Consider the following 144179-nt stretch of genomic DNA (forward strand, 5'->3'; position numbering starts at 1 on the left):
GAATGGCACCACCCAGAAGAACAGGATGCCAATGCTCAGAAGCCCAAGCCCTTTGATGGTGTGTAGGCCACAGATAGTAGAGGGCAAAACCTCAAAACACAGTGGGTCAGGGGCTCCAGGCTGCGCCGGGAACTGACTGGTCAGAGGTCAGGGTAACGAAGAGAACTGAAGTCTTGCCACCTTGAAGTTGCCCTTTTGAGGGTATTATTAATTTTAAGCTGCTTATTAAGAAACAAAAGACTAGGAAAAAACATTTGATTCTCCCTCCTTTCCTGCTCAAGAGATTCGGACAGAGAAACCTGCTTCAGGAAGATCTTAGGATGCCGCCTTAACCTGACTTGAGTGAAGTACAGCAGACAGAGGGTTTCAGACAGGGGCCTGTTACCTAGCTACTCTGTGTCAGAGTTGCCTAGGGAGTCAATTCCTTTCTTGTATGTTCAGTTCTTCCTCAACTACCTGTAAATCTTTTGTCATTCCTGAAATCTAATAACCTAGTCCCCACCTTTCTCTTTTGTCCAAAAATGTCTACCTCATGGTGCCTCACTGTCTTTGGAATTTTCATGCTTATGTGGATTCCCATGCACATGTATTGAAAATTGATTTTTCTCCTGTTAATCTGTTTCTGTTCATTTGATTATTAGCCCAGCCGGAAGAACTTAGAATGTGAGAGGGAAAGTATATATAATTTTTAGTCCTCATAGTACTGAGCCATTTCTTCAGGTCTTGAGGACGGTTCTGAGATCTGGTCCAGTGTCCCTCTGTCTGTGCTCATAGGAAAGTAGCCAAGGAGTTGTTCCTTTTAAGATGCTGCCTTTAACCTGCCAGAGGGTCAGGCCCTGTGACTGTGAGTCAGGTTGTGTGGCTGTGAGTCAGGCTGGGGCCACCGTCTTCTGCTGCCTTAGGGGGGACTTAACTGAGCAGGGGAAAGACAGGCTCTCTGAGGGGTGTTTATATATCAAGAGAGAGGGGGACATAATTTCTAAAATGCAGGTTTAAAACTAAATTTAATCAAACTCATAAGGCCCCTTGGTTTCCACAATGATAAAGACGGTGGGGAAGAGTGACTGTTACAGGTGTGGAGACCACTGAGGGCGGGTGGTCGGTGCTGGCAGTAACCTCGAACCTTGATGGCGAGGGAAAAGTCTTGGTGCTCCTTGGAAAGAATGTAGTTATACGGCTTCAGGCTCGTCACCTCCATGAGTCCTCTGAATCCACTCCAAATAAGAATAATCATGTGACAATGGGGGTGTTCTCACCTTATGTAAGGTATGAATCAGAACACCGTTAGAAAACTTGGCTATTTTGGGGGCACCTCTGAGATCAATCAAGGGAAGAACAGAATGCCTGCTATGTGAACCCAGCTTCATGACAAGTCCCCTCAGGTCCACCCCGAACGCTGCTCTGGCCCAGGTGAGGCCATTTCATGTGTCCTGTTCTCGGAGCAGTGCATCCTTTTCAGTGGTATTTCTTCCCCATCATAATTAATTTACTCCTTACTTTGAACAAGTGGGACTACAGAGAGTATCAGCAGAAAATACCTTTATTCCCGCCTCTAGCTGAAATCTCCAGTAGGTCCCATGACTTTCTGATCACTCTTGAACAATGAAAAGCTTCTAGACTGAAGAATTCTACAATGTGACCAGTCCAGGGCAATAATCAAATCCTTCTCCCTTGACTGCCAGCTTCTCTGCACTGCCTGGCCAAGTGTTCTGGAAGTGCTTGTGAAATGGGTGCTGTTAGCCTGTTTCCTGATCTGTAAGGCAGAGGTATTTTACACTGAGCTGCGCTCATCTCACAGGGGATCAGGTAGCGGAGCATGTAACTTCCTGAATGCCTGAACCCGTGGTGTGTCTCCAGAACTTTGCATGCGAGCGCCCTCTCTGGCCAGAACACTCCTCCCAAATGTCCCCACCCTAGCCAACTCTACTTTTTCTCAAAACTTAGCTCCTGGGAAGCCTTCCTGACAACCCCTTGCTGAATTCGGGACCCCTCCCTCAGGCTGCCGTCTCTTGGAGCTTGACCGCTCTGCCTGTGCTTGTGTGTTCTTACTGTCCTCTCAGACCCACCATCGCATCCTGCAGTGGTGTTTGCTGAATAAACAGAAAGAGGAAGGGAGGGGTGTCACAGTCCTTTATAAATGGTGATGGGAGTGTACTGATGTGAGGTGGGTAGTATCGGCCATAAAGAAAGAGGAGAGGCAAAGGATGAAAGCAGGGAAGGGGCGGAGGTGGGGTGGGAGAGAAGGGGAGGGTAGAGAACCTGAGCCAAAGCACTTTTGAGGAGAGAAGAAGGGCAAGCTACCCAGGTCCACGGGCTTCCTGTGGGAGAGCAGAGATTAAGGGGGCGGGGATCAGCTGCTTCCCACATCTGCCGCTGACAGGCAGGAGGAGAGGAGAGAGGAGGGTTGGAGGGTTGGTCAGCTTCCCTTTCTCTGCTCCTTACTCTCCCTCTTCCTTCCTGTGGCCTCAGCCCCATTGGGGATGGCCTGTGGGTAGGTAGATGAGTGGGATTCAGAATAAGACTCTGTTCAAAGAAATTCTCCAAAATGCTTTCTTCCCCGCTCTTCCCTCATTCTTAAAATGAAACATTCCTTGGACATTTTAATTGTGAATTATGCTGTGGTAGACTGTCTCAGACTTGTTTGGAATCTATCACAGTGATGATTCAGTCCAACTGAATAGGAGAGAAAGAGGCCCATTCTAACATTGATTACACTAGCAAAAAAATGGTGCAAGGAAATAAAAATTACAGCACTAAGCATGGGAAAGGGAGCCACTAGTGGAGTTTGAAGAAAATGACATGGAACCATCCTGATAGACAGAGCAGAGCAGAGGAGGCTGCCACAGAGGAGGTGAAAACCACTGCTCGCTGAGGAACAGGGAACACTTTGTGGCCAGAAGGCAGAGGCACAGGGGACAGGTGCCAATAGGGAGGAGCAATCTGGCGAGTCCTAGGTCTATCTGAAAAGGGTTGTGTCCAAGAGCAAATCCACCCTATGCTTGCTTCTGTCTTGAGCAGGCAGAATGATAGGCCAGCATGGTATGCACCCCAGGTTCAACCAGAGGGTTCACTATAAAAGAAATCGGACAGGATCTCTGGGGAAGGATGGGGCTCTGAGAAAAGGTTTCCCCACTTCATCAGCTGGGGTGGGGTTTGTCCTAACCATGGCCCCTAAACGAAATCCTGCCAGTCAAGGCTGGCCAGTCAATCCTGTCCACATCTCCCACTTGGAGGAGAAACCTACTGAATAAACAGACCAACATGATGGTAGAGGAGACAAATACCAGCCACCTATATTAAACCAGAAATCCTCCCTCACTGATATAAATGCATAGCCAAGGATCCCCATGTTTCTGAGTAAAGCCTACAGTACACACAACCAAGATAAACAAAGAGAACAATGAACCTAGGATAAATAGAGATAGTTTGGGAAATCAAAAATAACTTTAAAAAAAAATCTTATGAGGTCCTGACCAGTGTGGCTCAGTTGGCTGGTCCCATAAACCTAAAGGTTGCGGGTCCGATTCCTGGCCAGGGCACATGCCTGGATTACAGGAAGAGGAAACATTCCCCTTCAAAAATATTTTCTCTCTCTCTCTTATTGTTAGAGTTTAATTAACCTGACAATAAACTCTAGTCCTATACCCACAGCTTGGCATTTTCTCTAAGAAGATAGGAAGTTAAAATGCTTACTATACATGTGTTATAAAAAAAATGTTTTCCTTAGACCTTCATAAACAATTTCAAAGCCACTTTCTGGTATCTATACCTAGATGAGAGAGTATAGTTGTAACAAAAGTACTGTGCACTTTCTAATTTCACTGCATAAAAATTTTTTTTAAAAAAATCAAAGAACCTAGTTACTAGAGCAGGAAGGAGAGAAGGTCATTTGTCATGAGGTCGCCATGGCAGTTGCCGGTGCCTCCCTTTCACGGTAGGTCAGCCAACAGTGTCAAGTCTTCAGAATGACATTCTAGGTGGTGTTTGCGTTGGTGAATTAGAGCAGGGAGTTGGTGATGTCTGTGTCATTTCCTTAGTGGTCCAAGACCACAGGCAGAAGCCCAACCCCAGTAGGCGCCTGTGGTCTCAGGTCTGGGTCCAAAGGTTAGGACTCTTGGCCCAAGTTGTTACCACTACTAAGAAAACAACTCCAGAGACTCTAGTTAGTTTGGGTACATGTATAAATGTAAATTGAGTGAATACATGGACAGATGAGACAGATACCATTCAATGTCATGGGGACACAGCTGTAAGAAAGGTACCCACCCCATCAGTGGGGTTCATGTAAAAACTCCCTATACATGGCTGTTGCACCCCTGTAGACTGTCATTAATGATAGTCTCTCTCCCTTTCCCTCACTCCCTTCCTCCCTGTTTCTTTCAGAACTGTGTCTAAGAAACCATCTCTGGCATGCCTTTCTTTAAGACTTTTAAATACATTTACATTTTTTTTTCCTGCCAGTAGGAACTTCAGGAATAATGAATTCCATATCTGTACATTGCTCAGTGGAAGTGGGAAGATTATTTGGTCTGTAAAATTACTCTTTGCTTCAAGGTATCATATATTTAATAAACCCTAAGTACTAGAAGAAGTTACAAAGGAGGGAGTAGAGTGGTCCTTTTTGCTTGGGGAGCTTACAATATAACAAGCCAAAAGAAATACATGGTTTTTTTTGACTTCTGGGCAAGATGGTGGTGTAAGTAAATGGTACTTGCCTCCTCCCACAACCACATCCAAATTACAGCTAAAATACAGAACAACCATCATTCAGAACCGCCTGAAATCTGGCTGAGTGGAAGTCCAACAACTAGGAATTAAAGAAGCCACATCGAGACTAGTAGGAGGGGTAGAGACATGGAATGGTCTAATCCCACACCCATGTATGGCAGATAAAAATTGGGGGAACATCTTTGGCTGCAGAGGTCCCGGGCAGATCCTCTTAAAGGGCCTATGTATGGACTTACTCAGACTCACTCCCTCCGAGCTCCAATGCTGGGGCATCAGCTTGAAAAGCACCAGAGACATATGGGGAGGAACTGAACTGTCTGGCATCAGGGCAAGAGCTGGGGGATCGCTTTCTCCCAGAGAGAAGTGCTGGCAGAGGCCACTGTTCCTTTAACAAGCCATCTCCCTGCAGAGCCAGCAGGCAAATGCCATATCTGGGGTTCCATCAGCCTCACTCTGTTTGCTCCACCCTGTTGATTCACTGGGGCTCTGTCCCACCCAACTTTGATGCCCACCTAAGCTCTGTTTCCAGTGGCTTTTCCATACAAATAGCCTGTCTTGCCTCATGCCTTAGATTATCCTAAAATGTCTCAAACAGGCAGCACCTGGCCTCAGTGTGCCCCATACTTCTCACTGAGTGGCCCTGGCCCTGGCACGAGCAGCAGCCGGCCTTGGTTCTCAGCTTGGCCTTGCCTGGGCACCACCAAACACAGTGCGCGTAGCAGCCATCTGCAGGTCCCTCTGTAGCTCATTTGGTGGCCCCAAGCAGAACACAAAGGGTAGCCAACCTTGGCCTGCACCTGCTGGGAGGCCTCACAGACAGAACACCCAGTGGACAGCTCAAAGCACGCTGGAGCATCACCACCCAACCATCTTCACAAGTGACACAACAGTGACTGCCCAAGGGGCAGATTCGGCAGGGACCAGAGCCCTCTTGAAGTCAGTCCTGTTTGTGGGGTGGACCCCTGCATAGCTGATAGGCCTGAGGGTAAATCCCTCCCACTGAGGTGCCAACAGCAATCAAGGCTCAACTACAACAGGAGTATGTGCACAGCCCACATACTGGGTGCACCTGGAGTGCCCAGCTTAGGCGATCGGGAGGCTGTGCCACTGGACCTTAAAGAACACCTACTATATTAGACCACTCTACCAAGCCTGGGAGATGTATCATCCCTACCTAATACATAGAAACAGACACAGGACGGCTGCCAGAATGAGGGGGCCAAAAAAAGAGAAAGTCCTAAATGAAAGAGCAGAACAAAACTCCAGAAAAAGAACTAAGCAAAATGGAGACAAGCAGTCTACTAGATACAGAGTTCCAAACACTGGTAACAAAGATATTCAATGAACTTAGTGAAAACCCCAAGAGCATAAAAATGGGCCAGTCAGAAATGAAGGATACACTAACTGAAATGAAGAATAACTTATAGGGAATCAACAGTAGAGTAAATGAAGCTGAGAAGCAAATCAGCTATTTGGAATATAAGGAAGCAAAAAACACACAATCAGAGCAGCAAAAATAAAAAAGAATAAAAAAAATTAGGATAGCATAAGGAGCCATGGCACAACTTCAAGCATACTAACATTCACATCATGGGGGTGCCAGAAGGAGGGGAGAGAGAGCAAGAAATTGGAAACCTATTTGAAAAAATAATGACAGACAACTTCCTTAACTCGGTGAAGGAAATAGACATACAAGTCCAGGAAGTGCAGAATCCCAAACAAGATGACCCCAAAGAGGCCCACACCAAGACACATCATAATTAAAATGCCAAAGGTTAAAGACAAAGAGAATCTTAAAAGCAGCAAGAAAAATGTTACCTACAAGGGAGTTCCCATAAGACTATCAACTGTTTTCTAAACAGAAACTTTGCAGACCAGACAGAATTGGCACAAAATATTCAAAGTGATGAAAAGCAAGGACCCACAACCAAGATTACTTTACCGAGCAAAGCTATCATTTAGACTTGGGAGGACAGGTAAAGTTTTCCTTGACAAGAAAAAGCTAAAGGAGTTCATCCCTACCAAACCAGTATTATATGAAATATTAAAGGTTCTCCTTTAAGAAAAAATTAAAAATATGAACAAGAAAATGGCAATAAATATATTACCTATCAACAATTGAATCTAAAAACAAATGAACAAGCAGAACAGAAACAGACTCATAGATACATTTTGACAGTTGCCAGAGGGGAGGGGGTTTGGGGCTATGGATGAAAAAGATGAAGGGATTAAGAAGTACAAATTGGATGTTACAGAATAGTCATGGGGATTTGAAGTACGGTATGGGGAATACAGTCACTAATATTCTAATAACTATGTATGGTATCAGATGGGTATGAGATCAATCAGAATGATCCCTTAGTAATGACTAATGACTGTGGCGTACACCTGAAACTAACATAATAATGTATGTCAACTGTGATTGAAAAATAAAAATGAATTTAAAATGAAATAAATACATACATGTCTTTGACACTCACATGATTCTGTGGCTCCATACTAGTTGGGGGACAAAATATTTCTCGTAACAAATTTTTCAGAATGTTTAAATGTTTTAGTGATTTTCAAAACAGGAAAAGATAACTCTGGCAGCCAGGGTAGCACTGGGAAGAAAGCAGAAATGATAAAAAGAGTCTGGCCCCTTCGACCTTGGAGACACTTTGAGTATGAGGGAGCTGAAATGGACTTGTCAGAGACCCAAAAATTCTGCCTCTGGATGACTCAACTGTAAGAACAACAGGAGTGAGGACGGCTCCCTGGGGAGGGTCTGGTGGAGGACCCAGAAGGGAAGGTTGTTTTGTATTGTCTGTGTTGGAGTTGAGGTAGCTGCGTGATGTTTTAAAAGGCTTGGACCAGAGTGGGTGTGGGGGGCTGGGCACTGAGCAGTTATCTGAGCATAGATGGAAACACTGAGGGAGCTGGAGAGAGAAGACAGAGATAGGAACCCTAAGAATCTGCCACATTGTGGGGGAATGGGAGGGAGACAGAAGCCTGTGTAGAAGGTAAGAGGAAGAAAAAGCCCAGCAGAGAAATGTTAGGGGAGGAGAGGGTTTCAAGCAGCATGATGTAGTTGGAAGGTGAGCACTTAGAAAAGGCCACTGAATCTGGCAGCCCTGGAGTCAAAGGACATGCAGACAGAGCAGCCCACACCCCCACCCCATCCCCAAGGACCAGTGGTCCTTGGTCAGGGGACTATGACACCCAGAGCAAGCCACGAGATAAAACAGAAGCGGTCAAGCCCTTGACTCTTCCAGGCAGTATCATGGCACCAGGCAGGAGAGACACCGAACTAAGAATGAAGGGAAGTCACAGCCCAGTTCACATAGATACAGGAGGAAGCCATCAAAGACAGGAAAATCGTAGGGGATGAAGATCATAGGTAGAACAGAGCCCAGGGGATCTAGGCTGTGAGAGGGCAGTTGTGTTGGCAAGAGGAAGAGGTGAGAAAGCTCTCTGAAAGCCCAGAAGTCCCCTCTGTCTAGTATAACCACCCTGGCCTTGGTTTATTTCGTGGGGCTTCCTCCCCTCCCTCAGTTTCCAGGGTAGGGAGGCGATGCTTCCTGTGCAATTCCTTCTGGAATTCCTGCCCAGGCTTGTGGCGTCACTAGCTGTTCTGGAGAAACAAGCTGAGCCATACTTGTCCCCTGTGATGATCCAGACAGGCCGCTGGTCAGGAGCATCCCCGCACAGGTAGGCTCGGGCAGCTGTGAGAACGGACTGAAGTCGAAGGGCTGTAGTTGTCCAGGCAGGAGTGATGGAGTGAAGCGGGGGGCACAGACACGTTTCAGGAGCAGACTGACTCTGAGAGTAAGAGGAGCCAAGGCTGGTCTCTTACCTTGAGTGGCACTGAGAGGTGTCATCTGAAGGACAGACTCCCAAGTAAGAAGTGTGGCAGGTGGCTGTGTGGCAGTCCAGGGTTTTTTCCTTGCCTGGGAAGCCTCAGGGAAGAGAGCAGATGTCTGCTTCCCTGAGAGGGGGAGCGGATGGGCAGGGGCTCTGGGTGACTGCGTGGGAGCATGAGAGGGGCCACTTCTCACGTCCAGCCTCAGCAGGGACTTCCCTCAAGGATTCAGGCCAAGGTCTCTGAGCCAGCGCTGGGGAGGCTGGGCAAGAACCAGCCTGCGGAGGCCACAGGCCTGACCCCCAGTGGCTCGCAGCTCTGGCCCCGGGGGCACCCACAGTAGCCGGGGCCTGGAGACCCGGCCAGGCTCCCCTCACCATCCTGAGGAGAGAATTCCCCCTTGACCTAATGGGATGCAGCTTTCCACAAGATGGGCATTGCTGGTTTTTGCCTCTGGGAAATGGAGTATTTGTTTCCCGAAAACACAGATTCTTGGATAGAAAGCGCTGGATTTACAAATAAAAGCTTTAATAAAAACAGGAAGGTGGGAAATGAAGAAAGGCAATCTGATGCCAGCTGATGCCACAAGTGGTTTTCTTACTGTCGGGATGACACCCAACTCCAAAGCTGCAGTCACACCCCAGGACCAGGTGGTCCGAGCCACTGGGTTTCAAGGGGCAAGGGGTCTTGCAGCTAATAGATGTGGTCTCTCCTCGCACCGCTGGGGCCAATCAGAAAACCACTCGTGGACGAAGTGATGGCGACTCAGAGGCAGTGGCTTGAGCTGTTCCTCCTTAGAGCAGGGGGTGTTGCTGGAGGTGGCCTCCCCAAATATTCAGGCTTTTAGGTTTTACTAGACCCTTGGGGAAGGCTCTCTGCAGTTAGTCTTGGGGGTGTCCACAGTTTCAGAGCCTTTCCTCCCACACACGTCACCGTAAGTGGCTGGTTATGCGTCCTGGGTCCCCCTCTGCCCTTCCTCCACTACCAGACTGTGATGACAGTCGACCTCCTTGCCTTCTCAGTTACCAGGCCCGGGCAGAGTTTTTCAGTTGTTCTACTCGAATGAACAGACCAAATCCCTTCCGTAAAGTATATACTTTTTGTTCCTGAGTGGTAAGGAGAAGCAGCCAACCTTTATCTCCCTAGAAACCCCTCCCATACTCAACGTCTGGCAGGAAGATAAAGCAATGATGGGGTTGTATTCCCTCCCAGGGTTCTGCACCCACAGGGCACGGCCTTGGCACTGAACCCAGTGTGGAAAGCGACTGGGTGTCTAAATCTGCCCATTCTGTTCTCCTGCACGTGACCTATCAGCTGATGGTAGCTAACATACAGGGTAGCTATGGTCCAGTGTGAAAGATGAGTTAAGCCAATCAGGTTGTCTGCCTCAAATATTTGATATGAAAATAAGCAAAGAAACTGCCAGTTAGTGGATATGTAGTGTATATACGTGTAAGGTTAAGTTACAAACTATACATAAGCAGAGGGAGAAGGGAGCTGGTAGCCAGAAAGAAACAAAGAGACTTTAAGAGGCTAAGGATCAAGGACGGCCTTTTGGGAGAGACTTGTGAGGTGGTTTTTATAGGTGAGGGGGAGTAATCTAAGTTGACGGGAAGTGGTCCTGACCGGTGTGGCTCACTTAGTTGTGCAGTGTCCCACAAACCAAAAGGTCCCTGGTTCAAATTCCCAGTCAGGGCACATGCCTGGGTTGGGGTTCAGCCCCTAGTTGGGATGCGTACGAGAGGCCACCGATTGATGTTTCTCTCCCGTTTTTTTTCCTTCCCTTCCCCTCTCTCTAAAAATAAATAAAATCTTTAAAAAAAACAAAACCCACCTAAGTATTTTCTAAGAAATAATAAGCTGGTGGGAAGTGGAATATAAACACAGATTCAGTAGCAGAGAGGAAGGGAGGCGGGAAGGCGGGAGCACCAGGAGCCAGCTGTGAAGGGTACTGAGTGCTAAGGCAGGAAGCCTGATCACTGTGCAGGGTACCCCAAACATGCTCTATGACTGCCTCAACTCTGGAAACCCCTCTATCTCATCATGTCAACCCCCTAAGCCCGTAACTCCACCACAGGTCTTGTCTCCCAGAACTAAGCCACCTCTATATCCAACTCCAGATCCTACTCAAACCATAAAGAACTAACTCCTATTCCAACCACTTTCTCCTGTAGTCTCACATCTAATCTGCAACCTCCTCGCCTCAAGGCTGCCAGGCCCTCAATATCCTGCCCTACCTGCACTGCCCATCTGGAGTCCTTAGCGGACCACCTGAACTACAGTCATCAACACCCTCAACTCTCTCTTATTTTTAAAAAAATATTTTTTCACTTTATTTTTAAACATATTTTATTTATTTATTTTCAGAGAGTGGAGAAGGGAGGGAGAAAGTGAGGAAGAGAAACATCAATGTGTGGTTGCCTTTCATGAGCCCCCTTGTGGGGACCTGGCCCACAACCCAGGTATGTGACCTGATTGGGAATCGAACCAGCAACCCTTTGGTTTGCAGGCTGGCACTCAATCCACTGAGCCCTTGCAAGGGCAACACTCTCAACTCTCTTGCACTGCTATCCTCACACCTGTCCAGAAAAACCTCCCAATTCTCCACCAACCCCACAGTCACCTTCATCTCCTGCAGCGGACTGCTGGCTGGTTCCCTGAACCTATTCTCTTCTTCCACAGTAACAAGGTTTTACCTGGGGGCATGGTGGCCCAGCTAGACCCATTTCCCAGACTTCCTTCACCAATGGCATGTGAGCAAAAGTGATGTGTACACCTTCTCTTGATAAGGGCAAGATGACTTGGGAGGAGCAGGCTAGCCAGAGACCCCTCCCAGGTTAACTGTTAATCATTGCTTATCTGTTCCTGTAGCCCGTTTTCACATCCCTTCCCCCGCCTGGGTAGCACATCAATCTCATCAATCTCCCATCTGAATGCTAATCCCTTCCCCCACCTGGGAAGCCCATCCGTTTCCCACCCGGAATGCTAGGGCTTATAAACGCCTATCTAACCCCGATTCGGGGCTCAGAATTTGGAGACTGCCTCCTCTGAGCCCGCGCGTGTGAATAAAGGCTTACTCCGTTCCCTGAATCGTGTCTTGAGTCTGGCTTTCCGTAACACTCTCTCTCCTAAAAGGAAATTATTTGCTTCCCACTTCTCTTACCCACTTTTAGGAGTTAGGCCACTGATGTGGAAGAGCCTTCCTAGCACGATCTACAGGATGGCAGTCTACAGTAGGGACATAGGATCCTGAGTGGGTCTGGAAATTGAGCCACTCCATCAGCCTTGGCCTCCTCCCCTTGGACTGTAATGTGAGAGAGAAATACACGTTTACCTTTTGTAATCCACTCCTTGTTCCAGCGGATTCTACCACAGTCAAATCTCTGGAGAAGAGTGCCCCAGCCGAGCAGGACAATACCATCATAAATTTCTTATCTCCAACCTCAGCTCAATTCCACTTATGTTTGGTCTTGGTCAGCTCCCCTGCCAAGTCCCCCCAGTAATGGCTCCAATCTCTCATAATGTTTATCAGAGGTCTGTCCAACCTCTTACCTCTCTATAAATGTTGAGACTGCCAAGTAGGGTCTCCCACCACATCCCACTCCCTCCTGCAGTGCTCTTGGTCAAGGTGTCTTCTCTGTGCTCTGGTCGGACTCCCTGGATTACAATCACAGCTCCACTATATACTACCTGTGCAACCTATCTCAGCCTCCCTTTCTTCTACTTTAAAATAAAGATGATGACAATACTGAACAGGTACGTGAGGATTAAATGAGGTAACACATATAAAGTAATTAGCACAAAGCCTTGCATATCATAAGCAACAGCCACCTGTCACTAACATTGCTAAAACAAATGTGACCACATCACTACCTCATGAAAGTCTTCCACTGAACCTCCATCACCTACACAGCAAAGTCTAAACTTCTCAATACGTTAGGCCCTTCATGATACATCTGCCATTTACTCCTGGAATCTTCTCTCTTTGCCACTCTCTGCCTTGAACACTATGCTCCAATGATACCTAACTGTCCAAAGGTCTAAAAAAAGAAAATAAAATCAACATTCACTAATTCGACAGCTATATGTTAAATACTCACTTTCGGAGCACTAATGACTATTCCAATAAATTAATTCCCCTTTCTAGGAAAGAACATCTACCTCCTTAAAAATCACCAACAAGAGAAAGAGCCTATTTTTTATCTTGTGTCTAGGAAGTGAAACTGAATTGTTTCCTTATTTGTAAAAAACGAAGTGTTAGGCTACTCTCCTTAAGTTCTAAAATGCAATGCTATGATAAGGTGGCTGTAAGGAAAAAAAATTAATAGCTACTTTTAAATCATATTGTTTAAATGAACTTGAAATAGCACATCCTGTGGAAAGAGAATGAGATTCTTTTAAGAGGGACATATGATACCTGAGCCAGGCAGTGAGGCTGGCAACAAAGGGATGCGAAAGAGCAGGAATAAGTTCCAAGTGGCCAGAGGAAGACCCGGAGCCATGGAAACCCATGAAGCCCAGCAGCGCCAGGCTGTAGCCTCCTGTCTCTTCCCTTTCCTGCCTTCCCAGAAGGGGCAAGAAGGACCCCAGGGAGTACTTAACCCAAGATAAGCATCTGCTTAGCGGATCAAGAATGGCGTCAGGTCAAATAAAGCTGCCCTTCTTTCTCTTAAGTCGTCTGTGGGTCTTTCTTGGGAAGAAGGAAAAAAAGAAGAGCAAAGGTCAGAGGGACACTGCCTGGAGATTGCAACACAAAACTTAAGCTACAGGATTATCAAGGCATTGTACTTCCCGAGGAAGAGATTATGGTCAAGTTAAACCCATTTGGCCCGAGCAAAGTCACAGTTAAAGGAACTTTATTCAGAACATTAAATAACCTTGGTGTTTCTCTGGAGCCAGGACCTATGGCCATTTCCTCCTCAAGTCTACCAGTCTCCTATTCTCTGAGTTTTGTAGACAAATTCTAAGGTGTTCTCTCAATGTATATTAAGTAATGCTGTGGCCAAATAGTTTCAATCCAAAAATTAACAAACTTTACGTGAATGCAAATGTTGTCTAAATAGAGGTATATAAAATGTAGTCCAATAAATTCATGTGATCTAGCAATAAATGAATGTTTGCTTAAGCTCTTTTTAAAAAAATCCTCACCCAAGGACATTTTCATTGCTTTTAGAGAGAAAGGAAAGGAGAGGGAAAGGGAGAGAAAAACATCTAACCGATACCTCCCATATGTGCCTGGACCATTGTACACACCTGGACTGGGGATCGAAGCCACAACGCAGGCAAGTGCCCTGCTTGGGAATCAAATCCATAACCCTGCAGCCATGGGAGGACGTGCCAACCAACTGAGCCACACTGGCCAGGACTGCGTAAGCTCTTTTAATAAGAATTTTTATGAAGACATATAGCCAGTCTCTGACTTACTTCCAAAGGCCCTAAGTAGTCAGACCATGAAGCTACGAAAGCCATTTGGGAGGAGACACTGCAGGCCAAATACTGACAAGAACATAAACATCCTTGGAAGCCAAAATCTATAAAGTGGTGGCAGAATTACGGACTGGTGGAGAACAATGGGGCCAGAGGCCAAAGTAATAGCAACCACATTGAAATAGGTTTTCTGAACATAGACTTAGAGGGTAAAAGGTTAAGTAATAATCCTTACCAGGCTTTCTCTTCAAATAAAGGCAGTACACACCAACTTAAAACAAGCTGACTGGCCACTCTCTACATATATTAAGCCTTCACAATCACTGCACTTCCTCTCGTATCTGACAGAACTTTTTAAAAAAATTTTTATTTATTGGTTTTTAGAGAGAGGAAGGAAGAAAGGAAGAGAAACATCAATTTGTTGTTCCACTTATTTATGCATTCATTGGTTGACGCCTATATGTGCCCTGACCGAGGATTGAACATGCAACTTTGGCGTATTGGGGTGATGTTCTAACCAACTGAGCTACCCAGCCAGGACCCTGAGAGAACTTTTGAAGCATCACATATAGTGCTACGAGGGGACTAATTCCAGTCCATCACCCCATTTCTGCACAGAAGCAGATACTGCTAGTTGCTCACCAACACTCAGGGTAAAAATGTGCTCAAATAAAACGCAATTTCCTGAAATGTACATAAACTGACAAAACTAACAGCATTTATCCATAAAACATGAATGAACCTCGAAAACATTATGCTAAGTGAAGGAAGCCAGACACAAAAGGCCACATATTGTATGATTCCATCTATATGAAATGTCCAGAACAGGTAAATCTAGAGAGACAGGAAGTAAATTAGTAGTTGCCTAAAGCTGGCATTGGAGCAGGAATTAGGAGTAACTGCTAATGAATATGGGGTTTCTTTTGGGGATGGTAAAAATTAAGATTGTAGTGATGATCGCACAACTCTAGATATCCTGAAAACCATTGTATTGTACACTTTACATGGGTAATATGTAAATTATATCTCAACAAAACTGTTGGGGGAAAAAACAGTAAGACCAAATTTCCCAAGATGCCTAACAGCTGGGGGTGCCCATGAGCTACAGTTCTGGCCAGGAAGATGCGGATGGAAGCATACAACAAGAAAGTTAATTGTCTCCTCGTAAAAAAGAATCAGCTAACTCACACCTTTTGTCTTTTCATTCTTTTCCCATCTGCCTACCTAGTAAAGGCCTAGGTCCCTGGTGGGGGCAGAGGGAGAGCTAAGAACAAAAACATGTTAAAGGTGACAGAGCAGCAAAAAATGGGGAAGGTGGGCTATTGGATGATATCCTGGGAGCAATGCACCAGCCTTGGCTTATCTCTCTGGATCTGCTGTACGAGAGAAATAAACCTATATTTGATTAAGAATTTGATTAGAACTGGATTTCTATCACTTGCAGTCAAATGCTATCCATAATGATGCATGCCTATGTTTAATCTTGAAGCCAAGAAGGCAGAAGGCCAAAAGTACTGAGAAAAATGCAAAAAAAAAAAGGCTCCAAATGTAACATTCAGGCACCAAGGAGTCAGCCTTAATTTCCTTTTTTTAAAAGGATAAAGTTCTTCTATTTTCCCCCAATTCTGATGTATCACCAGGGAGTACTTACCCCTCTCTAAAAACAAATCACTAAAAAATGCTTTAGTTTTGGCCCTAGTCAGGTAGCTCAGTTGATTAGAGTGTCATTCCAACACACCAAGGTTGTGGGTTCGAACCCTGGTCAGGGCACATGTAAGAATCAATCAATGAATGCATAAATAAGTGGAACAACAAATCAATGTTTTTCTCAAATCAATAAAATAAAATGTTTTTAAAAAATGCTTTCATTTTGAAATACTGATAAACCAAATATGAGCAAATGGCATATTATTTATTATTTACTCAAAGAGAAAGAGTTTCAAATATAAATTCCCACTTTAAAAAAAATTTTTAAACGTCTGTTCTTTGAAGGGTTTGGAGATACTGGGTTAGCCAAAAAGTCTTTCTTTTTAGTTTTTTCCATGAAATAAAAGGCATTTTTCATTTTCACCAATAACTTTATTGATTTGGATATTTTGAGTATGTCGGCTATCTCTTGCTCTTGGTTGCCAGTGGGTAGAGGCCAGGGGCGCTGCTAAACATCTTCCAGTGCATAAAACAGCCCCACGGCAAAGAATTATTTGGCCAAGATGTCAACAGTACCAAGAAACTTTGCAAAGCACTTTTGACACATTCAATCAGTTGCAGCACCTTGCATACACTGCACAATTTTTGTTTTGCATTGTTGCATTTTTACCTTTCTTGAAATAATAAAGCATAACATGCCAAAAATGTTGCATATTTTCTTCCACCTTCAATATTAAAATGGCTACACAAAAATTCACCAGTTGTGATGTTTTTAAATTTTTAAAAGATTTTATTTATTTATAGAGAGGGTAAGGGAGGGAGGAAGAGAGGGAGAGAAACATCAATGTGTGGTTGCCTCTCAAGCACCCCCTACTGGGGACCTGGCTTACAACCTAGGCATGTAATCTCACTGGGAATTGAACCAGTGAGCCTTTGATTCCCAGGCTGCTGCTCAATCAGCTGAGCCACACCAGCCAGGGCTGTTTTTTAAAATGCACACCTGATATGTTAGCTGTCACAATACAACAAAATTGTTTCAAATTAAGTTAAAGACAGCTAAGCACTATTAGAACCATAATGTGGAATAAAACTAAACAAGCTTTTTGGCCAACCCAGTATCTTCCTTTAGGCCCTCTTGGCATGGTTAGCCTGAATTACTTAAAGAACTCACTTTCAGAAAGAAAATAGAGGCCCACAGATTCAGTTTGCTTATATATAAAATGTATGTGTAGTCAGATGTGGCATAATGACATTTCTGTCAACACCAGACCATATATACAACATGATCTCATAAGATTATAATGGTGCTGGGAAATTCCTATCACCTAGTGTTACGGTAGCTGCCTTAATAAGGTCGTACATAGCACAACGTATTACTCATATGTTTGCGGTGATGTAGGTGTAAACAAACCTACTGAGCTGTCAGTCATACAAAAGTACAGCACACACAGGAGTAGGTTTTACCACCTAGGTTTGTGCAAGTACACTGTATGATGTTTGCACAATGATGAAATCATCTAATGACACTTTTCTTAGAAGGTAACCCTGTTGGTGAAGCAGCGCATGACTGTGCTGAATACACTTATACATGTTCATGGGTCTCAGAAAATTAAGTTCAATGTTATCCTGAAACACTAAAGGCAAAAGTGAATGTAGAAACAAAATAAATAAGCAATTGTTTAAAAAGTGAAGGGCATAAAGGAGTAACAACAGGAAAACAATCTTCCAAAGTCAATGAATTACTTTGTGTGTAAGTCCAAATAAAGTTGGCCTTGTAGAGAAACATGAAGCAGAATTTGCAATCAGGCTAATTATTCTAGTGACCAAAGGAAAAGTAGGAAAATGAAGTAAAAAAGATATCGGGAAATGAGGATGGGGGAGGCGGTGCTTAAGCTAGCACCGGGGTGGGATTATAGTCTTCTCTGCCAATCCATGTCTTTATATTTCATGCCTTATTGGTTTACCTTACATAAAACTTAAACTCTTCAAATGTGAAAACGAATATCACAGTGGTGTCAGAACACAGTACTTTAAATATGAGATAATGCTTTAAAGAAATTAGCAGTCTTTTTCCTTTTAAGCTTCTCTGTTGCTCTCTTAGGTAAATTTAGATATTTTCACTCATCCATTCATCAAATATCAACCCTATCATATGCCCAGTGCCAATTAAGCAATGGTGATTCAGACCTGAGTGAAACACCAGTTCTTATTCTCAAAGAATGTACAGCCAAGTAATTAACACATGCATGTGCGCACACATGCTGTCTTACCTTTGTCAGAGTGCAAACCCAGGGAACAAGGATGAAAGCTCCTGCAGGAGCAGGCTAAGGTGTCATAAGGTGCAGAGGAATGTCCTGGGCACCGGGGCCATCTAAAGTGAAGTGTGGCATTCTAAGGGAGCAGCATACGCGAAAGAAAGAACACATGAAACAAGAACAATGTGCTCAGGCAGAAGGAGTGAGTTGGGGTAGAAGCAGGAGGTGAAACTGCAGAGATGAATGGAGACTGTGCACCTAGGAGTTCTCATTCTACCCTGAAGGCTGCTCAAGAGTTTCAAGCAGGAACAGGAGCTCCGTTTTGGGAAGCGTTACCCTGACAGGAGCTGGGTTAAGGGCCAAGGCCAGTTAAGCAGTTACAGAGGCAACTGGGCAAAAGATGGCAGCCAGCAAGACGACCGTGATGGGCCTGAGTTTCCAGGTTAGTGAACACAACAGATTTTTATACAGTGGAAACATTTAAAATTTTGTATACTACACTTTGACATTATCTCCCCATTAAAAACATAATCCTTAACCCTGGCTGGTGTGGCTCAGTGGACCGAGTGTCAGCCTGTGAACCAAAGCGTCACTGGTTCTATTCCCAGTCCAAGCACATGCCTGGGTTGTGGACCAGGTCCCCAGTTGGGGGCATGCAAGAGGCAACTGATCTATGTATCTCTCACACATCAACATTTCTCTCCCTCTTTCCCCTTTGCTTCCCCTCTCTCTAAAAATAAATAAAAAAACAAATAAAATCTTTTAAAAAATTAAAAACAAAAAACTCTACAACCCTTACCATAACCAAAGTGGGCATAGAGTGGAAAGGCCTTCATGCCTGTGGACCAAATGGCAAGAAAGAAGTGTGCCCTATACTCTGAAGGGATTTTTCTCTATTTTTTTCATTCCCATTAGCCTGTGAAACATTTTCTGGCACCCGTGTCTTCCTCTGGAAAACAAACATCCTCTCCTGCCTGTCCCCCACCTTCAACCAAAAAACCCCCCAAAACTTCTTTGATCTTTTGCGTTCCCTTTCACAGTGAAACTTTTCAATAGCACTGACTACAGTAGGATCTCCACCTTCCCACCTTGTGTCAATACTTCCACTTGCTCCGATCCCTAAGTTTTGTCAATACCCTCCATGAGGCCAAGTCCCACACAGGCGTCTTTCTCCACTTCGAAACATTTTCTTCCCTGGCCTTCCATGACACCTCATTTTCCTGTTTGGTTGTTGCTTTTTCCAACTACAGTGGCTTCTTCTCAGTCTTCTTTGGTATCTCCTCTTCCTTCACTAAACCATTAAATGTTGGCATGCTTAGGACTCTGTCCGAGAACTTCCTCTCCATCTACACCATCTCCTGAAGCAAGTTCATCTAGTACTGCAGCTTTACATAGTCTATAGGTTACACTGCTACATTTATACGTTCAGTGAGACCACTTTCCTGAGCTAGACTCTCATTTGTCTACTCAAAATCGCCATTTAGGTGACCAAAGGGCAACTCATTTAGTAACTTGTTGTTTAGATGACCTACACATTACTGATCCTTCTGCCAGAGCAAAATCCTGTTTCTCCCTGAGTTTTTCCCCATCTCCCTATGTAGTTTGGCCATACAATCAGATGCTCAAGCCCCACACAAACTAAGTTGTCGTCCCTGATCCCTCTGTCCTTTCCACCTCACCCCCCAACATCCCATGGATCCAGGTCCTGCCTGTTATATTCAAAACTTATCTCCAATCTGCCCCTTCCAATCTCCCAAACCACTAAATTTTCTTTCCTAAACAATGCAATAGTTTCTTAAAAGTCTCATTACTTTCCTCTTTGCCTCCTAACAATGCATTTTTCACTTTGGTATAAACTTTTTTAAATGATAAATCAGATTATGTCAATCAATCCTTATCGAGAAAAATCCTTGAATGAAATTCCATTGTATGTAGGAAAAAAGTATAAATGTGTCCCATGGCTGACAAGGCCCTGCTGTCTGCTCCTGTGTCTCCCAGCCCTCATCTGGAACCCTCCTTTCCCTAACTGCATTTCAGCCACACCGACCTCTGTTCTCTTCTGCCAGCAGCAGCAGCCAAAGGGTAAACAGGAAGGGCAGAGCCTGGAGGCCAGCTTGTTCCTGCTTTGAGATGTCTGCAAATACCCTTCTCAAGGCTGCCTTCTTGTCATTCAGATCTCTGCTCAAATGCCACCTGCTTAGAGAAGCCTGACTAAATATTACATCTAAAGTTATTCTCTATGACACCACTCTATATTTTTTTCATACCACTTACCAAAATCTTACGTTCATTATCTGCTTCTTCAAATGAGAATGAATATAAGACCTAGAAAGGGAAGGACCTCATCTGTCTTATTCTCTGCATATCTTCAGAGCCAAATATACAGTGGGCATGCAATACATATATTGAATAAATAGCCCAATCCTCCTTGCTTCTACAAATAAAATATTCTTATAATACAGGTGTTAGAAAAAAGGACAGAATACAATATAGCTGTAAGTAACTAGAGCCAGCTTATAATATCATATCAGTGTTTTGTCAATTTGCTTCTTTCCTTTAGAAACATTTTCTGAAAAGTCTGCTTAGTAACATTCACAATCAACGACAATACAACTGGAAGACCAGCCATGAATATCTTGTAACTGCTCTTTGCTTCCCATGGCAATGACTTCAAGTAGCTCGGCAAAAAATCCATTTAAACTCTTAAAATGCCTACTATACAACATATATACATACACAAAACAGCTTACAAACACAAAATGATAAGGTTAGAAGCACCACACATGCCAGATAATGGAGAGCTCCTCTTACTACTTGCTAATTTGGGATAGAAGTCAGATGTCAATATTTTTTCTTCTGAACTGACCTTCTTTTGAACTGAGTACATAGAACTATGATTTCTAAACAATACTCTAACCTGAACACAAAAAAAAGGATGCACTGAATGTTGGAAGGGATGCTAGAACTGTGTAGAAACCACAGTTAGTGCTAAACAATACTGGATGATTGAATGCCTTCTAAGGTTGCAGGTTGTAAATGAAAAACATCTGTAACTTACAAACAGTTCAAAGAGCTTTTGAAAAACCGGCCATTGGTGGAGCTGACTACTTCATAAAATCTAAGAACCAATGTTAATATATAGTACACAGAAAAATCATGCTCTTGCCCTGTTTATGTACAGCATGTACTATGTGAGCTATTTTTCCAGATGTGCTAATTCATAAAGCTTCTTTAACTACAGCAAAAGCCACTGGCTGCCACGCACCTTCCCTTGTCCATCTATAAGGATGGGAGTAGTGGGAGACACCCTGAGGCCTAATTAGCTAGGAGGTCCATTCAACTCTATATTAGGCCACCTATTAATATAACCAAGCACCAAGACACACACAACCCTAATTTAATGGTTCTGGAGAAAAGTTTTAGTGCTGTAATGCTTCTTTGTAATCATGATTCCAACTGTTTGTCAGAACCTAGAGGCTGAGCAGAGTTAGTTGTAACTGCATTAGGGGATGGGGGTCTGAGTAAAACATCTGTGAAATAAAACATGGTATCTATCCGTTGCATGTTCAAAGACTCACTGGACACAACCAATCACTGATCAGGAATGATCTTTTCAATACTGCCATATATTAACCAAATCCTTTAATTTTTCAAGTGTTTAAAAAGACACATTTATACTTAAGCCAGCCTTGAGGATAAGTACAAAACTTACCAGTTTACATTTTTTAACTCACAACAACCCAAGCATCCACCCTGTGCAGAGCACTATTGTAGGTGCAACTAAAAGGGATTCTTAACCTTAGAAACATGATTTCACGTTCTGAGATTGTATTATCACCTTTTCCAGAGAGTAAAAATAAATAAATCACCACTCTTTACTACTGACTTGCACCCGAACCGACTTTTGGTTCATGAAAAAGCTAATTTCTGCCAAATTGAAGATGTTCAATGAACTCAACTCCTACTTCCTCAAAAATGAAAAAGCAGAACTTTTCATTAAAAAATAAAATAAAGAAACAATATTCCACAAAAGGGCTTTCTGTTTCTAACAAATATTTTTTAATTTCTTTTTTTCCATTTTAGCTTTTAAGTTTTCTTTCTCCAATATTGCCTTTTCCTGTATGAGGCAAACCACACAACTTTTTATGCTGTTTTTCATTTCCTAAGAAAAAGTATGGTATCTCAAAGACAAACCATTCCCAACACTAGTGATAAATATTTTAAAAACTTTAAAGGTGAATCACCTACATTACCTTGATGAAGACAAAAAAATAAAAAGCAATTGGCACTAAGATAGCTATTCCAAGTGTTTAAACAATTTTAAAAACTGTTTATTTATTTTGTAAGAATGTACCCCCTAGTCCAAAGTTACTATGTTTTAAAAATTTTGGCCAAGAAATTTACAAAAACTTTTCAGTTCAACCTAATAAAAGTGATATCTAGAAAATATTCCACATTATTAAGTCTGTCGTAAAAAGTTCAGATTCTAAAGCATTCCTAAGGCACGGTGTTCTGGAAGACAAATGTGCTTTTGCTGGCGTGGCGTGGCGTGATGGATGAAGCGTCCAAGACTGGCTCCCAGGGAGCCCTGACAGGCACCTTCCAACTGGATGCTGCGGGACTGTGAGAGGAGAGTCACACATAGGCCCCCAGGGCTGCATGGAACTCTGTGAGACACTGTACCAGCTGCTGGAACTTGGGCCTCTCCTCTGGATCTAAGGCCCAGCAGCAAGCCATCACAGCAAATCTGCAGAGTGACAAAAATAGGAAATTTGGCTAGTGGCAATATAGTACTCAACTTTTTAGTCAATTTGATGCCAGTTATGTTTTCTCTCTACATATGGGTGTGGAAGAGAATGACATATTAAAAGTCAATATTACTATTTGTTGGCAGTTCTAAAATGGAAAGCTAAAATGAGTTATATGGATTTTACATGTGGATTTCAATTCTTCATGACAGCACATCAAAATACATCAGCAAATACAGAGATTTCATGTAAATACCTCTGTTATCCTGATTTTAAGTTCTGAGAGAAATAACTCAGAGGAAAAGCTTTATCTAAACTCTAAGAGCCTGGGATCTACAGTAAAATCGGTGCAAAAGAAAAGCTGTCACCTGGTTATGGTATAGAAACCTTCAGGGGATTCTAGAACTGAGAGCATACTCACCTGTGCACTCAATCACCCCTGACCAGCTTCCTGCCCACCTCAATGTCATCACATCATGAAAGCAGGAAACAGGAACTATCTCGCTTTCTAGCCTAAAATATCTTCCTTGTATATCAAACTGGCATGGCAAGATGACAATGAGAAAGGCTTTTTATAAATAAGTATGTTGTTAAGGCTCTATAAATAAAAGTCAGTTCTTACTCGACACAGAATAAGCCACATAACATTCAGCATTTTCTCACTATACATTAGTCTCTTAGGTTAGATTAAGCACTACAAATACAAGATGCAAGAAGTCCTACTGCCAAATGCATTAAACAGTGAATGAGTCTAGCTGACTTTGTGGTTCTCGAGAAGAGTCTAATTCAAGTCCAAAGAATCATTATTTTCAAAAGGGAAATCTCTGGACACCTGCTCTTTTTCTTTTATCCCAACATTGGAAGAAAAGGAGTGCAACCCATGTCTTCAAGCTCGGAAAAACTTACAGTTCATCAGGACAGTTGATAGGCTGGGCTATTCGGTAACCATCTTTCAGGTATGCGGCCATCTCAAAGGGGTCGATGTCCACATAAGGTGTTTGGCCCAGGGTCATGAGCTCCCACAGTGTCACGCCAAAGGCCCACTGAAGAGAAGAGCAGCAACACAGGAGGGCATATTTAAATGAGCTGTCAGAGTGAGGCTGTCTATGGCCAGGTATGGACCAAAAATAGCAGATCAACCAACTCTTAAGAAAAGCAAAATATTATCTACAAAAATAAGTCAACAATCCCCAGTTAGTTTATCTTGCTGGGAGAGAAGAAAGCATTTTATTTTATTTTTTAATATGATTATTTTTTTAATCCTCACCTGAGGATATGTTCATTCATCTTAGAGAGAGAGGGAAGTATCAGTGGGTTGCCTCCCATATACTCTGTGGCTGAGGGCTGAACCCGTATCCTAAGTACGTGTCCTGGCCAGGGACTGAACCCGCAACCTTTTGGTGTATGGGACAATGCTCAAACTGACCAAGCTACCTGGCCAGGACGAGAAGAAAGCATTTTCATGAATGCATCCTTTAATGCAAATACTGTTAACATATATTCTACGATAATCAGATCTATTGGAAAGAACGGTTTTTACTGTTGATTATTATAAGCCTCTATCACCCAAAATATTACAGATTTTCCTTATATGATAATTTGTTACTTAAATATTGTAACTTGTATGCACAACTGCGAAGTGGAAAATGAACATAACTTTATACTAATTGGAGGGAAGAGCATCCTGAACAAGTGAAATATGCAAATTATGTAAAATATAAGAGATCATGGATTTTTACTATATTTAAATAATTTAAATTAACAGGTGAAGTATTCTGAGAAAATATCTTCCAAACTTGCTTGAGTAAAAGATTAATTTAAAAGCAAAAAACTATTGGGAAGAACAGAAACCGTGAGCAACAGTGCTCCTTCCTGGTCCGGCCTGGCCCCACTGGCCCCGAGAGTGTGTAAGGGCAGGCATGTGCCTACACAGATCTGGCATCATGTGTGAACCCCATGGTCAGGAAGGTGGTATAAAGGAGGTTACCTGTGTACCATGCTATCATTTTTATGAATCCTTTCAAGTTCCAGGCACTCTGCATCCTTTATCTCACTTAGTTTTCACAACAAACCTATAAGAATCATTGACTGCCTATTTTACAGGTGAGGAAACTGAGGTTCAGAGAAACAACTTGCCTCCCAAAATTTCTGAGTGAGTGAAGGAGAAAAAAATAGAAAAAAAGAAAAGGAAAGAAACACAAGGCAAAACCAAGTCTGTTTACAAAATCTAAGCACAGTGCATTAAGTTTTGTTATTATTTTTCAACAAGTACATAATCCAGAAATACTCCCTAAAGTATACAGATTTTTTAAAAAGCCTTATATGAATGAATAATAGCTTTATTTTTCATAATCTATGTAAACAAGAAAAACAATGGAATGATATCTTATAGAATATTTTAAAAACTGCTAATGGAGAATACTATATCAAACCAAAATATACTTCAACAATGAAAACAAAATAGTTTTTCAGACAAACCAAAGCTGAGAGAATGTCACCAGCAGACCTGTACTGCCAGACACATGAGAGCAGTTTTTCACATGGAAAGAAAAGACACCTGAGAATCAAGATGGTGGAGTGAGTGGAAGTCTCACTGACCTCCTCCCAGGACCAACCTGGAATTACAACTAAACTGTGGAGAAATCACCTGTAACAAACAACTGAACAACAGTGAGGGGGAGCCTTATAACCTCGGAGACAGAAGTGGCTTTAGCGCAATCTAACTGCTAAGGAGTGCAGTACAGACCTGAGAAGGTGCAAGGAGTGCCCACGAGCGGCAGCACCAGAAGGATATTGAAACGGCCATTGGATCCCCCTGAGAGGAGCAGGGTCTAAACCAAAAGCGGGGATCTCTAGCCCACAGCACCAGAGCCCAAAAAGTACACAGAAAACAGCCAGCTGCGAAAAGCGGCAGGGTTGCTATCTGCCAGAGACTGGCGGCTGGAGACACAAAAAACTGTTTAAAGGACCAACGCGTAAATTTTTATATGCAGCCAATTACCCTGGTCTCCAGCAAAGGCAGGGGCAGAGCAGGCTGGAGACACCTGAGGAAAGACTGGGGAAGGAGGCTTTGGGGAGAGAACTGAGAGTGGTCGGAGGGATCTCAGTGCTGACTCATCCCCCATGCGGCAGCAGCCATCTTGCTCAGGCAGAGACCACGCCCCTGAGTGGCACCTGTGTCAAAGGACCCAATAGCCCCACCCCCAGGAGGGACTCCGCCCCACCCTGAGCTGGCTAAGGTGGCCTGCTGAGTGCAGAGTGAATAGATTAACAGCTGAAGGAGACAGCCACAAACAGTAGATTCCTGGAAGTCTCCAACAGACTGCCTAATGTCAGACAGGGACAACATCTGACATCATTAGAGGCAGATCCAGAAAGTAAAAACAGCAGTCTCCACCCACAGAAGTTCACACCACAAAGTCAGGAGATCAAGACAGATCAACTTAAGAAGCAGAAGCAAAAGAGAAGTCTCACAAATAATGGGAAGACAAAGAAATATGCCCCACTCGAAAGGAAAAGAGAAATCCCCACAAAGAGAACTAAATGAAATAGAGGCAAGTAAACTATAAGATATTGAGTTCAAAACAACGGTTCTAAGGAAGCTCAATGAGCTCAGTGAGCTCAGAGAGAATTACCAAAAACTACAGGGAAACTATGAGGAACTTACTGCAAACTATATCAGCATGAAAAAGGACATAGAAACCATCAATAAGAGACAAGAGGAAATGAAGAATACACTTTCTGAATTGAAGAACACAGTAGAAGGATTCAAAAGCAGGCTAGAGGAAGCAGAGGACCAAATCAGCAAGCTGGAGGACAAGGTAGAAAAAAGCTCCCAGAAAGATCAAGAACATGAAAAAAGACTCAAAAAGAATGAAGAGGCATTTAGGGAAATGCAGAACAACCTGGAATGTGACAATACCCGTATAACAGGGATACCAGAAGGAGAAGAGGATGAGGAAGGGATAGAGAACCTGTTTGAAAAAGTAATGATGGAAAACTGCCCTCATTGGAGGAGAGAAAAAGTCACACAAGTCCAGGAAGCACAGAAGGTCCCATTCAAGAGGAACTCAATGAGGCCCACTCCAAGACACATCATCATTAAAATGGCAAATATCAAAGACAAACAGAGAGTCCTAAAGGCAGCAAGAGAGAAACAGGTAGTAACATAGAAAGGAGTCCCAATACAGCTAGCAGCTGACTTCTCAACAGAAACACTGCAAGCCAGAAGGGAATGCCAAGAAATATTCCAAGTCATGAAAGGCAAAGGCCTGGAAACAAGGCTGATCTACCCAGCAAGACTCTCAATTAAAATGGAAGGCAAAATAGGGAGTTTCCCAGACAAAAGAAGGCTAAAAGAATATACCTCCACCAAACAAGCACTGTAAAATATGCTAAAGGGGCTGCTTTAAGATGAAGAAAAAGTTTCTATGGATATCCAGTTCCTTTCAGAGTTGCCAATATTGGTAATTGACATTACCAATATTTTTAATACTCATTAATCTGATTGTGACAATGATGTTATTTTAATTGTTCCTTTACTATTTGTTGAAACTAAACCTGTTTTAGTATATTTATTGCCTATTTCTATTTTTTTTAAAAGCTTTAAATGACTTTTTGGTACTCTATCCATTTATTGATTAAAGGTTTGTAGAACTTTTTTCCCTAAAAAAAAAAGAAAAACCTATTAACCATGTTTTAGATGTGTTGCAAATACTCTTCTATCTATTCCTTGTCCTTTAACTTTTTTATATGTATATTACTATATAGTTAAATGTTTAATATAGTCATATTGTCAATATTTACTTTATAGCTTCTGGGTTTGAATATTTTACTTCAGGTCATGAAAAATATTAGTTCTATTTTATTCTAAAACTCCTTAGATTCTACATACTGATTTTTAACTCACCAGAATAATTCTTGTACAATGTGTGAAATATGGCTCTATATTTGTTTTATTTCAAGTAATAGTGGTCCATGCACCTTATTTGTTGAATAAGCCTTATTTTACCCATAAATCTGAAATATCAACTGAATCATATAGTATATTCTTAGATCTATATGTTTGTCTCTAGAATGTTCATTATATTTCATTGATCTACTTGATTGTTTCTGTGCTGGTGCCATGTTGGTTTAATTGCTTAGACTTTATAATGGTCTTAAATTTTTTTAATATTTTATAATTAACTTGGACATTTAAAATAAATAAATAAATAAAATCTGCATTTAAGGAAAAAAAGAAAAAAAGAAAAAAGACACCAGATGGAAATTTGGACCTACACAAAGAATGAAGACTTCTGAAAACATGAATAGCAACCAGGTATTTTTTTTCTCATGTAAAAATGTCCTTACTAGATTGTTTAAAGCAAAAACAGCAGCAATATATTGTGGGGTTTATAATACATAAAGAAGTACAATGTATGCCCACAAAAGCACTAAGGATGGAGGAAAGGGATGTATGGAAATATTACATTGTAAGCTGCTTATATTAAATATGAAGTGGTATAATATTATTTGAAAGTAGAAGATCTATATTATAAACCCTAAGCAAGTTTCCAACCTCAGCCCTATTGGTATGGTGGGATGGTTAATTCTCTGTTGTGACAGGCTTTGTGCATTGTAATATGTTTAGCAGCATCCGTGGCCTCTACCCACTAGATGTCCCAAAATGTGATAACTGAAGATGCCTCCAGATATTGCTAAACGTCCATCGGCATGGGTAGGGGTAGTCTGGGGTGGAGGGTAAATTGCTCCCAGTTGAGAACCACTACGGTAGACTGATCAAAGAAATAAAAAGACACAAATTACCAATTATCAGGAACAAAAGAGAGAATATCATTACAAATCCTATAGACATCAAAAAATATGAACTCAGCTTTATGTCAATAAATTTAATAACTTAGATAAACAAATTCTCTCAACTGTACAAATTACCAATACAAACAGAAGAACAAAGAGAAAATCTTTATAGTGCTCTATTAAATAAACTGAGTTCATAATTAAAAATCTTCCCACAAAACACTCTGTATCCAAACAGCCTCACTAGGTGAATTCTATCAAACTTGAAAGAAAAAAATAATACAAGTCTGTATTAATTTCCTAGGGCTGCCACAACAAAGTACCAAAGGCTGGGTGCCTTAACCTACAGAATTTACTTTCTCACAGTTCTGCAGGCGAGAAGTCCGAGATCCAGGTGTCGGCAGGGCTGCACCCCTTTTTTCGCCCCACAACTCCAACCCCCCCCCCCCCTCCCCCCCTTCTCCCCCCCCCTTGTCTCTTCTATAAGGATACTAGCCATACTGGAATAAAGTCCACCCTAAATGAGTATGACTTCATAATGTAATCTTAATATTTTATCTCCAGTGACCTTATTTAGAAATAAGGTCACTGTGAGATTCTGAAGGTTAGGAATTCAATCTGTTCTGCACGGTTTGTGGGGGTGGGGGCATACAATTCAATCCATGACACAACCCTACAGGAACTCTTTTGGAAGGAGGGAAAACTTCACAACCCATTCTGAAGCCAGAATTACCCTAAATACCAAAACCAAAGTTAAGCCTTTTGGAACTTAGTATCTTTTTCATTAACAGTGACCATTAGGGAGGAACAATGCTTTTTTAGGTGGGCGGGGCGAGGGTAGGCAGGGAACAGATGGAGATGGATATGTAGACTTTAAATCTCCATAGATACAGAGCCTACTGGCCCTTAAACCTACTGGTTTAAGGGGAACGTTTTATTCCACTTAAAAATGAAAAAATGATAATTTTCCAAATTAATAAAAGTTAAAGGGCGCTGCTTGCTTACATACAGGTATTTGTCTACCTTAAAATCTTACTCTCCATGAACTTTTACTAGACAGTGAATAGTATAGGTAATGCTTAACTCTTTAAATAGTGTCCAATTTCCTTAAGGAAGGTAGTTCACGATACAGAACAGAGCCCAAGAAACTGGTTTGAAGGAGTTTCCCACCGCTTCTTCACAAGATGAGATGGGTCTGTTCTTATCCACTGACTGTGACAGCAGCTGAGGGGAGGGACTAATCAATCCAAACCAGATCTTGGAGGAAGAAACAAAGAGAAGTGGTAACAAACAGATACTGCCACTTTGTACTTGGGTGGTAACTCCTTCCACTGACAAGGGAGGAACATTCTAACAGCTTCGGACTGTAAGGGACTTGCACCATTATGCTGGTGGTTTCTAAGGGCTGGAGTGTACACGGGTACCTTAACAGTACAATGAGTGTAAGCTGACTTTAAAAAACTACTTCCTTCACATTGTCTTGTCCAAATTATTATCACTGAGCATTCATTCACCTAAGGTTCTCCTATTAAAAGTTGCAATGCTAATGAACACCAAATAAAACCACAGGGTACACTGCAGTTTCATTTCCTTAAAAGCCAACAAGTGATTAATTACATGTTGGCTCACCAACCCTTTCAAAAAATAAAAAATAAAATTCAAAACCAATTCCACACAGATGATTTGTGGAAAACTTGCTCTCTCAAGTCTTCTGATAACTGAACCATTTAGAAGGGACTTATACTATAATTTCCTTTTGTTTGACGTCATTGGAAAGGGAACGATAAGGTCAAGTTGTTTTTTCCAGAGTTTTATAAAAGGCTGCTGCTACTGTTAGATAGAAGGGTCTCAAGGTCTGGGCCATTCTTACCAAGTGCTATTCTTCCTAAATGTTAAAATGCAGCAGAGTATTTTGCAGATGAAGCTATAAACAGGATGAACTGACAGGAACTCAGCCAGATAAGTATAGCCAACTACAAAGGATAAATCAACACATAATTGACCATGTAGTGTATATAAGCAAGGGCTAAGTCTCCTGCAGAGAGACACAGCTTTGGATATGAATCCCATCTTCTTTACTTGCTGCAATAAAACTACCTTACAAAAACCAGGAATCCCTTGAGTTGGGTAAGACTATGTCTATTCAAAGAACATTTAGAGAATAACAAATTCTATCATTCTTCTCCCAACTTGTGTTACTTTATAGCTTCTTAATATATAGTATATAGGCATTTTTTCACTAACATATTCTGATGTTTTGTCAAAAACTGTATATATAATTTTTTTTTTACTCTCTAATGTAATGTTAACTAATTTTGGGCTTATTAAGAGCTTTCCACTCTGTTACTTCAGAATTTGTAATGCAAAGCTGACCTCAGGATACTATATGATGAGGAAAAAATTTTGTCCAATTCTCAAATATTTCATCTGGCTACAGTAAAAGCATAATTTTTGTTAATACTAGATACCTAACACCCCTTTCTCATGGAAATGGGTTCAGATCACCAAAGTGCAATTAATTTACCCTGGGCCAAGTGCTTTTCAAGCTTGACTGATGAGAAGAATCATCTGGGGTGTTTGTTGAAAGTATAGATTTCCCAGTCCTATCCTAAAAGTTCTGAAGCCTGGAACATAACATTTTTAACAAGAGTCCTAGCTGTGTCTTAAGATCCAGCAAATTTAGGAACTGATTTTAAATATGTTAGTAGAGGTGGTCAGAAAGCAAAGACAGTTTTTATTTTTCTTGTAGTGTGGCTGACATACAATGAACTGCACATAGTGTGTGACTGGGTAAGTCCTGACATGTATACACACCCTGAAACCACTGTCAAAATGAATAAACATACCCAACACCTCCAAAAGATTCTTCCAGCTCTAATCCTTTCTTCCCACCCCCGAGTAACCATCTGCTTCCTGTCATTATATATTATTTTGTATTTTCTAAAATTATATACAAATGGAATAATTTAAACTGTATGGTTTTTTTTGTTTGTTTTTTGTTTTTGGCCTTACTTCTTTCACTCAGAGTAACGATTCTGAAATTTATCCATGGTGTATGTAGAATGTGTCAACAGTTCAACTCTTTCCATTGTTGAATAGCAGTCCATTGTATGAATATAGTGATTTGTTTACCCATTTACCTGTTGATGGGTATCTGAATTATTTCCAGGTTCAGTTACTAAAAATAAAGCTGCCATGAACAATTTGCATACAAGTATTGGTAGAGACATATGTTTTCATTTACCTACCAGTAAGATGACTGGATATGGTACATGTATGTTTAACATCTTAAAAAATTGCCAAACCACTTCCTGCCAAGATGGAGGCATAGAGAGATGGGCTTCACTTCCTCACACAACCAAAAGAAGGACAATAATCAATTTGAAAACAAAAAGCAACCAGAACTGCCAGAAAATCGAACTGTATAGGAGTCTGACAACCAAGGAATAAAAGAAGAAACATTCACCCAGACTGGTACGAGGGGCAGAGATGGGCAGCCAGGTAGCTGGCAGATAGGGTGGTCCCACATTCAATGTGGATAAACCAGGAGGAACAACTGGGGAGTGAGACAGACTATGCAACCCAGAGTTCCAGTGCCGGGCAAATAAAGCCTCAAAACCTCTGGCTGTAAAAACCTGTGGGGGTTGAGGCGGCGGGAGAAATTCCCAGTCTCACAGGAGAGTCTGCTGGAGGGACCCGCAGGGTCCTAGAACATACACAATCCCACTCACCCGAGAATCAGCACCAGGGCAGCACTTGAAGGGCACAACTTGCTTGCGGGAAGAAGCAGAAATGACTGAAAGCAGGGTGAGAGCCAAGCAAGTGGCACTGTTCCCTCTCTGAACCCTCCCCCACATACAGTGCCACAATGCAGCAAAGTGGGTTGCCCTGCCCTGACTACCTAAGGCTCCACCCCTTACAATGTAACAGGTACACTGAGACAAAGAAATATGGCCCAGATGAAAGAATAGATCAAAATTCCAGAAAAAGAACTATGCGACAAGATGGCCAACCTATCAGATGCAGAGTTCAAAACACTGGTAATCAGGACGCTCACAGAAATGGCTGAGTACGGCCACAAAATAAAGGGAGAAATGAAGGCTATACAAAGTGAAAAGGGAAGGGGCAGAGGGAGAATGGAGGAAAAGATACTGGGAATAAGAAGCATTAAGTGGTAGGTACAAAATAGACAGGGGGAGGTTAAGAATAGTATAGGAAACGGAGAAGCCAAAGAACTTAAATGTATGACCCGTGGACATGAACTAAGCGAGGGGATTGCTGGAGGGAATGGGGGTACCAGGCAGAGGGGGATAAAGGGGAGGGAAAAAAAAGGAACAACTGTAATAACATAAGCAATAAAATATACTTAAAAAAAAAAAAAAGCAAGCAAGCACCAGAGGAACAACGGATCATCAAACCTCAAGAAGACCTGAAGGTCATCTTTCGAAAACAATGACTTACAGTCTTTTCATTACTTTTTGTTTAACCCCATGGTATGAAGAACTTGTTCCTTTCAAATGAGATGAAAATATTTGGTTATATTTAGCAAAAATGTTCTAAACATCTCTGAATTTTGTCTTGCAGGAGGAACTTAATGTTGAACAAACTGTTGAACAAACTTTCACTTTATGTCTTAAAGGTGTCTGTACTCCCCTGGATAGCTTTTGAAATTACACTTTGTTTCAGTATATCAGTAAGAAAATAACCTACTCTGATTATTTGTAATTGGGGATCTACGGTAACTCTAAAGGACAGGGAAATATCTTCCTTAAAAGTCACTAATGTAACCCCAGCTGGGCAGCGTGCAACTTTTGTCAACTGTGCTAAAAATTGTTTTGTGCTTTATCACAGCTTGTTGTTGCATACAATGTTCCCCTCAATATAGATCTGCAATTAAATGTATTCCTAAGCCCCAGTACCAGACAGTCTAATGCTAAGATACGTGCTCAAAAGCAAAATGAGTACTTCCATATGAAACTGATCTCACAGAAATAAGATAGTTTAAACTAACAGCGGGGGAATGATGGGGGACTCAAATGTTGGAAAAATTTTAGTTTCAAGTAATAGCTAAAAAGCTTAGTAATCTATGTATAAAAAAAGCTATTGTTTCAGGAACTAAAGGTATGACCCACCTTGACTCCAGAACACCATAAGCAGTTCCAACTTTGTGCCTCAGGAGGCCTGCAAGCCATCATGATGGCATGTGAGCCACTGTACTCCATGGTGAGACACCCACCACCCAGGGCACAGGTAAAGACCACTGCCCAGGATATAGATGGAAGAATGCTGCAGCTTTTATCTGATTGACTTTCCGCCTGAATTCTAAACCTCTTACCTACACTTCTCTTCTCCTTATAAAATGGGTAGGTTTAAAATGGCATTTAAGATAGTCTGTTAGGGTACAAACACACCATCTTCTCAGATCGCCATTCAGAATCTTTGAGTAAAGCATCCATAAAGATTCAAAAAAAATATGCCAACCTATTTTCCAAAGTGAATTTACCATATTAGGTTTCCACCAGCAGTGTAAGAGAGCTATAGTCCCTACATATCCTTGCAAACGCTTTATTTAGTCTTTTCAATTTTAGTCATACTAATGGGTGTGTAATGGTATTTCATTGTGGCTTCAGTTTGCACTGTCCTAATGACTAAGGACATTGATCATATTTTCCTGTGCTTATTTGCCATTTGTACATCTTGGCTGGTGAACTGCCTGTTCAAATACTTAGCCCATTTTTATACTGGGTTGCATTTATTACTGAGTTTTGAGAGTTCTTTTATATATTCTGCATATATGTCCTTTATCAGATATATGACCTGCATATATTTTCTCCAAGTGTGACTTGTCTTTTCATTCTTTTAACACTGTATTTCAAAAAGCACAAATTTTAAATTCTGATAAAGTCTAACTTCTTTTTTATAGATTCAGTATCTTATCTTTGAAGTCTTTAACACCAAGTCCCAAGATTTTCTTCTATGTTCTCTTCCAGAGGTTTTATAGTTTTAGATTTTACATTTGGTCTGTAGTCTATTTTGAGTTTATTTTTGTGTGTGGAGCAAGGTATGTACTGAAGTTCATTTTTCTGAGGCTGGATATCCAAGTGCCCCAAGGCTGTGTGTTTAAAAGATAATCCTTTCTCCACCAATTGCCTTTTGCACTCTTGTTGCAAATTAGATGTCCATATGTATGTGGGTCAATTTTTAGATACTCTACCCTGTCCCATTGGTCTACCCGAATGCCAACGCCACACTGTCATGGTTACTGTAATCTGCAATCAGACCTCCAACTTTATTCTCTTTCCAAAGTGGTGTTGCCTATTTTAGGTCCTTTGCATGTTCATATGAATTTTAGACACAATCTGTCAATTTCTACCAAAAAAAAAATTAAAAGCATACAAAGATTTCCTTTGGGACAGTAATGAAGCTATAGATCAACTTGTAGAGAATGAATATCTTAATATTGAGTTTTCTAACCAGTCAACAAGATATACCTCTCCATTTATATAGGTCTTTAATTTCGCTCAAGAATGTTTTATAGTTTTCCAGTATGGAAGTTCCTCAAAAAATTAAAAACGGAACTGCCTTTTGGCCCAGATTCCACTGCTGGGAATATACTCTAGGAATCTTGAAATACCAAATCAAAAGAACCTATGCACCCCTATGTTCATAGCAGTGCTCTTTACAATATCCAAGTGCTGGAAACAGCCTAAGCGCCCGTCAGTAGATGAATGGATCAAAAAGCTGTGGTCCATTTGCACAATGGAATACTATGCTGCAAAAAGAAAGAACTACTACCTTTTGTGACAGTGTGGATGGAACTGGAGACTATTATGCTAAATGCAATAAGCCAGTCAGTGAAAGACAAGTACTATAGGATCCCACTTATAAGAGGAATCTAATGAACAAAATACACTAATGAGCTAAACAGACCCAGAGGCATAGAATCATGGAACAGACTGACAGTGCCTCGGGGTCGGGGGTGGATAATGGTGGAAATAAGGGAAAGGGACTAGTCAAAGATCATGTATGAGTGACCCATGAACATGGGCAACAGAGACTGTGGGAGCGGGATGGAGTGGGCTGGGCAGAGGAGGGGAAGGGGGAAAAACTGGGACAATTGTAACAGAATAACAATAAAAAATTTTTTCAAAAAGAATGTTTTATAGCTTACATTGTATAGGTCTTTGCATGTTTTGTCAGGTATATTCCTAAGAATTTATTTTTGATGCTTTTATGTTTTTAAAAACTTTATGACTTTTATTATTAGTGTATATAAATACAACTGATTGTTATACAGTGATCTTGTATCCTGTAATCTTTATAAACTGATTTGTTATTTAGCAGCTATTTTGTATATCACATTGGATTTTCTTTATAGATGATCATATCCACAAATAGTTACTTTTCCCTATCCAATCTTTTATTGCCTTAGTGCACTGGCTGAAACCTCAAGTACAACAGTGAAGAGAAATGATGAGAGTGGGCGTCTTTCTTGTTTCTAAGTACAGATTTAGGACCCAGTCTTTCAGCATTAAGTGTGATGTTAGCTATAGGTTTTGGGTTTAGTAAATGCTCTTTATCAGATGAGGAAGCTGTCTTCTATTCATAAGCTGCTAGCAATTTTTATTAGTAATGAATTTTGAACTTTCTTCTAATACTTTTCTGCATCTATTAAGATGATCCTGGTTTTTTTCCCTTTTTTATTATGTTAACATGGTAAATTACTGTTTGATTTTCAAATGGTAAAACTTGTATTCTTGGGATAAAGCCTATGAGGTCATATTATTATCTTTTAAATATATTTTTGGATTCTACTTGCTAACTTTTAACCTAAAACTTTAGGTTGAAATTTTTGAATCTATGATCATGAAGAATAATGAGCTGATCTTTCTCCAGGGTTGTTTCAGGTAATGCTGACCTTATAAAATGAATTAAAGTATTCTTTCTTCAATTTTCTGAAAATTGTGTTGAGTTCGTATTATTTCTTCCTGAAATGTTTGGAGGTACTCAGCATTGTCCTACAATTCACTATGGACGTAGAGTTTTCTTTTGGGACAGGCTTTTAACTAAACATTCAATTTCTTTTATATATATACATATAGGGGTATTCTGATCATCCCCTTCTTGAGTGAGCTTTGAAAGTTTTTATCTTCCGAAGAATTTGTACATTTCACCTAAGGATTTGAATTTACTGGGAAACAGTTGTTCATAGTATTTTACTACTTAATCTCAACAAGAATCTATAAATGATGTTATCTCTCATTCATTATATTGTTAATTTGCAACTTTTTTTCTGATTAGTCTGTCAAGAGGTTTATCATTAATGATATACTGAAAGAATTAAGCATCGGTTTCACTAATTTTCTCTATTGTTCTTCTGTTTCACACTTCACTGACTTCTAATCTTTATTTTTTTCCTTCATCTACTCACTTAAAGTTGAATTTGTCCTTTTTCTGATTTCTTAAGATGAAAATTAAGTTCACTAATTTGAGACTTCTCTTCTTTTCTAACAGTGATATTTAATAGTGTCTATGTCCCCCTTGAGCATCATCCCAAAATTTTTCGAATGTGTTTAATTCAATTCTAAATACTTTATAATTTCACTTTGGATTTCTTCTGTGACACATACAGTATCTGGAAGTGTCTAGTTTTTAAATATTTGGGATTTTCTAGATTCTTATTTTCCATTTTTAAATTAATTACATTGTGTTCACAAAACCCTACTTTGTATGAATTAAATCCTTTCAAATTTATTGACTTGCTTCCTGGTCCAGAATATGGTCTAGCTTAGTAGATATTCCATGTACACTTGAAAAAATTCTGCTGCTGTTGGAATAGGGTGTTCTGTAATTGCTAATCAGATCATGTTGGTTGATACTGTCATTCAACTTACTGATTTTCTATTTGGTCAATTACTGAGAGGGGGCACTGAAATGTTTTCAATTATCTTTTAAAGACATTTAAATAATAAGAAAAAAATCTTATGTATTGCCCTTATAGTTACCATATCTGGTGCCCTTTGTTCCTTTGTGTAGATCCATGTTTCTATGTGGTATCATTGGTTCCTAAAGGATTTCTTCTATCATTTCTCATAGTGTGGACCTGCTGGTGATAAATTCTTTTAGCTATTTTATTTCTGAAAAAGTCAGTATTTCTCCTTCACTTTTGAAAGACATTTTTCCTGGGCATAGAATTCTATATTCATAGTTTTTTCTTATAGTACTTTATTATGTTTTAAAATTTATTTATTTTTGGAGAAAGAGAAGGGGGGGAGGGACAGAGAGAAATAGCGATTTTTTGTTGTACTTATTTATACATTCATTGGTTCTTTCCTGTATGTCTCCTGACTGAAGATCGAACCCTCAACCTTGGCATATCAGGACAATGCTCTAACCAACTGACCTACTGGGCCAGGGCCTCTTAAAGTACATCCTTAAAAGATGTTGCTTCACTGTTTTCTCTCTTGCACTGCTTACAATGAGAAATTTGCTGCCATTCTCTCCTTGGTTCCTTTGTTAAATATATTAACATGTTTTGTTTTGTTTTGGGGCTGCTTTTAAGATTTTCTCTTTACACTAGTTTTGAGTAATCTGATTATAATATAGCTATGGCTTAGTTTCTTCAGGCTTCTTGTGTTTGGGGTCTGTTGAGTTCTTAGATCTGTGGGTTTACAGCTTTCACCAAATTTGGAAGTGTTTCAGTAGCTATTTCTTCATTATTCTTTCTGTCCACCCGCCATCCTCTACTCCACATCTTTGGGGACCCCAATTACACATATATTCAGCAAACTGAAGCTGTCTAACAGCTTAATGAGAGATCCTTCTTCAAAAATTTTCTGTATCTTCTCTCCTATTTCTTGCTTTACTCCCATCTCAGAAGAGGGGTATACCTCCTGTGCCAAGACTACACCTTCACCTGGACTCCTGGGCACATATGCCCATCATCTCTTGTACTCCCCTCCAATGACCACAAGTCCAATCTCTTTCTCCCCATTGCTTCCCTGGCCTAGACAACAACAACAACAACAAACCAAACAACCCAATGTAATAAAACCACAAAAATAACAAAATAGAGCCTCTTTTGATCCTGCCATCCCATCAAGCTAAGATTTTTTTCATTCCTCTTCATAACTGAACTTCATATTTATTGCCAGTGATTTCTCACCTTCCACCCAGTGCCCTCAACAATCACATCTATCTTTAATGATTTACTGAACTTGCTTGTTCCCCTCTCCCAATGATTTCCTCATTTTTTCTGACTAATGCACATATGTTTATAGACTAGGTTTTCCCTGAACCTATTTCCTTTCTTGGCTTCTATGACAAAGCATTCTCCAGTCTTAGAATCTTTCTGTTTTATTTCTTTCTTTTCTCACTAATTAAAAAGAAATGTTTTTCCCCTGGCTGGTGTAGCTCATTGGAGTGAGCACAGGCCTGCGAACCTAAAGGTCACCGGTTCAATTCCCTGTCAGGGCACATGCATGGGTTGCAGGCTGAGTCCCTAGTTGTGGGGATGTGAGTGGCAAGCAGTTGATGTTTCTCTCTCTTCCTTCCTTCCTTCCCCTTTCTCTGAAAATAAATAAATAAATAAATAAATAAATAAATAAATAAATAAATACCTGAGGGAGGGAGGGAGGGAGGGAGGTTTCCTATCCCCTTGGTATTCTTCTCTCTATATTCACTATTTCTGGGATCAAATGCTCTTGTTCATTCAATCACCACTTTTAGGAAATTGATGTCCATTTTCTAATATCTTGCTTCTATGCCTGTCCAGAACTCCAGACCCATATTCTACATATTAGTATCTGAACTCAATGCCCCACATCAAATTAATCATGTTTTCCCCAAAACCAGATGTTCTACCTGCTGTCCTCAATCATGTTGCATCTTCACAGTGACCTAAGGCTTACTACAAAAGTAGAACAAATAAAACTACAAATCAAAGATTGCACTAAAGTTCAGAAACATGGGCCCTGGGTAAAAAGGCAGAGTAGACATCTATGCAATATATCTAATGGTTAAAGTGGGGAGGGTCTTAGGCCACCAAGGCGCATTAATAATTCATTTACTCAAAGAACAATTGTGATCAAGAAAACATGGGATCTCTGATGTGAAGTCTGTGGGAGTCAGACAAGGGGAAATGTGAGGATTCAGCATGGAAATAGGAGAAGAGAACAGTGTGAGGCCTTTTAGGATTCTTTTACACAGTCAAATACACAGCTCTCCAAGGGTAAGATCAGCACTGTTGGCTGTGAGTGTTCTTAAAATAAATGAGCCAAAAGGCATATATATGTATGCCACCCGCAATTCTGTAACTATGGAACATCTGCTAAAGGAAAAGAAGGCAGGGTCCCCATTGCCCATTCTGGGAAGAATGACTTGTCCATAAATATATAAGACAACAAGTGATACGTGGTATCCTTAGGTAGGTACAAATTCTCTGGGGAATCAAAAGAAGACAAAATCAAAGGCCAAAAAGGTACCTAGTATGTTTGGACCCAGTGGGAATTCCAGATTGGTTGAAGGAAATGTACAGTGTAAAATACGAAGCTATAAAAGGGACAATGAGGTAAGGAGCAGAGGTTCTCAAAAACAGGGGAAGGAGATTGGCTCTTTCTTTTCCAACCCCCTTTAAGAGTTCACTTTGAAGATGAAAATATCATGGAGAAATATTCCTAGCAGAGGAATATTAGGTTTACTCAACTTACCAACATTAATAAATTTCCACAAGTGTTCAAATCTGACACTCCACTATGTACAATTTATGTAAATACCTCTCCCTAAATATTCATTTTTTTATTCTGTGAATTTTAATTTTTCAGACACATATTTTCTAGGCCTTTTCAATAACTATAACTGAAATATACATCTATAGGATGTTACGTTAAAAAAGTTCTACTACTTAAATTTTAAGATCCAATCAATTTATACAAGTAACTCTTAAAATGGTTGGGTTCTTCTTAATAATTCTTCAATGTTAACTGTTACCTAAAAGTCTTAATACTCCTCCAGATTTATCATTGTGGTAAATACTCTTTAAATTCCAGTTAAACAAATGTACCCAGATGTATAATGACTGTATGTATATAAAATGCACTGATTGCATCAGGTATCAAAATTTAGCACGTGTAACTTAACAACAAAAATCAGCTATCTTTTGGCATATAGTGTCATATATGACTGAAAAGAGGCTACTTATGCTATAAACCTGTTCTAGGATCTGTGATTAGGCAGACAGAAAAACCAGCAGTGGATGCCTACAGGCCATCACACATTTCTGCTATTTATGACACTTTCCCTTACCGTACAAGATGCTTAGACACTGCTCCACCAGAACACTGGGTCTATTTGAAGGGAATGTTAATATAAAGGGCAGGGCAGGAATGTTATTTAACAAGATCTCTTAAGGAAAATATCTATTCTTAGGAAGAGCCAAACACAGGAAATACATCAAGAGCAACTACTCAAAGAAAATAGCAACTGGTCACCTCTGAAAATATATTAACTGTTCCTGTGGTAAACACATTTATTCCTCATTTTCAGGAACTATTAGGAGAATTAAAATAACACTATTAAGTAAAACCAAATAATATCTTCTTAATACTAAACTTTAAATCTTTATTTCCTAATGCCTGAATGATACTGTCAACTTTCTAGCTTTTTCTTAAGGTCTTTATATCAATTCCTCTTAATGTCAATTTAATGTTTAAATAGTAAGTTTTAAGATTGTTGATGTGTAAAATCTGCAACCATAATGGAAACAAATAAATAAATATTGGGCTTCTAAGCATTATTCTAAAATTAACACATTGCATACCGCTCATGGGTTTTCTCGTTTTTCATGCGCCATCTGTTATGGACTTTAGACGTCAACACACTGTCTTGTCCACATCGAATGAAGCGATCTCATTGGTGGAAACCATGCAGGTCAATCTACGAAAAACTAAATAATTGCACAAACCCATACAGCATTGTAGTTACACTGTATTTTGGTCATTCGACCCTGGCGTATGTCTTAGAGATTTCTATGCAATACGCAATGTGTTAATAATGAAGAAATAATATAAAATAGCCCTGGCTGGTGTGGCTCAGTGGACTGAGTGCTGGCCTGTGAGAGGGTTGCTGGTTTGATTCCTAGTCAGGGCACATGCCTGGGTTGTGGGCCAGGTCCCCAGGAGGGGATGTGCAAGAGGCAACCACACACTGGTGTTTCCCTCCCTCTCTTTCTCTCCCCTCCCCCTCTCTCTAAAAATAAGTAATATCTAAAAAATAATAATAATATAAAATAAAAAGTTTCCTATACTTTTAAAAGTAATAAGCATTCTCTGAAAACTATAGTTTTGTCTTTGATACTAGAATAGTTCAGAAAACCACTCTTCATGGGTATATTATGAATGTGAGTTTCTCCTGCGCAACTCTGCTCCGGATGTGGTAATGACTTTCCAAGGGACTGGGCAACCACCAGCAATAAGAGGCATTCTGCTATATATATACTATCTGGATCACTTTCAGGATCAATTTCCCTCCTTCTAAGTAATGTTTAACATTTACAAAATAAATAGCATAAAGGCACAGGAACACATTTTAATTTGTCCTGCACCCTAAAAACCATTCAAATACCTTATAGGATCTCCTCATGGCCATAAACCATACTGATAAGGTTAGCATTAAAATAATTTCCTTGACTTGTTTTTCCCAAGAAAATGCTTTTTAAACACGTTGTAATACCATAAAGACAAGAAGACCAACAATAAAGAAACTCTTAATTGCGCACTCTTGATAATTCAGTCTCTTAATACAAGGTGGTCTCTTAATAGAATTATGTTAGCTACTATAATTAGCTAAATAATTCCAAGAAGATATAAATCAAAAAAATTGTTTTCAAATAAATGAAAACAAAGTCACAAAAAAATCTATGGTGGTATTCACATCTGATAAAAACAGAATAAAAACAATATCCAGAAATTCTTAAGAATGCCCATGATGACATCATATCTTAAAATATTAAAAAGAGATTTATAACTAGTCAAATCTAGTTGTGCATATTTCCTAAGTTCAACTGTTAAAAGCTGATATTAACATTTTAAGAATCTTGACATATTGAAATACTGAAACTTTCCATTAAAAATTGTGAAAACACAACCCAGAGATATGACGTATTATTTGTAAGATGGAAAACATTTATATATTTCCAAACAAATCATGTAAAGTTTTTAACTATAAAGAAAGGCACAAACGTTAAGGGTCTTTTAAAGGACAATTAAAATGTTCCCACTAAGGAATGTAATTAGTTAGCTGTTACACTTATACCTAAAATATGTAATTTACATGTGTAAAGACTGGTGGGAGTGAGGTTTTATCACTTGTTTTGCATGTGATTCTGCATGAAGTTTTTTCAGCCCAAAAGTAGATATTAAGTGTAGCTTTTAAACTCCCAATTCCATCCATAAAGGAAAAGTCGGAACAGAGCATGATGATTAGGCATACACATTTTTTTCTGATTTTAAAATATATTTTAATTATAGTTAATGCACTATAGTTATACTAGTTTCAGATGTACAAAAATGATGTAACATTTATATGCCTTATGGATTGATCACAATAAGTCTAGCAACCATCTGTCACCACACAGTTATTACAATATTACTGATTATATTCCCTATCCCGTACATTATATCCCCAAAACATTTATAACTGGCAGTTTGTGCTTCTTAATTCCCTTAACCTTCTTCACCCACCTCCCCACCTCCCTTCCCCTCTGGGAACCATCAGTTTGTTCTCTATGAGTTTGTTTCTGTTTTTTTTTTCTGTTGCCGTTCATTTGTTTCACATTTTCAATACAAATGTTAAACAGCAATCTTTAACATCTGTGCTTTAATATGAGGATTTAAAAAATATTCAATCCCACAAAAATGAAAAGCAGGATTTTTACCGTAAAAACCACCACATAGTCACAAGGAAACAGAAAGGCACTCCTATTCCTTTAAATAACAATTATTCAAGGCAAAAGGCATTTTGGGGGGATACACAAACACAGACATACAATTTTAAAGGAAATTAATTTATAAGAATCTATAGAAGAAAAATATGAACATTTTAGGAGTTAAACTATGATAAATGTAAGTCAGTGGGTAGTCTCACCACCGCAATCCAAGTACAGCTCCAAAGCATTTGGGTCACATAGACACTTCAAGTAAGTTTATGCCAAAATATGCTAAAAGTAATTATCATTTTAAAGTAATTATCCTATTTAATTTGCTTACCATTAGCTTCATGATATTTTAAAATAAAGCTGTCAAATGATTAAGCAGCAACAAGGTATTTGGTATGACTACATTCTGATAGAAGGTAGATTCTTACATAAAATTTGTGAACTGTTGTAAAATGTATAAAATGTAATAATCATAATATAACTAGTTTTAAATATAACTTTGAAATATTTGCTTAACTAAACCATGTATCCTCAACATGGACTTACCAGCTAATACAAGGCACTGTACGTAGCTGAAGAGATTGAGGTCTCACTACTTAGAGAGGTATCATTAACCATAATCTCACTGATTGAAAGTATATTATCAAATTTAACTTTCACTCTGGACTTCCTTTGAAATATCTGATTAAATGTTATAAAAATAATTTGTATTAGTGCTTGAGTATAAAATGCAATACCTATATACAGAAATAAACAAGCACATTAAGTGAAGCAATGCATATTTTGGGGGCTTCTACTGTGCAAGCAAACAGCACTACTGGCCATCTTGCATACCCCTCTGAAATAATTGCTTTCAATACTCCTTTGTGTAAGAGAATAATCAAACAATCCCCAGACTCTTGAGGTTACATGGCATACTTACAGACTGTCATCTAAGAAATATCTTCCATTTCCTGCCCATTTGGCTAGTTTTGGGTTTACCTCAACTGCCAATTAATTTCTACTAAGGCAACTATACTATATTTCAATGAGTAATAAAATCATAAATACTTTAAATCAACCATTGAAAAATTCATTAACATCCCTAAGAGATAAGTGAATTAACCTTTTAAATCAACCATGGAATGAGATTTTTTTTTAAAAAACCACTAAGGAAAATTTTTTCCTTCTCTATATTCAAATATGTTCAGAAATATCTTACTGAGTTGTACATTTGAACCTGAATGGTTTTGGGAACAAATATCATCCCAACAAATTCAACTGATAATAATATTTTGTAATCAGTTTTAAGCTAAAAAAATATTCAGAAGTAGGCTTTTCTACAAAAAGGGTAAATCTGAAAACCATAGAGCTCTAATTCAACTGACACTGTTTTTTGAAACTATGTTTTAAAACCAAAGTTAAATCCATTTTCCCCCCTGTAAAAACAGCTTTGCTTAATGTAGAAACGGGTAAAGAATTCGAGCTACAATTCATAACTTCAGAATAGAGATGTGGCAACCCTAAAGAAAAAGCACCTTATCAAATGGTACAATTGGTCCTTACCATCATTCAATACATCAGCTGTGTGCCGGCCTAATATCACATTCTGCTTTTCCTTTTTATATTATGAGAAAAATCAAAAACAAAAAAGCAACGCCTCCCCCCACAAAGAAAAATTCCAGGTTTTCTTTAGGTAACCATTAAAACTGTGAGCTGCTTTGTATATTTGTACTGTTTTATCTGGAATTTTAACTTCCTGACATTACTGTTAGAAAAGTTTTATTCTATTATGAAAGCTCTGAAAAACAGACCAGGCCCCGCTCCCCACAGCTATACAAGCTGAGCCCTTAGGGTTCAGGATCTAAGGGTCTGGATGTGTTTCCCCATCATCCTCTCACACACCCCATGTCTCTGACTGGGAAAGGCTAGGGCAACGTGAAGAAAGTTTCTATCCACTGTTAACTCCTGCTGCTGCCAGTGAAACAAAGCATCCCTTTCTCCATCACTCACATTTACTCTGCCCATTTGACAAGCGTCAGACAAGTTTATTTTTCAGAGAATGGTTGACTTTAAATTAAGTTAAAGTATTTTGAAGATATGCACAATAAAAGACCATAATTGACGGAAAAAAGTCAAAAAACAATGCAAATAAATTGTTCACCAACATCAAGTGAACACATTTTATCAGGACACTTGGTATATAATAAAGGCACAATATATATCAAATAGCTAACCTAGCTTCTGAAAAATAAAAAATGTAACTAGATTTTAATTAATAATAGAGGGTTTCTAATCGTTCTCATTTCAAGGATTTTAAATAAAAATAAAAACTTTTAATTATGGAAATCTTAAATAAGGTCATCACTGAGTGTAGTAAGTTGAATGCTGGCCCCAAAGGTATGTCCACATTTGAATCCCTGAAATTTGTAAATATTACCTTATAAGGCAAAAGAAGTGATTAAGTTAAGGGCTCTGAGAATAGAAACTTATCCTGGATTATGTAGGTGGGTCCTGAACACAATCACATGTATCATTGTAAAGAGAGGCAGAGGGAGTTTTGAGAGACAAACACACTGGGAGAAGGTGATATAAATATGGAGCAGGGAAGAGGCCGCCACAAACCAAGAAATGCCAACAGCCTCCAGAAGCTGAAAGAGGTGAGGAAGGTTTGCCTCTTAGAGCCTCTAGAGGAAGCACGGCCCTGCCTATATCTTGACTTCAAACATTTGGCTTCTGGAACTCAACTCTGAGAAAATAAATCCCTGTCGCTGTGAACCATCAAAGCTGTTACAATTTGTTACAGCAGCCACAGGACATTAATGCCCTGAGGGAGAGTATATTAATAGGGTAATCTTGAAGCACACACACTTACAAGTAAAATGATTACTCAATACTATATATAAAATATTTTGAGACACAGTATACAATGATACAGTAAGCACATTGTTTTATAGTTCTAACTTTGAAGCAAAATCTTCTATTAAGATTTTACATGTAGCACTAACAGATACGCACTGACTGATCATTCAGTTTTTGCAGTTGGCACAAATATTACGATGGCAGCTGCGTATTTTATTCCACAATCCCATTCCATCCCAAAATACTTTATACCTATATAGTGAGCATTACAAAAAGCAAATTTTTGACCAAGAATATGTTCCCATAGCTCCCTGTACTTATATCTACCTTATCAGCAGTTTAACCTAATCTGTGAATGTTAACTACAATAATAACGTATAGCAAGCAAGAGACAGGAAAATAAATTGTTTCAGATCAGACCAAAAAGTGACAGAATTTAAATGCAATAAAAAATGTCTGCAAAACAAAGTATATGTGACTTCTGAAACTATACATTGTTAAGTACAAAGAATCTCACTATATAATCTGCTCAAATGGGCAGATCCACCGAGAAACTGACAAATGGGAAGAGGGTGACATCTGAGGAATTAAGAAGTTGCACACGCCACAATACTCAGGAGCAATTATCTTAAAAACAATGAATCTTTATGATCCAGGAACCACTTGGTCATTCTGAGACGTCAATAAGAAAAATAATCAAATACTAGAACCTCTCTAAGCCTCGACATCTCTCCCTTTAATAATGGGATGACAGTATCTACCTACCTCATAGTGAGGGTACACTCAATGAGGGGCCATGGTTTGGGTCAGAGCTCCTCTTCACAAACTGGCTGACTGGGAGCTAACTACATTTGCTTTCTCAATGAAAAATTTCAGGGAAAGGTTACTAGATTTAAAGAAAAAAGGAAATATTTTAAATCAGAAAGCCTCATTTCCATTTTGTTGAAATCCGGGGGTTCGAGCACTTACCACATCACTAGCGCTGGAGAACTCATTATTAACCAGACTTTCCAGAGCCATCCATCGAACTGGCCTGTTTTCATTGTCCCCCAGACAGTGATAGTCCATGGGGAACAGGTCTCTGGAGAGGGCATTGTCTGTGATCTTAACCTGAAGTGTATCATCAATGCTGAAAAAAGTAAAGATATAAATATCAAATTCAGAGTATTTAAAAAATATGGGTCATGATTACTCTTAAATACAACATAATTCCCACTGTGATTTCTGGAAAGAACCCCAAATCCAAGGAACACTACACATCAAATGACAGTGATGAGTCCATGGCACCTACACACAGTTTCTAGCAGCCAGGTCTTTGTGGATGACTTCCCTTCTGGCCAGATAGCTCATGCCACAGGCAATCTGAATAGCCATGTGCACCAGGTCTTGTTGAGAAATTGCCTGTGGTAACAGAAAATGATAATGTTTGCAGTTAGCACAGAAATTGTGATGGCAGCTGCTTACTTTATTCCAGTATTCCATTCCATCCCAAAATATTTTTAATACCTACACACTTAAAAAAACAACAGCCAACCTACTTTTTGACCAGGAATATGTTCCTTGTACTCATATCTACTCTACCATTCTTTAAAGTAATTTAACATTTACTTTTCTCATCTGTTAGGTGTATCTCCCCAACACCCAGCACACATAGTAGCTGTTCATAAGTGCCTGTTCAATGCTGAATTCATAAGGTAACATTTCAAATGCTTATTACTCAATAACCAGTCCTTTTAAGGGCTATTTATTTTTATTTAATTATTTGTGTTGAATATACTACTACGGTTATACTGATTTCCCCACTTTGTCCCCCCTCCACCCAGCACCACCACTCCCTGAGGCAGTCCCCACACCACTGTTCATGTCCATGGGTCATGCATAAAAGTTCTTTGGCCGCTCCCTTTCCTATACTGTACTTTACATCCTCATGGCCATTCTGTGACTACCTATTTGTACTTATCCCCTCACTTCTTCACCCATCCCCCCACAGCCCCTCCCATCTGGCAACCATCAAAATGTTCTCTGCATCCATGATTTTGTTTCTGTTCTTCTTGTTCACTTAGTTTTTTAGATTCAACTGTTGATAGGTCTGTGGGTTTTGTTTTTGGGTTTTTCTGTTGTTGTTGTTGCCATTTTAATGTTCCTAGTTTTGATCTTCATTTTCTTAAATAAGCCCCTTTAATATTTCATAGAATAATGGTTTGGTGCTGATGAACTCCTTTAGTTTTTTCTTGTCTGGGAAGCTCTTTATCTGCCCTTCAATTCTTAATGATAGCTTTGCTGCATAGAGCAATCTTGGCTGTAGGTCCCTGCTTTTCATGATTTGAATATTTCTGGCCAATCCCTTCTAGCCTGCAAAGTTTCTTTTGAAAGAAACTTAGTCTTAAGGGAACTCTCCTGTAGGTAACTAACTGCTTTTCTCTTGCTGCTTTTAAGATTCTCTTTGTCTTTAACCTTTGGCATTTTAATTATGATGTGTCTTGGAGTGGGCTTCTCTGCATCCATCTTGTTTGTGTTCCTGGGCTTGCATGTCTATTTCCTTCACCAAATTAGGGAAGTTTTCTTTCATTATTTTTGCAAAGAGATTTCCAATTTATTATTCTTCCTCCTTTCCTTCTGGCACCCCTATGATGCAAATGTTGGACCTCTGAAGTTGTCCCAGAGGCTGTTTATAATATCTTTGGGGGTTTTTTTGGATTCTTTTTTCTTCTTCTTGTTCTGATTGGTTGCTTTTTGTTTCCTTATGTTCCAAATCATTGATTTGATTCTTGGCTTCATCCTTTCTACTGTTGTTTCCCTATAAATTGTTCTTTCTTTCTTTCTTTCTTTCTTTCTTTCTTTCTTTCTTTCTTTCTTTCTTTCAAGGACTTCATTTATTTTTAGACAGAGGGGAAGGGAGCGAGAAAGAGACGGAGAGAAATATCAATGTGTGGTTGCCTCTTGTGTGCTCCCCTACTGGGGACCTGGCCTGCAACCCAGGCATGTGTCCTGACTGGGAATCGAACCGGTGATCCTTTTGTTCACAGGCCGGCGCTCAATCCACTGAGCCACACCAGCCAGGCTGTTCTTTATTTCAGTTAATGTATCCTTCGTTTCTGACTGGATCTTTTTTATGCTGTTGAGGTCCTCACTAAGTTCCTCGAGCATCCTTATAACCAGTGTTTTGAACTCTGCATCTGAGAGATAGCTTATCACTATTTCACTTAGCTCTTTTTCTGGAGTTTTGATCTGTTCTTTGATCTGGGCCATGTTTCTTTGTCTCCTCATTTTGGCAGCCTCCCTGTGTTTGTTTCTACGTATTAGGTAGAGCTGTTATAACTCTGAACCTTGGTAGTGTGCCCTAATGTAGTAGGTGTCCTGTAGGGTCCAGTGGCACAGCCTCCCCTATCATCCAAGCTGGCTATTCAAGGTGCATCCTTTGTGTGGGCTGAGTGCACCCTCCTCTTGTAGTTGAGCCTTAGCTGCTGTTGGCAAGGCAAAGGGAATGATTTACCCAGGCCAGTCAGCGGCCAGGATTGGCTGTGACCACTGACCACAAACCTCTGCCCTCTGTGGAGGATCAGCTGTGCAGGGGCCAGGATGGTGGTGCTCCAATGTGGTCTGGAGCTGTCCGCTGGGTGTGCTCACCCGGGGGTTTCCTGAGTGGTGCAGGCCAATGTCAGCCCCTACCTGTGTTTTGCCCTAGGGCCACCCTGACCGAGCAATAAAGGAATCTGAGATGGCTGCTACTTGTGCTGGACTTTTAGATTCCCAGGCAAAGCCAAGCTGTAAATCTGAGCTGGCTGCTGCTAGTGGCAGGCCTGGGGCTTACTTAGGCCAGCTGTTGCTTGTTTGAGAGGATTTAGAAAGTTGTGAACCATGAGCCAAGACCAGCCATTCATATGGAAAAGCAGCTCGGGTGGGCTGCAGGTTGCATGGGGCTGGGTCTCTGGGGGTCTCCAAAGTGGGTAAAACAGTGTTAGCCAGGTTGATGGGAGTCTCAGATATGGCACAAGCTTGCCAGCTCTGTGGGGGGGAAGGTTTAGAAACGGGAGACAACGGACTCTGCTTGCCTTGATGGCAGGCATTTTAGTTTCTCCCTGTATACTACTGGTGCCTTTCAAGCTGCTACCACAGTGCTGGAGCTCAGAGGAAATAAATCTGAGTAGGTGAGTCTGTGTGTGTGTTCTTTAAGAGGAACTTCTTGGGGCTCCAGCAGTTTCTTCCATCAACTCAATCCCTCTGGTTTTTGCAGCTAGAAGTTGTAGGGACTTATCTTCCTGGTGCTGGAACCCTGGCCTGGGGGTCTGGTGTGGGGCTGGGACCCCCTCAGTCCCGAGATATCCTTCCTGAATTCTTATCCACCACACATGGGTGAAGGAAAAGCCCATTCCACATCTGCACCCTGCCGACCAGTCTCAATGGATTGGGTTTCTTTAATTCCATGGTTGTCAGACTTCCATCCAACTCGATTTCTGATGGTTCTGTGTGATGGTTGCTCTATATTTTAGTTGCAACTTTGATGTGGTTGTATGAAGAGGCGAGCCACATCTGCCTACACCGCCATCTTGACCAGAAGTCTAAAATAGTTTTTATTAGGAGGTTATCCCCTATGGACCATTTTCAAACTAATACAAGTCTATAGCTCTCTGCAATGATGTGCTCCTCTGAAGCTAGTACTGTGAGCTGGGAAATGAAATTCTTCTCCAGGTGATGCAAGTGGGCTTCAGCCCCCAACCCTCAATAGGAACCTGGCTTTAATCCCATCATTTTACAAGTTTATCATAAATATTAGGCCAAATACTCAAGGCAAATTTTGAATCTATTTTCTCCTAACAACTGTAATAAGTACATTATTATAAATCTTGAAACAAATGTAATAGGGCTACAAGATACAGTGGCATCAAAACATACACTATACTTTACTACCACTACCATCATAATGTGTTTGGAATCTAGCCAAATGCTTCACAACTATGTGCACAAGCAGTGAAGAGAAAGAAACTCTTAGATGACTAACATATTACAGCTAAGTATATTAAAAACATACCCTCCAGTTACAGACTTTTGGTACAATATGGACCAAATGGCTCTAAACCTAGATCAAATAGGCCAATTTCTACTCCTAGAAGGGAGATCTAGTACAAGTACCTTCAAGGGTTATGAGAAAAATGACTGAGAGGGCATCACAGAGGGTCTGAGGTGACTCTAAATAAACACACAATGGGTACGCAAGGAAAAAAAAGTCAACATCGGCAAAGTGTACACCTTTAGACAGGAATCATAAACCAACCTTCCCCCACACCCACAGGTCATAACATCACCTGATTCACTCTGAGTTTCTTTTTGCAGGTCTTTACACAGTTTAAATTGTAAACATCTACTTTCAAAGATAGTATCAGAAGCTACTGGTAAATAACTTGTATTTGGCAAATTTTTCTCACCTGAGGATTATTGGCCTCTACTAATTTGCACTGCCGTAAAAACAATTTTAGATTCCCCCAATTCATGTAAGGCAGTATCACCATGGGCTTTTCTCCTTCTTCTATACACACATGGGTAATAGGAAGAAGATTTCTATAAAATAATCAGAAATCAGGAGAAAGACAAGTGAAATATAAAACCTTAGGGGCTCATTTGTAATAAAAACCAACAAAATAAAGATAACAAAATAAAACAAGAAAATCTCTAATATACTTAAAAATATGATTACCATTAAAAATGTAAAATTATAAATGCTCTTTTAAACTAGGCTGTAACATTCCTCCTATGTACACTAGGGAAAAGTTATAAACTTAAAGTTGTTTCCTGTGGACTGGATTCTCTGAAGACACATTCTAGCCACACTAAATATTTTACTCTAAAGGATAATCAGAGACAAATGTTTGACTATGAGCATATAACATTTCATCCTCCCGCCTAATGACACCTTTTCTATTGGTATCTGGAAATAACCATTAATTTCTCCCATTCTTGTGTAACTTTTTATATAATTACCTCATTTTCTCCACTAAGTTGAAAATTCCTAGAAGGCAAAAGCTAACATGGACTCCTATTTTTATATCCAATGCCTTGTATTCTATGCCACAGAAAATAAGCATTTAATAAATATTTAATAAACACAGAAATTACATACCCTTAAAAACATGTGTTCCTTAACTTAGATGTTTAATAAAGAAAAAAGAAAGCTACATAAACAAGGACAGTTAATGCAATATTAGTAGCAAAAAGCTACTAATAAGCAAACAACCTGAACGTCAAAGAGTAAGTAAAGGAGAATATATCCAATAACAGAATAGTATGTACCAAGTAAATGGTCACAAAGAGTTGTAAATAGGAGTAAAAGCTGATCTCACAGAAAAGAAATATATAAAATTCACATGTATGCAGGATTACAGTTATGGAGAAAAAAAATAAAACTCTGCACAGAAATATGCCAAGATTTAAGAGTTGTTGTATTGGGTTGTAAGACTTTGGATCATTTCTAACTTGCTTTTCTGTATTTCCTAAACTGCCTAAACTGAGCATGTACATCTTTTAAAACCACCATCACACAATTCTGGCCTGAGCAACAGCGCACAAGTGAAAGCTATGGGCTCCCCTGTGCTGTGCAGGAGTTACTAACAGGGACAGCACTGACCCCCAGGAGCTGGGAAAATGCGGACTCAGAGATGAGTGAACCTGTCTACGGCAGCCTCCCTGTAAGGCTCCTACTTGCATGACAGCCTGAGAGTGGCAGCAATGATTAGTCCCACTTTACATTTAGGAAGCACACGTGAAGGGAGAGGTTGGATAATCTGTCAAGGTCAAACAGCAAGTACAGAAATAAAAATCAAATCTTATCCGATTCCAAAACCCTTTCACTCTCCCTGGACACTTCCTCCCAGGGGAACAAAAGAGAGTACAGGGGAGATGACAGAGCCTCTTTTCATACCAAGTCCCATGCACACTAAATGACAGCAAGTTTTCACTCGGGATTAAATGAGCATTTCAGCGGTAATGTGAAGCGTCACCCTTGTTCCCCACCCCTGACAAAAAATTTCCCTGCTGCTTTCCTCATGACTAAAATTCACTGAGCAGAGTTGAAGGCATTTTATCCAGGCACAGTAAGTTTGCTAGATGAGATCAAATCATTTATTCTATCATCAGAGGATTAAAATCTCCTCTGGGAAAGGTAACAAGCAGCAGGAAAATGTTTCAAAGTACAAATGACTGTTCTTCATTCTGCCCATTTTATAAAGATCAGGAGGGTGAAGGAAAGGTCTGGGACCTGAGTGGATGAAAGAGAAGAACAGGTAGTGGAAGGGCAGATTCTGTGGGAACCTGGACAAGAACTGCATCCGGCTCTCAGTCCTGTAAGTGCCCTCGCGAGTCAGAGCTAGAAGGCACTCAGTGTAAGAAGAGGTGCTGCCACCGGGCACCCTTGGGCCACTGGAGAATTAAACTACAAGTAAATACAGCCTCAGAGCACTTCGGGACGAAGCACTTCCAATGTAAAATAGACTGACAGCCACCTTTAATTATACAGCTATTTTAATTTATAATAAAAATTATTCTCACAAATTCTGGTGGAAAAAGGAATGAAAAGAAGACATTTAAAAAACACTTTACAACTCTCCTTAATCATGAAATGTTAAGACATGAATTAAACATATTTTACATGTGGAATTACATAACTAGTTTTTAAAAATGTAAAATTTAAAACCAAGCATCATTTTTTGCTTAGTATATTTAGTTTACTTGATATATTCTATGATATGATCACTGAAGATCATTATTTCATTTTTATCCCTCATGCCTAGCAGAGAGTTCCAAGTACAAAATGGGCACTTAATGAATTAGGTGAAGAATGAAAAACAACTGTGTGCACACATCATGAACAGTCTAGACATCAGAGGTCAAAAGAACTGTGTGAAAGGCCCTAGTCCCCTTAAAAATGAACTGCAGTGAGTGGAAAGAATAATACACTTTCCACATACTGACAATGTGTTTGCTCATTAAAAACTAAGAGTCCTGGTATCGCTTTACGGCCAGGAAACACCATTAACCATGATCAAACTATAAGGGATCTTTAGAAGGCCTTTCCCAGTCACTGAATGTTCAGGATCAAAATAACCCCAACAGAGTATGTCTTCCCATTCCACCCTCTAAGGGAATAATGGGCTACTAATTCATCCTGGTAGGATACTGGAAAACCCCAGAACTTAAAGCTGCATGAGAAAGTGCTCTAAAAATTTTAGCCAAAGCATCTTTGGGCTACAGTTGCTAAAAACTACTTCTTCGGAATATCCTACCTTCGACTCCACTTATCCTTGCCATCCATTTCTGTGCTGAAGTGGTGTAGACCTTCATCAGAGGAAGAGTACTAGCTAGGGCCCTGGCGGGCTGGCTCAGATGGTTGGAGCATTGTCCCATACACCAAAAGGTTGCAGGTTTGATCCCTGGTCAGGGTGTATACCTAGGTTGTGGGTTCAATCCCTGGTTGAGGCATGTAAGGAAAGCAACCGATACATGTTTCTCTCTTACATCAATGTTTCTCTCTCTCTCTCCCCTTCCTCTCTCTCTAAAATTAATAAATATATCCTCAGGTGAGGACTAAAAAAAGAATACTAGCTAGGTACTTAAGTAGACATTCCATGCTAGTATTAAACAGTTTGGCTCTAGCCACTAGAGTCAGCGTAACAGAACATCAAGCGCTCCCAAAGGTGTCAAAAAGGACATTTCCCACACTGATCATTAGCCAGTTCTTGTTTTATTTCCCACAGGGGGCGGGGAGGGGGGGAGAGAGAGAGAGAGAGAGTTAATAGAGTCTAAAGGAGAAGACTCCATCCATTCCTCAGCAAATGAATTCTGTTCTTGGACTGAATCAGGCTGATCAAAGGTAATATTCTTAAATCACATGATTTTAAACTTTCAAAGGGACATCCTCAGTCCCTCAGTACAGGATGTTCAATTTTTTCAAAGGTCCCTAGCTTTTCTATTTTCAATGAAACTTAAAAGTGTATCTGTTAATTAATCAATGTCCCAAGTAAATGAAGAACCTAATGAGATATCTGCCTCAGAATTTGAAACTAGAAGAACTTTTTTCTCCCTCAAGGAACATCTATGTTTCTTCCCCCTTCTAATATTGAGATATCAACTCTTAATATTTCTTCAGCTCTGGTTGCTCAGCAGCTAAGAGGTGTTTTATGTTCAATCACAGCAAAAAAGTATTTGTCTCCTTACTATTAGGCTTGTTTTCTTTTCTACTATCACAATGCCAAAAAAGTGAGTTTCATTTTCATTACCATTTTATTGATCTTATTATAGCTACCTTCTTTTTAGGTGCTCAAATTCTTTTAACTATGAACCAAAGTATAAACAAAATTAAAAAATAAAACTGTGCATAGTCGCCTTATTTTTTAGCAGAACTCAAGTAATTCCTCAAAATAGAAACTACGTGCATGATGCCTTTTGCATGCCTCATTCTCCCCCCGCCCCCATAAACCCATGAATATCTCCCAACAGCGATGGTTACTGTCCCATTTTTTTAAACATGTGTGACTAAATTTTCAGTAGGCTACAAATTAATCTGACTTTGTCTAGGGTTTTTTAAAAAGAAGTTGCCTCAATATTGATACTGCTGAACATTATGATACTATATTTAAGCCCCTTTTGTCTCAGAAGGTAAAAGCTTTTACTATAGCTCTATGAAGAGGACTAATATCAAACTTTTTTAAAAAGCTCTTCATATTGAACTACAAGTATCTTTTTTTAAAAAAAAGATTGTATTTATTTTCAGAGGGGGGGAGGGAAGGAGGAAGAGAGAGAGAAACATGGATGTGAAAGAGAAAGCACTGAATGATTGCCTCTTGTATGCACCCTGACTGGGGACAGAACCCACAACCCAGGCATGTGCCCTGACTGGGAATCGAACTGGTGATCTTTCACCTCGAGGAATTAAGCCCAACCAACTAGGCCACACCAGCCAGGGCCACGTACCTTTTTTTTTTAAATTGTTGTTCATTTGCAGTTGTCCCCATTTCCCTCCCATTACTCGCCCCCTGCCCCACCTACCCTCACCTCCCACATTCAATCCTCACCCCTACTGTTGTCTTTGTTCAAGTAGCTTTTTAAAAATCATACTCTGGTCTAACAAGAGACTTGTTAAATCAAATGTGGTCATACATCCATTTAATGAACTACTGTGTAGCCTTTTTAAATGTGGACATGAATTTATAGTTATGACATGAAAAGTTAGATAACATTGTTTTGTTATATATGGTAAAGCATGTTAACCATGTTAAGAATAGTAACAGTACTGATTATACAGAAAAAATATTTTTTAAATGCATGCTGGAAATTCATTGAAAATGTTGAGATGTCCAGTTTATTTTAAAATACTTCCACACTCAAAAATATCTATCATCTACCTAGACAGATGATGCACATACACATGTACACACACAAAGCAAAAATGACAAAATGTTAACAGTGAATTTAGGAGGTAGTCTTTTCATGTTTATTATTGTCTTTAGCATTCATTATGTTAAAAAATTTCATTACAGTTTTTTAGCACATGCATATCATTATCCTATTTTTAAAAGGGAAATATGCATATAAATATGTATAAACTCTCAAATGTTTAGCTATGATTATCCAGATGTAGGCTCATGTACTCTTCTTTAGACTTCACTGTATTTTTAAATTTTGTGCTATGAGCATGCATTTTACTTTTATATTCAGAAAAAAATTAACTATCCCAAAAAGCTTTCAATTCAGAGCACATCACTGTTCTTAAAATAAAAACGTAATAGACAATGTCACCATGCTAAACAAATGCTCTCACCTGTGATGAAGACCTCGCAGCTTACAGCTCTCAGTGAGCATCATTGTCACCTGAATCTCAGAAGCTTGATCTATATAAAGAAAAAAACACTGTCTTGAATGGTAACACTATACATGACATTAGTATTTTCTGCTATTAGCAAATAATTATCTGAGACTATAAGGTAAAGTTTCATAATAAGTCACAAGTAAATTCAAATAGGTCTAGTTCAAAATTCTATTGTAGTAGGTAGTGTCTCATTGAATAGGTCAACATTAAAAGAAGCCATTAAAGATAAATCTGACTACATAAAAATCAGAAATTAAGGTTCCATAAACAAAGTAGAGAAAGTTCATAACAGACCAGAAAAATATCTGCAACACATAAAGTGTATAAAGGGCAATTTTCCTTTCTATCACTTGTCTTTGAAGACTTCTCACAAATCAATAAGAAAAAAAATTGGAAGCATTTTCCCATGGTTTGAAAAGGACATTTCCATTAAGTAAACAGTATGTTTTCATTATAAAATTAAAAATGAGTGTCAAATTTTTAAAAAATGGTTTTAGATAACAAAATCAAAATTAAGAGTATCCTTAAAAACACTTTCAAAGAGACCAATAACTATTTTGTAGTCAACAGTAAAAATAGTTATAATTTATAAAGCTTTTGATTAATGCAATTAGAGGAAGAAAAAGATACAAAGACTGGCAAAGCCAAGATCCACATCCCAACTCTATTTAGTAAAATGCTGAACCAACAGTAAAATCCAGACCACTGAACGCAGGCACTATGATTACCTGTCATATTCATTCCTTAGAAGTAGAGCTGTCAAAGCTGAGAAATGGCAAAATTTCATTTACTTCCAACTCTAACTGGTGGAATCATTCCCTCTCCCACTACTTGTTATTGGCGTCCCCTTTCCAGGTAGCTTCACTGAGTTAAGACTTTCGTAGGAATGCCAAGTAAGTGGACAAAAAGCTAAGGAGGTGAAACACTTGGTATTTGTTAGGAAAAGATGATCCACACCACTGTCTAGTGAAATAAATTCTAGTTGTCTAGTTAACATTTAGGTTCATTTAGTAAATGACAGGATGTGCCTTATTACTCTTTATGTAATCTACATAATTTTTAACAAAATTATAGCCAGGACTATTGGGGGGCAGGTAGGATCTTTTGAAGATTGAAAACTAGTGATAATTGGAGGTCCACACGAGTTAGTAAGGGTTTATCTTCCCATCAACTGTTACAGAGATACAAGTAAAACAAAAGGTTATTTCAGGATGTGTCATTTTATGCATAATATTCTTCAAGTTCTTAACTTTGATAAGCATGTTCTGTGAAGCAAGAGATACCTGAACTGGATGATGATCTAAGAAAACTTTGAATTGGAGAAAAAATAATTTTATCCACTTAGTAAGAAAGGATTATTTTCCTGGATTCCCCTCCCAGTCTAGCCCTAGTCTTGTAATTTTAAATACTGAAAGACCTATCTTCAAGATGGATGCACTTGAAAAGAATACTATAAAATAATTTACATTCTGAAAGCTACAAGAAAGAACAAAATGATTAAAAAAATTTCACAAGTTACAAAAAAATAGCTATTAAAGAAAATAAGAACACCAATAACCTCAAATTATTTCATTTATTTTATGAAATTCAATTTCACAATGCTGTGTGAAATTCAGATTCCTAACTTTAATCTCTACAAATTTATATGGAAATATCTATTAAGTGTCTACACGCAACTATGAATTTATTAAGAATCCAAACTCTAAATTTCCTGCTCATGACTAAAGGTAGAGGTCAATGATCATTTCAATACATATTTTTCATTTTAACCTGCACTTCTGTGTAGCACATAACGAAGCATGCAGATTTGTGAAAGAACTCTGTCAGTTCTATGTAGGTTCAATTAAAAAATAAAAATAACATTGTCAAAGAATAAATCTCAGAGATAATCATGTGCAGTTATCTAAATATTTGGAGGCAAGGAATGTGGTCAATGCACTTCCTCTGTTTCCCAAGCAAACTGCAATCATGTATCTTAGCTAAGGACCCATTGTGCTTTCTCTTGATTTTGTCTGACTCAAAGAGTACATTGTAATTACAGTGTTAAGACAGAGAAACAAGCAAGTGACTGCAATTCAAGTGCATATGGAAAAAGAAATCTTATCTTGTGAAACAGTCCGTATCCACATTGTGTTTTCTTATCACTATTATTTCCTTCTTTCTGCCCTTCCAACCCTAAATCAACTCAATTCTGTATGGAAATCTCTTGTTAATTTAAGATTCATTCAGAACAAATTAATAATAGCCCAGTTCTAAACTGTCCACAGTATATTTACACATCCCAAAAGAAACACGAGAATTAAGGGGAAATGTTTCCTTTAAAAATGGGGACAGTATAACCAAAGGCAGTGGTGATTAAATTTAGGGTTTGACTTACATTTACAAAGAGTAAATACGTACACTATCCTTCCAGTCAGAAAATCTAGTGGGGCCTAATTTAAATATTAGCCTTTAAAATTGTTTTGGGGCTAGGAAAGGTGGGTGAATAAAATACTGGACAACATAGTGAGTTAAGCTGTTTACTTAGAAAAGATAAAAGGGGGGCTGGTGTGAGTGGGGGGTGTGTGTGTGGGTGTGTGGGTGTGTGTGTGTGTATGTACACACCATCCTTAAATAGCAATTTTGCTAAATTCAAAAAAATCAAACCCCAAAGAATTTCTGTTAGGTTATTACAGACCAACTTTTTAGAAATAATAAACAGAAATGCCCATACTTTTCATGAATTCCTTTAAGTAAATCTAGAAACAAGATCTTATAAATTAACTTTTTAAACTTTATAAAATTGTCACTTCCTACTCATAAAACTAAATTTAATTGTGCCCTCGATTTCTGCATTCAATATGCTAAATTTGTTTTTCTAAAATTAGTATCTTGTCCTCTCAATCTGTATCAGTGTCAGACAGGAAGCACCTTGTAAATTACCACATTTTTCTTTCTCTTAAAAATAGCAAGTAGGCTTAACTAAGAATTAAGCTCTTAAAAATGTCAATTACAAATAATTAAAATTCTAATGTTTTAAAGTCTTATTAGTATTTACTAATCTTAGGGAATAAGCCATACATAAATAATATTCCAGTGTATTTTCATAAGAAATCTCTAATTTAAAAACTTATATAAAACAGTAATTGAAAAAGTCGGTATTACATTTCTCCAAATGGTTAATTAATAAGTTTGCAAAAATATAAAATAGTGTTACCTTTTAGGAAGCAATCTGGCGATATCTTTCAAAATTTTAAATGTAACACCTCTTGAGGCAGCCAAGTCCATCTATGGCTATACTTGCAAAGCTATATCAAGATACACCCACACATGGACACATGGATATGGGTATTTTCTGCAGCATTATGTATAATAGCAAAGGGGGGCGCAGGAGGAAGGTAATTCATATTAGGTACAGTGGGTTATCTTTTTCCTTTATAATGTTCAGGGCAGATGAGAGAGAGTAGGAAAAACTATTAACAATATTTTTTAACTGACTTTATTGGGGTGGCATTGGTTAATAAAATTATATAGGTTTCGGCTGTACAATTCTATAATATCTCATCTGTTTATTGTATTGCGTGTTCACCACTGCAAGTCAAGTCTCCTTCCCTCACCATATATATTCCTTTACCCTCTTTTAACTCCCTCCCTTAACAATTTTTTTTTAAGGGAAAAAACAAAGAATTTTAACCTAGGAAAACCACAATATTAGATAAAGCAACAATGTAGTCAAGTGGATGCAGTTTAACTAGAAACCTGAGTAATATCTTATAAATGTTTAATGTCTTAATTTATTAGACTTCTATTTTCTATACCTTAAAGAGAACAACCCACATCTCCTTAATAGTTTCATATGAGCTAAGTTAACATGGACTGGTTTACAAAGGTCTGGTGCACACTGAGAATTTGAGGCAGAATTTAGTTGGCATGAGCCACCTTGTCTAAGCATTATGGAAATAGTATGGGGAAAAATTCCTACCTTTCACTGTTTTTACAAATGCTTGTTTTTCTTTATTTGGATCTTTCTCATCTATTAAAATCCCATGGAAAATACGCCCAAAAGTACCTAAAAGGAAAGAAATAATTAACAAGACCATAAAATAACCTTCATAAAATTATAAGGTCAAAACTTTCTGGCACAATATAACTTAAACATAACAAGGGCATGTATGTGATCAACAACATTACTATAGCCCTAGAATAAAAGGACCCAAATTGTTGTATTTTTAATGCTTGTTAGAAGTTCTTTGTAATTATGAAATGATTTACTTTTAGAAATACTTTATCTCACAAGTATATGAGAATTCTTTCTGAATTATCCTAAATAAACTAATGATATAGCCAGGAACACTGAAACTCAGTAGAGTGGTAGACACAGAGGCATTTATGAGTTTCTAGGCTTAGCCTCAGAACAATGACAAAAGAGAGAAACGGACTGTTCTCACACATTCAAAAGACAACCAAAAAAAAAAAAAAAATCTGCTTCTGTTAATTACTATTTGCCACTGGGCACAGTTCAAGACCCTCATTTAGGTGTGACTGACCTACAAGCATCCCAACCAACAGACAAATTCAAATGACTCATATGTATCCAAAACATTTCAAACTCAATTACAGAAGGGGGGAAAGAGTGATTCTGTATTTAACAACTCAAAGAGCTCAATAAAATATTTTGTTACTAATTTCTGTACTCTTCTTTCAGCATCTTTTCAATCACTACCCTGAAATTCAAAACAGAAAGGACCAAGAAGTGGGGAGGGAAAAAGTACTATTATCTATCAAACCCCTATCATGTGTAGGTTCATTCATTCATTCATTCATTCTTTAAAATTTTTATTTATTTATTATTAGAGAAGGGAAGGGAGGGAGAAAGAGAGGGAGAGAAACATCAATGTGTGGTTGCCTCTTGTGTACCCCCTACTGGGGACCTGGCCCACAACCCAGACATGTGCCCTAGACTGGGAATTGAACCGGTGACCCTTTGGTTCGCAGGCCGGCACTTAATCCACTGAGCCCCACCAGCCAGGGTATCATGTGTTAGTTCATTTAATGTGTATTATTTCATCTCTTCATAACTAGACTACAAATAGAAAATGTAGTCCAAATTTACAGAAGAGAAAACTGGACATAGAAGATAACTGATTTCTCCAAGGTCACCCTGGTTATATACCATGGGAACAGGATTGGAAGTTGGATATAATTCCAAAGCCCAGGCGTGCTCCTTCTCCTAGAATGCCCATACTATCTGTCACAGAAAAAAATTACTTAAGACTATTTCAAAGAGGCCTGCTGGATAGTGATAATCTTAAACAAGACCTAAACAGAAAATATATTTTGAAGATAACAAACACTAACATATATGTTTTAATGGACTTGAAAATCAAGAATTAGACCAAAGCTGCATTAAGGCAAATTAAAGATCTAAAGAAGGAGAAAATGAAAACAGTTTTATAAAGGAAATAAATTGTGCACTATCCTTAGACATAAAATTCTTAAAATTTGCAACAAAAAAAAAATGTTTAGTGCTAACATTAAATATTCCCTAAAAACCTGACTTTGATATAATAAATACCTTCTTGGAGTACATCTTTTAAAGTTATCCTCTCTCTGGATATTGCTATATCCTTCACCTTAGCTTTGGCTTCCAAAAGAGTGACACTTCTTAGGTCGTTCTTCTCTATCCGCAAGGTAGGATAACCTGAGGAGCCAACAAAGCCAAACCAAGAAATATAAATACCCTTATTATGGTGTCATGGTCAACTAGTTCAGTTAGAACCTCCAGACTCAAGTCACAGGAATGAATGAATGTAACAATCATAAAAGGAAAAGGGCACACACATGCACAGGGGGAATGACTTAGGAAGGCCATACTTCATTTAAAAAAAAACAACAAAACACTTTTGCACCTACCCCAAAATCTTAAAGTGCAGAATTAACGTAAGAAACACTAAAAATAATATTATCATTACCACCACTTTAATTGCCTTTCAGCCAAATGAAACAAGTTTTGACTGATGGAATTCAATTTAATCTGTCTGATGGACTGTTTGCCTCCCAAAGGCTTTTCTAATATACTCTCCTAACAGAAGAACTTTTCAAATGAAGAGATGTTTGTAAAAACATCTTTTCTTTTAAAGTATACAGTCAATTTAATCATTCTGATATTCATGTAGCCTACTCATACGATTGTGAGTTATGTTTTCCAGTTCCCTTAACTCCCATCAGTTTTTAATATGATGACAGCAAAAACAAAACTTCTGGCCACAAATTAAAATTTTCATTCAAAAAAAAAGTTAGAATAAAAAGAAGATCCATTGTTAGCGGGAGAAAATTAGAATGGTATCTCTAATGATTTATTTGCTTTGAGAGATACTGGGAAGAAAAATCCCAGAAGAATTAGCTGACCTAGACAATAATCATCCACAGCTGCTCTAAGAACCACAGGAACTGTTTTGGGGGAACTTTCTAATGAATGGATTAGTATGACACACCCAATTGCACTGAACAGCAGTTTGACTATGATATGTCTATAGATGTGTGAGTATAATGTGAGTATTGTATCTGTTTATTCCTGCCTGAAATTCTCTGAGTTTCTTGAATCTGCGGTCTGTTGTGTTTTACTATTTTGGAAAATTCTTGGCCATCATATCTTCAAATATTTTTTCTGCTCCTTTTTTATTTATTTATAAACAAATGTATTTCTACTGAGTTTTTAAAAACTACTTGTTTTATCACATATAATAAATGAATTATCACTTAAAGTTATGTCTACAAAAAAAAAGGAAATTTTTGATTGATGGTAACTAAAAGAATATTGTAATAAATAAATGTATTCCCACTGACTTTTTAAAAAGTATTTTGCTTTTAGCATATATAATTGAGTTATCTGCCTCTTTAAGGCAATATCCACAATGACAAATTGACTCCAAAGAGCAAAGCTTGACAACTGAACGTTACAGGCAATGTGTTTATGCTGAATAGTCTGGGCCACTTTCACATCTATCATCCTGTTTCCTGAAGAGCATGCATTTCTTTTTTTGTGGGTAGTAATGACAACTGTTGTTATGACTTCTTTTAAATTTCTTTTAATCTAGAGTGCCCCCTCTTCCCCTTTTCTTTTTCTTGCCACTGTCTTATTAAAGAAACTCAGTGAGTTATTCCAGAGAATATGTCATCTGTTTTTGGAACATCATTTAATTTCTGTATTTCTTGTAAACTGTAAAGCAGTTCTAAGGCATTGGTTAGATCTGATTAGATCCAGGTTAACTCTTGAATGTGGGAGAGAAGACAAGAAAACTCCAGGGGTGATGTATCACATGTGGGAGCATAAAATATCTATAATATTTGTCCTACTTTTAGTGATGCGACGTTTCATTAGTGGATTCAGATGGTAACAGTCTGATCCCTCAAATGGTGAAGTTTCCATTTCCCTTTTTTCACAGGATTTTAAACATTGATGATCTTTTCTTGAATCAAATATTTTATTGTTTTTAAAATATAATTTCTAATTCTACCATTCCTTCCATGCTGATTAGCTGAGATTCTTCTGTAAAGAAATATTTTGCCTCATGAACCAGTACTATCTGAGTACTCCAAAATACGGTTCATGTAGCTAGTTCTCAGAGTAAGATATTTATTATTAGTGCCATAGTTACTCCACAATGATCAATTTTTTAAAAAGGTCCCATTATGAACTCCTGGATTTTTACACATTTTATGTTACAATCCACTGCAGTGATTATTCTTTTAGGTGCTCAAAGAGACCCATTTTTGCTAGCTCTTCAGGTGTTTCACAGCTTCCTTGATTTTAGGGTCAGCAAAATATCCCAGATTTATCTTGTATGCTCCTGACCCAGTCCTTGAATCATCCATTTCCCCAAAGAATTCTGGTTCTTTTTACTGGGAGACAGTATTGAAAGACTACAACAGGGCACTGGGTAAAGAAAAGATATTGTTAGCCTAGTTTACTAAAGAAATATGCTAGACCAAGGAAGATAACAGCTAAATGCCTACAAGGACCTAATTTAATTAATCAATAGCACCACTGAGTGGAGTGCTGAACTGTGACCCACTGTCTATCCTGATGATCCCATTGTTCCTTATTTGTATGGTAACTGATTCCTCTTTATGTCTAAATTATACTCTAAGAATGATAATTTCCCCCTAAACATCAACATGTTACAGTATAAAAACTGTGATCAAAATCCTGTTAAGGAAATCAGATCTCATGCTCTCAATTCCAATACAAGCTAGTGTCCCATCCTGATGAGAAAACAATGTAAAGTCCTTACCATAGCCCCTACCACCATCAAACAATTTATTAAAATCCAAGTCTCTGTCTTCACACAGCTCAATGGCTTATTCTATCTAAGTACCCGAAAGACTTCCTTCTGAATTTCTACAGAAGTGACTTTGTAGCTCCTTTAATATATTTAATCTATGGAAATCTTCATGAAACTAAATCTAGCAATTAAACTTAAATTTTATTTTTCATACTCCAATTTTAGAAAGTTTCATTCAATGCTCTAGAAAGCAAAAGCTGAAGATCAAGCCTAATTCTGCACTTGTAGATACTATGTAGAAAGTATGGTACACCTGTTCCATAAGTAACCAACCACACAGGACCACTGACACACCACAGATGACTTTAGTAAATCATCTTTAGAATTAAATTAACTCTTACTGGTAATAGGAGTTGCATTGTTGGGTGTGTCGGCTCTCAGATACTGAGTCGTCTGGGTAGATGGCTGAGACAGCCCTTGGGAACTGCTGCTGGCACTGATGCTGCAAACAAAAGAAATATGTGGCGAGTCAGCTTCAATGAGGAATTTCCTTTCTTCATGCATGTGAAATGCATGTAGATATTATAACTAGCTTAAAGTCCTGATGGAGATCACAATAATGCATGGATCTCCATCATAAATATTTCACACTGAAATTGTTAATCTATTTCATAATGCAAAGCTAATTTTTTTCTTCCCTTTCTAATCACCAAGCAGGTTCACCTTAACAAAGTCCTTCAGAAATGGGGGTACTAGTTCTCAGACACCACGGACAGTAGCAGTCCCGAACCGCACACGACAGGACGTTACAGAACTATGAACAACCTCTTAAAACGAAAAGCACATGCCATTCCATTAGATTGCTTTTAAGAAAAGGAACAGAAAGGTCTCTTTTAATAATGGTCCAAAATCAAATGGCATACAAATGAGGGGATAACAAAGCATTTACAAATTACTATTTCTAATTACTTTTGTTATTTCCTAATATTACACATCTCCAATCCTCAAAATGACAAAGAAGCACAAGGCACCCATTTTTGGAGTTCTGAGCCCTACTCAAAGAACACAGTGAAAATCAAAGTTGTTAAAAGTCCAAGATTCAATAATGGAGAAGGAAAAGAAGCATTATCATTCCCAAATAGGGGGAAAAATAAAAGAACTTCAATTTACGTCCCATAAAATGGGATTAAGAAAAACCTGCTTCCGAGGATTTTTGTGAGGCTCAAGTTGTATAATATATGTGGAAACACTACTTACATATTCCCTGCAACCAACATACACTGTGATGGTAGAATGCCCAGACCCAAAATCATTTACTACTCTTTCTCTCCAGTAGGTGGCACTGTTGTACCAACTCAGAATTCTAGAAAAGCATGTGGGCATACCAAGATGTTAACAAGTATGTCCCTGTCCATCCATTTTTTTGTTTGTTCAACAGATGTTTAGTGGATTCCCACAACAAACAAAGCACTATGTTAAGTAGTCAAATCAAACCTCTGAAATCCCAGACTTCCTATTAAAAGAGATGCAGGCAGCATTCAGGAATCCACCCCTGATAACTATTATAACCACTACCTACATGGCTGCATCACATAAGGTAGAAAATGAAATAAAAATGTAGATTTTTCTAGCACTTAATAGTTTAAAACCAGTCTAAATAAATTATTTAATTTTATTTTCATAACCAATCGAGATTAATTATAGAGATATTAACTCTGCTTTAGAGTTGAAGTTAGAAGTTAGGGCAAAGATCATTTTCCTTCATGCACTTACTACAATTTCTTTTTCTCTATTTCCTATGTAACTTTACTTATTCATTCAACAAACAGACACTTAATAAAGTGCCTACTGCATGCCAGATACTGTGCTGGGTGCTGGGGACCAGCAGTGAACATAATATACAAAGACCCCTGCCCTTGTGAAGCCTGTAGTCCAGCTGGGATTCCTTCTCTAATGTCTGTCTCACCCAAACAGACCAGCAAGTCCATGAGGGCTGGACAAGTGCCTATCTGTTCACTCCTTCCTCCCCAGCACATAAGCCAGTGCTTAGCAGGCCAGGCCCCATGTGGGCCCAACTAAGCCTCAGTGAGAGCTCAATTAACAATTACTGAATCCATCACTGAACAGAGAAAATCGTACTCCTTAGAACAAAAAGGCATAAGGCAGAAAGAATGGTTGCTTCTGACATAAACTGGTGAAATATATTGAAAGAGGCAGAGAATAACTGGTACAACAAAATGGTTTTTGCCTCTCTCTACTCATTCTTCAATCAACAAATTCTTCATTCAATGTTTATTCGATTAATACCTGTTAGGCACTGAATACAGAAACGAAGAGAAATAAAGGAGACCTTGTCACTAGCAATGGTGAGGGTGGTGGGGTAGTGGAGATAATGAAAAATGAAGACATTGCAAAACAACAAGTTCAAGTATCCCACAAAAGAGGAATGAACCTTTCTGCAGTCATGAACTAGTAGGGAAAGACTACAGTGTGGACAGGGTGCAGGGCGGTCCCTCTATGGGAGGACATTAGAGTGAATGTGGAGCTGCCTCTCCGAGACAGGTGCACCTGGCATAACCCTGAGACTGGAAAGATCACCTGTGCTGTCAGGAAAGGGACAGCCACACACATGGGATGATGCAAGTGGCCCTGACAGGAGCACATCTCAGGAGGTTTTAGTCTCTGCCTCTACAGAAACTCTGCATAACAGGACTCTGGCTCCTGAGTGCCTGGGATGGAAGAACTCTCTACCATCTCTGTCCAAGGAATCCCATGGAGCCATGGGTCCCATCAAACGTCACGGGGCTGCGGTGAGGATTAGGAAAATTACTGAGTGTATAGCATGTGTCAGTGCCTGGCACACAGCAAGTGCTTTATACAATTACAACATTGTGTTACTACAATGCAGCTAATATGATAATGAGTCTCTCCTGCTGCTCTGCCCTGGTCCTTGCAGGACAGTCCTTGGAAAGTTAATCTCTCTAAGCCTGTTTCTTCATCTTTAAAACAGACAGTATCATACCCATAGGTGATTGTGAGTCAAATAAGACAATAGTGGAAAGTGCTCAGTACAGTGCTGGTAAATAGAAAGCACTCAAGAAAACAGTAGTCATTGTTACCTCAGTGGTCCCTGTGCAAAGAGGAGCAGCAAGTGTCTCTTAAATGCTATCTGGATGGGAACTTTTTAGTCACCACTGTTAGCTTGCCTGGCAAGTAACAAAGAATGGATAATAGAACAGAAAGGAGCTGAAGAAATTAGTCCATCAATACTAGCACACTGCACCTTTCTGAAACCATCAATCACAATAATGGCACTTACTACTTGCGGTTTGTGTCCTAAGAGCTTACAGTGTTACCTCATTAAAAGTTCACAACACCCCTAGGAAGCATGTGCCATTATTATCTCTGCTTTATAGATGAGAAAAACTGAGACATACAGAGGTCACATAACGTATGTGAGGCCATAACGCTAGTGAGCAGGGTAACCAGAATGCAGAGATGCTCCAGAGGCTATGCTCCCGACCACTAAGCTGTGCTCTGAAAACAAGTGGTAATTTAAGTTGCTTTTATTCAGGCAATGTCTGGAAATCTTCTCCTGAAAACCAGAGAGCACTGGAACCCACTCGCGCATGGTAACAGACCATCTCGGCAGGCAGAGGTGTGTGCCCCAGGAGTCCCAGAGCTCTTGCACAACTCTGGCCATGCAGGCCCCTGGCCCTGGCACACGTGCAAGCACTCAAGGACAGCGAGTGCATCGAGATGGCTTCTAAATGTCATGTCCTTCAATGACCCCTCTAGCTCTACCTGTATCCTGAGTCCGATCAAAAAGTTCCTATTACCTCATTTCTTCCCTCAGTGTTTCCAAAGACCATTTCTTCCTCTATAAAACCTAAATCCAACTTTGACACCTTCATATATACAAAACATATTCTGAAACACATCACCCATGGATTTCTCTTTTCATTCTTTCTTTCTTTCCCTCCCTTCCTCCCTCCTTCCCTCCCTTCCTTCCCTTCTTTTCTCCTCTACTCAGATAAAAAAAGTAAGACTGAGAACAGAATACTTAGAGGCAGATATTAAATTCAGTCAGGCGCCCTGTCCCCTTGGGTTTTTGTTTAGGTCACACATGTGCTTACCCACTGTATGAAAGACACTGTTAGGACTGGGGATTCCACAGTAAGTAACACACACTGCTCTCTAATTGGAAAAAGCTTACATTCTAGTAGGAGAGACAAGTATAGAAAAAAGTGACTTCAAGAGGAAAAGATATGATAACTGCTACCCAAAAAAGACAGAGAGAGAGAGGGAGACAAAGAGAGGAGAGAGAAATGGGTAGTTGGGAGGCTTAGAAAAACCTTTATGAAAGAGATGGCAATAAAGTTGAAATCTGAAGAACAGAGTTTGGACTGGTGGAAAATGCAGGGAGTCTTGGGGACGAAAGGAAAGCATGACCAAAAGTCCTGAAGGGCAAGGTGCAGGGCAAAAGTGAGGGACAAGTAACCACTTGACTGCTGCGTTCAGAAAGGATATGGTAACAAAGAAAGCTTCAAAGAATATGGGAGATACATCTCTACATAGGAGAGCTTTGAGAGCCAAGGCTTGAGGCTGGGAATGTCTTCAGTCAGAAACTGGGAACCACCGAGGAGGGAAATGAGAATCGTGTACTGGAGAAATAAACCTATCGTTCCATCTTTGCTTCCCACCCTATCTTGGCTGTAATGTCCTCCTTGTCATCTGACTCACCCAGGCTGGGACAAGTGCCCTTTATACCCCACACGACAATACACATACCATAATCATAACTTTACAAACTTTTATAATTATGGGTTAATGTCAAAGATTAAATACCTGAAGCCATGAGGTATATCATTAATTTTTTAATCCCCCTCCCCCCTCGCACTTATCTAACCCAGTATATCTCAAAGGCTACACATTAGAATCATCCAGGAAGCTTTAAAAAAAATAATGACGCCTAAACACCACCCCAGACCAATTATATCAGAATCTCTGGAAGGTGGGACCCATATACTGATATGTTTTAAAAGCTTACCCATGATTGTAACATGCAACCAGTTTGAGAACCAATGGTTTACCGGTAAATCATAGCAGGTTCTAAATGAATGTTTCCTGGATAGATGGATGGATGGACAGAAGGATAATGATGGAGGAACAAACTAGGAGGAAGTAACAGGGCTATTTTTAAAAGGTACTGGGAATCTGGTCTTATCAAAGGAGATGGAAAACATTTTTGATCTCGACCTCTCCAGCAACTAATAAACTAATTTCTGACTTCACAAATTTTAGAAAATAAAATTAGGGCAACACAATGACTACAATCACAAAAACAATAATTTTTCCTTTGGCTAGGGCTCAATATCCTCCCTCCTTCCCTCTCATCCCTGCGCACCAGTGTGCACGGTCTTGCAGGCAAACGCAGGTAACTGCTTTTATTTTTCTTCCTTTCCCAAAACGTATACGATACCTGTCATCCAGTTCAATCCTTTTCATACTATGAAGGTGCAAAACAGCTAAGATTATTGCTACAAGAAATATCACTGCACAGCAAACCCCTACGCTGATATAAAACACACGCGTAGAAGTGGTCGGAGCTGCGTGTACAGGATCATCTGAAATAAAAATGAAAAGCACATTAAGCTTTTTAAACAAATTCATCGATTGCTTTGTAACCCAATATACACAATGAGCATTTTGTTCGTGAAAAAAAGATTTTCATTTTATGTGTCCATTCTTTGATAAGATCAATCACCAGTAGTGTGTTGATGTAAATTCACACAATTTTCAAAATGTTTTGTTATAATTTAAAAAAAAAAAGAATTTTACATATAACTTTTGGTTAACAAGTACAGAAGTCACAAGCAGTGCCATCCTCAGAGTGCGCTGCAGTGACAGAAATGTTCTACGGTGCGCTGGACAGTCCAGGGACCCCTGGCCACCTGTGGCTATTAAGCATTTGAAACACAGAACAACTGAGGAACTGAAGAGTTGCTTTTATTTCATTATAGTTAAAGTTAAATAACCACATGAGGCTAGCAGTTACCATAATGGACAGCATATTTCCTCAACAGTGATGCCTGAAGTACACAGATCAGATATCGTTGTTGCCAACCACCAGTGGCTCACAGGCGAAGGAATATACAACACAGCAACCCAGAAGTTTAAAAAAAAAAAAGTTTAATCTTTTTTTCTTTTGAGAATAATAGAAATTATCTTGCTTATTATGTGTTTAAAGAGCAGAACAACAAGACTTTATTCATGAAATAAAATGCTTTATATTATTCAAAAAAGAGAAAAAGCCTCAGCAATAAAGAAAATAACTCAAAGACACAGACACACAGACACACACACACAAAAGCAAACTCAGAAAGAGACAGAAAGAGACAAAGGTACAGAGAAAAATGAGCAAGCAGAATGGAAGATAGAGAAATAGAACCTGTGTGATCAGTGGTTTAAGTAAGTTTGATGAGTACTTACATTGTAATTCTACTGAATTAAACCTGAGAAATGATTTAGGGTTTTATCCTAAATGAAATGGGAAATCATTGCAAGGTTCCAAGCAAAGGAATGGCACACATTATCACACTTGAAGAAAAAAAGCAAAGATGACTAACATGCTGGGCAGGGCAGTGAGAACAGAGGCAGGGGACAAGTGAAAGGTCCGAGAGAGACAGTGGTGGCTTGAGCAAGAGCGTCAGAGTGAGGATGAGAAGTTAACAGTTTGGAAAGCAGAGCCTACAGACCTTGCTAATAATGGATTATCTGAAGTAGAAAGAAAAAAAGGAATCAAAGCCCTGGCTTAAAGAACTAGAGAACTGGCTTAAAGAACCTGGCACATTTACTACTACAACAACAACAACAACAACAACAACAAAAAGCAGGTTAGGGGAAGAGAATCAAGAGTTTTGTTGTGTCCAAGAATAATACTTCGTACACATCTATGGAGATGTCAAGTTGACAGAAATACAAGTTTGGAGTTCTGGTGATAAGTTAGGACAACGGGTTTCAAAAACTTGGAAATAAGATCGTTTTCTAAAATTCTGAATGACAAACAGTAAATTAGAACAGATTAATGCAAAGAGATCAAATGGCTTCTAGGGCATCTAGCCTAGAGTGTAGCCTAAATGAAGGCATCACTTTTCACCAGCCGGCTGTTCAATCTTGGGAGGCGCAGGAAAGCAATGTCCCACAGACTGCTATTGGCAGTGCCTATACAAACGCACTCCAGGGCACAGAAGAGGACATCTCTGCTGGGCAAACCCCCCCAAAGCACTGTGCTTGATTACCCCGCCCCTCAGTCCACACTTCTGTAGGCACTGTCTTCATTCCTCACTTGGACATTTCACCTGCCACCCTTCAGATCTTAAAGGAGATGTCACTGTGCTCAGAAAGCTGTCTGTCACTCCTTCCGATTATGCGCCCCTCCCTGGGGTTCCCAAAGCCCCGTGCCCTACCCAGCTCACCACACTACGCTGTTATCACTGCCTGCCGCCCTGCCCGTCTCCCCCACAGTGGTTAAGCCCTTGAGGGCAGAGCCTATTTTGCTCAGTTTAATCCTGTGCCTCAATGATACCATCTGGCACATCAAAGACTCTCAATAAATGCTGACTGGATGGGTGGGTAGATGGAAAGGGAGGAAAGGAGAAAGGGAGTAAGGAATAGATGGAGACCAAGAATTTGCAATACTCTACTCTCTTTGTGAGAAATATCATCCTACTAGCATAAAAGAAATAGGTAAATTCACCAGATTTTTAAGAGTAAACTTGGGGGGCAAGTGATTTTTTTTAAATAGTTTTTTTCTTCTCAGAGGTAAATCTAAATAAACTATTCTTAAAAAAGCAGACAGCATCTCATGTTATTTTACCTTCAAAAAAGGTCTCCTTTGGGACATCCAGATACTTTTTGCCTTCTAAGGTAATGAAGAAGATAAAACAGGAAGCACCTTCTACTATCTATGAACTATTCTTGCCAAAAGAGTTGGTCCTAAATCTAATTAAGTACAGAATCTAACTATCAGTTTATAGGAGAGAGAAAAACATGTTAAATGATACCACAAGGATGCATATAGGAAACTTCTACAGGACAAATAAATCAATTTCTTCAACAAATAAGGTATTAGGGGTGGGGGTGATTTCTGATTAACATTAAATACATGTGAATAAAATACAGTGTATATAGACTTCATCTGTATCCTCATTCAGGGGAGAAACAAAAAAAGAAATTTTTGAGACAGGTTAATTTGAATATGGACTAGTTATTAGAAGGTATTAAGGAATTACTGTTAATTCTTCCATATGGAATACATCTAATACAAGTGAGTAAGTGTTGGATGACTGTAGGGTTTTTTAATGACCTTCTTAAAAAAAGACCCACACTGAAATATTTATGCGTGAAATGACAGGATGCCTGGTATATACTGTAAAATACTCTACCCCTTACCACCCACCTACCCATCTGAAAAAGGAGACTCAATGAAACAACGCTGGTAAATGTTGATTGTTATTGAAGTACGGTGACAGTCGGGGGCCAGGGGGTCATCTCAGCTTTAGCATACTTGAAATTCACCTCCATTTTTAAAACATTTATTTCCAGAAGGAGAATCTAGTAACCTTTCAGATATGCTATTAAAACTATCTCAGGAACAGTAAATCTCAATGATGTTTCTGTGTTAGGAAAGGAAAACGGAAGTCTAAGTTACTATCTAACACAACCATTACCATAAAAATAAAAATCTACTTTGCCTTTCTGCTCTGCAGGTTTAAATAACATGGTATCCATCTTTAAGCTTATGTTTTCCCCTGAATGAAACTGGCAGAGGGTTCAGTCCAGGTCACAAATCAGTTTCTAACTTTCTGCTAAACATATGAAGATCTGACACATATATCATGTTCATACTTTAATTATGACCATTTGAAATGATGTACTATGAATTCTTATAAAAGTGTCTTTAGATCACTTGTTATAAAATATGTATGAATTTTACTTTAGAAGAATTTTTACTATTCTAATAGTTTCATCTGACTATATACCAATCTACAAAACATCAGCAAATTAAATAGCGTGGCATCATTTATCTTTTGACATACTGGAAACCACAAGGCCTCCAAACTTCATGCAATCGTGTTCCTTTACAATCAACCATTTTTCACCCGTAATGATGGAGAAGGATAATACAGTAACACTTACAAATAGTTCTGCTAGTGTTTTTGTCCAAGGCTGAAGTTTTTACTTCTTCAAGTTCTGAATTAAAAAGGAAATAGAAGATGCTTTACAAATTATTTTTCATGAAAATCCTTAAATATTGTAATTACATTTTCTAAACTTTCTCTCACATAGTTTTTTTGTTTTTAACAAATTACATACAAGGAAATAATTCCCACATTTTTTTTTAAGGTTTTATTTATTTATTTTTAGAGGGAGAAAAAGGGAGGGAGAAAGAGGGAAAGAAACACTAATGTGTGGTTCCTCTTGCATGCCCCTCACTGGGGACCCGGCCTGTGACCCAAGCATGTGCCCTGACTGGGAATCGAACCGGTGACCCTTTGGTTCACAAGCTGGCACTCAATCCACCGACCCACACCAGCCACGGTACATAGTTTTATATTATTTCAGAACACTGCCTGAACTAAGTAACAAGGTATTTGTTGCAAGATAATAAATGATTATTCTGATAATCGTCATCATAATCATCATTAATGGAAGGATGTTCCTTGTAACACTCAGTGAAAAAAGGATTTCTGTGGTCAAGGAGTTTAAGGAAAGCCACATACTAAAACCTCTGTGGAGGTTCACAGTGCACATCAGCAGAGTGTAAAGGCTCTAAGGAGTTCTACAGTAACAAATTTGTCTGATCCAGTAACTTCTTCCCTCATATAACAAAAGAAGTTTTTCTTGCCAGTAATGCTCATTAACATTCACTATAGTACAGATACATTTCCTGTGCAGTTTTTAAAATGTCATGGGATGGAAAACGAGATAAATAAACCACATTAGGATCACGTACTAAACTAAGGGTCATGTCTGGGGTTGTCATTAGTATAACCACCAAATCAAAAGGGTGGTACTATATTAAACTTAAGTCTATAATGGAACAGAAATTTACACCAACTGCTAATTTTGATGTTAATTTTCATGTACATATTAAAGAAAATGGAGAAGGCTTGGGATCATTCTGAATATCAGCTGATCATTAACCTTAGCAAATACTAACACTGGTGGGCTCCACATACAGCACATTTGCCATCATTCTTTAAGCATAAAAGATGAAGCTCCCTGGTCAGTCACCACCCACATCCCCTAGGGATCCAGGAACCAAGTGTTTTATACTCCTCACCAACTGATGTGCAAGCTTAGGCAGCCTCTTCAGGCCCAGTCTCCTCATATTAATTAAATAGAGACTAGTGGAACTAGACAGTCTCTCAAGTCCACTTTTAATATATATGAAAGTAGATACATAGTGAATACATTGCAACAGAAGAGTGTATCAAAATACCAAAGCTAACACTTCATTTTAAAAATGTCCATTTTATCTCTGACTGGTGTAGTTCAGTGGACTGAGTGCCAGCCTGCAAACTGAAAGGTCGCAGGTTTGAGTCCATGGCAGGGCACATGCCTGGGTTACGGACTGGGTCCCCTGGTAGGGGTGTACAAGAGGCAACCAATCAAGGTTTCTCTCCCTTTCTCCCTTCCTTCCCCTCTAAAAATAAGTAAATAAAATAAAAAAGTCCATTCTAATGCAGTACAGCTTTTTTATTTACATGTACCTAGACATTAGCAATTATAACTCACTTGCTGATCTGAGGTACTTTCATAACACTCAGCACTAACTCCAATTAGGAAATGTGGTACAAGGCAGTTGGAATAACTAGCCTAAGCACGGCTTATACTCCTGTCAGATTCCCTAAGCCATAGCTTCCTCTTCAGAAAATGGAGAAAATGAAAGAACCTACTGCCTAGGGTTGTTGTAAGGATTAAATGAGTTTAGTGCATGTAAAGCATTTGAAACACAGTAAGCACTTAATAAGTTTAAAGGGATTTTTTTTCTTTCTCATATCCACTATAATTTCATAAGTAACAGATTATTCAAAAGCAAAATTACTAACATTTATTAAGTACCCACAAATGGCATTACAAACTTCAGGTTAAATTCAATTAATCTTAAAAAAAAAAAACAACCTGAAAACCTCTATAACAGGTTAGTATGCCCACTTTATAGATTAAAGAAACCCTGAGACTTAGGTTAAGTAATTTGTCCAAATCTCCAGCCAAGAGTGGAGCCGTAATTCTAACCCAGGTCTATTCAGGCCCCCCAGCAATGCTTCTGCGTAATGGTAACTTTATAAAGGAAACACACTTACCCCTTACTCAGGGACCCCTATCAGAATTACCTGATTTCCTTAAGTCTTCAGCTACTGTAGTGCTAGTTCACATTCCTAATATAAAATTCTCTAGCAATTCTGATAAAAGATTTTGAGAGAGCAGGGACTGAGTGGGGCCTGAATGGAATTCCTGGCTATAACATTATCTGACGATTATCTCAGATATCCATCTGTTAGTACTCTTTTTCTTATTTGCAACTATAATCAAGATCTGGTTACGAATCTGTAAAAAAAAGACTACAAAATCTATTTTTGACCTTTTCTCATCTACAGATAAAACACATACATTGGTAAATAAATTTCTTACTTTTGTAGCACATTTTCCTTCGTTTAAAATTTAAGACTGTAAAGTTTTTTGAAGAATTTACTGTCAAGTTGAGCTGCATCAGTATCATAACCTCAGAATCTACTTTGCCAGTACAGGAAAGCTCGACCCGAAACACTGTGTAAAAAAGAATAAGAAAAATTATTTCAGTTTTCTAAAAATCAATAGTAATGCTCATTAAATATTTTTAAATTATTTTATTTGTTTCAAGGAAACTAAAAATACATTTACAAAAAATACAAGTAGAAACTTTCAGAGAACTTCAGACTACACAGCTTTCAACCATTAAGTATTTGTTAAAGAAAAAAGCAAGAAATGAATGACAAGATAATTATTTTTAACTTTTGCTCATGATTTTTAACATCACTTTGTCCTCTTACCATAATGTAGTAAAGCTACAGCATCATAAGGCAAACTCTGCTTCCTTACCAGGCACATCAACGACAATAAGAATAAAAATTATTTGAAAAAGAAGAGACAATTCACCACCAAAATGCAGTATGTATTCCTCTTAATGAAGAGATTAAATATACCGTGTAAACAAATCTGATAAATTCTCAACTGTAAATAAATGAAAAATACCTTTCTAAACAGAAAGTGTCTCTAATTACTGTAGCAATGGGATAACAGACTTCAGTGCACATCAATTTTTCGGTGTACAACAGAATCAGTTTAAGGTTCTTTTTCCACAAATTTAGACTATATCATTCTACTATCTGTATAGCACATGAGACACATGAGCATTTCTGAATATCTTTACTGACCCATAAAAATTAACCAGCCCATCTATGCTTTCTTAAAGCTTGGATAAATGAATGTCATTAACAACAAAGAATGAGACTGCCAGAAAGACTTCCACAGCACCGCTGTGGCTTCTACTTTCAAGTTTTAAAAACTTCCATTTTCTTAAAATCTCCCATCTTCAGGAGTTTTTCTCAAAAGGCTGGTGCAAAAGTAGTTAAAAACTGGTATGAATATAAAAAACTTAAGTCATTTACTCTGACATGCCCTGAGTGCCTGTCCCGAGGCCACAGTTGAAAAAGACAGCTCCTGACCTCAGGGTGGCCACAGGCTAGCAGGGAGAGGCAAAGACAAAGAGTTACAAGATGATGTGATCTCTTCAAGCTTAGTTAAATACAAGATTCCATGGGGAAGGAAAAACAAAACAAAGAGTTAACAACTGGAGGGAGAGGAGGAGGCAGAAAAAGGACAGTGCAGATTTTGAGATCTGCAGAACATTCAGTAAGAATCAGCATTTAAAAGCACAAAAGAGGAAATGATGGTTCCAAACAGAGAGACCAGCACATGCAGAGGCCTGGATGTCAGAACTGCAGGTAGTGTGGACAGCTGGGACACTGGGGCAAGTGCGGAAACAAGGGCAGGCGCAGACAGGCAGGGACAGACGGTAAACATACAGCACACGGGCTGGAGAGTCTGGGATGTACTCAGTTGGAGGAGGTGGGGGCACTGATGGGCATGACATCACAGTGTTAGATCATCCAGGCCACTGCATGGGAATTACTCCAGGAGGAACAAGACCAGATACAAGGACCCATACAGAGGCCAGGGCCAGCAATGCAGAAAAGGAGGAAAGGAAGAGCTGAGCACAGATCTAGAGGTGATGGAAAAGAGGGAATGATTTAAAACACACTACAAATAATCAATATTTATAAAAACTACTTTTCAAAGTACTTATGTATCTTATGCCTATCAAGTAAGAGGTACTACACATCAGTATAGTATATATACTGTTTGGGGTAAGGAGGGGAATACAGGGGAAACAATTAAAAACAATAACTCTGTCTTTGAGACTTGCCTGATAAAGTGCGTGGAACTTCCCCCTGAGCAGAAATGTTGACCTGGGGCATATCCATTGCCACAAAGTTGTCTACTTGGAATCCTAGCTTATATTCAACCTGTAAAATGGAGAAATAAACAAACTGGGTCTGTGATAACAGAAAAGACACTAACAACTTGACTTCACTGATTAGCTCATTAACTAATGAATACATGAGCCTTTCATATGTACAAATAATCTAGCTATTAAAAAATCTAATTGTCAGAAATAGTCCTAGGAATTTTCAAGTGGATAAAAACCAACCCAACCAACCACCCTCTACTTCCTGTCCAGAATAGTACCACCACTCTCCTGCAAAATCTGCCGAGATTTCAGAAATCCTGCTGAGAATTACACAGCCACTGACAAAGAAGCCCCGGAGAACCGCTGAGATGTGTCATTCACAGACTGAGACTAGCCAGCAATGCCTTCTGTGGCTGATTGAAGCCAAGCTCTGATGGGCTCCATGTGGCTGGTAGACCCACTCCTACAAGCAGATTCCAAGGCATAAATTTATCAGAGAACATCTAAGCCATGTTCTCTAGTCCAACTTTCACTATTAAGAAAGTCCATGGTTGGGTGTCCATCTAAATTCTGTATCTGTTTCTCAAATGATTCAGAATCCAGAAGGGAAAAGGGAAAAGAGGTGACTAAGAAGATGTCCCTGGAACACCCGTATTATCTATCAATACCTGGCCTATACAGTGTGGCTTAAAAGAACCAAGTGGCACTGATAAATAAATAGTCTTGCTGCTCAGAAAGATGTTCTTGGAAGAAACAGCTCAAACTGCAAAACCACAGTTGAAATTCAGAATGGCTGCCACCTTCAAGACCTTCAATGAGGCCGTATATTTCACATTATTCCTTGTACTGCCCATGGGTCTTGATAAGAATAGTACTCCACTCCCATTCAGTGGTCACAAAGGTGGCTTTGCTGAAGGGCCAGGGTTGGTGGAAGCCAAGGGGCAGTGGGTTGGAAAAAGATTGGCAGGAAAGAGGTTCAAGAAACCATTATTTTTAAATTTTTTTAATCTTCAATTACAGTTGACATACACTATTATATTAGTTTCAGGTGCACAGCCTAGTGATTAGACATTTATATAACTTACAAAGTGATTGCCCCAGAAAGTCTAGTAGCCACGTGACATCATACAGACTTATTATAATATTGATGACTATATTCCCTATGCTGTGCTTTATAACCCGCCATTTTTAAATCTTCTTTAAGAAACTCAACTAGGAAGAATGGAAACAGGCAGTAGCTGGGGAGGGGGAACAGTTTTCAAAGCTTTTCTTTCTTCTTTTATCAGTAGGAGATATTCAAATATGTTTATATGCTAATAAAAAAAGCCAATGGGACACCATAAAGAAGAAAGGAAACTGGGAAAGAGTATCTTCCCAGACTTGTAAGAGAAACTACTGCTTTTGCAGTTATTATAGGTATACAAACTATTGTTAATGGCTGTATTTGTTAAGTGTAACATTCACAACAAAGGAAATGTTCTTGTTGATGCCTATCAGTGACTTAGTGGCACCTTGGCTGGGAAGTGTTCCTTCTCACCTTAGCACACCACAATACTGTCCCTGCCACCAGGGGGTGCTAGAGGGCTATGGCCCAGAAAGTCTGGGCCAAGAACTAGCTGGCTTTTCAGCAATTCTCATTGAATAAACAGTAAGAGAATGCATTGCCTGTATCCCTGTATCCATGCCATCTCTGAACAAGACCATACATGGAGAGCTAGTGCACAGGAGAAATTGGCAGTCAGCAAGAACTGGATTTGGAACCATTATCGACTATGTCATCCTTTGGTAAATTATTAACTTTTCCAAGTTTCTGTTATAAAATGAAGACCATAGAACCTGTTAAGAGGATCAAATAGGATAATTAATCCAACACATCTGTCATCTGGCACAGGTCTCCTCTGATGAAGATTCCAGTGACATCAGCGGTCATTCCAGAGTAGCTATCCTATTGCCCCGCTGCACTTCCTGTTAACACCAGCCTACTCCTGACCCCAGAGATTCTAAGAGCCTTCCTGTGCTCTGCCAAGAACACTGCTGCAGCCCTTCTGCTTGGTACCCTTCCACCTCGAGAACCCCACTATTCTGAACAGCCTCGCACATTCTTAGCCTCATCATGTTATCTTTCCCACCTGTTCCCCCACCTGGCTTTCCTCAGAAGTCCTGTCCTCCCTTGCTTATCATTTAGTCCCCACAACACCTGACCCTCAGGGACTAGGCAGTAGGGTTGTCATTGTTTTAGGATCATTCGGTCCTTTCTAGACATCCCTTCCTCATGCAAAATCACTTACATTCTGAAGCTCACAAGTTCTCCTCACAATAGCCATTTCTCACGCCATCAACATAAACAGACCTGGGATTTGGCAGAGGCCTTGGTCCTTGGTTCACTTTTCTCCTGCCATCTTCCTGGTAGCTTCAATGGTCAATATCCCTACATGCTAAAGAACTTGCTCCATAACCAAAACTAATGCAAAAATCCCACTCTATCAAAGATCCCATCATTACCTCCAATTCCTATAAAACCAGTGCCTTGTCTCCACCACTATAATTCAGCCAATATTTATGAAGCCCATTAATAAGCCAAAGGCTATGTTCATAGCTGACATGCAATGGCCAATTAGCTATTTCCCTCTTCTCCAGCCTAGCCAGTGACCTGGTTTCACTTTCCCACAGTCCCTGAACCAAAGGAGATTATGTTACTGACACGGTCACATCAACACCCTCAACTGGTTCACTCCCTTCACCCTTCCAGGGCAGCCCGAGCTGCTGACCGCCCCTCATTCTATTCCTGCTGCCCAGCACTGCCAGAGGAAAGCACATCCTAGGGTGCTCTCACACAACGCTGACCCCCAGACCCAGGGTAGCCCTTAATACTGCTTGGCTACCCTTTCCTCACCAACCCTCTCCCCCTAGAGTTCTCATTCCAGACCTCAAAGGACCTCAGCTGCTCACCACCTGCTGCTCTGCCCACTTCCTCACTCAACGATGTTCTTGTCCCTTCAGTTAGCACACAGGAACCCCCTTTCAGTCTTTCTTTTCAGCACAAGGAAGATGTGACAGAACCCCCATCCTTTGCTCTGCAGTCCCAAGAAAAGATCTATTCTCCCCTCCAAATGATAAACCCTTCTCTCTTGTGCACTAGGTTGCAGCCCATTTCACCATGATGGGATCTCATATTATCAAATGGTCTTTCTTACTCTCCTGCATCTTTAATCTTGCCCATATGCCCAATTACACTAGACGTATCTACCTAATAATCTTACAGCCCTTGAATTTAACAGATTGAAAGCCAAATGTATGTTTTCCCACACTTACTGTCTCCCTTATGACAGGATTCAGTCATGATAAGCAGAGGCACAGCTAACCAAGGACCAGAACGCCTGGGAAAGCGGAGAACAGCACACGGGGTCAAGGGCCTCACTGCAGTGCCGAGGACGAGGAGCAAGGCTAGCACCAGAGTCTCTCGGCATGGCAAGTGGAGAGAAGGGCAAGGCGGAGGGAAGTGAGCTTGTGAGTAAGCTCAGGAGAGTGAGGGGCATGAGCGGAGGTGGCAAAGGGGCTCAGTACGATGGATGAGAGGGACAGCCTTGCAGCCTGGGCAGCAGCCTGGAGGAACAAGTTGGACAGCGTGGGTGCCTGCCCTTCGCTGGCTGCCTTTTTGAGGGACTGTCAAAACATGTGAGGCATTCACAAAGCAGTTCTCTTCTTCCTCTGGATTTTATAAGATATAAGAAATTTTAAAACTGCACTTTCTGGGGTCAAAGAAGAAACTGACCACTATGAAAGTCCCATTTTCTGTACTTTGGTATCTATCGATCTATATATATGGAATCTCACCGGCCAATAATCCTTTGAAGAAACGGATCTGTTCTACAACTAACATTTATAATCTACTGGAACAAAGGAAATTTGAACAGCAGTTGTTTGTCAGAAAAAAAGAATGAGCCAAAATACTTCAGAAAAGAAACTAGTGAAAATATAAATATTTGAATAAGCTCAAAAATAAACATTTTTGGTAATCTTCCCTTACTTGGAAACAAACAGCAGTTGCAAATAGGCAACTGGTGAGTAAAGCCATTTCCTTCTGAAACACAGTACAGAGTTAAACTCGCCTACAGCCAAAAAGCCTCTTAGTTTCTCTGAAATTATCAGAAATGCTGTCTTTTCCATAGAAACCCACTCTGTAAGGGATGCCGTAGGCTGCCCCAGGGGCGGGGGGCCGCTGGAGGAACTCTGGGCAAGTTCCCTGCAGATCCTCCTGATAATGGTGGAAAATTCCAAAACCAAAAAACAGCTATGGGTTGGGGGTATGTATGGGAAGTATTCTGCTACCCTGTGATATAATTTTGACTTTCAGCTATCTAAAATACATATATCAATACTTAACAAATACAGGGGGTTTTTTAATGGATATAGGAGAATGTTTTAGAATACAGAAGAAACTAATTATCTGTTAAAACAATCCAGTAGTTTTTGCTTTTTTAAAAATGTGTGGCCTTGTGAAAGAGAAGCATTATCAGAGTTCTCATCCCATCTGGAAATGCAATTACCCAGTGGTATTTATCCACCACTCACTATAGCAATGTGACACACTTATCAAAAATAAGACACAGCTCCAACCTCTGAAGAGACCACAATCTGCTTGGCAAAACAAAACAGAGTTGTGTAAATACTAGAGAACAACACTATTAGCAAAAGTTTTGACATGTGAAAACTAATGTTAAAATATCTACAATGTGAACTGACATACCAAGGAGCCTGGAGACCTCTGGGGGCAAATATTTCACCTTCTGGCAAAATCTTAAAAAACAAGAACTGAGAGTTTCTGATAAAGTGTTAGAGCTTGAGAGCCATGGCCCTCCTTCTGAAAGCTCACGCCCACATCCCAGAACCCACGCGACCAGGGGAGGAGCCCTTCTCCGTGTCTCTCCTGCCCCCGTGATGACTTTCCCCTATCGAGTCAGCTCTACTTCCCGCTTCCTCCCAAAAGTGGGCCTTAACTTCCTCTTATAATAACTGATCAATAAACCAAAGTACAACTATATAATAATATCTGATACAGGCACCTGGAGGGAAAAAAGTTCAACTCTCTAAGCAATGAGAAACTTTACCAGGACACTTTGAAAAATATGTATATTACTTGTTCACAACCACACACACACACACACACACACACACACACACACACACACGCTTCTCCATGCACAAACTATCTCTGGAAGGGGAGGCTAGAATCAAGTAACAGCAGCTGCCTCAGGAAAGGCGACAAGATGGCTGGACTGCTACGAGGTGGTACTAGGAGGGTATAAGGGACTATTTTTCACTGTACGCCCTTATGCCTTTTGAATTTTGTACTATGTACATATACTGAATATTCAAAAGATTAATTTTTTAAATAAAAAAAAAATTTAAAATTACTCAACTGTGCTAAAATCACCAGAGATCACGACCTGAGACTGGAATTAAGAGCTGCAATGGTGGCTGAAGTCTGACACCGGATTTACACACACATATTCCCTAGTTTTTTACTATAAAATGTTTTATGATACAAGATGATTACTTTCCTCTAAATTCTTATACCCGTTACAGATGAACTTGTGAAATTAGTTTAGCTATATAGTTAATCTATGAATCCCACTCATTTTTTTCCAGATTTACAACTTTATTCAGAATAAAATACCTGAAGAAGCTCACATTTGCAACCGGTGTCAAACGAACCTAGCCTATGTTTTCATGCTTCTAGCACAGGAAATTCACAGCTCCTCAAGCTGCACACCGCAACTCTGAAAAGCTATATTGTCCAGAGGTTCCCTGCCTGATAAGCTGTGTCCTATGACTTCTATCTGCACCTCCTCTGCAGTCAGTTACAGAGCGCCTGTTACTAAGTACCAGGTGCTATACCAGGCACAGGGGACAGAGAGAAAGACAAAAGAGGTTCCCACCCTTGAGGTGCACAGCACCTAGGAGGGACACAGAAAAGAAAATCACTACTACAATATTTTCAAGAGCATGATGAGGGAAGAGAGAGTAAGGGACTGTGGGTACAGAAAAGAGCACTGACACAGTCAAGGAGCAGCAACGGCAGATCTGATTGTATGAAATAAAGAATGAGGAAAAGTACATTTCTAGCAGAGCAAACAGTAGCTCAGGGCACTCAACAAATTGCCAAACAAAATGGCACAAAACAACTAGCTGGAGAGGACTAGCTGGAGAGGAGAAAATGGCACAAAACAACTAGCTGGAGAGGCAGGGACATGAACATAAAGGTTTCCTGAGAACTCAGAACTTTATTCTGGTGGCAACTGAGCACCTAGAGCAGCTTTGTACCTGGGTGCACCTGAAGGCCAGTCCAGAGGCAAGGAAGCCACGGACAAGACCAGTTTCATGTCCGGGTAAGAAACAATGGATGTCCAAACTAAGGATGAGGCCATTAGGTCCTGAGAGAGGTAGGAGATGAATTCAAGGTGTAATTAGGAGAGGAAGGTGTGAGAAAAGGAGTCTAGGATCCCTTCTCAGCCTCTGGACCTGCCATGTAACTAGATGGTGACATCCTCCAACACGTCAGAGAACGTCTACCTCACTGGGAATGTCCTACCAGCAGTAGCAACCCAAGTGTGCACTAATGATAGTGTTTAATACCACAGAAGTATTGTAGTTTAGATTATGCTTTAAAAGATAATGTGAAAAATATGGAGGTACAATAGAGCCATACAACATGAACCCAGGCCAACACTGCTTCCCATTCAAACACACATGTTCATCTAAGCCTCTTCTTCTATCTGCTCTCTACTCCAACTTCCTCCTGTGACAGGCTCCAAAAACTCCTCAAGCACCTTCTAATAGTCATGTCAAATCCCTGAAACTCAATCAAAATAAAATTATCAATACACACATGTATTGATATACACGTATATCTAAGAACAAGGTATATAAAAAATAACCTTATTCTTAGAAAATACACACTAATGTATTTAGGGGTAAAGAGATGAGATGTTTGCAATTCAATTTCCCATAGTTCAAGGGAAAAAATGTGCACATGAGTGTAGGGAGAAAGAAAGAATTCATGATAAAGCAAGCAAGTGGAACAAACCAGTAACAACGGGTAAATGTGGGAAAAGGATATATGAAAATTCTTTGCATAATCATGTAATTTTTCTTTGTTTGAAATTATGTCAAAATTAAGTTTACCAGCCACCTCCAAATAATAAGGTCACACGAGGTTATGCAAGAATACTGAAAAATGTATTAGTTCAATTTCCTTGAAGAGTTCAGGCGCACGCTCATTGAAATAGACATATCTCAGATTAAATGCCTCAGGTGAATCTTTCACACATGCTTCACCCAAGGTCCCACCTAACTCAACTTTAATCACAACATTCCTGCAGCTATGTTTTAGTACACGTATCTGTGTGTGCGTGCAATGTTTCTATAAAGTATGCACAAGTGTACATATAACAAAATATGAATATATGCATTATATTTAAAATATTTAGTGTTAGGGCATGAATAAAAGAAATAAGCACCTTAACTCACTTTGTAAGGAATGTTGGTTTAGTGGTACCATCTTGGGAGAGGGAAGAGAGAAACAGTTTGGCACTGCCAATCCAATTTTAAACATACACATGCTCTGACCCAATCGTTTCACTTCTTGTGATAATTTACTGTTCAGAAATAATGCCACAAGTGCACAAAAGTTTCTGAACAAAGATATCCTTAAATGTAGAAACATACACACATATATACGTTCAAATATGTACATATACACATATACTCATGCACACACATATTTTTTCCATGTTTTTATATTCATCAACAACAGCAACAAAAGATGAGTTACCAATGGATTCTGTCTACCAAATGAAGTGAAGGAAACTATTTGGAGGAGTGAAAGAAAGCACTGTTTGAAATAATAAAATGCTATTAAAAATCCATGTGTCATACATCATACATCCATACAATATCATATTACAAAGCCACTAAAGAGAATGAGTTAAATCTGTAAGTAGAGAAATGGAAAGATGCCAAGATATAGTATTAGGTAGGGGGAAAATACTGTTTAACACGTGTGTCATAAAATCCACTTTTCGTTTTAAGAAGAAAAAATAAATGAGCCTTGAACTATACCAAACTATAAACCATGATTACTTCTGGATATAGACGTAAAAAGTCTTAAAAGTTCTTAAAACAATTCTATAATATTTGAATTTTCCCAATAACCATTATTGTTTTACAAGCAGAAATAAAAATCTGTATTAAAGTGGCCAAATTTAACCAACTTGCAAAAATACAGGACAGACACCACTTTACAATACTTTTAAAAAAAAATCTACAATACGTATTCTTACTTGTTTTTAGTAGCAAAATTATTTTTATTTCCCAAATAAAAACCTACTCAGAAGCCTATATATAAAGCTGATTGGAGGAAGTGGGCTCTACACTCAGCCTCCCACTCTTTGAACTATGAGAAAACTTATGTTCAAGGAGGCAGGACAGTCAGAGGACAGTGAAGAATTCAGCAGCAAGTAAACCAGGCGAGAGGCTCCTTACAGTTAAAGGAGCCTAGCCACAGCACATATGGACACCTGAGTCAGCTGGACCTCACTTTGGGAGAACTACATCCATTATATGAAGCATGTCTACAACACCTATCTCACCAGTTCCCCCACCTCCCACTCATATCGCTTCACCATAACAGCATAGTCATTAGTAGGTCCAAGTGTTTCTTCTTCAAGCTAGATCTTCATACCTGTTTGAAAAGCCAGGAAGGATTAAGTGTTCTGTCATAAACTAGGCATGTGAACGGTGGCTACCTTCATTTTAAAAGATGTAAGGAAGTCTAGAGGAATAGGCTAAAGATTTAAAATATAAATCTGAAAAGACCCAGTACTGCTACAGCCCTCTACCCACCGACCCTTTTGTGCAGACGGCAGCCCACCCTTCGGATACAGCCCTGGCCTCAGCTGCTGGACCTGGATGGCCCTGACCCGGCATGTCTGGCTGACCGCTCTCTTACCTTGGACTTTGCATGCCAAGTGAAGTGCAGGAAATTTGTCTCACTGGGTACTAACAGGTTAAAGGACAGAGCGTAGTGACTAATAAGGTCATTTCTCACGTAATAAAGTTCTGCATCAAGACCTAGGAAAAAAAGAAAAAGAAAAAAGAATTAAACTCCTAAAATACTCTCAAAATCATTAACCATCAGCATTTCAAGTACAAATAATAAGGTGAATATAAAATTGATGTACAAATGCACATCACAAATGTCTCCCATTGCGCTGGGTTATGAAGCAGGAAGGACAGTGGGTCTCATCAACACCAACAAAGATGAAGAAACTGGGATTCAAAACAATTAAGTAGTAATCTGGTTAAACATGGAATGCTGGAACAGAACTCTGGTGGCCTCCCTGTCTTCTGAGGGCCAATGTGACCCTCTTCCTTTTGGACACTGTGCTTCTTAGAGTAATGCCTACCAACAAAAGCCCCTTTTCCTCCTGAAAACCGCCATGGATTTAGAAAGAAATATTCAAATGGAAGGAAGAAAGGCACCTAGTGAGAACACCAGTGTGAGCCCAGGCCTCAAGCCCCCAGCCAGAGGGGACCTCCGCTTGCTGCTTGCTCCATCAGCAGGATGCCCTCACCGCTGACAGCATTTACCACAGTGCACTCACAACAGTTGTTGCACAAACGAACGTCCTCTTCTCTGCCTGGACTACAAGGTGCAGAATACCATGTTTCTCCTCATATTCTCACATGGTTTTCTGCACAAAGCACATGCTAAGGAAATACTTGCTAAACAAGTCAGTACTGGAGATAAAGCACAAATAATTGGGATGCCTGAGCAACGCTGGAGAAGTTACTCTCAAATTTCACTCCAGTTTTGTCATACTCCTTCATCCTACGGGTATTTAATATTTTTCTTTAAAATTATTCAATTTTTTTGAAAGATTTTATTTATTTACTTTTAGAGAGGGGAAGGGTGGGAGAAAGGGAGGAAGAGAAACATCAGTGTCTGACAGGTATATCAATTGGTTGTCTCTCACATGCCCCCAACTGGGGACCTGGCCCATAACCCAGGCATGTGCCCTGACTGGGAACTGAACTGGCGATCTTTCAGTTTGCAGGCTGGCACTCAATCCACTGAGCCATACCAGCCAGCACTAAAATTAATTCAATTTTTAAAACAAATATTTTAAAGGCAAAATTTAATCACTGACTTGAGTAGAAAATCAGTAATTACTCTGAAAAAAATACAAGGTAACCCAAAAAGTCAATTAAAAAGAAAATAAAAGAATATGACTAAATGCCAGCTAAATACTGTGTCCATTAAGGAAGTGAGCTTGAGCCCAGCTCACTGTTTACAAAAAGGGAGGTGATGGGGGCATTAGCAAGAGTTTGACAGAAGTAAAGAATCAGAGACTTTCTCCATGAGAATCCCAAAGAACTGAAAGAATAAAAAGCAGGGAGTAACTTCCTCTCAATTGATTTACTGTTGATTAAAGTTGTGTTCAGGTGTCCCTCTAATAGTGCTTGACATACATATTCCACACGGTGGCAGGGAAAAGGTACAGAGGAGACCAACTGCGATGTAAATTTCATATTTACTGAGCCCATGCATGGGTCTCACACCTCTTGTTATGCAGAGGAGTCAAGATGGGGATCTCGCATCTACTAAGAATGCAGATATAGAAACAAATAACTGCTACAGGCGCTTCTGTAAAATTAGTCATCTCATTTCCGAACTGAATCTAATACAATCATTAATTCAGAAGTAAGATTTGAAGCTTCCACGGGAGAAGCTGCTGCCCTGGGGGCGGGTATCACTGCTTTATTTATTCTACGGAGGGTATCGAATGCAATGTGAAAAGAGTAGAGGCCTTCTGCAAAAGGCTTTCCTTGCTGGCAGGACAGGAAGTGCTAGCAAACATCTGGAGGGAGGCCTGGTAGTGCTGGAGAAATGTGGGAAAGGAGAAGAAGGTAATAAGATGGCAGAAAGGAGAAAAAAGCAACAAGAAAGCATCAGCAATCACAATAACTGTAAACAGCATAAACTTGCTTTTAAAAAAAAAAGTCTGAGTCCTACTCTAGTTTAGATTAATGCTGTTTACAAAGAACAAACCTAGAATAAAATTTTAAAATACATGCCAGGTAGAAGGAAAGAAGGAAGGAGGAAGGAAGGAAGGGAGGGAGGGAGGGAGGAAGGAATGTAGATAAGGCACTATTAACATCAGACAAACGAGAACTCAAAGTAAAAGATTTTACATTAATAAATCCATTAATTGATATCAAATTTATTAATAAGACAATTTTCTTATTAATAAAAACCTAAGAAGATACAGCAGTGTGACTAACGAAAAAGTTCTTGTTAAATACAGAAAGCAAAAACTTATAGGAATAAAATCAAGAAAAAACAGACAATAGTTGGAAACTAACAGCTGTCTGCATACGAAAGATCAAAAAAGATAGAAATTTAATGTGAATATATGATTTGAATACAATCATAAGACACAAAACAAGGGGGGTGTTAATCATGAATTAGACCATACACATTAAAAACAATGAATTCTAACTAGAAATAATACAGAATACCTTTTCTGATCAAATAAAAAAAAGTAACTGTAAGATACAATGCCAAAAGATGATTATTGAAAAGATTAATGAAATAGTTCTATCCTCTGCAAGACTAAGGAAGAAAACACCAATTACCAATACTAGGAATGATGAGGGAACATCACTGTAAATCCTACAGATGTTAAAAAGATAAGATGAGGAACTTTTGACAATAAATTCAATAATTTATATAAATTAGAATAATCCTTGAAAAACAAAGAATTAAAAACACAAATAATTAAAAACCTTTCCTCAAAGCTCCAAGTTCAGATGAATTCTATGAAACATTTAAGAAATATATAATACCAATCTTACATAAACTCTTCCAGAAAATAGTTGAAGAAAATACTTCCTAACTCATTGTATGAGGCCAACATCACACTGATATTAAAACCTAATGAAAACATTTTAAGAAAAAAAAAATTATAAATGGACACTCCTCATGAATGCAGGTACAGACATTCACCATAAAACATTAACAAACTGAATCCAGCAATAGGGTTAACCTTTAAAAGTCAATATATTTCAATTCATTAATAAAAAAAACCCCAAAAAACCCCCAGATCATCTCAATAAATGCAGAAAAAGCATCAGGTAAAATTCACAGTCTATTAATGGTAAAAACTGTTAGCAAATAAGGAAAAGACAAACTCTCTCAGTCTGGTAAAGAACATCTCCTAACATCATAATCAATGGTGAATTATTAAATTACTTCTAAGATCAGAAAAAACAAGACAAGATGTCCACTTCCATAATTTCTATTCAATTTTGTATTGGATGGAGGTCCTAGCCAATGTGTTAAAATAAGACAAAAGCATAGAGGTTGGAAAGGATGAACTAAAACTCATTTATCCAGAGATGATAAGATTATGTGTGTAGAAAACACTATGGAATCTACTAAAATACTATTAAAACCAATTCCTGAATTTAAGCAGTTTCAGAAATGAGGCCACTACTAAAAAAAATGTATTTCCATATACTTGCAACAATTGCAAAATAAAATTTACAAATCAATACCATAACATCAAAAAATAGCCAAAAATACGTAAGGCCTCTAACCTGAAAACTACAAAATGTGGCTAGGAAAAATTAGAGATGACCTAAGTAAGTGGAGAGAGACCATTCTCTAAGATAAGCCTCAATATTAAGATGCCAAGTTCCTCAAATTGATCCAGAGTCCTAATCAAAATCCCAATACATTTTTTGAAGAAACAAATTATTTCTAAAATGAAATTTAAATGTGAAAACAGTCTTGAAAAATAAAAGACAATGTTGGATGACTCACATTAACTGATTTCACAACAGAATGAAGAGCTGTCACCATCAAAACAGGGTGGTACTGGTGTGAGGAGAGACATATCAATGAACAGAATCCAAAAATAAACCCCCAAATACAGAGCCAAAGAAATTTCAATAAACACACCAAGACAGTTCACATAGTTACACATCACACAAAAACTAATTTGAGACTGATTTATAGACCCAAATGTAAAAGCTAAAACTATAAAGCTTCTGGAAGAAAATGTAGGTGACTATCTTCACAACCTGGGGTAAGCAAGGATGTCTTGGACTAGTCAGACAATATGAGCCAAAAGAGAAAAAAATCTGATAAACTGGATGGCATCAGTATTAAAAGTATCTGCTCCTCAAAAGGCACTGTGAAAAAAATAAAATTTAAGTCACAAACTGGGAGAAAATATTTATAACACATCTATCTTTTTAAAAAGGACTTGCTTCTAGAATACATAAAGATCTACAAAAATAAGACAACCCAATTAAAATGGGCAAAGGATGTGAACATACATTTTGTAAAGGAAGATATGTAAAAGAATAATAAGTATACAAAAAGGCACTAAACATCATTAGTCATCAGAGAAACACTAATTAAAACCACAATGAGATACAATTACCACCCACAAGAATGACTAAATGTTCGCAAGGATGTGGAGTCATTGCAATTCTCATACATTGCTGTGGGAGTGTAAAAAATGTTCAACTGCTTTAAAAACAGGCAGTTTTTAAAAATAAAGTTAAAATGTACAACTACTCTATGATCCAGTCATCCCACTCCTAAGTAGTTATCCAAAAGAAATGAAACCATACGTGCACGCACACACACATAACACACTTGCACATGAATGTTGACAGCACTTATATTCAGAATAGCCAAAACTGGAAACAATACAAATGTCCATCAACAGATGAATAACCAGCTGTGGTACATTTGTACAATGGAATACTATTTGGCAATGAAAATTAACTGTTGAGACTTTGTAACAAAAAAGATGAAGCCCAAAGATCCAGTGAATAAAAGAAACTATACATGAGTATATCCTATATAGTTCTATTTGTATAGAGTTCTCGAACAGGCAAAACTAAGTTATGCTGATAGAAATCAGATCTGTGAGTTTGCCTGGGAAGGGGGTATGAGGGAGACTAGTGGACTGATTGCAAGGGGGCACCAGGGGACTTCAGGGGTGAAGGAAATGTTCTATCTCTAGTTGGGGTAATGTATGCATTTCCCAAAAGTCGACCAACTATACATTTTAAATCTGCTCATTTCATTACATGTAAAGTTTACTTAAAAAGCCAACAACAGTTTTTATCTTTTTATTCTAATCTTAAAAAGCTTGCAAACCACAGAATGTTACTAACAGAAAGTTTTAGAAAAAAATTAAACTTAAATAATCAACAACTTCCTAATTTAAACTTCAAACACCTTTTATAGGGAAATAAAGAACTCTGGTCCTAATAAATAACAGTTATAATGTTATTACTGGTAGTATTAACAACAATGTGTAAATATTTAAGTTTTCCAGACACAGTTTAAAAATATCAAGAATATCTAGGGGTCTGTAAATTTAATTCCCTTAAATAGCTAGGTTAAAAAGAGCTGTAAGTAGACAAGAAATAAAGAACAAAAAGACAAGCACATCCTCAAGGCTTTCATACGGTCATTTAATAATTTGTGGCTTTAAGTCCTACTTGAAATTGTCTAAATTCTTACATCTCAGGAGACTAAGGGATACAGCCAATGCCCTTTCCAACATCCTGAGGACATCTGTTCTCCCCAAACTGCTTAAGATCTCCCTCCTGTTCCACCAACTCAAACTCTAGATAGAAATCATGGTTCCTAACTATAAACATTCTCTTGGAACACATGAGCAAATTCACAACATTCTCACTGACAGCCGGGCAAAGACTGGAGTCTGTAACTTTCTGAACTTTCTAAAACCTATTTGGCCTTCAACTTTTGCTGGTGCGCTTACTATCTGGTCATCCATCCATGACCCCTTCTCTTCAATAACCTGTTTGTATATTATCATCCCCTAATGCCACTGTGACTTCCACAACCTCCTCACCTTTCTGAAGAACAGCGGGCCCTGCAGAGCCCAGAGGACCCCTTCTCCCCACCCTCAGTGGGCATTGCCCTGGTTCCATTTAGGCCTATGCCATCAAACGACGCCACCTTCTATCCTCCCCAGTACCGCAGCTACTTCATTCACTGACAATTCTGGAACCAGTTTATAAAGTTTCTACATATCCTTCTCCTGTGACTTCTTACAGCAAACTCCCAATATCCTCAAGACCAACCCACTCTCAACCTGTCCTTCAGTGGTCCTTTTATTCTTCAACAACTTTCATCCAAACCAAAGAAATCCATTTCTATGGACAGTAGCAATATGTAAACTGCTCTACTTCCAAACTCTTTAGCTCCTTCCCTTTATTGTTACAATAGCTGTTCTCTAGGCTCCTATCTCCAGTGTCCATAATCCTCTTGATTCTCCTGTTCTATTATACCAATCATTTCTCATTTTCTTCTTACCGGCCTCGATCCCAATTACTTCAATCACTTACTTATCAGTACCTTCAGCTTTTTCCCACGAGCCTGTGTCAGACATGCATACCCTACAGTGAAAACACCCAATCTTGAACTGACTTGGCGCCCCTACTCCCTGACTTCTCCGGTGTCATAACTGGATGCTGCATAACCCTAGATGAAACCATTCCCACAAATAAGAGTTACCACGAAACTGTAACTTCTACTCTCAGCAAATAAACTAATATTCATAAGCTACTGACAGTTTGGAGCCCTGTGACCCACCAAAATAAATGAAAAATTTGAAATTCACTACCCTAGATTGAGATACTGAAATTGCAATGCACTTACTAAACAGAGTTGCTATTTTCTGAGTACAGACTTTGAAAACATTTGTTTTGACAAAGACACTCTTTATTAACTAAGGCATTTAATTCCTAGTTGGAAAGGGTTTGAATTTTCAAAGCAGCCATAAAATTGAGATTCAAAGTTTTGCCTATCAAATTAACAAATACAGTTTGTTCTGTCAGAAGACAGGTTCCTGTAACACTGATTCGCTTTTAAGTGGTTAGTAATTGAAGTAACAATGCCAGTATAACATAGAATTTGTGTCGGTTCCTATTTGAATTTTCCTAGGCAAGGGGAACTGGAAAAGCAGGTACAGAATTATAACTTTCAGTGGGAAAGGAGAAGACCCTTATTTGGCTCAGCCACTACCAGGCAGGCGCCCTCTCAGCCCTATTTTAAGAAAACTAAAAATGAGAACCTGAGCCCAGAGCTCTCCCCCTTAGAGGGGCACTGCCCCCCTCTGCATGGGTCTGGACCTCAGCAAGCTGTGCTTCCTCTTGTGCCATCTCTGTGGCAGCCCCCCTGACTGAGAAGCTCCTTTCATCTCACTATCTCAAGACCATACGAGCCAGAAATTTCCATCCTATTATGTTTTAATATCTTTAACTTTCCTCTGAGGCAGCCTCAGCCATTATAAGTGGTTTGACTGGGCTGTCCAAGTTATCTCATAAGGTACCAATTATGCTTTTGTTAGTACTTGGTTTGAAAATTGCAGAGGTCTTGAGTGGTTTGCCCTTAACCTTATTTTTCCCATAAGGCCTGTTATTTTTAGTGAATAGGCAATCTTAAAGGTTTTCTTTAAAGGAATGTATTTGATGTTGTAACAGAAACACTTATAGTCTTTAAATATAATACTAAATGTTAGGCAGGGCATGGCAAACAAGCAATTTGTGAATATGTATCAAAGTTTTATAAATATTTATACTATTTGATCCAGTAATTCCACTTCTAAAAATCTATCCTAAGGAAATCAAATATAGATACAAATTTTTATGTAAAAAGATATTAATCAAAATATTGGCTAGGCCAGAAAGTTCATTTAGCTTTTTCTGTATGATGACTCTAGTAGTGCTTAGTTGTCTTTAAGTTCATTCAAAACAATTTTGTTAGATTGTACTGTGACAGCTGTTGTATCAGTGTGCATTTTTTAAAAAACTTACCAAAATTGGTGAATTTTGCGCAGCCATTTTAATACTGAAGATGGAAGAAAATATGCAACATTTTAGGCATATTATGCTTTATTATTTCAAGAAAGGTAAAAACATAACTGAAGTGCCAAGAAAAAGAAAAGATTTGTGCAGTGTATGAAGAAGGTGCTGCAACTGATCGAATGTGTCAAAAGTGGTTTGTGAAGTTTCTTGGTGCTATTGACATTTGGCCAAATACTTTGCTGTGGGGCTGTCTTATGCGTCGGAAGATGTTTAGCAGCACCCCTGGCCTCTACCCACTGGAAGCCAATAGCAAGAGATAGCTGACATACTCAAAATATCCAAATCAATAAAGTTACAGGTAAAAATGAAAAAATGTGTCTTTTATTTTACAGAGAAAAGCATAATGGACATTCTGGCCAACCCAATAATATCTAAAATTGAAGAAAAGAAAGAATATAAATGACTGGCAATAGAGCACTAGTTTTCACAGTTTTGCTTTCTTTGGAAGAGGTGGTACCCCAAGTCGCTATACCTCTTTGATCAAATCTCTCCCTGTTCATCTGTATGACACACTGAACTTCCCCTTTGAAGACAGGATTTAAAGACCAAAAAACAATGGAAAAGACTAGAATGCCATGAACAGGACTGTTACAAATAAATTTTAATGAACTGGGTTTGCTTAAAATGTAACATTAAATAAAAACAGGCAAAATACAAACTATATACAGCAAATTTTGAATAATGTCTGGCACCTAGAATAGTTTTTGCATATAAGAGTGTAATAACAAATGTCCAGTGAATGAGAGTTAAAAGTATATCTATATGCACAATGTGTGTGCTCCATTTTCAAAAAAGAAAGGAAACATCAGGAAAATATTGACAGTGGCTGATTATGAAGGGTGTATTACATGTTATTTTTTTTATTGCATGCTTTTTTCCTTCTCTTAAATTTTCTGTAAAAACCAAGTGAAAAAAAATTGTTTTCAAAAATGTTTAAAGAAATACACAGAGCTGCAGCAATTCACTAAACAAAAATACAATTATTGCCTAAAATAATACATCAAGACCAGTGGGAGCTAGAGAGAGAGCCCTCAAACAACAAAACTCATTTGAAAAATAAATCACATTGGTAAAGGTAACATTTTTGATATATCAAGATTAACACTAGTAATAATAAATTACTAATGACGAAAATGCTTTCCTCCAACTTTCCCTTAGAATACCCGAATATGCTGAAAGGCAAAATTTGGCAAAGTGCTATAAACTGAAGAGAGAAGATCAAAGCTCAAAATGAATTTCCACATGCAACACTGATGAGGACTGAAATGAGACAAAAATTTTTGGACTACCCATGCTCACTATCTGAATGAGAATAACATGGGAAAGAGACCTAAATAAATGGAAACACACCCCATCTTTAAGGATTGGAAGATTTACAATTGTAAACGTGGCAATACTACCCAAAGAGATCTATCAGTACAACCCTTATCAAAATTCTAACCATCCTTTTTGGCAGAAATGGAAAAGCAGATTCTCAAATTAATAGGGAATTGCAAGTGGCCCCCAACCAAACAGTCTTAAAAAGAAGAACACAGTTGAAAGATTCACACTACCCTATTTCAAAACTCACCACAAAGCCACAGAAACCGAAACAGTGTGGTACCAACATAACTACAGACATGCAGACCAGGTCCAGAAATAAACCTATATATTTCTAGCCCATTAATTTTTGGCAAGGGTTGCCAAGACCATTTAATGGGGAAAGAATAGCCTCTTAAACAAATGATGCTGAGAGAAGTAGATATCCACAGGCAAAATAATAAAATTAAGATTGCTACCTCACACCATAAATAAAAACTAATCAAAGTATTGATATGTCAACAACCTAAATATAAGACCTTAAACAATAAAACTCTTAGAAGAAGAAGAAGAAGAAGTTAGGAAACCCTGTGTTTTGGCTATGGATTTGGCTATGGATTCTGAGATATAAAATTAAAAGCACAAGCAACAGAAGTAGATTAATTGGACTTCATAAAAACTAAAAGCTTCTGTGCATCAAAAGACATTATCAAGAAGGTGAGGACAGCCTACAGAATGGAAGAAAATGTTTGCAAGTTTTGTGTCTGATAAAGGCTCAGTATCTGCAATATATAAATAACTCATGCAACTCAACAACAAAAAGATAACTCGATCAAAAAATGGGCAGGGGACTTGAGATATTTCTCCAAAGAAGATACCATCTTTTGCTGTGTAAAATGTGCACCCACATTTTTGTTCACATTATACATGGGATTATTATGCCCATTATTATACCTGTGGTATGTAGTCCTCATACCCATGTATAATGTACATCCTTACTTTTCCCTCAAAAATTTGAGCAAAAATAGTACACATAATACAAGGCAAAATACGGTACACAAATGGCCCACAAACAAGCGAAAAGATGCTCAGTATCGTTATTCATTAGGGAAATACCTATCAAAACCATAATGAGGTATCACTTCACACCCATCTAGTGTTAATTAAAAAGAAACAAAACAGAAAATAGCAAGTGTAAGCAAGGATGTGCAGAAATTAGAATATTTGTACTCTGCCGGTGGGAACGCAAAAGTGATACAGCCACTGTGAAAAACAGTTTGGTGGTTCCTCAAAAGTTAAATAAGGAATTACCATATGACCCACAATCCCACTCCTAGGTATACATCCAAAATTGAAAACATGTGCTTAATCAAGTACATTTATACACATGTTTATGCAGCATTACTCATAATAGTAAAAATGTGAACTAGCCCTAATGTCCATGACAGATGAATGAATAAACAAGTTGTGGTACATACACAGAATGAAATATTATTCAGCCATAGAAAGAAAGGAAGTACTGATACATGCTACAATGTGGATGAAACTTGAAAACATTATGCTAAATAAAAGCCAGCCCTGTCCAGCTAGTTCCGTTGGTTAGAGCATCATCCCGATATGTCAAGATTGTGAGTTCAATCCCCAGTGAGAGCACATATAAGCAGCAACCAATGGATGCATAAATAACTGGAACGAATCAATGTTTCTCCCCCGCCCCATTCCTCTAACATCAAGAAATATAAAAGACATTACTTAAAAAAAAAGTAATGATGAAAAACTAAATAAATATAAACAAACAAATAAATAAATAGATGCCAGGCACAAAAGGTCTCATATTGTATGATTCCATTTACATGAAGTATCCAGAATAGATAAATCCATAGAGATAGAATGCAAATTGGTCATTGCCGGGGACTGCTGGGGGGCAGGGGGATGAGAAGAAACTGCACAATGGACAAGTTGTTTCACTTTGGAGCAATGGAAGGGTTTTGGAACTAGACAGAGGTGGTAGACATACAACTACATGTGTACACATACTAATTGTTACTGAATTGTTCACTTTAAAATAATTTTATGTTATGTGAATTTCACTTCAACAAATTACTATTTTGAGAAAAGAAAATAAAAAGAGCTGGTTCCTGGCCCATAAATGGGGCAGAAGTGTAATAAAACCGGCTTCCAGTGACTTGAAAGGATTACGAGGAAACTATCACTTACAAGGGAAAATCAGGTTTCAGTTAAGCTAAAGAGATAAAGAAGCACTAGGAAGAGTCAGAGGCAACCTCAAAACAGAACTGGAGCTCCAGAGATCAAGGGGAAAGGCTAGGAGAAAAAAAGGACACAGCAGGTGAAGTAGTGTGGGTTGGGGTTGGAAAGGGCCTCTGCTGGAAGGCAGGCAGACACAAGAGTAGGCAGCCATGCACTAGAGAGGAAGCATTTTGTTACTAGAAAGCACAGAACTTTCCTCTTCTAACCTAGCTGTTCAATTACCATTACCAGACTTCCAATGCCAGCAAAGTAGGAATGTTGCTCTCATTAGAAAAGATGACATTTGTTCATAATTTTAAGAACCCAAAATTCAAGCTGAAAAACCAAAGTTATTCCTGCAAAACTCTCAACACCCAGTAAGAAAAATTCTTTCCCTAGACAATCTTAAGTTCAAACTTAACTCGGGACTGTATCCTACATCACTTGACCTGTCTAGCTAAATTCAAATAATTTTTTTAAAAAAGATTTTATTGACTTATTTTCAAAGACAGGAGAAGGGAGGAGAAGAAACGTTGATGTGTGAGAGAAACATCGATTGGTTGCCTCTTGTTCGCCCCCAAATGGGGACCCGGCCCGCAACCCAGGCATGTGCCCAGACATGGAATCGAACTGGAAACCTTTTGGTTCGCAGGCCAGCACTCAATCCACTAAGCCACACCAGCCAAGGATCAAGTTCAAATAATTTAACAGTTCAAAACTTTTCCAAATGATTTTAAAAGTTAACTACTGGTTTCCCAAGGTTACAACAATGGTTGATTAGTGTCAATGAGCAAATCTTCTCCCTTTGTAAAAAGATCCACCTTTACAACACCGTAGAAAATACATTCCAGAGAATTGTTCACATGCCTGTTTTCCCCAATACCTAACAAGCAGGGCTGGGGTCTTAGAACTGGTAGCTACTCAAATGTTAGCTGCATAAATGGCTGGCTATTGATGAAAACTGACTATCTCAAAGATGGATTTTGATGAACTGGATGAATGCTGTTTTTTGTTTTTAAAATCAGAAATCAGTTAAGACAAGAGAATAAAAGTGATGTCATGGAAAGAGAACTAAAGCACAGTTTTTGCTAATAAGTAGCTGGCCTTTGGCAATCAATAATTTAACCACCTTCTCCAGACATCAATTTTCTTAACTATAAAACAGGGGAAGTAAACCAGATGATGTTATAGTCCCTTCTCAGCCACAAAATCCTATTATTCTATGATATCATCCATGGTTTCCAAATGTCAGCCAAAACTCTATTTTTTCTATGATATCATCGACAGTTTCCAAATGCTAGTCAAACTAGAGTAAAAATTTTATTTAGTCAAGATAATCTTCTAGATTGAGGACAGTGTGGTATGAGCCAGAGGGAAAAAAGCCAAAATCACTTACTACATATGATATCATTAAATACTCTATATTTTAATCAACACGAAAAGATAAATATAGAGCTCTTATTTCAAATTTTCCTAGTTCATGGAAACTAACAAGCAGAAATAGATATTATAACAATTTGTCCATCAGGATCTAATAAATCTACAGTCAAATTATACCAAGAAAATTAGCTGAGACCTAATATTCAACTACATCATAAGACAGGGAATTTACAGATGTCATACTGTAGGAAGGGGCCTTTCTTCACAATTAAAAAAGAAAAAGTTTATAAATCTCCAATCACCATAGCTGTTTAAACAGTAATCTTGTAGATCAAGTAAGATTTTTTAAGTACTCCTTAGTCCATTTTATATAACCTGAATTGTCTTGACAGAGCTGTGTTGAGGTGTATACATATACACATGAGAATATAAAAATAATTAGCCCTGGCTGGTGTGGCTCCGTGGCCAGCCTTGCGAACCAGAGGGTCACTGGTTTGATTCCCAGGCTAGGGCACATGCCTGGGTGGCTGGGCCAGGTTTCCAGTGTGGGACGTGTAAGAGGCAAACACACATTGATGTGTCTGTCCTTCTCTTTCTCCCTCCCTTCCTCTCTCTCTAAAAACAAATAAATCCTTTAAAAAATATATATATAAAAAGAATTAAAATGAGTTTCTAAGAGAAAGAAGATCTCCATGATCGGCAACAGAAGACAAGGCAAATAGGCCACCACCCTCCATCCCCTTCCTCCAGGATGCTTCCACATCTCGTACCTGAGACTGTGCTCCTCAAAGGAGAGGCAAGAGGACCCACCCCCCTTTTAGTCCCTGAGAGGTAACTAGGGAGTCAGCTTCAAAGAAAGGAATCTCCTGATCCTTCCAAGGAAAAACCAGGCATTGGCAGTCACTGAGCACCTTTCCTCACTTTAACACTTAAGAAATCACAGTATGAGGTAAAAATCAATAGTTCACTTAAAAACAATCCACTGGAATGGTTCTTAGCTGCCACTGCATTAACAAACCAAGCTACAGGTAGGATACAAAGATCCACTTACTAAGCATCTCCCCACCCCCATCCTCCAGAGATTACATTTCAGATCCTGACTTTCACTGTAATCCGCAATCCCTGAAAATGGATGTCCAAAGCTAATCCACCATGAATGCTGCGCTCAGGTTTGCTTCTCTAATAACTGATGATATCACCTTTGGAAGAAGTTATGTGAAATCAGAAGGCAAGTAGGGTCACTTCTGATTTCGGATGGGTGACTCAGATGTATACTGTCACCTTCCCCATCTGAAAAAGCTATGGCAGATGGGTAAGAAATTATAGAGAGAGCTGGGGACTAAAGTACAGGATCAGGGAGCAAGATTTCATAGTCAATTAATGTATTTGTCATTTTCAAAAAATCCATAAGAGAATTCCCCCAAAGATTTGATTTATACCACAACTACAGAGATGAAGGTGATTCCCAAATCCTACCCAAGGATAGTAAGGAAGAAAAACATAACCCATGAACTCCAGCACTATAACATAAATTCCAGTATCTGGTAAAAAGATACTCTGAAAAATAAACTGTCACTGGTTCCTGCCCTATTTAACGAAAACTATCTGACTGGCTTATACAAGCATTTCCGGTACAGCCCTATAACAGAGATGGAGTAATCTACTCATAGGTGGACATAATCACCATTCCACTTCTCCAACAGGCAACCTCTCCCCTCCCCGCCCCCAGGAGCACGCTCCAGTCGGCTGTGCAGGCCATTAGCTGGCTTGCTGTCCCGTCCATGCTCTCAAAGCACAATGGAACACTCACAAACATCACTTCTTCCTGCCAGCACAGGAAGCTTTGCAAAGTGCTAACTTGGGGTCCAGTTCCAAATCTACCTGAATTCTTTTCTCAGACAAGTCACTTAGTGCTCTGCTAGAAGTCAGTTCCATGAAGGCAAAGATCCTTATTTGTTTTACATCAGAATATATCCCAAGCCCCTAAAATACGGCCTAGTATACACTCAATAAATAATTGTTCAGTGAGTGTGTGATAAATGTTGCTACTGAAGGCAATCCATCAACCATGTGCTATCTAAATGACCTCTGTCTAACATTCTGCGATTTTGGTTTTCATCCAAAAACATGTAAATCCCCACCAATAACTAAAATAAATTGTTTTGAGGATTGTGTCGCCTTTTCATATGCACTATTGCAACTGTGGTAACAGACATCCTGTTTTTGATTGAAGAGCATCTTATATTGAAGAAATCAACACTCAGAAATAATATTTACTTACCTACTCACATATAGCAGGAAAAGATCGAATTAAAACTCAATATGCAGATTCCAAATCCAATACTGTCCTACGCCATGTTATCTATTATATACCTAGAGTTGTGTACCTATGCATGCATACATGCACAAACCTTAGAACTTTTTTCTTTAAATTGGACTAAATTCTCCATTTCAACAAATAATTTAAGGAGTTAAACAACAGTAGAAAAGATGCAAACAATCAAAAAGACAATCTATGGCCATTTCTAGTTCTGGACAAAACAGAATAACAAGAGTAGATTAACCTTCTCATCCGAAGTAACGATGACGAAAACCAGACAAAATATGTGGGAGTTCAGAAAGACAAAGGCAGCTAAAGTATTCAGGACAAAGTACCAGGAAGAAGAGAGCTACACAGACAGAACGTCCAATATCTGCAGAGAGTTCCCCTCCAGGCTTCAGCTGAGTACTGATCAGAGTAAGCACAGAGAAAGGATAAGTGTCTAGTATGTATTCCCACCAGCTAGATGGAGAGCTTCACGATTCACACACAAGTCACTGGAGAAAGTACACAGAATGGCCTTTTTTCTTTAGAGGTTTATGTTATCGTTCAAGAGAGAGGGAGAGAGAAACATCAATGTGAGAAAGAAACATCAGCAGGGGACTGAACCCGCAACCTAGGCATGTGCCCTGACCAGGAATCTAACTTGTGATCTTTTGGTTATGGGACAATGCTCCAACCCACTGAGCCACACCAGCCAGAGCCAGAATGGTCCTGACTCAGTAATGAGGAGTAATTAGCCCTACACTGAGCACTGTTCCTGTCCTACCTAACAAGCCTTTTAAGCAAGAACTGAAAAGATCAAACTGTTTACAAGTAACTTAACAGTCCTAGAACAAAAGCCAAGAATATTTATAGGAATACAAAAACATCCAGCACCCACCAGGGAAAATTCACAGTGCCTCTCATGCAGTCAAAAACTACCAGGCATGTAAGACAGATAAACAGAGAGATAAATCAATTAAAACCAACACAGAACTGGCACACATTAGAATTAGCAAAGATATTGAAGCAACCTGAAACAACTATTGTAACTGTATACATGATCAAAAAGTTAAGTAGAGCCCTGGTCAGTGGCTCAGTTGATTGGAGCATTGTCCCATAAACCAAAAGGCTGCTGGTTTGATCCCCAGTCAAGGCACATACCTAGGTTGTGGGTCCCTGGTCAGGGTGTGTACAGGAGGCAACTGACAGCTGTTTCTCTTTCACACCAATGTTTGTCTCTCACACTGATGTTTGTCTCCCTCACATCGATGTTTCTCTTCTCTTTCTCCCTCTTTCCCTAAAAATCAATGGCATATTCTCAGGTGAGGATTTAAAAAAGAAAAGTTACAGAGAGACATAGAAGATATAAAAAGACACAAATCAAACTTAAGAGATGTGTGACATGAAAAAACACACTGGATAAAAGTAACAGCAGATTAGGCATTTCAGATGAAAAGATTATAGAAATTATATTTCCCAGCTTTTATTTACTAGAAAAGGCTAGGATCCCTCTTGAATCCTTCACATGCTTTAACTGTAGTGTGTACCAAGAGTCTCCTGAGAAACTGCTATGTACCAAGATATGAGGTGGCTTCAGTACAGTAGAGAAAAGACAGAATGCAATGGGTACAGTGACACGGGTTTGCTTGCAGAGGGTATAAAGAGCTATGAAAGCCAAGATGGGGCGGGGGGGCACCTTACCCAGAAAGGGGGTATGAGAGAGAGACTCATTACCGTCCTTGGGAACATTAGGCAACTTCAAAGAAAATAAGCTATTAAAAACTAATTTACTTAAGTTTCTATTCGTAAGTGTAAGTTCAGTCCAATTCCCCCTTTTGGATAATAACTTAGCAGACAATGAGAAATTATCAAAAGAATGCTGACCCCAGTAAGATACAAGATACTGAATCAAAAAGAAAATATGATTCATTTTTTATTCAATCACTGAACTTTTACTGACCATCTACTACATACTAGGCACTATTTTAGGTGCTAGCAACATAGAATGGAACGATAAAAAAGAGCTCTACTCAGAGAGAAGAAACTTTCCTGTTGGGTTGGGCGGAGGTAACGAAACAACAAAATTATCAAGTGCTTCAAAGAAAACAGGGTGATAGAACAGAGTAGCACAACCCTAGAAAGGCAAGGCTCTCTGAGAAAGGGGTACTTTAAGTTGAGATCCAGAAGGCTCCAGGCATGTAAAGACCTGGGAGAAGTATGTGAGGCAGAGCACTCACCTAATGCAGCTCCTGGAGTGAGAAAGAGCTTGGCCTCAGAGAACTAAACACATGGTACATACAGGCGGAGGCAGGCAGAGAGGAAACCCACAGCAGGCAAGTATCCCAATATAAACATTGATTTCTAAATCAGGAAGCCTCTGAATGGTCTAGATATCTGATATTTACTAATTATTATTCATTTCTTAGATATGATCATGGTTATTCCAAATTCTTAGAGTCCCTATCTTTTAGAGATACATAATAAGAAGTTTTACAAAATTTTATGTCTGGGTTTGCTTCAAAATAATTGAAGTAAAGGATGGGGAAAGTGAGGGCAAGGGAGTGGACTGGGGAGTGGAGTGGTACAGACAAAACAAAACTGGCCATGACTTATTGTGGGAGCTGGGTGATGGGGACATAAAGGTTCATTATACTATTCTGTCTACTTTTGAATGTTTGGAATTTTCCATAATAAATATATTTTTTAAAAAGCAAACTTATTTAAAATATGGGGGGATGGTAGTTGTAAATATAAATGCCGCCTCCTCAGGGAATTTTTAGGGTGGTAAAACTATTCTGCATGATACTCTGGTGGATTCGTGACACTGTGCATTTGTCAAAACGCATAAAACAACATAAACCTTAAATGTATGCCAATTTTTAAAAATTCTGTAGAAGGCCAGGGAATCCCAGGACGAGATACAGAATTTAACAGAACAGATACCCCCTTCCAGAATCACCTTCTGTGGGACTCAGATGCCCTGTTAAGCTTTCATCAGGGGTACCTGCAAGGCCCTCAAAGTCCAAGAATCCCTGCCACAGTATCCAAAACTTAGTATGTATAGGTATCCAGGCCTTTGTCTAGTAAAAGGCCCTATGGCTTTCACAAAAAAAGGTTGAGAACCACTGATGTTTCTCTTGCCATGAACTTCCTAGTTAAGAAGTGAACTGCTTTTGCTCTTAAATCTACTGGTAATACCTCACTACAATCATCTGGATTCCCTGAGGAAATTACTACACGGGACATTACTACCCAGCCATTACCACAAGCAAACAATAAACACCACCAGTGAATTTTACTACTTATAGTTGTGACCGGCACCAAAAAAAAAACACCCCAAGATGGAAAATTATGAGCATGTTTTCTTTAAATAATATCTATTTATAATACCATATTTCATTTAATCCAAAATGCGCCATTATTTTCTGTGCCACTAAGAATGAAAAACAAACTGCCCATTAACTGATGACTCCTCGTGGAGTGTAAAATGGTTCCAATTTCAGAGATCTTCAAACGTAGAATAACTATGTATCTTACAATCAATGAAACATGGCATTCGAAAGGTTCATTAGCAGTGGCCTATCTCGCATCTCCTAAACAAATTGCTCAGAGTAGGTCTAGGAATTGGTGTTTTGTTTACATCCCTCCCATGACTCTGGTTGGATAAAGCCTAAGTAAACGGCTAACCTTCACAGGCGGCACAGTAGAGAAGGCATGTACTTTGGAGTCACAAAGCCCCAGACATCTGTGACCTCCCGCAAATTCTGTAATTTCCCAGAGCCTCAGCTTTATCTGTAAAAAAAAAAGTCAATGCCACTTACGTCCTATGGTTGATAAAATAAAAGAGAACATGTGAAGTACCTACCATCTAGCAGGAGGTGTACAAAAACACATACATATTTATAGCAGCGCATATTTATTTATGAACAAGACATACTCACCTCACAAATAAGAATGGGACCTATGAAATTACTTTTCAGAAACACTCTACCACTCAGCGCTGTCACTTGCTAGGCACAGTAAAAAGAATCCTTCAAGAAGTGTTTATTCTGTAATTCAGCAATGCACATGGATTTTTTTTTTTTTTGGCACACCACATTTTAAGAGGCCCTACATAAATGAAAGCTGTTTAATAACATTTTGATTAGAAATATTGTACTTGATTTACATCAACAAGGATAACACAGAAAAGCATACTTTTAAGTGTGATATAATTTCACAGCAGCTAATGGCTCTGTTTCACATCCAAGTTTTTGTTTTATTTAGCTTTAGTTTGTATAACTGGCAAGTTTTTTGAGAACACTGGCATAACTGCACTAAAACTCCCAAAAGTAATGCTGTGGAACTTCTCAGTTCACGGTGCTCAAAAAATACCTACATGTTTTGTTTCTAAAGTGACCCTTAAAATCCAAACAGAAGACAAAAAAAGAAAAAAAATCCAAACAGTATTTTAGGCAGCACCTTCAGAATTGACTAGTCAACTCAGGATGTGACTCATAAGGGACAGGTTTAGCTATAATTGGATAGAGTTCTACCACATGTGTAGCATGAAGAAGGAAAAAATAACTCAAAACCCACAATTGCGCAATGTCTCACTCAGCCTTGCTCTCCCAATGAAGAACACATGGATTCAAACTGATGCTGTGTCAATGCCACCAACCCCACCCACAACGCCCAGGGTGAAGGGCCTGCTGAAGGGTGCTAACCCACCTCCACCACCCCCGCCCACCTCCTCAGGGTTTCAGCAGTGGTAGGCTGTGCCAAACACATCAGCAGAGATGACACCCTCGCTGCCCTCCCGCATCAAGCACTCGGCCTGCAGTTAAGAGGAAAGAAAGATGCTGGGAGAAGAGCAACACATGGCTCATCTCATTTTTCTTTCCCCCAACCACTTCCCAAAAGGAAAGCCCTTGGATTCAGCTGCCCAAATCTGAAACCCTGGATTCCTCTGTGACTCCTCCCTTTAATGCTCAGGTCTCCACTAAGTCTCTTGCAAACTCCCTGTAAATTCCTCACAAATCCATCCTACCCTTTCGACTGCCCTAGTTGATCCCTCTTATCACAAGGCTGACTTTGTCCCACTTCCCAGATCCAGCTTTTCAGTCTACACGCCGTCATTCTCACTGGGGCCAAGGGTTTCTTTCCTGTAACTCAGTCCTGACTGTGTACCTGCCTTTCCTAAATTCTTCAGCAGCTCCTCATTACTTATAAGATAAAATTCAAATTCCTAATCCAATCTCCACCTACTTCCCAGCATTATACTCTACCACTCCCAGACTTTCCTGATTTTTGTCATCTTGGCCACATTAGATTTCTCCTACTCCTTGATTTCACACACATCTGCTTCCACAGAACTATGGCTTTGGTCTATTTTCTTTGCCTGGCCTGAAACTTTCTTTCTTCTGCCTATCAAATTCATCCTTCAAGATGAGACTCAAATGTCTCCTTTCCTAGAACACCTTTCCTAAAACTCTCTAAGCTTCTCTCCCCTCCCACCTTCTACAGTCAAAAGTCATCACTTCTACAGTAACATATTAAATCAGTCATGTAACTGTTATCTCAGTGTTATAGTTGTAGGTGTAACAGTCTTTCCCACAACACTCAAAGCTCCTCAAAAAGGGTTCAATAATTTTGAATTACCATTTTCTACCATGATATGGGCTTCAAAATTTTTTACTGGACTGATTTGGGGAGCAGTGATCTCAATTAGTATTGGCCTGATTTTAAATAAGATGTGAACAATGCTTAACTCTTCCAGGGGGTATTTATTTTAACAGAGAAGCAAGTTGTCCAAACCAAATTTCTTACTGGCGGGAGGCAGAGTCTATCCTTAGAAGCCCCTCTGACCCCTAGCGGTTCCCTATCACCACCAATACTGCTGCCATGACCAGTTTATACCACACCCCCCACTCGTCAGCCTTTTATTCCCAAACCCATGGCATCGCCCCAGCCACAAACCACTTTGACTTCAGGAAACTCAATTAGATAGAGAATGGGAGGATGCAGATAATGATCCAGACCACAGGCAAGCACATGTGGCAGCAGGCTTGCAGATTATACTCCTCGAGCATTCTGGTTAATCACTCCTCTAGAACTGACAGAGAGGCATTATGGACTCAGGATTCAGGTGGGACTGAGTCAAGATCTGACACTCTCCTGACTACACAAAGGGCCCAGGATCAGAGTCCGTATCAGTAAAGGAGAAAATGAATGCCTATAGTGCAGCTTGGTACAAAAAGTAAATGAGAGCAATGAAGCAGGGCCTGGGGACACAGGGATGCCACATATGATGAAAAGCTCCTGAGGCTTTGGAGTCTTTGAACAAAATGGACTACCATCAGCACTGCGTGCCCACACCAAGGAACTAAACTGGTTACATGTACCTCCTCCACATCTATTTCCTCATCTGTAAAACAGAAATAACAGTACATACTAACACGGGGATTACCTTTGGACCTAACACAGAAAAAAGATTCCACAGGTCAGCAACATCTAAAAAGTAGGGACTGTCACTTCAACCACCACTAGTCTTCTTAATACTGTTATTACAAAACAAAACCTGCTACAACACGGCACCCGCTCTTCAACAAAAAGCCCAATCCTGCCATTTATACATTGTGGAATGACTACTAGCCTTTATCCCCATTTCCTTCCAAAACTCTCCTAAATGTTAACAATGAAATCACAAAGACATTACATCACAGAAAGGAAAAGAAGACAACAACACATCATACATGTCAACAGCTTTTGCAAAATGGAGAGCAGCTGAAGGAGTGGTCGCTGCCCCTCAGGATTCCTGAGTGGCTCAGTAACGGAGCCACCAAAGGCCAGGCTGGACTCAGGCCTAATGAACGGGAGCTTCTGAAGGAGTTATTCAAAGCAGTTGGACCCCCAGGTCCAGCAGGAGACCCGAAGTTGTGTTTCTAAAGAAACTGAACCACATTGGCTGGAGCACTGTACACAGAAGTCAAAATCTAACCCAAACTCAAGCCACTGATGTATCATAAACATACGAGAGGCAGAAAATTGCAGGTGTCTTCTCTGTAGACCCTGACTAGTCCCAAAAGAGATGGGAAAGTGTGGATATGGGGAGTAGACTCCCACTGAAAAGTCCACCTGTACCCCCCCCAGGGTAGTCACATTAGACCTCCAGCACACACACAGCATTTTCTCTTCCTTAATCAACTTTTCAGCATCTTGCTCTTAACTATAGACAGTCAAAGATCACCAGACATTTGTGATATAAACAAACCCTGAAATTAACAAGCACATTGGAGGAAGCAGAATATTAAAAATATAATAAATATACAGAATAATTAAAAAATAATATGAACACACACCTCAAAGATAAGGGAAGATAAAGCATCTATAAAATAAGAATGAAATGGAAATGGATATAGAGTATAAAAAGAGCTTCTAAATTTGAAAACATCATTGAAATTTTAAAAATAAAACCTTGGAAGACAAAATTAAGAAATTCTCACCTTTCCACTTTCTATACAAAGATATAAATAATAAGCAACACTAAGAAAATCTGGAGATTTAATAACCAAACCAATAGATATCTCAGAAAGAAAGAACAAAAGATGAAGGGTAGGAAATTATCAAAGAAATAATGGACATTTCTGAAAACTGAAGGATATGGTTCTCTAGATTAACGGGCCCACTAAGACAAGATGGACAACAGACAGACAGAAGGAAGGACCTACACAAAAGCTTATAAAATTTCAGAATACTAGAGTAAGAGATGTTAAAAAAAAGGAAAAAAATCAGAATGGATTTTGATTTTTATCAGAAATCCTTGAGGCCAGAAGAAGTGTGAAAATACCACTGAAATTGAGGGTGTGGGGGGAGGCAGGGGATTTATTTTCGACATAATACACTAAATTCGGCCAAATCATCTATAAAGCATGAAGGCTGGATAGACACCTTCAGACATGCAAGGTCTCAAATAATTTACCTCCCATGTACCCCTTCTAAAGCGGAGATACACTTTAACAAAACAAGGCAAACCAAGAAAAAGGAAGACAGGAGATGTAGAAAGCACAGGCTCCAAGACAAAAAAGAAGGGAAGAAGTCACAGGAAAAACAATCATGGAGTAAGAGGATGGAAGGCTCTGGAGGGGCAAGCCTCTAAGGGGAAACCAAGTGGAAATGAAAGATGATTTGATATGTTATCGGGGGAAAAAAATCAAAAGGCATTTAACATATTTCTTGGACTAGTTGAGGGAATGTAGCCTACATTAAAAAAACTAATCAAAAAATTTAAATGGCAATTAATTATTTGCTCCAGGAAAAACAAAAATGTTTAGGGAAAGAAAGCAATCACGGGTCATTATTTAATTATAAGTGAGCAATAAATATATATGCAATAATGTAAATATTGCTGGTTTCACCAAAAATTGTTACATAACTATATTGGGGGGTTAGGGGAAGAGAAAAGCCCAAGTACTCAGTTATGATACTACGAAGTCAAATGCTTACTATACAATGATTTAGAAATATGGAAAGTAAAAAACTTAAAAAAAAAATAAGCAGAACTAGTTTAAGACAGTAGCCTCTACTGGAAAGCAGAGCCTGGAGGATTAAAAGGCAAAAGGCAGGAAACTGCTGTTTTTCATTTTGAGCCTTTTAGCACTATTTGATTTTTTTATAAATTATGTTTACGTATTAATTGATTAAAACAACTTATTCTTATATCAAGGACAACAACTTATTCTCATATCAAGGGTAATTAGTTCAATTTGTAAAGCTGTCACTATCAACTTTACTTATAAATGTCTTACTTGGAATTCCAAACTCATTGTCTTAGAAATATTACAAAGTGATGGTTAGTTTCCCAAGTCAGCTTTCCGAAGGCATTTTACCCATAAGGATACAAAATTATGGTACAAAGTAGTATTTCAAGTAGTTTTAAATACTTTAAGAATTTATGTGGAAAACTGCATTCTAAGAACTCAGGAGGCCCCAGGCCTACCCACTTGCTCTTCTGCACCCTGGTGCAGCCAAGGAATACTTTAAAGGTGAAATAAATAAGGGACATGGGAAGGGAACGGAAGGAGTCTGGCAGGATGGATAATCAAGAGACCCACTGTAACAGGTCAACTCTATCTGCACTAGAGGAAACACTGCTAGAGGTCCCTCATGCCCCAAAGGTGGCAGGTTGATTAGCAAGGCAATCCTCCCTCTCTGCTCCCAACAGCTCATTCCTGTTCATCAATCAGGTAACAAATACATCATTTCAAGTATTAATTAGCAATCATTATTTTCCACCATGCCATAACCAAACTTGTATAATATAAACAATATCTTCCTTTCATTCAATAAAATTTTGCAGCCTATGTCAACACTATGTTCAATTTTTTTTTAAAGATTATAAAATTGTGTGACCTTGAGCAAGTTCCTTAAAGCCTTACTTTACTCATCTCTAAACTGGGAATAATGATACCTACCTAATCGAGTCACAAGAAAAGTAGAGGAAACGATGTGTATAAAACAAGTAGGGGCAGGTATTTGGCAGGCACTCAATCAGTGTCAGCCTCTGGTTGCCCCCTGTCCTCTGCCCCCAATCAGACTAGTTTCTCACATGTTAACAAAGTCACAAATTATATATATGTTTTTAACAACAGCAAAATTAATGTTACAAAACCATGCATAATACATTACAATTTTAAAAAATTAATGTGATGAGTCGATTTATAATCATTCATTATTTTTCCTAAGCCTTAGTATTATGATCCCAGTACTAACCCATTTGCAATTTTAATTCAGCTAAACTAAGTTCAGCTGATTCAGCTAGACAAAAAAGAGGATTAAGAATGCAAGGCATTATAAAAACACAGCATTCTTCTTGGGTTAAAGACTGCAAACCCATGTATGTAACAATGTCTAAACTGCTAAAAGCAATTCCTCAAAACACCTCAAGGAAGTTTTAGAACTTAAAGAAAAATAAAACTGACCAATAATTGACGCTTAAGAGATTAATTTTTTCAACTCAGATGCACCACAAACGTGAGATGAAATAAAGGGACTGCCATAATACACAAAAGAAAGTAAATGTCTAGGTATGTGCAACTACCAAAGACTTCCCATTTGGACCATTTCTATCACACCTTCTTCTAAGGGGTCATTTCCAGAATCCACAAAGTCCCAACAGGAGAACACCATTATGTTTTAAATTGATTCCCAAACGACAAAGCTAACTAAGGAGAACAGAACCAACTGACCCAAAGTCAAGTTCTCCTTTCCCTATAAAGTATCCAAAGTAGGATAGTGGCCCAGAAATACAGGATCAGTCCACACTCCAACACATCCCAGACAAGAACCAAAAAGGTACTGAAGAAGCTAAAAGGTGTGGGCTACCTGGAGATTCATTCACTATTTAAAAGTATGCTTATCAGTAGCAAGATTTGGAGACTGCCCCGAACATGTAATGAAATGTCCTTATAACCTGGCTCATTTTTTTTTAAAGCATGATAACCAGAGAGTATCAACTCAGTCAGTGGTGTAGCCTCTACTGAGACATCAAAACCACTGCTAAGGGTTTACAGATTTAGTCAACATAAAACGTGGATTTCGAGGTATCGAAAATCCAGGGCCCTAAAGTGACACGCAAAGGAAGGGTCAAAGAAATATGGTGTGGCAGGGGAGAAAAGTTTTAAGGGCGCTTGACTCTACAAAATATGGTGAAGGGTTGAGGAGGCTATGTGAAGGATGGAATGGGGAGGATCCCGGGTCTTTCGCGGCGGCCGAGAGATCTCCAGGTCTTTCCGTGGCGGAGGAGTGAGGGAGTAGGGGAGAAGCCATAAGGCTGACCCGGGGCGGGGGCTAGGCAGGGACCACACCTCCCAGCCAGCTCTGCAGGCAGAGGCCGGGGCCCCGAGGCGACCCCGGGAGCTGGGACGGGATGGGAATCCCCGGGAAACAAGGAGGGGACCAATCCACGGTTCAAAGCGCGCAAACTGGGCCGCCGACGGCCGGAAGCAGCCGGGGCCCGGCCCGACCTGCCCGCCCCGGCGCAGGCGGCCCCACTCACCGATGAGCCGGCGCACCTCGTCTTCGCTCAGGTAGAGGCTCACGCTGGGCCCCGCGGCCGCGGGCAGCAGCGCCGGGGGCCGCGGGGCAGGGGCGGCGGCGGCGCCGGCCGCGGACAGCAGTGGCAGCAGCGCGAGCAGGAGCAGCAGCGGCGGCGGCGGCGGGGCCCTCAGGCCGCGGGCCCCCAGGAGGCGGCCCCGGAGCGGCGGCCCCGACCGCGCCGTCCCGCGCATGGCCACCGCCGCCGCCCCCAGGAGAGAGCGTTGGCCGCCCGCCGCGCCCCCGCCGCCCACCCCCGGCCCCGAGCCCCTCACAGCCCCGAGCCGGGGGCGGCCGCCCAGCTCATCGCGCCGCCGGCCCGTGGCAGCCGGCCGCCGCTTTAGACCGCCGAAGCGCGCCGCCGCCGCCGCCGCCTCTTCGGCGGCATCGTCCACTGCTGGAGACTCGTCGCGGGGGCGCGCCCGTGCGCGTTGCCGCCGTCCCGAGAGCGCGCGCGCATGCATCGCCCGAGCTGTTCGGGACGGGCTTGGCGCGGAGCGCTTTGATTTTAAAGTGCAGTCGCCGGAGAAGGGCTCGCAGATCTCTCTCTAAAGGAGTCCGCCCCCTCCCCCACGTTGTCACCAGCCTGATGTTTGCTTGTCTATTGTCTGTAACACCCTTACCGTGGCGGGGAGTGCGGGCAGACAGGCCCGGGCCGTGCCTGCAGCCGAGTGGGCTCCCCAGATCCAAGGTAATACCTGGAGGCGGCCACTCTGGTTGCAAAAGAGAAACTTGCGTTTTTGTTCAGTGAGAAAATGAAGAAAAATAGAAATCACCTAGTATCGCACCATCGGAGGTCAACATTAACATTTCTGTGTTTGTCCTCATGCCTATGTACTACATACATTTATTCTACAAAAAACTTAGCAGACTTCATGGACCTATTGTTAAACGTTATAAATTTTTATTTTTTTATAGTTGTTCTGCCTTCCCATTATCAACCCCCATCTAGGGTCTTAAATCCGTGGTCCACGACAGACTGACAGCCCACTCTCACAAGAATGTAACTTTCTGTACAAACGTGCGTCTGTGTCTCTGTGTACTTAGGTCTGTACATCTGTGTCTTTGTGTGCTGTGTGTATGCCTGAGCACACAGAAAAGTGGTATGTATGTCTTATCATTTGCTGTAAGGAGTCCCTGTCCCCTAGGGAAGTTTAGAATCACGGATACGTGGTCTTTTTTTAGAGGCAGCCCAGCGAGATCTTACAAGGATCTCCGGGCCTCCTGATGTATTTAAGTGAGGAATCCACCATCACGGTCAAATTTGCTCCAGGTGCCCCGTCTCTCCGTGAGGCTTCCAAGCGTCTTTCCCGGGCCCGGGTCACCTCGCCCCTACGGGCTGGTCCCGGGCCTGACCCCAGGCCATGGGCTACTGGGAGCAGCTGCTCCTGGGCCAGGCAGCTTCCAGGCGCAGTTGCTCCACCACAGTGAGGCCCTGGGAGGCGGCTATTTTTATCCTCTGGGGAGGCTGGGAAGACAGAGGCTGATCAGGCCGGAAGTCCTGAAACTTGATTTTCTCCTTCTGGATTGAGAGGGATGGGTTCCGTTTAGAGATAGGCTGGCCTCGGCTTATCAAACTTCAGCCTCCCAACACAATACTGCACCCATCATTCTTCAGGAGGAGGCTGGGCAGAACGTGAGGGCTGAGGAATAGCACTCCACCAGGGGCTGATCAAAACCACATAGGTCAGCAAAAATACTTATGTTGGAACAGGCACTGCTACCTATTATGGGATGAGCTCTATCAAGAAGGGCTTGAGAGCTGGGAATGTGCTGTGTGAACAGGGCTACCAATTCAGACAGGAGGCATTTTTTTTTTTTTTGAAGGATGGTATATTCTCTGAATTTTTGAAAATGGCTCACAGTCTCCAAGTAAGGAAGCTCCTGTCTTCAAAGCAATATCCTCTTATCAGTGGCTTCTTGAGGTAGCTGGTGATATCAGCAGACCAGAGCTGTCAGTCAGGCCTTGCTTGGTTCTGGTACTTAATGGTGTGACCTTGGGAAAATTACTTAAACTCTCCAAGCCTTGGCTTTCTCATTCATAAAATCAGGGTGATGATGCTTGACTCACAGGGCTTTTACAAAATTTAATTGGAGAAGATGTGAGTAAAACACAGGCAGATTCTGGACTCAGTGTCAGTCACACAACCATTGTTATTGCTATTATAATTAATCCCTTCCCTCTAATAACCACTTTCTGGAAAGTTTCATCATCAATAACCTACAGACTGTTCAAACCAGGAATCCTCAGGAACTTCATTCAATGTAGAACCATACCTGGCCCAAAGCCAAGCTCAATGTACTCGTGCCAGGCATCGTGCTTGGCACAGGGACATAGAGATGAGCAAAGTGCTTCCTTGAGGATGTACTATAAATAAATATTTATTGCACATTATCATCAGTGCTATGAAGAAAAAGTTAGCTGTTCTCAAATTGTGGTTCCCAGACCATCAGGATTCTCCCTGGAACCTTATAGAAATGCAAATTCCTAGGCTCCACTCCAGACTAACATAAGTAGCAACTTCTGTTGGCAATGCATAGAGAACTGGTATGCACATTTTATTATTTGTTCTAAGAAGTCTTTGTGCCCCAAAGAGCAGCATGGGACCTCCAGGCGATGCTGGCCACTCTGTCAAGAAAAACTCAGCTCTACTATCTCCTTTGGGTGATTGCGTTTGTCTCTCACTGGCCTCCCTGCTTTCCCATTACTCCTCTAATCTGTTCTCAACACAACAGCCAGAGCTGTCCTGTCAAGTGTCAGCCAAATCCTGTCACTCCCTGGCTCTTAAACTGCCAATGGCTCCCTAACTCGTTTAGAATAAAAGGCAAAGTTCTTACAAGATATCAAGACCTGTAATAAGTCACCAACTATTTTTTTAAAAGGTATAAAGGCAGTACTCACACTCTACCTTTTTCTCTTCCCTTCTGATTTTATCTCCTTCTGTCCTCCCCCTACTCGCTTAGCTCCAGACACAATGGCTTCCTTGCTGTACTTCCAACACACCAGACCCAATCCTACCTCAGGGCCTTTGCACTGCTGTCCCCTGAACCTAGAATGCTCTTCCTCCTGACATCCACAAGGCTTCATCTCTCACCTCCTCAAATTTATACTTAAATAGTAACTTCTGAATAAGATTAAAATTGTGAACTTCCCAACACTTTAACTTCCCAGAGAAGGAACCAGTTTCAAGTCTCTCCTGGTCTCACACAAAGCTCTTCCCACAAGCCTAACCCATCCCTGGAGAAGGAGTCCCCTCTGCCCCGCCAGCCAAGGTGTGGGTGGCAACTTTTGCATTTCCCAATAAGCCTCACTGTGAAAATGCTGGGAAGCCCTGACCTCAGCCTCCTGAGGTTTCTTTGCCTAGAGGAAATGAAGGCCACAAACATCACCATACTCTATGCACTACCGCTCTCAGTTTTGCTTTTTACTGTGGTTGACCTTACTCTGCTTCTCCAGGAGTCAAGTTTCGGAAGGACTGGAAAATACGATCATCAGGACTTGTTTCATTCACTACTCCTTAAAAAAGGACAGACTTGAGCTTGAGATGCGGCAGCATGGGTGGGTGGCAGTGTTTGGAGGGGAGGAGAACATGAGGCCTTTGAGATAATAGAAATGACTGGGTGTTCCCTGCATGGAGTCTCTGATGACCCACTTAGAGTCCGAGCTCATGTCCATAAGGATAGACACCCAGCTCAGAGAGCCCTGGGGAACAAATCCCCAACCTGGTCTGTGCTCGCTCAGCAGGAAGGGATCTACAAAAAAGTGGCTCTAAGTTCTGGAAACAGCCTTTTCCTTTGCCAGGAGCAGTTGGGGATGCTACTCTGTGTACTATAGATCCGTTTACTTTTCCTTTTATTTTTTTACAGTTTTTTTCTGATGAATTTCCTGACATAATTTTTTTTATTGTTGTCCAAGTACAGTGGTCTCCGTTTTCCCCCCTCTACTCTCCCCTCACCTCACCCATCTCCGCCTCCCACCCTTGATCCTACCCCCTTTGGCTTTGTCCCTGTGTCCTTTATACATGTTCCTTAATGACCCTTCCCTTATTTTCCCCTATTATCCTTCTCCCCCCTCCCCTCTGGTTACTGTCTGTTTGTTCTTTATTTCAATGTCTCTGGTTATATATTGCTTGCTTGTTTGTTTTGTTAATTATGTTCCACTTATAGGTGAGATCACATAATATTTGTCTTTCACTGCCTGGCTTATTTCACTTAGCATAATGCTCTCCAGATCCACCCATGCTATCGTGAAAAGTAGGAGCTTCTTCTTTCTTTTGGCTACACAGTATTCCATTGTGTAAATGTACAATAGTTTTTCGATCCACTCATTTACTGATGGGCACTTAGGTTGCTCCCAACACTTGGCTATTGTAAATTGTGCTGCTATGAACATTGGGGTACACAGGTTCTTTTGAATTGGAGTTTCAGGATTCTTAGGATATAATCCCAGCAGTGGGATTGCCAGGTCAAAAGACAGTTCCATTTTTAGTTTCCAGAGGAAATTCCATGATAATTTTCACAATGGCTGCACCAATCTCCATTCCCATCAACAGTGTACTAGGGTTCCCTTTTCTCTGCAAGAGTCCCTAAACTCTATTCCATGATATGGCCAGTACTTGTTGGTTGTTGATTTGTTTATGATGGCCATTCTGACCAGTGTGAAGTGGTATCTCATTATGGTTTTAATTTGCATCTGTCTAATGGCTAGTGATGCTGAGCATCCTTTCCTATGTCTCTGGGCCATCTGTATGTCATCCTTGGAGAAGTGTCTGTTCAGGTCCTTTGCCCATTTTTTAATTGAGTTGGTCTTTGTTGTTTTTGTTGTTGTTTTGGTTTGGTTTTGTTTGCTTTTTGTTTTGAGAGAGAGAGGGGAAGGAAGGGAGAAAAAGGGGGAGAAAAACATCAATATGTGAGAGATACATCGATCAGTTGCCTCTCACATGTATGCAGCTGGGGAACCTGGCCCACAACCCAGGCATGTGCCCTGACTGGGAATCAAACAGGTGATCTTTTGGTTCTCAGGCTGGTGCTCAATCCACTGAGCCATACCAGCCAGGGCCAGTTTACTTTTTAAAACCTCTCTCTCCACAAGGAATATATTAACCCATTGTATTGTGAAGGAGTCAAATGACATAGACTTCACAGTTCTGGTGATAGACTGCATATCCTTGCACGTGCTTCTTTGTGCATGTATGTAGATATTCAGAAGGGTAGATTCTCAGAAGTGGAATTGCTGAGTCAAAGGGAGTTACCTTTTCATGTTGATAGATTCCCCTCCATTGCCCTTTGAAAGACTTTACCAATATACATTACCACCAATGGCATCAATGAGAGAGACAAGGTAATATAGTACATCAGTGTTTTTCATTTTGCTTTTGACAGTCTGGGGAGAGAAAAATAAGTTGTTGTTCAATCTGCATTTCCCTCACTAGTGAGATTGAGCATCTTCTCATAAATATTCGTTGTCCATTTGATTTACTTTGTGAAGTTCTTGTACACGTCCTTTAACTACTTTTCTAATGAGTTATTTGTGTCTTATTGATTTGTACATAATTTCTTTTACTATATTTCTTTTCTTTTAACTTTGGTAATGATGTCCTTTGCTCAGTTTAAATTTTAGATTTTTATTTTAGATAAATCCTCCCATCTTTTTCTTATGGCTTCTGGATTTGGAGCCTTGCTTGAGAAGCACTCCACAATGAATAATTTTTCTATTTTGCTAATGCTTTTGTACTTTTCTCCTTTAAAAAAGTGAGCCCCTCAGTCCATCTGGAATTTATAGTTATATATGGTATATGACATGATACTATTTTTTCCAAATGGGGAGATTTTTGTTTCGAATGCTGTTTATTTATTTATTGAATATTCCACTCTTAGCAGTTGTAACCAACTGTATTTTGGTCAGGGTTCTCCAGAGAAACAGAACCAATAGCAGTTAGAGAGAGGGGCAGAGGGAAAGGTAGAATGATTTGAAGGAATGGACTTACATGATTGTGGAAGCTGGCAAGTTTGACATTTGTACAACAGGCTGGCAGGCTGGAAATTCAGGGGAGAGTTGATATCGTAGTCTTGAGTCCAAAATCCGCAGGCTGGACACTCAGGAAGAATTTCTGTGTTGTAATCTGCAGGCCAAATTCCTTCTTTTTCAAGGAATGTCAGTCTTCTCTCTTAAAGCCTCCATTCAACTGATTAGATGGAGGTCCACCCACGTCGTGGAAGGTAATCTGCTTTATTCCCAATGTATTGATTTAAATGTTAGTCACACCTAAAGGGCACTTGCACAGCAGCATCTAGACTAGGGCTGAACCAAACAACTGGGCACAAATTAACACAGAAAACTAAGTATTGCAGCCAGCCTTCCTATTCTTTTCCTTTTCACTATGCATGGCTATTTATTGTTATGCATGGCTGTTGATGTTGAGCAACATGTGTTTATGGCATGTGGACCCCTGTGCGCAGCTGCACTGCACTCCAGGGTGTGCACAGGGTGTCATTTTCACTGAAGTGTCAGAATCGCTCCATGGATTTCCCAGCCCCACACGCGGGAAGCTCCACTGGAACTAGGACTTCACTGGACTGAATTTACCTTCCCAGGCTTCATCGTTTTATGGAAGCTGTCTCTAAGCTTTTCCTTTCTTTTACTACAATCATAACAAATAAACAGCATATTTGTGACGCAATGCATTCTTGAAAAACATCATGTTTTTCCAGCAGTGCTGTTAAGGGTGCCTGCTATCAATTCATCAGCAGAAGAAAGAAAAGACATTGTTTTGTGCCTGCTCAAGAGGATATTTAGCTCATGATATCCTTAAACACTTAAGGCCAGCCTGGCTCTCCTCACCCCCAGGACAGAGGTAACAGACCGGTGCTCTCAGGAGCTTCGTTAAGGAAGCTAAATTGGATGAATTAGGAATGGGGCTGGTGACTAGGTTAGGGTTTCTGGGGAAGAAGGGATGCGTACAGCTGCCAAGAAAACCTCATGGAGGCTGCGTAGAAGTGTTTTTGGGTCCATGAGGAGGCTACATGTCGGCAGACACTGAATGGTGGCCCTGATTGCCATAGGGGCCCCTGTAACTAGGCCCCATCTGTGATGAGGGCTCTGTGAGGGCCATTTCCGAGTTCTACCTGAAGCGACAGTGCTGGTCCAAGCTGAGGTCCAAATCTTCTAGCAAGAGTTACACCGGTGACCCTCCTAGTGATATATGACCAGAGGCTTATCTCTCCCTATTGTTCTGGACTAGGTGAGCCTGGGATTCTGCTATGACTCAAGGGAAATGACAAAGCCACACAAAATGACTGGTATAAGACTTCTCGCCAACCATTATGAGTGGTCCTCAGAGCCAGGTTTTATTTGAAAAAATTAAAGGTATATGTCATCCTTGCAACCTAAATACTGTGGCGTTGTCCTTACATGTTAGGTACATGGTTTTTTTTTTTTAGACCTGGCTTCATTCTCCTCAGATTCCTTCTACTAGATTCTGTCCTTTCTATCAAAGGCTATGGAGTTCCTCCTTTTACTCACAATATCCCTTCTCTTCAGCATGTCTCCACCCAATTTTGTCAGTGAAAATGTATGAGACCCTGCAGAACTCTAGGAGTTCCTCATTCTTCCTGTAAGAAAATACCATCCTTACAGGTGTTTACTTTGCATTACCTAAAACCCCTCCTTAATGCAATGCTTGCATTTGCTTAGTGCTTTTCTGCAAGGAAAGCCAGAGTCCCTAAACTCTATTCCATGATATACCAGCTTGGTAGAAGGTTAAGAGTTGTTTCAGACCCTTGGCCGGCATGGCTTTGTTAATTGGAGCATGGTCCCATACACCAAAATGTTGCGAGTTTGATTCCCAGTCAGAGCATATACCTAGGTAGCAGGTTCAATCCCCACATCGGGATGCACATGGGAGGCAACCAATCAATGTTTCTCTCTCACATGGATCGATCTCTCTCTCCCCTTTTCTCTCTCTCTACGATCAGTAAATATATTTTTTAAAAAGTATCGTTCTCCTGAACGTTTTATCCAGTAAGTTCGGGAAACGTGGCACACCAATGCCTGGCTTTGGAGAATCGAATGCACGTGAACATATTGAAGATTGTGAAAAGTCCTGTTAAACTTTACTTAATTCAATAATTTCCATACTTATTTAATCACAGGACACTTTTCTCATGGCACACTTATTGGCATCACCAGTTCTACAGACCAGTTTTGGAACGCTGGCGCAGTGGAATGTTGGAGTGAAAGGGACGTTGGAGTGAAAGGAACATTGTCCTGGTCTACTGGGCCCCTTGACAGGGTCACTGTGCTTCCTTGGAGTAAACTCATCCACTTTGCCAAAATAGGGTGGATAGACTGGGTAATTTTCATTCAGACTCGAGACTGAGTCTGACCACAGTTAGAGAGCTGGGGCCTATGGGAGTAGCTGAGAGTTTATCCAAGAGCAAGGAGAGAACACAGAATAGCAGGGAGACAGATCAAGGCTGAGACCCAAACTGCCCAAGTCCCTCCAGCTCTGTGATCCCAGGCAAGTTATAGGTTCTTAGTTGTAAGTGGAGTTAACACCAATTCAGCAGCTGGGATTCAGAGAGGAGGAAAGGAGATTGTGCGTGCAAAGCACCCAACCCATTGCCTGGCCCATAGGAAACGTAGCTGTGAAATTATTGCCTCAGCGATGGTACCACACAGAAAAGGAAGGCAACACTTTCTTGTTTACTATTTTTACAAATTTTTGGAAAAAATTTATTAATTGCTTCATTATTCTAATATTCTATCACAATACAGATCTCTAATAATTTCATATTTGTTAATTTGCATATAAATATAAATGGCCTCAATTTTGAGATTCCTTTTTTAAAAATTTAATCTTTATTATATTTTTTCCATTACTATTTGATGCCCTTAAACTCCCTCCTCCCAGCAGTCACCAGACTGTTGTCCATGTCCTTGAGTGTTTTTTCCTTTTTGCTCAGTCCCTCCACCTCCTAACAACCCCCTACTAGCTGTCATCTGTTCTCCATCTAGGACTCTATCTCCATTTTGCTTGTTATTTCAGTTTATTCATTAGATTCCACAAATGAGTGAACTCATAAGGTATTTGTCTTTCTCCAACTGGCTTATTTCACTTAGCATAATGTTCTCCAGGTCCATCCATACTGTTGCAAAGGGTAAAATTTTCTCCTTTTTTACAGCCTTGTAGAATTCCATTGTGTATATGTCCCATAGTTGTTTTATCCACTCATCTATTGATGGACACTTGGGCTGCTTCCATATCTTGGTGATTGTAAATAATGCTGCAATGAACACAGGGGTGCTTATGTTCTTTGAATTAGTGTTTTGGGTTCTTTTGGATATATTCCCAGAAGTGGAATCACTGGGTCAAAAGGCAGATCCATTTTTAATTTTTTGAGGATTGTCTATACTGCTTCCCACAGTGTCTGTACCAATCTGCATTCCCTATAGTGTAAAAAGGTTCCCCTTTCTCCACATCCTCACGAGCACTCGTTGTTTTCTGATTTATTGATGACAGCCATTCTGACAGGTGTGAGATAGTAAATCATTGCGGTTTTTATTTGCATATCTCTGATGATTAGTAATGTTGAACATCTTTTCATATGTCTATTGGCTGCCTCTGTGTCCTCTTTGGAGAAGTGTCTATTCAGGTCTTTTGCCCATTTTTTAATTGGGTTGTTTGTTTTTTTTGGTGTTGAGTTTTGTAAGTACTTTATAAATTGTGGATATTAACCCCTTACCAGATGTATCGGCAAATATGTACTTCAATTCTGTGAGTTGTCTTTTTATTTAACTCTTTGAAATTTCAATATAATTGATTTGAAACTCCACCTTTGCTTCCAATAGGTTTACATATACTCCTCCTGCCTCTCCCCACACAAAAAGCCCTTCTGTTCCTAGGATCTGCAGGCTCCAATTTCATCCTACCCAGAATTCCCAGTGACACCACGGGCACCACCCTCCACCTGTGCTTTAGTTCTCTGTGCAGAGCAAATCCAGACAGAACACAACCCCTTTCCTCCATTTGCAGTGTTTATGTAATAAACTTTATTAAAGAAGTAGGGAAAAGGACAGTGAGGTTGAGGGCAGAATGGGAGGGGTTCTAGACCAACACAGACTGGTCCAAATCTTGGGAGGTTGTATTAGACACCCCTAATCTACATGACCGTCCCACACCTACCACCACTCACTGAAATGGTGAGAGGATACCTCACCCCCCGCCTCCCAAGGCTTTACTCAGTTCTATTCCCTCTCAGGATGCCCTTTAGCCCCCCAGTTCTGGTTTATGTCCTCTGCAGAGAAGTTTAACTATCTCTTTGTTTTATATTCTCAACTGTTCACCTTCCACATCCACACAGGTGTTTTGTCAAACAAAGAGCCTTGTGCTCAGGAGGAATGCATGCCTGAAGGGAAGAGGCAGCTGCAGTCTGTTATGATTTTAAATATTAGCTTTCCTCCCTCTCTGCCACAATTAGAATTATTGCTTAAATATGTCTAGGGAGAGACATGATAGTCAGACAAGCATGTTAGTGGGATCATTTTGGTGAAGATTTAGAGGATGGACTAGAAGTGAAATGATAGGACCAGAAGCTGGAAAACCAGGCAGCATGACTTCCCCAGTAAACCAGGTGAGAGAGGATAACAAGGCAGTAGGGATGGAAATGAGGAACCTGATATAAGGGGTATGTATGGGATAGGATCAGCAGGGTTGATGATAGATTGAATAAGGTTGCGGGGAGGAAGCAGAGGCCAAAGATGAATCCCAAGTGTTTCAACTAGGACCAGGTGATAGTGGTGCCATTATGATGGATAGAGAATAACAGCAATGTTAATGCTAACCTTCCAGAGCAAGGGAAGGAAAAAGGAGCAAGGTCATAGGGGATATATCCTGGTGTCTAGTTTAGATAGTTCCCAAGCGAAACCAGGAAAGGCTAAAGCAGTGAGGCACTTCTGTTTAAAAATAGAAGATTGAACACAGATTTTTATCTCTGCAATCTCCCTGAACCCTGCTAAAATGTCAGGAAAGGGATTTTTTTTTTTTTAAGCGCATAAACCCAAATGACAAATGGGAAATAGGAATAAAGACAGGAGTCTTTATATTTTGGAAGCCGAAAGCAGATGAACAGTGGTAACTGACTTAGCTAAAACCTAAATCAGGAATTGAGGCACCAGCATCTCTGAAAGGGGAATGCAGGAAGGGCTAAAAATGGGAGGACTGATGACCTCTTTGAGAGGCATAGAGATCCCCAGGTGTTCTCCCCAATCTAAGTACAAAGCTAAAAGTTTATGATCTGGAAAGGATATAACAGAGGTCTTTGGACTAGAGGACATGAGGTACTGATCAGAGCCAACATACCACACTAAAAATTCGAGGATAAAGTAAAAGTCTGTACACTGACTAGAGAAGAACTCCTCACCCCTTACTTTCAGCCTTCTTCCTACATCTCACTCCCAGGGTGCTGGCAGCCAGCTGGGAGATGAATATTTTTCTCCAGGGAATCTGATCAGTCCAGAAAAAAATATCTAAAAATACTGACATTTCATACTTCTTGCACCTTTGTTACTCTAGGTGAAGGTTACCAGAGAAGAATCAGATTTTTAGTCTCACTCCTATTTATGAAAAGAAAGGCTACAGACATCAGAGGTTACTAGGTTTTTGAGGTAATTCTTCAATATGAAAGGCAAAGACTGAAATAAACAGGGGCGGGGGAAGGAAGAATCTGTATCAATAGACAATACCAAGAATAGAAGAAAATATTTAAAATTGATGATAATAATATTATTCCTAGAAAAATTATGAATAATATAGAAGTCATGAAATAAGAACAGGTTGCTTTTTTTAAAAAAAAGTTTAAATAACGAAAACCACTTTGAGAAAATAAACTATGACAATGAAAATTTAAAACTAATATAAAAGTTGAGAACTATCCCTGCAAATAGAACAAAAATGTAGAGGCAGAAAACAGAAGAAATGAGATAATTAATATGGGACGAAAGCTGGAGCAACAGTCCAGATGGGTCCATAGAAGGACCTAGAAGCAACCTCCAAGAAGAGGGCAACGATTTAGGGATAAATACATAGAGAATTAAGCAAAGGGGGAAAGGAGCAATTATGAACTCCAAGGAAGACAAAAAGTTGTGAGAGAAATGAAAGACAAAATACTCTATAGGGCTCACCTGTGACTAATATTTACCTTGCCAAAACAATGTAAATCCTAAATATTGATGGACAAAGGGGAAGTTAGTATGTACGGGAATCTTTAAAAAGAGCTAAATCTTCATCTTTCATACTTGAAAATCAGTAAATAGTGCCTAAAAATCAAGAAGTAGTAATATAACCCCATTCTTTAGCAACATACTGGCAGAAGAAAATATCAAAATAATCAGCTAAAGTGAGACTGGGAGTGGAGCACATGAAAGGGGGCTAGAAGACCTTTGTTTTTCTAATGTTTTAGAGAACTGTTTGACTTTTAAAATTATACATATGTATAACTTTGATAAAAATTAAACAGTCAGAATGGGTTATAGAGGAGTTGACTTGTACACAATAAAGGGGTTCTGCCCATTCCAGTAATTGAGTAGCGTAGTAGACCTCTTTCCAACTACATCAACTTAGTAAAAAGCCATGCACCTCATGAGACAGGATCAAACATGAAGTATTAGTTTGCAGCAGAATAATAGCTGAGACATCAAATAGCGTGTTCGCTCCCCTCAACCACCACACAAAGCCTGCTAACAAGAATGGCAGACTGGTTAGCTTATCATTTCAAAGACTTTCTGTTCTCTGGTGGATGGCAGACAAAACAGTCTGGAAAGTATGCACAAACTCAGAGAACTGGTTTACACCGTGTGTGTGTGTGTGTGTGTGTGTGTGTGTGTGTGTGTGTCCCTTCCACCTACATAAAAAAGGGCTTTGTACTGGGGGAGGAGGGAGAAAGAGGAGACAGAATGCTAGAGAAAGAATAACTCCTCCCCCTTGGCATTAGTTCTGATGTGAGAAGAAAGGGAAGGAGAAAAAGCATGGGTCTGGGAAGGACGGGGTATCTATGAGAAAGGAAGGCTGATGGGTTATGGGCTCCGTTTCCCAGCTGCAGTTGCTCAGATGCGCCTGCCCCTTCTGATTAAGGGAAGGAAGGGGGCTGGTGGCATGGTGCACTTAGACATGAGTGGCCTCCAGTTTCTCACAGGCTCAAGTGTGACTTGGAGGGCTTCTGTGAGCTCACAGGGAGCCACATGTCAGCTGGCAGTGAGCAGCAAGCTGGCCTGGTTGGGGAAGGAGCTTGGCCTGCCCCAGGGGAAAGGGAAGGACAGGCCTCTTCCTTAGAAGTGAGGGAAGGATGAGGCTAGGCTCCTTGAGATGGAACAGAATGTGCCACTAATCAGAGCAGCCACACTGCCATCTCTGAGAGAACACCACAGACTACAGGACATCTAGTAGCTGACAACAACATGGGTCCCAAAAGCATAGGAAACCAAAAAGGGACCCATTTCTTTCTCTACATGGTGACTATGCCGACGATCAGAGTTCTCAGATTATGCCAGACCAGGGAGCAACAGGGGAAGTAGAAATGGAGCTCTGAGCGCCAGCTTGAAGATCACCCCAAATTTGGCTGAGACATCATGGGGTGGGACTCCATGCACCAGGATCAAATTGTCCTCCAGAAGCCAGGACAGAACCACAGGGTCAGAAATTAAGGCCAGTTCAAGGAGAAATGACTAAGTTTCCAATGTACTCGCTTGTGTTTTGTGAATGGCCATAATTGGTTATTATTTCTGTTGTACTTGTTAATATCCTTTGACTCAAGAAGCCACAGAGGCCTGAAAACCTAGTTGTCATAGTAGTTTAAGAGCTACTACTAAGGGCCAAGTGCTTTACACCCAGACCTCATTAAACCCTCATACACCAAGTGATGGAGCCCCATTACAACCCCCACTTCACAGGTGAAGGAATTGGGATTCACACAAGTTCAGTGACTCGACCAAAATAGGTATTAAATGGCAGAACCAGAATTCAGACTCGGTCTGTACTGATTCCAAAACCTGTGCTGATATTGAAGGATGACATGTCCAAACAGTGCTTAGCCAAAGAGCCTGATTTCTAGAAAGTAAATAGTGTATGGACATCAGCAAATAAGCACACACCCCGTTTATGGAAGTCAGTGGGGGTGGGGGGGAGGGTTGTTAGCACTGCAGAAAGGTGTTGTTGGAGCAGGAAGGTGTGGTCGATGGTGTAGAATGGCCGCCAGGTGAAAGCCCAGATGTGCAGTTAGGTGCTCTAACCTGTTAACGGTAGCAGAGGCAAGTATTGAACAAGAACCCTGAAAGTCTTCCAACTTGAGGCATGCCTTTTCCTAAAGTGATTTTGAAACTTTGGAATGTGTTCAATAAATTTCTGTTAAATGAGGTATTCAGTTCAAGTTCTTTAAACTTGTGCCAAAGAGCTGTCAACCTAGATCACAAAAGATCATAACATTAAAAGCTCTCTCTTTTGGCAAGATTCATCAAGCCCCATGCATTTCCCTATTAAATTCTTCCACATCTGTTCTCTGTCTCTCAGGTCCCAGCACTGGCTTACACCTTTATCACACCCAGCCTAGACCATTGCGACAGCTTCATCCATTCAGCAGGCATGGCTTGAACACTATTCTGTGTCAGGAATCAAACTCAATACTGGGAACCCAAGATGAAGAAAATGTGGCTCCTGTCCCCAGGAAGCTCCCAGACTCAGGAGAAGATGAGTATAGATTGCCACTGCCTGCCCCAACCCACCCCGCCCCCCCGCCGCGCCCCCCCCCCTTTCCCTAGAAAGAGAATTACTGTTCCATGTGGCTACCCACCTGGACAACATTTCCCCAGCTCCCTTGGGCTTAGGTGAGGCCCCACCCTGTGACCAAGTTCTTGACAAAGACATGTGCTGGAGGTGATGTGTGCCACTTCCGGGTCCAGGATAGCAGGCCTGCCTTCTTCCCTTCCCTTCCATCTCCCAGATTGCCTAGAGCCTGGATCTGACCGTGATCAAGTTTCTATCATGGAGTTAATGACATTGCCCGAGGGGACGGCAGAGCGATGACTAAGAAGGACCTGGGTCCTTGAATAAACATGAGGGGCCGTTCTCATCTCATAACTGTTTTGTGGGAGAGAAAAATAAACATCTATGGAAGTTAAGCCACTGTATATTTGAAACTCTTTGTTATAGACACTTACCTTTCGCCTAACTATGACAGGAACATTAAAAAAAAAAAAAAAGAGTGGCCAAAGTATTCCTAGTGCTATGATGAAAGTGGAAAAATCTATGTAGGTAGGGCAGAAAATAGGCAAATAAATGGAAGAGAGGGGCAGGCAGTGGCAACCTGCGCCTGCTAGGGGGCACCCTTGCACTGAATCTTGAAAGATGAGTGTTTCAACAAAGTCTACTAGCAGTTCTTCTCTGTCCTTCATTCATTTGGTTTGCTATTGTTGTGTGGGTGACTTCTTTCAGATACAGTCTCCTTATGCTCCACCTTTTAACACCTACACCGGCTTCAAGATTCACATTCTTCAGGGAAGCCCTCCTGGACCTCCAGGAGTGATATCTCCTTCCTCCAAAATCCTATGGCACTTGATCTTTAGCATTTAACATCTTCTCTACCAATATCTGGCACTTTCTGGTAGCCTCCCCAGCATCTGACATCCTGTCTAAATTTGTTCTGGATTCCCCTAGGGTGTAGGTATGCCTTATATATCTAATGCTTTGGAACAGTCTACCTCAAAACTTAGTGGATTAAGATAACAATTTATTTGTATTGATGATAGTGCTAGGGCTTGGCTGGGCTCAGCTCAGCTGGATGGCTCTTTCTTGGGGCCTTGGATGCTGTTGCAGTCAGCTAACAGTGGCAGCTGGAGTCAGCTGAAGGCTTGACTGGGCTAGATGTTCGAGATGACTCACTCACTTGTCTTGCCTTGGTGCTGCTGTTGGCTGGGAGCTCAGCAAGTCCTATAAACCACAGAGCCTACATTTCACCTCTCCATGGGACTTGAACTTCTCACATAGTTATAGCTGGATTCCAAAAATGAGTGCCCAAAGCGATTGTGTAAAAGCCTTGTGACTTAGCCTCGAAAGTTCCAGAATACCACATTCTACTGGTCAAGCAACTCACAAAGGCCAGCCAGGGCAGGGGAATTAGACTCCATATCTTGAAAGAGCAGCAGGTGCATTCAGAGAGATAGAAATTAATGACAGTCTTCTTTGGAGACCCTCTCACTATACAGTGTAAGCATGGGATCTGGGATGATGGTCGCTCCCACATGAAAACAAGTGACCACCTGCCATGTCTTCCTCTTCAAATAAGAGCCCCAGGGAGGTTGTGTTTCCCTTGCTCTCTCAGTGAGAAGGATTCAATGTTATTCTGCATTAACCTGGGGATGGGAAAGACATCCAAATGCCAACATGCTCGCCTAAATCTGGTGGCTCAGTGTTTATGGGCCATCAGGTTTTCAGGAGAGGATGGAAGAGGCCATGGAGAGTGAATGTCTCTGAATTAGGGATAAGGGTATCTGTTTATGTGTGTTTCTTCTGAAAATCACTTACCCCTCATCCTTGCCCATCAAATGTAGGGGTTAGGGTCCAGTATTGGAGAAAAGCTAAAATTGGCAAAGGATTGTATGATGCTAAACTTGGAGAAAGGCTTTCCTTAGCTCTTTAGCCACCAGTTTGAGTGGAGCTTAGGCCACAGCAAGGCATCTCTCCTGTACCGCCTTTGACTATAGGAAGAGGGGACCGTTCCCCACAAGCTACCACCAGCCACATTGGCTTAGAATCCTGTAGCAGACTGAATAATGTCTTACCCCAAAATGTTTCTTCAGGCAACACTTCAGTTGTTTTCCTCTCACCTCACTGATGGCAAGATTATTTGGGGGAAGTGCCTGTGAGGATGTCTCTGGAAGAGATTAGCATTTGAATCAGTAGGCTGTGTAAAGACCACCCTTGCCAATTCACTGTGGGCATCATCCAGTCCATTGAGAGCCGGAAGAGAACAAAAAGTTGGAGGAAGGACTAATTTGCTCTCTTTGCTTGGGTTGAGACATTTGTCTTCTGCCCTCAGACATTGTTGCTCTATCTCTAGGGCACTCAGACTCAGACCAGGACTTAACCCTCAAATTCTCAGGCCTTCGGGCTCTAACTGCTTTCTGGGTGGGTCTCCAGCTTTCAAACACAGATCATGGGACTTCTTAGTCTCCATAATCATGTGAAACAATGCTTGTAATAAATCTCTTCTTATGTGTATCTTTTTGGTTCTTTTTCTCTGGAGAACTCTGACTAATGTAGTCCACACATTGCTGGGGTCCCCAAATGATCTTTTTTCACTCTTTCAGGCCATATGGTTTTTGAATATATCAAGTGACTTATATGTAGAGGTTCCTACATACTCTGTTTTTTCTGTAAACTTGTAGTTGGGACTTGATTAAATTCAGGTTCAATTTTTTTTCGTTTTTAGTAATAATACTTCATAGATACTGTTGGGGACTTTTAAATGCCTCACATCAAAAGATATAATGTCTATTTGTCTCTCTTTTTGTGATGTTAAGATTGATCAGTGGATGAAAAGCTATAATGTCTGGGATTTACTTCAAAGTGCCCTGTATGGTGATAGAGTGAGGAGAGTTGAATGTAGTTATGGGTGAAACAGGATGGGCCATGCGCTGATAACTGTTAATGCTGAGTGGTGCAGTGTGGGAGGGTGAGAATTCCAGCTGGCGGGATCATTGGGGCCCCTCTTGGAGGCTGACTACCTCATTCCTTTGTACATATTAGTTGGGCATCTATAATGGAAATCTCTCCATCAACTACTCATTTACCTGGAAATAAAGTTTGTACAGGAAAAGCAAAGTAAATTCTTTATTCTTTTCTTTTCTTTATCACTTTTCAAAATAATAAGCTGGTTTCCTAACACCCACTTATCTGACCAATGACATATTAGAATTCTCTGTTATAATGCAATAGCAGTAAGCCACCTCTCCACCTTCAATTAAGACAAAAAAATCAAAGTGAGTTTTTGTTCTTTGTAATGAACTTCCTGGCACCCACATTTCTCTTAGGCTCATCCCCTACACTGTCTACATTTTAATAGATTTTGTTGAGGGCTGCAACTCCACAGCTTTCTCATCGTAGAGACTTGAAGGCACCTGCTGGTGCAAATCACAGTATTAATTAATGACACAAATCCTGAAATAAAGGCACTTAAGCTAACCCTCCAGCCTCTCCACCAACTCTCCACCAAGTAGATGTTACACTCAAAAAGACAGGAGGATTTCACCAACTGGGGTTCATTTTGTTCCTCTGAAGGGCTCTGTTGGAAAAGGGATTGAATTGATGGGCCATTACCAGCACTGTTCATGCATCAGAAATACAAGGAAATGGGGGGAGGGGAAAATTACTATACCCAGGCCCATTCCCAGACCTCACATGTCTTGAGATACTTTTGGTCAAACTTCTCGTGTATTTATTTCTTTGTTTGTTTATTGTTTGTTTATATGCTTGTTTTTAATGTATTTATTTAGTTTAAGGAATTGTGGAAAGTCTTACATTTCCTGTTTGTTGGAAAAAGAAATGGCACAACATTAAAGTAAGTTTTATTTGGTTTAAAGCTTTAAATATCAATTAACCAAGTCATAGAAGACAAACTAGAAGAAAACAGAATCAAATAATGATCAACTTTATGGATGGGAAATACACTTGTAAGCATTGAAGTGAAAACAAAGAAGACAGAAAAAAAAAGAAGAAACCACAGAGGAAATGACTGATGAATTTGAATAAATAAAAATTTAAAACTTCTGTACAAAAATGCAAAACTGATGCAAAACTTCTGCAAAAACAATGAAAATAAAATAACCAAAATAAAAAGTCAAAGAGACCAGAATGGGAGCAGTAGGGTAGAGGCTCTAAGATGAGATTACCATGACCAGAAGACTAACATTTTTGTATAAAAGTATTTATAAAAATTGGTTTAAGAAATTAAGGCTTGATTAAATAATGAACCAACTGCTGTGCTCACAAATCAAAGTAGAAATATTGCCATAAACAAATGTGGCAAATGATTAAAGCCTGTGGTAATCGCAGAAATACACATTAAAGCAAGGAAAAAGTATGACTTTTTGCCCATCGCAGTGAGAAAATTTGAAACAATAATTCTTAATCCTGGTGACAGTGCAAGAAACTGATATTGTGACAGATAGTGCTTATCCTCCATGCAAATCCTGGAAAACAATTTGTCAGCTTGACTTAAGAGCCATAAAAAGTATCTTCATGCTTTGACCCAGTTATCCTACATCTGGGAATTTATCCTAGGAGATAATCTAAAAGAAGAAAGCAACTCTTCTTCATGATGTCCACTAAGTGTTGCCGTCATCTCAAAGGGTTCTGGGTGACTTGGTCGTGAGTCCACAATGCTCCTGGTGGATGGCACTTGGGGACACCCCTCTCCACGAGTATGTGTTTGCATTAGTTGACATAAATGGCCAACTTTGGGATTTTGGTTGAAGAATGAAAAAAGGTCTCTGGGGAGGATAAAGGTAAGGACCATGGAGGATGGGAGGATTTGAGTCTCTACCACCCTAGGACTGGCTGCCTCACTGGTTTTGATGCTTCATGGGAGAAGCAGAAGGAGCAGAATTAACAAAGATCTATGTAAGACTGAGCATCTAAGCAGTGCAGCTGCAGAACCTAATGGTTGAGTGCCATGCAGAGCGAAGACAGGAGCATTCTCTTCCCCTCCCCACTTTACCATTGACCAGCACACTGTCCAGGTGCAGAGTTCTCAGCAGTGTTCCACAGAATTCCTGGAAGCAGGTGAGGTATGGACAGAGGATATTAGCGTAAATGGAATACATGAGGGCGGGGACTCTATCTGTCTCATTTTCTGCTGTATCCCCAGATGTATGTCAGGCATAGTAGCTCACGTACAGCAAACACTCAATGCATATTGCTTTAAAAAAAAAGATTTTATTTACTTTTAGAGAGAGGGGAAGGGAGGTAGAAAGAGAGGGAGAGGAACACAGATGCGAGTGAGAAACATCGATTACATTGCTTCTTGTAGGCACCCCTGCTGGGGACTGAACCCGCAACTCAGGTATGTGTCCTGAATGGGAATCAAACCAGCAACCTTTTGGTTTATAAACCAGTGCTCAGTCCACTCAGCCACACCAGCCAGGGCTCAATGCATATTTCTGAATGAGTAGTCATCATCCACCTGAGGACCCTGAGAAATAGTTGGGGATGATCTGGGTGGGTGGGGGATGAGAGGTGAGGCTCTGCACAAGTAAGTGGTGACTCTGATCTGACAACAGAGCAGTACCAATGACAATGTGGTCCCAACCACAAACATAGTGAACCTGGGAGTGCTAATTATATTTGTAATATTGAAAAATTGGAAACAATCTAAATGCCTAACCATAAATTATGAGGTAGGCAATTAATGAAAAGTCATGCAAACATGAAGTTCAAGAGATGGCTCACAGGCACTCTAGGTTCTTTTCTGGGACACATGGAAGACAACGTTGTCCAGGCCTCCCCACACCCTGCCTTGCCTTATGACAGGGTTTCCCCTCTGTAAAAGGTAATAATCTCTGTCTACTTGTGAAGTCCACGTGGGTGGGGGGAAGGTCTTTGAAAAGTGTCAGTGCTGGAGAAATAGGAGGCAATGGCGTTATTTTCCATAGTAGATACGGGATTAGGAAATGGTGGCGGAGGCATGATTGCTCCCTACATTACCCATAAAATCATCTTTGTCCCTCACTGCCACCTGGCCTGGTTCAGGTGCTTAGAGCTGGCTCAGCCCTTTTCCTCCTACATAGCCAGGGCTCATTTGAATTCCCTGGACCCTGAGAGGTACAGTAGTGAGTAGGTGAATATCTATATCTGAACAGACCCCCTACCCACTGTGCCTCTGTGAGTCCCCAAGATTGTGTCTGGGAAGAAACATCTATTTCTTACCAAATATCTATATGCTCTCCCACATTTCCTAGCCATTCAGCAATTACATGGAGCCACATGACCAATTCTAGACAAAAGGCTGTAAGTGGAAGTGATGGTCCTCACTTCTGTGATGATGCATCTAAGAACCAGAGTGTCCCTCCATCCCTCTTTTTCCCTGCTCTGAAGAGGGTGACCAGATGGCCCAGCTACCATTCAGAAAGAAGAGCTTCCATCAGTCTTGGTGTCTGAGACCCAGTACAGCAAAACTCCTGCCAATTCATTTTGGACATGTAAATTTCTGTTTTTATGTGACTGAGAATGTTGAGGCTGTTTGCTACCAAAGTAAAGTTTATCCTCTCCTAGCTAATACAAACAAGACAACTGGTGATTCTTTGCAGGGAATTTGAGCCTGGCAAAAGACACAAGGAAAATGTTTAGTGACATTTGTTCTTGGCTGTTAAAGCCCCTAAATCATTCCTCTTCCTACTTGGAATATTAAGAAAATAAAGTATATTTTTTACAACTATTACTCATTTATTAAAAAATTAAAAACATAAGTGGCAAAGAGAGACAGGGAGGAAGGGAAGGAGGACGAGAGAGAGCGTGAGAGAGAGCGAGCACGCTGAGCCAATCAGATGGTCCCAGTCTTCTGATGGCTCCCCTGAAAAGTCCTGGTGATACATGGGAAGGAGGCCAAAGGGGGCCTTGAGCAAGATGAGTAAGTGGAGAAAGATTAGACTGAGCCTGCAGAGAAAGAAACACAAAACCCCCTTGTTTCTGAACTTTCCTGGCTGTACTTCTTGCCCTTGGGTTCCATCATTAGTTCAACAAATATTTATTGAGTGTCTACTATGTGCCAAGCAGGGTTCTAGTGCAGATATTCAGCTTGAACAAAATGCAGTGCCAGTCCTCATGGACCATACGTTTTAGTGGGGAGACAGAGAACAAAACCAATCACTATGTGTAAAGTGGTATGTTAGAAGATGACCCATGTGATGGGGAAGTGCAGAGAGAAGTGATAGAAGGTAGGATGGCTCCAGCTTTTAAAAGGTGGTCAGAGAAGGCCTCACTGAGAAAGTAGTACGATCTGAGCAGAAACCCAGAGAAGAAGCTAGCAATGCAGCTACCTGGGGGAAGTGCAAGGAACAACAAGGAAGCCAGTGTGCATGGCTGGATTGAGAGGCAGAAGAAGAGTGGTAGGTCATGAGACCCAAGAAGAACTGATGAAGGCAGATCATGACAAGAACTTTGCTCAGAGATAGGACATTGTTGGTGGATTTTGAGTAAAGGGGTGTTGTGAGCTAATTTACTTTGGAAAAGAATGACTCCGGTTGCTACACGGATAAGGTTGCCAGATTTAGTAAAGAAAGCTTCATAACATCCGGTTAAATTTGCATTTCATATGAATGACTATTTTAGTAGAAGGAAATCCCATATAATTTGTGTGACATATTCTAGAAATGTATTTTTTTTTTTAATATGAAATGCAGCTTTAACTGAGTAGCCAATATTTTATCTGTACATGAAGAAAGTTTTAGGGCATCAAGATGAAAGCAAGAAGATCAGCTAAGGGTGTTGCAATAAACCAAGTGAGAGATGAGGTTGGATCGGACCAGGGAGGCGGATGGTAGGGGGTGAGAATAGCTGGTTGGATTTTGGGAATATGTTTTCCTATCTGTGTTCTCCCTATCTCTGTCTCTTACTCTATCTCTATCTCTGTCTCACCTTCTGTGTGAGCTAGTTTGATTCACTGTGCAACCGAAAACATAGGAAAAGGGGTGATAGCCATTGGGAGGATGTGGCTGGGGGCCTTTTGGCATATGGGGAGGATGCGGTTTTTACCACAATTTTCACATAGTTTGAGAAAACCCATGAGCATAGAGTCAGTCACTCAAAGGTAGAAAGGAGCCAAAGGCTAGGTGATAGCCCCAAAGAGCTCTGCCCGTCCCTACTCAGGGACACAGTGCTCAGGCCCGGGAGGTGGGAAAACACTCTGCTATGACACTTCCTCTTTTGTTCCTTCCCCTGTGGCCACCAGACATCTCTTGGCTGGAGGATCGCTGGGAGAAAGGTGACCTGTAACCGGATCTTTTTTTCAGATCTTTTGTTCTGAGCCAATATGCTGAGGATGTTCTTAGAGGACAGGGTCAACACCTTCCAGGTTGTTGGAGATGCAGAGAGGGAGGAGAACCCCTGCAATGTGACTAAGTGCCGGTGGGTGTGTTACTCACGACAAGCGAGATCCTGACATCATCAGCCTTTTCACGGGTGAGGAACTGGCAACCTCCTCAAGGCTGCTTTGCAGGACCCACTGATTTCCCATCATCATCACTTGTCTAGTTCAACAGAAATCACTTCATTGCTGATGAACTGAGAGCCTGAGAGGAGACGGTAAGGCAGCTGTAGAGTTTTTATTCCACTAGGAATTTAAGACCAAGTGTTTGGTCAAAAGAGACCCACATAATCCTTACCAGCTGCCTTGCCTCCCTGCCTGCCTCCTGACTCATTCCTTCAATTCTTCAACAAAAGTACATTGAGCATCTTCCAGATGCCAAGCTCTGTGCCAGGCCCAAGGATACATTGGTGAACAAAGACTGAGCTGTGAAGTTGAGGTTTGAAGGAAAAGAACAGGTAATCAGGTCAAGGGTGAGAGCTAGGGCAGATGCACCACGAGGAAAGCTTGTGCGGATGCTCTGTAGTGGGAGGGAGCATGGACACCTCCAGGCCAGTGGGGAGAAATGCAGAGGCAAGGACGCTGTGAGAGTGTCTGGCAGGTCACATGTAAGGACTTTAATTTTTATCCCAAGAGCCAGGAGATGCCATTGGAAGTACTTTAAATTAAGCAGGACTGCAACATGATCAAATGTGCATTTTGAAAAGGGAAAACCCAAATGTCTGTCACTAGAGGACTAGTTAGATCCATTAGGCTCTGTCCATATAGGGAATACCAGGCATGTGTTCAACAGAATAAATATAAAATAATAGCATGATTTCTGAAAATATTTTTAAATATATAAGGTATGGAACAATGGGCACTCTATTCTATCATTTATGCAGAAATAGGTGCATATAAAAACAGTTGATTGTTGTTATTCATGGTAGTTGTGTTCCATAGAGTTGCCATGAACCCTGAATTAACAGATACTGAACTATGGCTCCCACGGGAAATGCAGGGTTAGGTTTCCATGACATTCTGGTCACAGTATTTCCATCAACCCATCAATGCACACACAACTTTTATGTGTGTTTCTGTTTAAAGACATCTTATTCAAGGTATATTGTTGATTCATTAACATTGAACTCATAGCCAACAGCATTGAAACAAACATGCCTAAACAAAGCTCACCTAACACATGTATTTTCTCCTTAAAACACATCACAGCTTTCCTGTGTTCTTAGGAACACTAGACAGCACTTCAACACTATGATTGGAGGCCATTTTAAACAGCAAAATCAGCAAAAAGTACAAAAATGTTAAGAACGTAGCATTAAATAGACTGCAAACAGGACACTTATTTACAGGACCAGAGCTGAACTGAGAAGGCAGTGTTGCCTCATTTGACCTCAGCTGGGAACGTGCGTGCTGGATGCCTCAGATTTTTCACTGCTCTGCACAAGTCTGCTGATGCCTGTGACCATGCCTCAGGTATTGATTTGGGGCTTACAAATAAGCTTGAGCAACAGACACATTTGCAAATATGAAGACTATGCATACGAAGATCAACTTTATAAGAGGGAAATAATCTCAAACTTAGATACAGATTGCAAAACTAAAAATAGTACATGAATATTTATCACCACTTTTCCCAGATTCACCTGTTGTCAACATTTTCCCCCATTTGCTTTATCATTTGTGTGGCTACCCTCCTCCTCCCATGTACAAACACATGTAACACACATTTTTTCCTGAACCATGTGAGGGTAAGTTATATACCCTCATCAATGGCCCTTTACACCTAAATATGTCAGTGTGTATTTCCTTAAAAAAGGGATTATCTCCCACACCACAGTACACTTACCAACCTTGGTAAATTTAACCTGGATACAATGCTTTTTTATCTAATCTACCATTCTCTTTAATTCTGGAACACATCCACAGCCTATCATTGTGTTTTGTGATATTGATGCTTTGTAACCAACCCGTTTTAAAAAAATAGAATTTCCCTCATTTTAGGTTTGTCTGATGACTCCTCACAGTCAGATTCAGGTTATGCATTCTCCCCGAAATGCTGCGGAGGTGATGATGTGCAGTATAATTGTTCTAAAGCACGTGGCGTATCTATGGAAGAAAGCTAAAGAAACTGGTACTGGCAGTTATCTTTGGAGAAGACAGCCGAGACCCTGGAGGAAAGAAGTGGGGAGAAGAGTGACTTTCATTCTAGGTTCTTCCATACCTTGTAAATTGTGTGTTAGGTGTATGTAGTCCTTATCCATGAATGAATTTTAAAAATTTAAAAAATAAGTTTATTAGCCCTGGCTGGTGTGGCTCAGTGAAATGAGTGCCAGCCTGTGAACCAAAGGGTCGTGGTTTTGATCCCCAGTCTAGGGCACATGCCTAGGTTGCGAGCCAGGTCCCCAGTAGCAGGGAGCGCGAGAGACAAACCGCACATTGATGTTTTTCCCCTTCTCTTCCTCTCTCCCTTCCCCTCTCTAAAAATAAATGAATGAATGAATGAATGAATGAATGAATTCTTTTAAAAAATAAAAACATGTTTATTAGTTTTAGAGAGAGGAAGAGAGAAGGGAGGGGAGAGAGAGAAACATCGATGTGTGAAAGAAACATCTACTGGTTGCCTCCCATACATGCCCCATCCGGGGATTGAACCCCTAACCTTTTAGTGTATGGGATGACACTCCAACCAACTGAGCCACACTGGCAAGGGCTCATAAACTAATTTTTAAAAAATCCTATAAGGTTGGCGGGTCTGGTATTATTACTCCCATTTTCCATTTGGAGAACCAGGCTCAAAGAGGGTAGTAAGCGAGTGTCAGGAAGGCCTCTACTCCTGGCCTGTGGCCCTACGGCGAGTGCCTGCTGTCACTCAAACTGCTGCTCTGAAACTGGGTGTGTGCAGGTTGCTACGAGTGCCCAGAGGAGGAGAGAGTAAGGGCGGGTATTGTGGAAGGTTCTCTGGGGGAGCAGATCCCTAAGCTGAGTGTGGAAAGGCAAGAAGTTAGCCAGGTGTCCAAGGGTTACAGAACTAGGGCTTGCATGAAGGAGAGGAAGCAGGAAGGAGGGTAGTTCAGACACAAGGTGTTTTGGATCTAGGATAGCAGGCTTGTAAATGTCCACACCCAATCCAGATCTGCAAAGATTAGGATCTTCCTTGGCAGTCTCACCCTACTGTGTAGTGGGGAAGCATAGGCTTGCCTTTTAACACCAGGCTGGTCTTTTTACATTGAACAATCTCTTTTCTTTCAGAGTACTCAGTCTATTTGGTGATGAACTCCCTCATGTGGCTGGTTTCTCACAAATGGAAAACTTACTGTCTTTTTCAGCTCTGTCCCTCTCTATCCCTCTCCCCAAGATGCCATCTGAGTATCTGGGTAAATGAGGGCCCTTACTGTGCCCATTGAAGTTGGTGGGGAGGGGGTGGTGCTCAGGACACCCAGGTCCTCTGGACCGCTGCTGCCCCATGGGCTCCTGGCAGTTAACGTGAGAGATGCAGCCGGTCCCGTACGGCAGCCTGGGGTAATGTGCTGCCAGGGCCAGCTACAGAATTTGCAGGAACCAGTGCAAAATTAAAATGCAAGGCCTCCTTGTTCAAAAAGCAGGAAAAAAGTACTACTACAGGCACTAAAATAGTAAAGATTTTCCTATCTTATGTGGTCTCTCTCTTGATTTGTCATGGTGTTTTTTAATTGCCATTGAATATCATTTTAAGTAAAGAAAATTAAAATTTCATGCTATTACTATGAATTTTACCATTCATCTTTATATCGTGCCATGAATTTTACCATTCATCTTTGTATATATAAAATATATTTTTTTCATATAAAACTGCAATGCCAGTTTTAAATTAAAAAATTAAAAGCATTTAATTCATGCATTTCCAAAGTGACTGACTGGCTAATACAGGGAAATAATATAAGTAACAAAGGATACCATAGGGTTCCTTGGCTGTGTGTGTTTCTGAGAAGGCCATTGCCTTATTTTTTTAAATTAACTAATTTATTGATTGATTTTTAGAGATAGAGAGAGGAAGGAAGGGAGAGAGAGAGAAACATCGATTTACTGTTCCACTTGTTTATGCATTTATTGTTTGATTCTTATGTGTGCCCTGAACGGGGATCAAACTCACAGCCTTGGTGCATCCAGACAATGCTCTCACCAACTGAGCTACCTGGCCAGGGTGCCACTCCCTTCTTTCTGCATTTGAAGCAAGTTTTGGTTCAAATGGAAAGTGTGGCCTCTCAGGGCTGTGGGCTCCTGCTTACTCAAGTAAGTATATGCTTACTTGGTACTTACTTTGGGTCTCGCTAAAATCCCACACATTGTGGGGCTACTGGAATTCTGTGCTCCTGGCACATTGCCAACATTATATGCATGTGCGAATGGGGAGCAAGGAACAGAGACATGAGCTTTGCACATCATGCATTGTCCTGCTGGACCTCACTTATAATACTCAAGTTCAAAACTAGAATTCATTAAAAACTAAAACAGGAATAACAGAGCATTAAATGAATGCTTGCATCGAGGCCCTTCTGTGTGTGGTTCCAAGTACAAGGTAAGCATGTTATGGAAGCTGCATAGCAGGCATTACTTATGTTGTGTGAGAATGAGGGTTGCAAGGACCGATAACACACATGCATACTGCACATATATCCTCTGCTCACATACATGGTCCACTGTGCCATCAGGCTTCATTTACAAAATACAAGTTCAAAGATAATGTTAAGAATTTCAAGATGGCCCTGGCCAGGTGGCTCAGTTGGTTGGAACGTTGTCCCATCCAACTCTCTATCAGGGCACATACTTAGGTTTCGGGTTCAATCCTTGGTCTGGGAGCCTACCGGAGGCAACCAATGGGTGTTTCTCTGTCATAACGATGCTTCTTTCTATCTCTATCTCCCTTCCTCTATCTCTAAAATCAGTAAGCATATCCTCGGGTGAGGGTTTAAAAAAAGAAAAAAGAATTCCAAGATTGTGACAATCCACCATTAAACCAAGTGTGGGCCCTGCTGAGCACAGTGCTCTATGCAATTGTCCAGGTCATAAGCCCATGCAGCTGAGGGTGGGGAGGACTGCCCACTTCTGTCTTTCTCCTCCTGCCTTCTGGATATGGTGGGTATAACGGCGCAGCTTCTGCAGTCACCTCAGACCATCGGGATGAAGGTTACATGTAGGCATGGCAGAGGGAAAAGATCTGATGGACTTGGGTCTCGTGCACTTTACCAGCCCTGGAGAGCCAGCCTCCAGGTATTGACATGAAAGAATAAATCTGCATGTGTGTTTGAAGCCACTATTAAATTGTGTGTTTATAAGTTACTATAAAGTCAAACCTAATTCTTTCTGATATAGCACCTTTGTGTCCCTTCACCTGGGACTAAGAAACTTCCAGATCCCTTGCAAGCCACTTGGAGGCCATGGGGAGCCATACATGGGGCCTCCGCCTGAAATATCCAGTTATCCAGCTAATTCCAGCTTCGGCTGCTGAGCCATGTTCTGTGTCACACGCGAAGGGCGTCCCATGGGGGTTTGTCTTAGATCAGGGGTTGGCAAAAAATGTGGCCCATGGACCCGCTACCTGTCTTGTAAACAGAAGTCTTTTTGGAACACAGTCACTGCTCATGTATTTAGGTATTGCTTATGGCTGCTTTTGAACTATAACAGCAGAGTTAAATAGTTCCACAGTGGTTACTATGGGGGCCTTTTAAGAAAAAGTTTGCTGACTCTTACGTTAGAAGATTTCACTCTGTAAGAAAGCCACCGACTCTGCCACAGTTCATCCAACACTGTGGGTGTAACCTCGTAAACCTGTGTTCCACCACCTTCTTCCTTTTACAATCCTTCAGGCCAGAAGGATCAGGCTTTCCCAAGAGTATGCTGGTAAATATTTAACAACAGGCTTCCTAGAAGGAAAAAAGCCCTCCTGTGTAACATTTGCTCATATCTATGGTGAAACAGTCCCACTATGGTTAATTTCAAACTAACAACATGATGCCAACAGAAGTTGGGAAAAGATGAAGACAGTCTGCTGTAAGGCGCAGTTAGAGATTTCCTTGCATCTGGCCTAGGCTCCTCCCCCAACTTCGCCGTTTATTAGAACCCTACACTCTTATCAACCAGAAGTGGCTTTTGATATACTAATTGCAGCTAAAGGAATTTAGAGGCTTTAGCTCCCTGGTTTTCAGCACTGTTTTCCCCTTTGTCAAGCTTTAAAATATTTACATCCTGTTCTGTTCATTACATGTTTTGTCTACAGATTGAGTCTAAGAGAGTAAATCCCGTATAAATAACATTATTGTAACATATGATTATAACACTATAATTGTGTAAATATTATTTGCTGCAGAATCAAGTAGTGTGACCGGAGTTCTTAAGAAGAAAATAACTTTATATTACTTAGTAAACATCTGTAGGTCCAAGGACAATACATATTCCAGGCATCAAAAACCCAACATAGTATCCATTCATTGTTTTTTTCTGTTTATATTTCATTTTGCACTCAGCTTCCATTTTAAAAAATCTCATTCTCTGTTGAATTACCATATTTTGCTCTGCATAATGAGCACTTTTTTTGCCCAGGTTTTTGGACAAAAAAATGAGTAGTACTAATTCCACATCTATAGAAATGTTTTTAATTCTTTTATTTATGTTTGTGCATTGACATTATAACTCTAGAAAGCAATAACAATGTCTATATGCAAAACAATACCCTGGAATACGATAATCGGTTTTGTTTCTAAATATAAATAAATAAATATTTGAATTAAAAAATTAAGACAAAAGGTTTTTTCCTGAAAGTTTAGGCCAAAAACATGTGTGTGCACTATACACAGGAGCACATTATACACGGCA

The 144179-nt window shown here is 40.0% G+C and overlaps 1 protein-coding gene across 2 annotated transcripts; it reads right to left on the reverse strand.

The window, feature by feature from the left end:
- Window positions 1-21457: 21457 nt before the first annotated feature.
- Window positions 21458-114437, reverse strand: RYK (receptor like tyrosine kinase). Of its 2 annotated transcripts, none has more exons than XM_054595655.1 (15): window positions 114166-114437; window positions 87927-88048; window positions 78872-78971; window positions 77038-77172; window positions 74539-74592; window positions 70820-70964; window positions 65739-65839; window positions 62628-62753; window positions 61035-61121; window positions 57026-57095; window positions 51642-51774; window positions 47510-47619; window positions 47188-47347; window positions 23553-23689; window positions 21458-22645 (listed from the first exon to the last, which is right to left on the reverse strand). In XM_054595655.1, the coding sequence occupies exons 1-15, from the start codon at window positions 114395-114397 to the stop codon at window positions 22534-22536; spliced, it is 1824 nt and encodes a 607-aa protein (XP_054451630.1). In that variant the 5' UTR covers window positions 114398-114437; the 3' UTR covers window positions 21458-22533. The 2 variants fall into 2 exon arrangements, with proteins under 2 accessions (XP_054451630.1, XP_054451629.1); XM_054595654.1 differs by having other exon boundaries at window positions 62628-62761; window positions 65738-65839.
- Between the last annotated feature and the right edge of the window lie 29742 nt (window positions 114438-144179).

This window comes from Pteronotus mesoamericanus, unplaced genomic scaffold, assembly GCF_021234165.1.
Source record: "Pteronotus mesoamericanus isolate MK-2021 breed Mesoamerican mustached bat unplaced genomic scaffold, CSHL_Meso_final scaffold_54, whole genome shotgun sequence".
Classification (NCBI taxonomy): Eukaryota; Metazoa; Chordata; class Mammalia; order Chiroptera; family Mormoopidae; genus Pteronotus; species Pteronotus mesoamericanus.

What these genes read in the sequence shown, in the direction of transcription:
- RYK (XM_054595654.1), bottom strand. Translation starts at nt 114,397, where the DNA reads ATGCGCGGGACGGCGCGGTCGGGGCCGCCGCTCCGGGGCCGCCTCCTG. An exon ending in CGAGGTGCGCCGGCTCATCG is followed by an intron (nt 88,049 to 114,165) that starts GTGAGTGGGGCC and finishes TTTTTTTCCTAG; the next exon opens with GTCTTGATGCAGAACTTTAT. An exon ending in TCTCCAGCGCTAGTGATGTG is followed by an intron (nt 23,690 to 47,187) that starts GTAAGTGCTCGA and finishes TCTTCTCTTCAG; the next exon opens with TGGGCCTTTGGCGTGACACT.